Here is a 142528-nt window from a genome sequence, read left to right on the forward strand (position 1 = left end):
CATAGTATTTGTCCTTTTGTGACTCGCTTTTATTGTCACTTAGCATAATGTCTTCAAGGTTCATCCATGTTGTAGCATATGTCAGAATTTCCTTCTATTTTAAGACTGAATAATATGCCATTATATGTGTATACTACATTTTGTTTACCCATTCATCCACTGATGGACACTTGGGTTGCTTCCATCTTTTGCCTATTGTGACTAATGCTGCTGTGAACATGTATGTACAAGTATCTATTTGAGTACTTGCTTTTAATTCTTTGGGTATATACCCGGAAGTGGAATTGCTGGATCATGTGGTAATTCTATGTTTAATTTTTTTAAGGAAATCGCCCTACTGTTTTCCCTGGCAGCTGTACCATTTTATATTCCCACCAGCAGTGCACAAGAGTTCCAGTTTTTCCACGTCCTCGCCAATACTTGTGATTTTCTGTGGTTCTGTTGTTGTTTTGTTTGTTTTTGTTTTTCTAAGGAGCTATCCTAAAGGGTATAAAGTGGTATTTCATTGTGGTTTTATTTGCATTTCCCTAATGATTAATTATGTTGAGCATCTTTTCATGTGCTTATTGGCAATTTATGTATTTTCTTTGGAGAAATGTCTAGTCAACTCTTTTGCCCATTTTAAAATCAGGTTTTTTTTGTTGTTGTTGAATTGTAGGAGTTCTTTATATATTTGGGATATGAACCACTTATCAGATACATGATTTGCAAATATTTTCTCCCATTCCATGCCTTTTCACTATTGATTATATCCTTTTATGCACAGAAGTTTTACATTTTTGATGTAGCCCAATTTTTCTATTTTTTCTTTTGTTGCCTGTGCAAGTTTTATTTTAAATGCAATTTTGGGATGTCTATTAGACATCCAAGTCAAAATGTCAAATAGACAGCTGGATATATGAGTCTGAAGGTCGTAAAAGAGATCAGAATGAGATACAAATTAGGGAATCATCCACATATAGATGGTATTTAAGGCCGTGGGTCTGGACAGAATCACCCCGGAGAGAAGTCACGTAGGAACACATAGGTTTCCCTAATACAGTCATCTTACAGTAAAATTCCATCGAAGGAGATCAGGAGGTCTTGGCTGAGTTAAATTTGGATAATATAAGTTATTAACTATGTTAATGTGTTCTTCTAAGCTAGATGCCAGGTTAAGGCGGAAATTAGGAGGTCCTGGGCAAGTTGGGCAAGTATCAATTTGCTTTGCTATTGTATTATTACAAGAATAATACTAACAATAGCACATGACGTCATTTCATCCTCACAATAGCTCTACGCGATTGATATTCTTGTCTTCACTTTACAGACAAAGAAACAAAAGAGAAGTAAAGTAATTTACCCAGTTGCTATAGTTAGCATGTGGTAGGTCCATATTAGAGGCCTGGTCTGTCCGCATGATGGTTAATTTTATGAGATAGCAAGTAAAACATTATTTGTGTCTGTGTCTGTGAGGATGTGTCCGGAGAGGTTCACAAGCATTTGAATCAGTAGATGGAGCAAATAAGGTCTGCCCACATTGGTGAGGGCATCAATCCACTGAGGGCTCCTGCTCACGTAGAACAAAAAGGCAGAGGATGTGCCTATAGTTCCAGCTTCTTGGAAGGCGGTGGCAGGAAGATGGTTGAGCCCAAGAGTTTGAGGCCAGCCAGGGCAACATAGTGAGACCTTTCTCTTTAAAAAAAATTTTTTTGGCCGGGCGTGGTGGCTCATGCCTGTAATCCCAGCACTTTGGGAGGCCAAGGCGGGCGGATCCTGAGGTCAGGAGATCGAGACCATCCTAGCTAACATGGTGAAACCCTGTCTCTACCAGAAATACAAAAAATTAGATGGGCGTTGTGGCGGGCACCTGTAGTCCCTGCTACTCAGGAGGCTGAGGCAGGAGAATGGAGTGAACCCAGGAGGCGGAGGTTGCAGTGAGTGGAGATTGCACCACTGCACTCCAGCCTGGGCAACAGATCGAGACTCCGTCTCAAAAAACAAATTTTTTTTTTAAGGCATAGGAAGGGCAAATTCTCTCATTCTCTCTCTTCTTGAGCTGGGACATCCATTTTCTCCTGCCTTCAGGAAATCAGAGCTCCTTGTTCTTGGATCTTCCGACTCTGGGACTTATACCTTACCCTTTTCCCCTCAGTCTTTCAGACTTGGACTGAATTACACCATCACGTTTCCTGGTTCTCCAGCTTGCAGATAGCATGACATGGGACTTCTTAGCTTCTGTAATCATATGAGCCAGTTCACATAGTAAGTCTCCTCCTATTGATCTATACCTATATCTGTAATCCTATTAGTTGGGTTTCTTTGGAAAACCCTAATACCCCTTTATCCACAGTTTTGTTTTCTGCAGTTTCGGTTAGCTACGGCCAACTGGGTAAACCAAATAGGTGAGTACAGTACAATAAAATATTTTGAGAGAGAGATGCACATTTGCATGACTTCTATTACAGCATATTGTTATAATCATTCTATTTTATTATTAGCTATTGTTATTCTCTTATTCTGCATAATTTATAAATTAAATTTTATCTTAGGTACGTATGTATGTATGTGTATATAGGAAAAAACCTAGTATATATAGTGTTCAGTACTATCTGAGGTTTCAGGAATCCCCTGGGGTTGTTGGATTGTAGCCCCCTGCCTTCAAGCCTGCACTCTCAATTACTGATGCTACATCTTATTACCCTGGAAGATGAAATCTAGCCCTGAGCCCTTACCAACTGGCTGCATTAGATCATTGTAGATCTCCATGCCACTGCAGTCACATTTGTGTGTGGTGAATGGTCCAGGAGAGATGGTGCTATTCCTGCCACCTTCGTTAGCCTGGCTTGCATTCTCTTCTGAACACTATGGGTCTTATTAACACCGTGCCAGGTTCTCATACACCCCAAATAAAGAAAAAGAAAGTAGATGGATACAGTATACATACTAGGCCCAACAGAAGTTATGCTTTTACTCCCTTTCCTCTTCATTTTAGATACTACTATGGTCCTTAGCTTCAGTGTATCTGAGTTCCTTCGTTGTCTTGTCATTCCGTTCACCTCTACGGCAAGGCCCTAAATCCAACCATTTGGTCACTGTACTCCTACCCTGGGTCGCTGGAGGAAATCACACAACCATGTGAGTTTGTGTCTTGACACATTTACATTTCCAATCACAATTGGACCCTCAGCCCACTTGTTACTCTCTCAACCCATGTTTCCTTGCACCCGTCAACAGCCCCCTTCTCTCTTGTATCTTAAGTCAGCATCCTGGATTGAGAGTGAAGAGTGAAATGGTTTGACTTATTGTGAGCTTAGACTTTGCAAGACTAGTAAACAAAAGGACTGGGGTAGTGGCAAGAGTGTGAATGGGCTGGAGGGATCACAAGGTATAAACTGAAAGGGAAAGGAAATGATATTAGGTGAGAGCTGAAGGGTTGGGAGGAAAACAAAGGTCCTAGAGTGAGATGGAGCTGTTGTGACTGATGAGAGGCCCAGGGTGTGTCCTCAGCAGCAAGAGTGTGAAGTATAGGTGAAGGTCAAGTACTGCAAGGCTAAGGTATAGCACTACTCATCTTCCTGAGCACAAAAGTCACTAGCGCCTTGGGCTGGGTGTCAGAGAGCTCACAGAATGTGGATAACCAACCAGGCAGATGTTGGTAACAGCAACCAGGAAGGCACAGCACAAACCTGAGCAGGTCTTTTATGTATGTGAAGGTGAAGGGGTTATGATTTAGAAGTGGCAGTGGGAAGCAAGGAGAATGCTAAGACCCTGCTCAGCTCTTGGCTTTCAAGATCTTGGGTAGTGCAAAATGAGTAGCCTTCATTTGAGAGACAGAGCCATGAGGCAAGCGGAGTACTCAGAAGGAAGCCAGATCTCTATCAAGGAAAGGAGATGGAGAGAACAACCAGGGATGTACTTGAAAGCGGAGAGTTGCTTGTCTACAATGGAATATGTGTTGCAGAGGACTCAGTCACAGGGAAGACAACTGCAGGAGGGTGAGCTGGAGGGCTCTGCAGGGGCAGGAGCACAGTGGGGCATTAGAATGGGAGTTTTAGATGAGAAGGATTACATTTGCAGTGCTGGAGGAAAGTCATCTCAAGGTTCACAAAATCAAGCTTTAGAATTGTCTATGTCAACAGATGGAGGCATTGGGTGATAGTTCAAATGCCCATAAATTTTATGATCCTTTCAGAAGTCTGTTAAATATAACCTTGGTGATAAGCTAAGTTACCTCAGCATAGCAAGCTTGGCTTGGTCTAAATCAGGGTAGAGGTGATTGCTGCTCAAAGGAAGTGAGAGAGACACCCAGCTCTGGATTGGAGAACATGCATTTGACCTGGGTTTCAGCCTCCACAGGGCTTAGCCCTAGGGGAGCACTGGGCAAGTTGCTGAGGCCACAATCAGGAGTTTATAACCAGGCTAGACTAAGCCCACTGATGCAAGATTTTTTTTTTTTTTTTTTTTTTTTGAGACAGTCTCACTGTCACCTGGGCTAGAGTGCAGTGGTGTGATCTTGGCTCACTGCAACCTCCACCTCCCTGGCTCAAGTGATTGTCCTGCCTCAGCCTCTCAAGTAGCTGGGATTACAGGCACCTGCTACCATGCCCGGCTAAATTTTGTATTTTTTTAGTAGAGACAGGGTTTCACTGTGTTGGCCAGGCTGGCCTTGAGCTCCTGACCTCAAGTGATCCACCTGCCTCAGCCTCCCAAAGGGCTGGGATTACTGGCTTGAGCCACCATGCCCAGCCTGATGCATGAATTTGCATTCTTCATGCTCTTCATCTATGCTTCTGAAGACCTGGCACTTAGTCGACACTCAGCAAGTTTTTATTTTTTAACTTCTTTATGATTATAAAAGTAATATATGAAGCATTTGTAAAGTATGGAAATCTGGAAAAAATAAAGCAGAAGTCATCTATAATCTGACCATCCAAACATACCTACTGTTAATACCTTAGCCTACTTTCTTTCTTTTTTTTTCTTTTTTTAGACAGAGTCTTGCTCTGTTGGCCGGACTGGAGTACAATGGCATGATCTCGGCTCACTGCAACCTCTGCCTCCCAGGTTCAAGCAGTTCTCCTGCCTCAGCCTCCCAAGTAGCTGGGCTTACAGGCATCCACCACCATGCCCTGCTAATTTTTGTATTTTTAGTAGAGATGGGGTTTCACTGTGTTGACCAGGCTGGTCTCAAACTCCTGACCTCATGTGATCTGCCCGCCTCAGCCTTCCAAAGTGCTAGGATTACAGGTGTGAGCCAATGCTCCTGGCCTTTTTTTTTTTTTTTTTTTTTTGAGACAGTTTTGCTCTTTTTGCCCAGGCTGTAGTGCAGTAGTGTGATCTTGGCTCACTGCAACCAGGTTCAAGTGATTTTCCTGCCTCAGCCTTCTGAGTAGCTGGGACTACAGACAGGCGCCACCATGCCCAGCTAATTTTTTTTGTATTTTTAGTAGAGATGGGGGTTTCACCATATTGGCCAGGTTAGTCTCCAACTCCTGACTTTGGGTGATCCGCCCACATCGGCCTCCCGAAGTGTTGGGATTACAGGCATGAACCACTGTGCCCAGCCGAGCCTACTTTCTTCTGGTCTTTTTCTCATGCCTCCCCCCCACCACCCCAGCCCCCCACCATTACATACGTATATATGTTTATTTTTTTTAAAGAGATGAAGTCTTGCTGTTGCCTAGGCTGGTAGGCTGATCTCAAACTCCTGGCTTCAGGTAATCCTCCTGCATTGGCCTCCCAAAGTGCTGTTGTTACAGGCATAAGCCATCACACCTGGCTATTTTTCACGCTTTTAAAACTCAGTTTATTCATTCATTTATTCAGTCATTCTTTGGTTAATACTCATATACTGGTTTTATTTTATTATTTTATTATGTTATATTTTTAGCTACGGGGTCTCAGTCTGTGCCCGAGGCTGGAGTGCAGTGGCATGATCATGACTCTGCAACCCCCAACTCCTGGGCTCAAGGGATCCTCAACTCAGCCTCCCAAGAAGTTAGGATTACAGGCACATGCTACCACACCCTGCTAATTTTTTTAAATTAATTTTTTTCTTTATTTCTTTTTTTTGGTAGAACCAATGTGTGTTAGGCCATTCTTGCATTACTATAAAGAAATACCTGAGACTGGGTAATTTATTAAGAAAAGAGGTTTAATTGACTCATGATTTCACAGGCTGTATAGGAAGTGTGGCACTAGGCATCTGCTCAGCTTCTAGGAAGGCCTCAGGGAGCTTTTATTCATGGTGGAAGGTGAAGGGGGAGCAGTTGTGTCACATGGTAAAGAGAGGAGCAAGGTGGGGGAAGGTGCCACACTCTTAACCAGATTTCTCAAGAACTCACTTATTATGGTGGGGACAGCTCCAAGCCATGAGGGATCTGCCCCCATGAGGAAAACACCTCCCAGCAGGCCCCACCTCCAACATTAGAGATTACATTTCCACATGCAATTTGGACAGAGATAAGTATCCAGACTATATCATTTTGCCCCTGGCCCTCCTAAATCTCATGTCCTTCTCAAGTTGCAAAATACAATCATGCCTTCCCAAGAGTTCCCCAAAGTCTTAATTCATTCCAATTTAACTCAAAAGCCCAAAATTCAAAGTCTCATCTGAGACAACGCAAGTCTCTTCCACCTATGAGCCTATAAAATCAAAAACAAGCTATGTACTTCCAAGTTACAATGGGTGTATAGGCATTGGCTAAACATGCCCATTCCAAAAGAGAAATTGGCCAAAAGAAAGGGGCTACAAGCTCCATGCAAATTCAAAACCCAGCAGGGCAATTATTAAATTGTAAAGCTCCAAAGTAATCTTTGAATCCATGTCACATATCCAGGGCTCACTGGTGCAAGAAGTGGGCTCCCAAGGCCTTGGGAAGCTCCGCCCCTGTAGTTTGCATAGTATAGCCTCCACAGCTGCTCTTATGGGCTGGAGTTGAGTGCCTGTGGCTTTTCCAGGCACAGGGTGCAAGCTGCCAGTGGATGTACCATTCTCAGGTCTGGAGGGTGGTGACCCCCTTCTCACAGCTCTACCAGGCAGTTCCCCAGTGGAGACTGTGTGGGGCCTCCAACCCCACATTTCCCCTCCAAACTGCCCTAGTAGAAGTTCTCTGTGAGGGTTCCACCCCTGCAGCAGGCTTCTGCCTGGGCACCCTGGCTTTCTCGTACATCCTCTGAAATCTAGGTAGAGGCTGCCAAGCCTCCTTCCCTCTTACAGTCTGCATGCCTGCATGCTTAACACCACACGGAAGCTGCCAAAGCATATGGCTTGTGCCCTTTGGAGCAGCAGCCTGAGCTGTACCTGAGGCCCCTTGAGCCACAGCTGGAGCTGGAACAGCCTGGATGCAGGGAGCACTGTCCCAAGGAGGCTGTGCAGAGCCATGGGGCCCTAGGCCTGGCCCACGAAATGATTCTTCCTCCTAGATCTCTGGGCCTATGCCTGTGATGGCAAGGGCTGCCCCTTAGATCTCTGAAATGCCTTCAAGGCCTTTTTCCCATTGTCTTAGCTATTAGTACCTGGCTCTCTTTTAGTTATTCAAATTTCTCTAGCAAGTGGTTGCTCCACAGCCTGCTTGAATTCCTCTATTGAAGATGCTTCTGCTTTCTCTATCACATGGCCAGGCTGCAAATTTTCCAAAGTTTTACACTCTGCTTCCCCTTTAAATATAACTTCTAACTTTAAGTCATTTTTTTGCTCTCACATCTGAGTTAGGCTGTTAGATGCAGCCATGTCACTTCTTGAACACTCTGCTGCTTAGAAATTTCCTCTGCCAGATACCCTAGGTTTGAACTCTGAAGTTCAAACTTCCACAGATCCCTACAGCATGAACAAAGTGCAGCCAAGTTCTTTGCTAGGCCATAATGAGGGTGGCCTTTGCTCCATTTCTAGGTTCCGCATTTCCATCTGAGACCTCGTCAGCCACACCTTCACTTTCCATATCACCGTCAGCATTCTGGTTACAACCATTTGACCAGCCAAGTACTGTTCTAACTTCTGGGAATACGGAAGTGCTCCTCATGGAACTTACAGTCTAGTGGAGGAAGAAGGACAATAAATGCAACAAAGAAGTACATTAGTCAGGATATCAGAGAGTGATAAGTCCCATGAAGAAAAATGAAGCATGGATGCATAAAGTTAGTTCAGAGAGAGAACAGGATACAATTTTAAATAGTGTGGTCAGATAAGGGTTTATTAAGAAGGTGGCATTTGGGCCAAGACATGAAGGAAGTAAGAGAGCAAGCTATGTAGATAGCTGGGAAGAGCATTCCTAGGAAGAGGGAACAAGTATCTAATAGAGAGGCATGTCTAGTATGTTCAAAGAATAGCAAAGCCTTGGTAGCCTTAATGAAGAAAGCAATGCAGAGAGTAATAAGAGATGATGTAAGTGAGCTAAAGGAGGGCATGAAGATTAGAGTAGGGCCCTATAAACTGGGTGACCACTGTCAAATGAAATTAAGGCTGTTGAGGCAGAAATGATTTGATAAAAGTTTATTGGAAGCCAAATGTGAGGATGAACCCAGGAAAACACACCAACAAAGTTGAGAGTGTTCTGGAGTCTGTTACAAGTTGGAAAGTTGGAAGAAAGGAGGGGGACTCTTCATACAGGAGTTGTCCATTTTCACTGGAGGGTGCAATACAAAGGTTACAATAATTGGCTACAGATTGCAACATACAGACTAAAATGTCTATGTGCAAGATAATCAGTAAAATGTTATGACTCAGAAATAAATCAGTGTCCTTTTCAGTGTCAGTAGGTAGTGCATTGATCAGTACATCAACAATTTGAGGAAATTCTAAGATTCCTTACTCAGGACAAGGTATTGCCATGAATCACAAGACCTTCCCAAGATGGGTTAATTTGGAAGTTGTTTACTTTTAAAGTAAACTGTCAAATGTGACCTGTAGGTTATTGCCATATATAATTTGTCATCCAAACTGGGAGACTTCTAGAATGAAAGGTGGAGGTGAGGGTTATTAATAATTAACACTAGGGCTGGGTGTGGTGGCTCACGCTTGTAATCCCAGTACTTTGGGAGGCTGAGGCAGGCAGATCACGAGGTCAGGGGATTGAGACCATCCTGGCCAACATGGTGAAACCCCTTCTCTACTAAAAAATACACACACACACAAAAATTTAGCTGGGTGTGGTGGCACATGCCTGTAATCCCAGCTACTCAGGAGGCTGAGGCAGGAGAATCACTTGAACTGGGGAGTCAGAGGTTGCAGTGAGCTGAGATCGCGCCACTGCACCCCAGCCTGGCAACAGAGCGAGACTCCGTCTCAAAAAAAAAAAAAAAAAAAATTAACACTAGTTCAATGCAGAGAAGCCAGGACTGTCCTGGACAAACTGACGTGTAATCATCCTACTTATAGACCGTTGTAAGGAATTGGGCTTTTAAAAAATCTGACTGAGATGGGAAGCGATTGGAAGGTTTTGAGCAGAAAAGTAACATGATGTAATTGAGATAGCCCTGACTACTATGCTGAGAGTAGATTGAAGGGGTGTAGGAGCAGCCTTAATGAGGAAGGATTGGCTGGGGGCTAACAGAATACATGTAAGAAACTAGATTCTACATATGTTGAAATTATGGCAAAAGACTTTATTGACAGATTGGATGTGGAGTACGAGAGGAAGAGCAGCCGGGAAAATAAAGTTTCCATTTACTGAGTTGGGGAGGACTTCAGGAAGAGCGGATTTGGGATGAAATTAGGAGCACAGGTTAAATTTGACATGTTATGTTTGAGACACCTATTATGTGTCCAAGTGAGGATATCGAGTGGGCAGTTATTATGTGAGCCTGGAGTTCACTTCTGTCTATGTATTGGTGATCATCAATGCAGAGATGATATTTAAACCATGAGACTGGATTTTTTAAAAAGGAAGAGGACTGAAGACTAAGTTCTGGGCACTCCAATTTTGGGCAGTAGCGGAGATGAAGAAAACCCAGCACACTAGATGGTAAAGGAGCAGCCAACACGCTAAGAGGAAAACCAAGCAAGTGTCATTTTTGTTGATTTTTTTGATACAGAGGCTCACTCTGTCACCCAGGCTGGAGTGCAATGACACAATCTTGGCTCACTATAACCTCTGCCTTCTGGGTTCAAGTGTTTTTCTTGCCTCAGCTTCCCAAGTAGCTGGGACTACAGGTGTGTGCCACCACGCCTGGCACAAATGTCATGTTGTAGAAAGCAGTTCAAGGATGAAAGAGAAATGAGTTTGTCAAATGCATTGAGAGGTCAGGTAAGATGATGACTGTGAATTGACTATTGAATTCAGAAACATGTACGTCACTGCGAACCTTAATAGAGGTGCTCTGGTGAAAGGTGAGGGCTAAAGCTTAATTGTAGTGGGGCCAAGTGAAAATTGGAAGAACAAAGTTGAAAGTAGCAAGTAGATATAGCAATCTTCCAAGGAGTTTCGCTGCTAAGGGACAGGGAGAAATGGGGCAGGAGATGGCAGCAGAAACTGGGTCAAGAGAGAGCTTTTGCAGCCTGTTTGCATACTGAATAGGAAAGATCCAGTAGAGAAGGAAAAGATTTATGATGGGGGAGTCAGGAGAATTGCTAGAGCAACATGTGCTCCTAATTTCATCCCAAATCTGCTCTTCCTGAAGTCCTCCCCAACTCAGTAAATGGAAACTTTATTTTCCTGGCTGCTCTTCCTCTCATACTCCACATCCAATCTGTCAATAAAGTCTTTTGCCATAATTTCAACATTATGTAGAATCCAGTTTCTTGCCTGTATTCTGTTAGCCCCCAGTCAATCCTTCCTCATTAAGGCTGCTCCTACGCCCCTTCAATCTCAGCATAGTAGTCAGGGCTATCTCAATTACATCATGTTACTTTTCTGCTGTTGGTAAGGGGGTATGGGGTGGGGCGGGTAAGAAGTATATAAGGCTGGGGCCGGGCATGGTGGCTCACACCTATAATCCCAGCACTTTGGGAGGCTGAGGCAGGCCAATCACTTGAGCCCAGGAGTTCAATACTAGCCTGGCCAACATGGCAAAACCCTGTCTCTACTAAAAATACAAAAATTAGCTGGGTATGGTGGTGCATGCCTGTAATCCTAGCTACTTGGGAGGCTGAGGCATGAGAATCATTTGAACCCGGGAGGCAGAGGTTGCAGTGAGCCACTGCACTCCAGCAGGGAGGAGAGACCATTCAGGAGAAACAGGAGAAAAGACAGAGGGTGTGGGTACAGATGGAGTTAGGCTGGTGGATTATGGTGCTTGTAGAGGTTCTCTCCATTGCTTCTATTTTCTAGGTGAAATAGGAAGCCAAGGCACAGCTGAGGGTGAGCATGGGGGAGAAGGTGATGGAGTTCTGAAGAGAAAGAAGGTCCTCCAGGATAGAGAATGAACCAGGGCAATTAGGATCCTCTTGAAGTCACTGATGGTCAGTTTAAAGTGAAACCAGTCAGATGGAATATATTTTCCATCTACATTTGGCTAGGCAGGTGCTAGCAAGAAGTAGGAGGGAGGTTAGATTTAACCAGTTTTATAGTTTCCCCCAAAAGCAAGGCAGATAAGAAAGGCAAGGAAGATGATTATGATGATTAAGCATGGAATTTAAGCTGGCCAAGAAGGGGTGTGAGGACATGAGTAAGATGAGAGATAGCAAAAACGTGGACATCTTTGCCAGGTATGGAGCCAAACACAGTATGCATTGTCTCATGTAATCCCCACCCAAATGGAATTGTTATCATCCCTCTTTACAGATGAAGAAGCTGAGTTTTAGGGAAGACTATAACTTGCTCAAAATCACACAGCTGATAGAGAAGTGACACACCCAGCATCAGGTCCTGGAACACTTGCTCCAAAGGCTATGTACTTAGCCCTATTTGCTTTAACTGGAGTATTAGTGGGCACTAAAAAAATTGACGCATATGTACAAAGGATGGTAATTTTGTCCAATATGTTTTTGTTAATATTTTTCCAACTTGTGTTAATTTTAAGATTTTCTGTTGTACAGAATTCTTTAAAAGTTTATAGTAAAATCTATTTATCTTAACTTCAATTTCCTATTCATCTTAAAATTAAATATCACCTATATTTTCTTCTAGCTTTCTATTTATTTAGTCTTGTCTCTATTTTATTTACATTTATTACATTTGGCTCTTTAGTTGATCAGGAATTAATTTGGTATGTGATTTATTATGGGATACTATTTATTCCCCCCGTTTTTCCATTTTTTAACAGTTTTTCAGCTTGTCAATTGTCCCAGCACCAGTCTTCAACAATGTATCATTTTCTTGATAATTTATAATTCACCTTTATCATATGTTACAATTTTTTCAACACTTGGGTCTGTTTCTGCAATACCTCTTCTATTTCGTTGATTGATTTATCTTTCATGTGTGTGTGTCTGTGTGTGTGTGTGTGTGTATGTGTGTTTTCCAGGAAACCCAGAGTAGTCATTGTGTGTTTTTATATATGTAAGAGAACATTTCCCCTTATCACTGATCTTTTTCAAAAATTTCTTAAACTTATTACATATTTGTTTGTTCAGATGCTGTTTACAATTATTTTTTAACTTCTTAAAATATCTCATTGAGGATTCCGTTCCAAGACGGCCAAATAGGAACAGCTCTGGTCTGCGGCTCCCAGTGTGATCGATGCAGAAGACGGATGATTTCTGCATTTCCAACTGAGGTACCTGGTTCATCTTACTAGGACTGGTTGGACTGTGGGTGCAGCCCACGGAGGGTGAGCCGAAGCAGGGCAGGGAATTGCCTCACCTGGGAAGCGCAAGGAGTCAGGGGATTTCCTTTTCCTAGCCAAGGGAAGCTGTGACAGATGGTACCTGGAAAAATGGGACACTCTCACCCAAATACTGTGCTTTTCCAAAGTCTTAGCAAATGGCACACCAGGAGATTATATCCTGTGCCTGGCTTGGCGGATCCTATGCCCATGGAGCCTTGCTCACTGCTAGTGCAACAGTCTGAGATTGACCTGCAAGGCAGCAACCTGGCACGGGGAGGGGCATCCACCATTGCTGAGGCTTGAGTAGGTAAACAAAATGGCTGTGGAAGCTGGAACTGGGTGGAGCCCACCACAGCTCAGCAAGGCTGACTGCCTCTGTAGTTTCCACCTCTGGGGCAGGGCATAGCTGAACAAAAGGCAGCAGAAACTTCTGCAGACTTAAACATCCCTGTTTGACAGCTCTGAAGAGAGCAGTGGTTCTCCCAGCATGGTGTTTTAGCTTGGAGAACAGACAGACTGCCTCCTCAAGTGGGTCCCTGACCCCCGTGTAGCCTAACTGGGAGACACCTCCCAGTAGCCGACTGACACCTCATACAGGCAGGTGCCCCTCTGGGATGAAGCTTCCAGAGGAAGGATCAGTCAGCAATATTTGCTGTTCTGCAGCCTCTGCTGGTGATACCCAGGCAAACAGGGTCTGGAGTAGACCTCCAGCAAACTCCAACAGACCTGCAGCTGAGGGACCTCACTGTTAGGAGGAAAACTAACAAACAGAAAGGAACAGCATCAACCTCAACAAAAAGGACATCCACACCAAAACCCTATCTGTAAGTTACCAACATCAAAGACCAACATCAAAGACCAAAGGTAGATAAAACCACAAAGATGGGGAGAAACCAGAGCAGAAAAGCTGAAAATTCTAAAAACCAGAGCGCCTCTTCTCCTCCAAAGGATCGCAACTCCTTGCCAGCAACAGAACAAAGCTGGGTGGAGAATGACTTTGATGAGCTGACAGAAGTAGTCTTCAGAAGGTCAGTAATAACAAACTTCTCCGAGCTAAAGGAGGACGTTCTAACCCATTGCAAGGAAGCTAAAAACCTTGAAAAAAGATTAGACGAATGGCTAACTAGAATAAACAGTGTAGAGAAGACCTTAAATGACCTGATGGAGCTGAAAACCATGGCATGAGAACTTTGTGACACATGCACAAGCTTCAATAGCCGATTCAATCAAGTGGAAGAAAGGGTATCAGTGATTGAAGATCAAATTAATGAAATAAAGCAAGAAGATTAGAGAAAAAAGAGTAAAAGGAAACGAACAAATCCTCCACAAAATATGGGACTATGTGAAAAGACCAAATCTACATTTGATTGGTGTACCTGAAAATGACAGGGAGAATGGAACCAAGTTGGAAAACACTCTTCAGGATATTATCCAGGAGAACTTCCCCAACTTAGCAAAGCAGGCCAACATTCAAATTCAGGATATACAGAGAATGCCACAAAGATACTCCTCGAGAAGAGCAACCCCAAGACACATAATTGGCAGATTCACCAAGGTTGAAATGAAGGAAAAAATGTTAAGCGCAACCAGAGAGAAAGGTCGGGTTACACACAAAGGGAAGCCCATCAGACTAACAGTGGATCTCTCAGCAGAAACCCTACAAGCCAGAAGAGAGTGGGGGCCAATATTCAACATTCTTAAAGAAAAGAATTTCAAGCCAGAATTTCATATCAAGTCAAACTAAGCTTCATAAGTGAAGAATAAAATCCTTTCCAGACAAGCAAATGCTGAGAGATTTTGTCACCACCAGGCCTCCCTTACAAGAGCTCCTGAAGGAAGCACTAAACATGGAAAGGAACAACCGGTACCAGCCACTGCAAAAACATGCCAAATTGTAAAGACCATCAATGCTATGAAGAAACTGCATCAACTAACAAGCAAAATAACCAGCTAACATCATAATGACAGGATCAAATTCACACATAACAATATTAACCTTAAATGTAAATGGGCTAAATGCCCCAATTAAAAGACACAGACTGGCAAATTGGATAAAGAGTCAAGACCCATCAGTGTGCTGTATTCAGGAGACCCATCTCATGTGCAGAGACACACATAGGCTCAAAATAAAGGGATGGAGGAAGATCTACCAAGCAAATGGAAAGCAAAAAAAAGCAGGGGTTGCAATCCTAGTCTCTGATAAAACAGACTTTAAACCAACAAAGATCAAAAGGGTCAAAGAAGGGCATTACATAATGGTAAAGGGATCAATTCAACAAGAGCTAACTATCCTAAATATATATGCACCCAATACAGGAACACCCAGATTCATAAAACAAGTACTTAGAGACCTACAAAGAAACTTAGACTCCCACACAATAATAATGGGAGACTTTAACACCCCACTGTCAATATTAGACAGATCAATGAGACAGAAGGTTAACAAGGATATCCAGGACTTGAACTCAGATCTGCACCGAGCAGACCTAATAGACATCTACAGACCCCTCCACCCCAAATCAACAGAATATACATTCTTCTCAGTGCCACATCACACTTATTCCAAAATTGACCACATAGTTGGAAGTAAAGCACTCCTTAGCACATGTAAAAGAACAGAAATCACAACAAACTGTCTCTCAGACCACAGTGCAATCAAATTAGAACTCAGGATTAAGAAACTCACTCAAAACTGCACAATTGCATGGAAACTGAACAACTTGCTGCAGAATGAGTACTGGGTAAATAACGAAATGAAGGCAGAAATAAAGACGTTCTTTGAAAACAATGAGAGCAAAGACACAACGTACCACAATCTCTGGAACACACTTAAAGCAGTATATATAGGGAAATTTATAGCACTAAATGCCCACAAGAGAAAGCAGGAAAGATCAAAATCAACACCCTAACATCACAATTAAAAGAACTAGAGAAGCAAGAGCAAACAAATTCAAAAGCTAGCGGAAGGGAAGAAATAACTAAGATCAGAGCAAAACTGAAAGAGACAGAGACACAAAAACTCTTCAAAAAAATCAGTGAATCCAGGAGCTGGTTTTTGGAAAAGATCAACAAAATTGATAGACCGTTAGCAAGACTAATAAAGAAGAAAAGAGAGAAGAATCAAATAGATGGTATAAAAAATGATAAAGGGGATATCACCATCAATTCCACAGAAATACAAACTACCATCAGAGAATACTGTAAACAACTCTACACAAATAAACTAGAAAATCTAGCAGAAATGGATAAATTCCTGGACACATACACCCTCCCAAGACTAAACCAAGAAGAAGCTGAATCTCTGATTTGACCAATAACAGGCTCTGAAATTGAGGCAATAATTAATATCCCAAAAAAAGTCCAGGACCAGAAAGATTCACAGCTGAATTCTACCAGAGGTACAAAGAGGAGCTGGTACCATTCCTTCTGAAACTATTCCTAGCAATAGAAAAGAGGGAATCCTCCCTAACTCATTTTATGAGGCCAGCATCATCCTGATAACAAAGCCTGGCAAAGACACAACAACAAAAAAAAGAGAATTTTAGACCAATATCCCTGATGAACATTGATGCAAAAATCCTCAATAAAATACTGGCAAACCGAATCCAGCAGCACATCAAAAAGCTTATCCACCATGATCAAGTGGGCTTCATCCCTGGGATGCAAAGCTATTTCAACATATGCAAATCAATAAACATAATCCATCACAGAAACAGAACCAATGACAAAAACCACTTGATTATCTCAATAGACGCAGAAAAGGCCTTCAACAAAATTCAAAAGCCCTTCATGCTAAAAACTCTCAATAAACTAGGTATTGATAGAACGTATCTCAAAATAATAAGAGCTATTTATGACAAACCCACAGCCAATATTCATGCGGAATGGGCTAAAGCTGTTGACCTGATAGATATGGGTTCAAGAGGACACAGCTGAATACTGTGCTTAGGAAAAGAACAGTTTCAAAGGCTTTCCAGATTGTCAGATTTGATGATATCCTCCTTGGTGCACACCTCTCTTGGCTATGGGGCACAACATAAATCACCTTTAACAATCTAACTGGTTTGTGCAGTTTTTCTGATTTTGTATTTACCAGCAAAATAGATCTTAAGCCATTTTTAGGAAACAGGAGGTTTAGTCACGTGCTCAACAAAAGCACAACAAATGGGGACCATTTAATGGTGTAAGGGCTGTGAGGTGTAGCTGCTGAAACTGTAACTAGGAGCTGCCTTGCTGACTTCTTGCAGGCAGATTGGCCAGATGAGACAGGCTAAAATATAATTAATATCTACCATTGTGGTTTAATATGAAATATGGATACCTGGTCTTTGTCTCAGCTCTTGTCATAGAGTTCCCCAAACCTCTAGAACTTCCTGAGTGGTAGGAGTATCTCATTAGTCATAATGAGCCCCTTTGATTTGATAACTCCTGAGTTTATGCTAATGAGGTTACTTAATGTGGGGCCCTAGATATTCTTATGATGGGGCTAGACCCCAGAAAGACCAGGTCATTTGAGGATTAGAGGGTTGGAACTTTCAGCTCTACCCACTGACCTCTGGGCGGGGAAGGTGCTGGAGATCAAGCTCTCTAAAAACTCTTGGACAAGAAGATTTGAGGAGCTTCCAGTAAATGCGTCCACAAGTTGGGAGGGCACTGCATCCCAGCTTCACTGGGACAGAAGCTCTTGCACTTGGAATCTTTCCAGGCCTAGCCCTACATGCTGCTTCATCTGTCTGTTCATCTGTATCCTTTATAATAAATTGTTAAATGTAAAGGTTTAGCTGAATTTGGTGAGCCTTTCTAGCAAATTAATTGAACCCAAGAAGGGGGCTGTGGAAACCCTGGTTTGTAGCTGGTAGGTCAGAGGTGCATGTGGCTTGGACGTTCAAATGGCATCTGAAGAGGGACAGCACACAACCTGTGGGATCTGACACTATCTCCCCGCAGATAGGGTCAGAGCTTAATTCTATTAGAGAACACCCTGTTGGTATCTGCTGGAGAATTGTTTGGTGTGTGAGAAGCCCCCCACCACATCTGGTCACAGAGTACTGTGGGTCGAGTGTGACAGTAGAGGGTAAAAAATGGTTTGTTTTTTCCTCTAACAGCGATCACTCCCTCTCAAAGGAGTGTGGAAGGTTTTCTGGATAGGAATACTGCATATAATCATTTGGTTCACTTCAGAAACTACTATAATTTTGAATGTGCTGGTTCACTTCCACATGTACACACACACACACATTGTTGTCACCTAATATTTGCGTTAATACAATGATGTTATTTTTATTTGGATAGTATTTGTATGATTGGAAATGAGTGTTAATCTTTATACGTATTTTACCAGTCCTTGACTAACATGTTTTCAAGACATCTTACCAATCCATTTCATTGAATTAATGAGTAAGGAGACTCTCTATAAGTGGTTGGTTTGTAAAGCAAGGACATTATCTGGAAGAATCATCCAGAGTTTACTGTATGACGAGCATTTCTTGATAGCAAGGTTCATTTTAGCGTCAATCGTTACAGTCAGTCCATTTCAGTGGGAACAACGGATTTCTCCACAGGGTCTTATTTATCTGTTTTTCACTTCACCAAATGGGGTAGATATTTTTTCAGAATGCAGTTATTAGAACCTTGGGATTTTCTTCTGTCTCCATTGAGTCTCTTGTTTTTTTCCCAGATCTGAACCTGAAAATAAAATAGATGCTAAGGAAAATTAAATATTCAAGACTTTCCTCCGCAAAATGCTCCAAACTGACATTGAAAAATATTTCTCCAATCAATGAACAAGTAACTATTCGAACTCTAATGAGAACCTCATAGTGTAGATCTAATGTTTTATGCTTTTAAACATCTGAGGCCACTTTCTTAATTAAGCATAGAAGCCAGAATTTAAACTCTTTCACAGTTTTCCCAAGCAAAGGATAGAGAGGGAGGCATGAAATTCTTGGCAATTAAAGTTGATGCTGAAGTAGTTCTATCATTAGAAGAAAACAACTTATCAAAAATGGGCACTTTTTGCTGTAAATGTTCTGTCAGGGATCAGAATTAATTCACATGCAGAGTTAACCTTTATCAAGGCCAGGCACTGAGAACAGTTTATCTTTTATAACCTCAAAATAGCCATATGAAATATCCCATATAGCAGATGGGAATACTGAGGCTTAGTGAATATTAAGTGATATGCCCAAATTTTTGCAGTAGATTTGGGATTTAAAGCCAGGCAGTAGTACTCGAAACTCTAAACTTCTCCTAAATACCACTAATCTTTTAATTAAATGTTTGCTGTGGTGTCATAAAAAGATACCGGTCTTTGTCCTTGGCTGCTGACACGGAGATCCTAAATCTCTTATAATTTCTGGAGTGATAGGGGGTGATAAAAGCTTCTTTTGTTCTAATGAGGCAACCCTTGGCAAGGCCCTTAGATAGCTTCAGGGTGGGGGCTGGTCACCAGAAGACCAAGCCTCGATTAGAAACCTGGAACCTCTGGGGAGAGGAGAGAGGCTGGGGATAGACTTAATAATCCATCATGCTAACATGACTAAACCTCCATGAAAACCTCTAAATGATGGGGTTTGGAGAGCTTCCGAGTTGGTGACCACATCCACCTGCCAGGAGGGCAGTGCACCTTAAATCCATAGGGGCAGAACCTCTGCACTCAGGACCTTTCCAGACCTCTCCATATGTACCTCTTCATCTGGCTGTTCATTTGTATCTTTTGTAATAAACCGCTAGTGGCCAGTGTTCTGAGTGCTGTGAGTCATTCTAGCAAATAAACCCGAGGAGGGGATTTGTTGGAACCCCAGACTTGGTAGTAAAGTCAGAGAGAAATGTGGGTAACCTGGGGACCTGACATTTGTGAGTGGCGAGTGAAGCAAGGCAGTATTGTGGGACTGAGTCTTTACACCTGTGGAGTCTGATGCTAACTTTAGGTATTGTCAAAATTGAACTGAATTATAGGACACTCAATAGGTGTCAGAATTGGTTTGCGTCAAGAAGAAAAACCCTTGCATAATCTCATAAGCCAAAAAAAGATGTTGAATTGTTTTATTTTTGCATTTCCTTATTAATGTGGACAAATAACTTTTTTCATGTATATATTGGACACTGAAGTCACTTGTTCTGTAAACTGTCTGTTCTTGTCCTTTGCTGGTTTTCCTACTGAATCGTTTGTCTTTTTCTCACTGGTTACTATGAGCTTTTTGTATATTAAGTATATTAGCCTTATGTCTAGGTTTTGTGTAGCAAATATTTTCTCCTGGCTTATTGACTTTTGTCTTTGTGGGTGGTTTCTTTTTGCCTTGCCAATAATTTAAAAAATGTACAATCAGATATATCAAACTGTTCCTTTATGGTTCTTTGATTTTATGTTATGCTCAGTAAGATCTTCTCTAAGGTTATAAAAATGTTTGTTTCCTCCTGGTACATTTATGATTTTACATTTTTAGGCCTATATTTTTTAACTGCCTGGATTTTATCTTGATGCGTTTTTTTTTGGAGATGGAGTCTCGCTCTGTCACCCAGACTGGAGTGTAGTGGCGTGATCTCGGCTCACTGCAACATCCACCACCCTGGTTCAAGCGATTCTCCTGCCTCAGCCTCCCAAGTAGCTGGGATTACAGGGATGTGCCACCATGCCTGGCTAATTTTTGTATTTTTAGTAGAGGTGGGGTTTCACCATGTTGGACAGGCTGTTCTCGAACTCCTGACCTCAAGCAATCCGCCTGCCTCAATCTCCCTAAATGCTGGGATTACAGGTGTGAGCCACCGTGCCCAGCCAATGCATTTTTTAAAGAGCCAACTTTTTAATTTATTCAAAATGTCTAGCTGAATGTTCTAATACCTTTTACTGAATAACTATTCCCCCTTGACTTTGCTACTTTTTATTACATACTGAATTTTTATATTTTCTTGGGTTTTATCCTGAACTCTATCCTATTCCATTGGTTTCTATTCCTATACCATTATCACATTGTTTTAATTACTATTGCTCAACAATATGCTTTATTACTATTATTATTATTATTTTTGAGACAGAGTCTAGCTCTTTTGCCCAGTCTGGAGTGCAGTGGCATGATCTTGGCTCACTGCAACCTCCGCCTCCCGGGTTCAAGTGATTCTCCTACCTCAGCCTCCTGAGTAGCTGGGACTACAGGCGTGTGCCACCATGCCCAGCTAATTTTTGTATTTTTAGTAGAGACAGGGTTTCACCATGTTGGCCAGGATGGTCTTGATCTCTTGACCTTGTGATCCACCTGCCTCAGTCTCCCAAAGTGTTGGGATTACAGGCGTGTGCCACCACACCTGGCCTATTATTATTATTTATTTTTGAGACGGAGTTTTGCTCTTGTTGCCCAGGCTGGAGTGCAGTGGTGTGATCTCAGTTCACTGCAACCTCTGCCTCCTGGGTTCAAGCAGTTCTCCTGCCTCAGCCTCCTGAGTAGCTGGGATTACATGTGACTGCCACCACACCTGGCTAATTTTTTGTATTTTTAGTAAAGATGGGGTTTCACTATGTTGGCCAGGCTGGTCTCAAACTCCTGACCTCAGGTGATCCACCTGCCTCAGCCTCCCAAAGTTCTGGGATTACAGGCATGAGCCACTGTGCCCAGCCAACAATATGCTTTATTATCTGATAGAGCTAGTCTCTACTTACTACTCTTCTCTTTCAGAACCTTCCTAGCTATTCTTCCATGCTTATTCTCCCTAAGGCATTTTGGTATCATTTTGTTAAAAGTTCTACTTACCATTTCACTTTCTGCATCTGCTCTAAGGTTTCTGGAAGAGTCATTCCCAAACTTTCAGGGAAAAAAAGGGTGAGGATTCCAATCAGGACAGTCAGACTACCCATGACGATGTAGGGCAGCATTCTGTTGTAAGCACCTATAATGCCCGGGACATAAGAACATCAATCAGATACGAGGACTCTCTGGGCACTCTTGAGCATCATTTTGTGAAGTTGGTGAACAGTATAAGAGAATGGATTTAAATCGGAATATTTTCAGAGAAGAAAAAGTAAGCAAAATATCAGTTTCTTTTTGGCAGATGACATTGTGCATGTCTATAATCCTTTTGCATTATCATAAGGCTTTTCATTCTTTCCTGTCAACTGGTATCCTCTAAGCTACTACTCAGTCATGTGTGACAGATGTTCCTTTGTTAGAGTTCTTTGCCTACCAGAGCTCTCCTCTTAAGGTGGAGGTAATTGGAAATGGGGGATGGGAGGACATCAAGGAGAAGGAGGTTAACCAGGATGTTTCAGGGATAGGTTTTGGCCATGATAAGTCTGGCATGACCTCTGCTTTTGCCCAAACTAGTAGGCTGCAGTGGAAAGTTAGGTCCACAGAGCTATGAGACTCAAAAAGAAAAAAAAAAAAACAACTAAGTATTATGTTCACTCCAGATTAAATCAGTAAATTATAAGTATCAGGCACATTCTGTAAAGGCACTGTGTGCCTGGATTTGGCTTCTCTTTGCAGCACTTACATGTCTTGGGTTAATATGTAATCTCTTTGTGAAGCTTTACTCACACAGGAGAACAACAGATCCTCATCTTGCTTTGCCCCTGTATACATACAGAGCTTACAGAGGAACAGCACACCCGTGGATTTCATTTGACCCAAAACATAAGGAAAATATTGTTATTGCAGCTTCTCTGAGGCCTCTGTGTCACTAACAGGAGTAGCTGTGTGGAGTAGAAGACTCTTGGACTCCCTATCTTATGTACTAGTGTCTGACCACTGGACCGTCTGAGCATAGTTTGAAAGTACAGGGAAGGACAAAGGGAAAAATAACACCACTCTGTATAATCTGCTGTCTCAGGTGTGGCACAGGGCAACTGTGCAGAATATGTTTGTTAGGAAAATGTTTCTCTTTCTCTGTAAGGATTTGGATTATACCTTTCCTGAGAATTCATACATGTTTTCAGGTGTGTGTATGTGTGTATGTGTGCATGTGTACCAGTAGGTAACCAATTGCCCAATTGATGAGGTGTGTCTGCATTTCTCACCAGTAGAGTTCTTAATGAGAACCAGGCATGGGGTGTCAGATCCTACCTCAGATTGAACATGCTACTGAAACACCTCTGTAGCGTCATTTCAGATTGACACCTTTGAGTATATAAAAACTAAAATTGTCTTAATTACAAAGATATCATAAAGTGAAAATACAAATGGTAAACTAGAAAAAATATTTACAACATATATGCAAAGGGCTAATTTCTTCCATTGCAAAGAGTTTGCACAAGTCAAAAAGAAAAAGATGAATACACCTGTTGCGGGAAGTCAGGGACCCCGAACGGAGGGACCAGCTGAAGCCATGGCAGAAGAACGTGGATTGTGAAGATTTCATGGACATTTATTAGTTCCCCACGTTAATACTTTTATAATTTCTTACACCTGTCTTTACTGCAATCTCTGAACATAAATTGTGAAGATTTCATGGACACTTATCACTTCCCCAATCAATACCCTTGTGATTTCCTATGCCTGTCTTTACTTTAATCTCTTAATCCCATCATCTTTGTAAGCTGAGGAGGATGTATGTCGCCTCAGGACCCTGTGATGATTGCATTAACTGCACAAATTGTTTGTAGAGCTTTTGCGTTTGAACAATATGAAATCTGGGCACCTTGAAAAAAGAATAGGATAACAGCAATGTTCAGGGAACAAGAGAGATAATCTTAAACTCTGACTGCTGGTGAGCCAGGCAGAACAGAGCCATATTTCTCTTCTTTCAAAAGCAAATGGGAGAAATATCACTGAATTCTTTTTCTCAGCAAGGAACATCCCTGAGAAAGAGAATTCGTCCCTGAGGGTAGGCCTCTAAAATGGCCGCTTTGGGGGCAGCTGTCTTTTACGGTTGCAGCTGTAGGGATGAAATAGGCCCCAGTCTCCTGTAGCACTCCCAGGCTTGTTAGGACGAGGAAATTCCCGCCTAATAAATTTTGGTCAGACCGCTTGTCTGCTCTCAAAACCTGTTTCCTGATAAGATGTTATCAATGACAATGCGTGCCCGAAACTTCATTAGCAATTTTAATTTTGCCCCGGTCCTGTGGTCCTGTGATCTCGCCCTGCCTCCATTTGCCTTGTGATATTCTATTACCTTGTGAAGCACGTGATCTCTGTGACCCACACCCTATTCGTACACTCCCTCCCCTTTTGAAATCACTAATAAAACTTGCTGGTTTTACGGCTCAGGGGGCATCACGGAACCTGCCGATATGTGATGTCTCCCCCGGACACCCAGCTTTAAAATTTCTCTCTTTTGTACTCTGTCCGTTTATTTCTCAGACCAGCTGACACTTAAGGAAAATAGAAAAGAACCTACATGAAATATCGGGGCTGAATTTCACCCGATATAAACCATTAAAGAATGGGCAAAGAAGGCCAGGCACAGTGGCTCATGTCTGTAATCCCAGCACTTTGGGAGGCCAAGGCAAGTGGATCACCTGAGGTCAGGGGTTCGAGACCAGCCTGACCAATATGATGAAACCCCATCTCTACTAAAAATACAACAACAAAAAAAAATTAGCCGGACATGGTGGCATGCGCCTGTAGTCCCAGCTACTCAAGAGGTTGAGGCAGGAGAGTTGTTTGAACCCAGGCGGCGGAGGTTGCAGTGAGCTGAGATTGTGCCACTGCACCCCCCCCCGGGGGGGAAAAAGAGAGGCCCCCTCCCCCAAAAAAAAAAAAAAAAAAAGGGCAAAGAACATGATCAGTCAGTTCACTGAAAAATAAATAAAATGGCCAAAAAATACACAAAAACATGCTCAACCTCATTCATAATTAATAAATAGGAATGAAAGTAACAATGATATCCATTTTTCACATAACAGATAACCAATGATTAAAAAATTAGGTCGGCCAGGCGCTGTGGCTCAAGCCTGTAATCCCAGCACTTTGGGAGGTTGAGGCGGGTGGATCACTTGAGCCCAGGAGTTCGAAACCAGCCTGGGCAAACTGGCAAAATCCAGTCTCTACCAGAAAAAAAAAAAAAATTAGCTGGGCTTGATGGTGTGCATGCCTATAGTTCCAGCTAGTTGGGAGTCTGAGGTGGGAGGATCTCTTGAGCCTGGGAGATTGAGGCTGCAGTGAGCTGGGAATCTAGGATCACACCACTACACTCCAGAGTGAGACACTGTCTCAAAAAAAAAAAAAAAAAAAAAAAGAATTAGGTAATCTTTATTGTTGGTGAGATTATTGAAACAACCACTCTTACCTATTAATAATTAGATTATAATTGGCACAATATGTAGAGTTCAATTTGGGAATATCTATGAAATTTTTTAACAGCACTCTTTGCTCCAGGAATTTTACTTCTATGAATCTACCTGTAAATCCAAATATACATAAGTAAATTCACAAAGGGTGTAGGAGCATAGGAGAATGTTCGTTGTAATGTTATTTGTAATAGCAAAAACCTGGAAATGACCTACATGTCCTCCATTCATTGAAGCCTGGTTAAATGAATTATGTGTTTCAGTATAAAAGTAAGATTTTCATTGTGAAAACTTCAAATAGCATAGAATGTACTGGAAAAAAGTAAAAGTTCACCTCTCCTCTCCCAGGAGGAGCCCTAGAAAACCAACATGAACTGTTTGGTGAGTAGCCCTACAGACATTTTGTTTTGCACAACACCATGTACACACACATATATATGTAATTTTTTAACGGCACTCTTTGCTCCAGGAATTTTACTTCTATGAATCTATCTGTAGATTATACTTATGTATACTTATTTTAAAATGTACTTATATACATTTTTAAAAGGAGGTACCTATTTAAAAAGAAGGTAAAGGAGTAATATGTAACTATTTGGAAGGATATTCTGATACAATGTTAAGTTTAAAAAGTTTCAACATATGTAATGTTATTTGTGTGTTTATTCTTTTTATTTCTTATTATTTTTATTTATTTTTGAGACAGAGTTTTGCTCTTGTTGCCCAGGTTGGAGTGCAATGGTGCAATCTTGGCTCACTGCAGCCTCTGCCTCCTGGGTTCAAGCAATTCTCCTGCCTCAGCCTCCAGAGTAGCTGGGATTACAGGCACCTGCCACCACACCTGGCTAATTTTTGTATTTTTAGTAGAGACGGGGTTTCACCATGCTGGCCAGGCTGGTCTTGAACTCCTGACCTCAGGTGATCCACCCACCTTGGCCTCTCAAAGTGCTGGGATTACATGCATGAGCCACCACGCCTGGCCTGCTTGTATGTTTAAAAAATTATATACATACATGTGTACATGATGTGCAAAACAAAATGTCTGTAGCGCTACTCACCAGTTTGTGGTTGGCTTTCTAGAGCTCCTCCTGGGAGAGGAGAGGTGAACTTGTACTTTTTTCCAGTACATTCTATGCTATTTGATGTTTTCACAATGAAAATCTTACTTTTATATTGAAAACTAATTTAAAGGAAGAACAAATGCACAAGATGCAGCTCACCGAGGTAAACAAAGTAGGGGGCAATGATGCTACCCACTCTGGAGGCCATGGATGTGACCCCCACAGCCATGTTCCTGACCAGGGTTGGGTAGAGCTCAGCAGTGAAGACATACAGCATGGAGAAAGCAGAGGTGATCCCAAATTTTCCCAGCATGACCAGACCAATGGATAAGAAGTAATAATCTGGAAAAGAGACCCGGTATAAACAAGGGTGCTTTTAGAAGTGATGCTTTCTTATATCAGTTGTTTTTATTGTCCTTTTTGCTTCAGTGGGAGTACTTTTATTAACATAAATATATTTCCAAAATAGCATTTTCTCTTCAAATGTCCTAATATTTGGGCATGGACAAGGATGGAACTCACGTGAGGGGTGGCTTTGTACTTTGTTCTACTGTTATTCTAGGTCATTAATGCATTCAGTGACCTTTGTCCACTTGTCTTTTGTTTGTTACAACAGTTTCATAGGTAAGCTATTAGCATGTTAATATAGTTAAGTTTTATCTTCAAAGAGGAGGACCAATCCTTTCTATCCTGTTTCTTATTATTAAGAAACATGTATTTCTATTACTATCAATAATTTATTGACATTTTAATATTATGAGAACGTCAGACACAAGGGGAAAAGGGAAGCATATATCCTTTTGTGTGCTATTTAACTACTTAAAGATTCACACCAGAAAACCACTGAATGTATCCTGGAACCGACATGTCCTACTCACTGTACTACTTGAATATACACCCAGGGAAAAGGTTTGAGAGTAGCCATAAATTAGGAATCATGACTATGAGTTAAAGGGAGATGTTAGGTGAGTCTTTCTGTGAAGGGGATGACTGGGAGAGTTACTCTTCCTCTTTGGTGCTTTCTACTTCTCCGAGGCTGTCTCTTCTGTTTGGGGTAGTTGTTTTGAACACAGGAAACAACATACATAGTGAGCAATCACCTGTCTAATTGTCTTATGAATGGCTTATGATGTAAAGGCTGAATAAACATGGAGCAGTGACTCAGAAGCACCCTAGTCAATATGTGGGTCTTTTCTGGTAAGCTGTTCATCTTGGTTAACTTCTTACCCGCAGGTACCAGTTGAATGAAGAGAAGCACACCTCCTCCCCAGAACAGTACTGCAGCTATGATATAACGCCTGGGCAGGGTTCGCAATAGCAGCCAGGCTGTAATGTAAGCCGGAATTTCAATCAAGGCAGAGAGGAAACAGTTCAGGTAGGCATCTCCATGTAAATTAGGAGTATCCAGAGACAGAGCAAAGTAACCCACTGAGGTCAGCATCCTGAAAGAAAAAGGTAAAAATGTCAAAGGGATGGTGTGAATCGCTCTAAAATTTTATGACGGTCAAGAAATTCTCTATATCTTGCTGTCCTATAAGTAGCCACTACCCTCATTGGCTACTTAAATTTAAATAAATTAAAATTAAATTAAATTACAAATTCAGTTCCTTAGTTACACTAGCCACACTTCAAGTGCTCAATAGCCATGTGTAGCCTAGTGGCTACTATACTGAACAACATAGATATGAAACATTTCCGTCACTGCAGAAAGTTCTATTGGACAGTGCTAGTCTAGATATACCAATATTCAACAATAACTTTTCTCAGCTAGTTGATTTCAAGTTTTCCTATTTCCTGAATAGTTTGTACCTCCTCAATCTCTTAGAGCTATTATTTGAAGAAAAAATATTAATCACATCAGTGAACATAAAATCCAGATTTCATTCGTTAACAAAAAAGAGATACAAGGGTCATACTGTGGGATTCACTTAGAATAAATTCTGATTCTCTTTAGGGAAAAGAGTGAATGTCCCCTAATGCTTCGAAGTATCCAGACTGCAGCCTGTATATTCTGTCATTATAGGTGTATAGTATATATATACCACACATGTATATTATGTCATGAGTGGTGGCTCATGCCTGAAATCCCAGCACTTTGGGAGACCAAGGCAGGTGAATCACCTGAGGTCAGGAGTTTGAGACCACCCTGGCCAACATGGTGAAACCCCATCTCTACTTAAAAGACAAAAATTAGCCAGGCATGGTGGTGGCATGTGCCTATAATCCCAGCTACTTGGGACGCTGAGACAGGAGAATTGCTTGAACCCAGGAGGCAAAGGTTGCAGTGAGCTGACATCGCACCATTGCACTCCAGCCTGAATGACAGACTGAAACTCCATCTCAAAAAAAATAAAAACAAAAATAAAATAAAAAAATAAGCTTCTCTGTGGAAAAAATAACTATGTAACTGAGTACTCCCATTTTTCTAAGAGAGAGTTTATTTTCTCTCTCTCTTCTTTTCTCTTTCCTCCTTTACTGCACTTTCTACTTAGCTCTTTGGAAGTGCAGTGATAGCCTTTTAACCTCCTCTTCACTGGACACTCCCTGCAGGGCAAATTTATCTAACTATGTGCTTAGAAGCTCCAGAGTGGAACTCTCACCCCCCAGATTTCCTCAAGCGATATCAGTCAATTTCCAACCCAAAGTATGCCTGCTAGAGTTTTTGGCCACCTATACCACCTGTTTCTGCCCATGAAGGTGCCAACTGAACTGCCCAGTAGATAAGGCAGCAAGCTAGCCCTCTGATCCCTCACCTGCTCGCGTCCTCCCCTGCCTTTTAGAAGTGCCTGCTTTCCGCTTCAAAAAGAGGAGCAGTACCCTTCAGGCAGGAAGCCGATACCTTTCTCCCTAAGCTAGGTTTGGAATAAAAAGTCACTTTCCTTACCTCAGACCTTGCTCTTGTTAATTGGACGCTGCAAGCTGTGAGTGACTCAACCTGAGTTTTTGTTAAAACTGCACTATGCAACACCCCTGTGTAGAAATTTGCTTATTATTAACATGACTGAGGAGCAGAGGATATCTGAAAAATGATTTCAGGAACACTGGTGATCTTTTTACACATACTAGACCCAAATTAGATAATACAAGGACTAATTCATAAACAAAACAAATAATTATGCTCAAGGGATCTTAGTGATTTTCCCATTTAGTAATAGGAGCAGCTTAGATAGAACTAGTGACTAATTTTTTATTAGCTTAGTAGCACCACTGCCCAAGAACATTTGTACCAGGGATATATGCTGAAATGTAAGAACTAAGAAGGCCATGTACCTAGGACACACTTGCTTAATTCAGAGGCATAAGCTCTGTCATTGTTCTCTTCTAATTGCCAAGTAGGATGGCCCTTAAAAATAAACTTAGATTAGCTGCAGCCTAAATCTACCAGTTCTGACGATCATCGTGTGTGTGTGTGTGTGCTGCCATCATAGAGTAGGAATTTTCTTTTTTCCTTTTCCTTTTTTCTTGGCAGATAAATTATTAAATCTAATCTATAAAGCCAATTTAGTATTTCTGTGCCTGAAAGCCACTTGTTAGTTTGCTATTGGCATGTGTAGAAAGGTGATCAAGGCTCCAATCCAGGTAATGGGGATCTAGGTTATTCTAGCCTCAGTGTTCAATTGCCAGGTCAGCTTCAGGAAGCAGGAGTTGAATTAGCATTTCTGCCTCAGGCACCACAGACATCATTAGTCTTAATCTCATAATTTTTGGTGGGGAGGGAACTGTTACCCAGGGACATCAATGATTTCAATCCCATAACTTTAGGAGGGGGAAGGGAATGCTTTCCCTTTGGGTCTCAGTACTGCAGACTTAAATACTGTACCCTGTGACTTTTCTTTTTTTAGATGGAGTCTTGCTCTGCTGCCCAGACTGGAGTGCAGTAGTGCGATCTAGGCTCACTGGAACCTCCACCTCCTGGGTTCAAGTGATTCTCCTGCCTCAGCCTCCCAAGTAGCTGGGATTACAGGTATATGCCACCATGCCCAGGTAATTTTTGTATTTTTAGTAGAGATGGGATTTCACCATGTTGGCTAGATTTGTCTCGAACTCCTGACCTCAGGTGATCTGCCCACCTTGGCCTCCCAAAGTGCTGGGATTACAGGTGTGAGCCACTGCGCCCAGTGACATTTTTCAATATCTAGTCCCATGAACTGAATAGAGGCATTTCAAAATAATTTAGAATTTTATAATCTTAATTTTTCCTCAGGAAAACCCAGGCGTTGCCATAATGTTCCTCTGAGTTAAAGAAAATCAGTTGCATACTGATGTGCTGGATGTCTACATTTCCAGGTCACTTATTACTTACCATAGCAGCAAAGACATAATGGTCATTATGGCAATATTCCGAGTCCTGAACAGGTCCAGAATGAAAGCTTTCTGCTGCTTTAGGGGATTTAGCTCCTGTAACCAAAATAATGCAAATAACCATGAGATAAAGAGGTAGTAAGGAAGTATCTTTGGCTATGATGCATGGGGAAAACTTATGCATGCAACTCTCAGTTCACCTTGACTATGCTTAGAAGTCTGGGGATTGGAGGCAATAGGGCATCTACATATATGACACTTATTCTGACACTTTAAAATGTTTGTAGCCCATTCTACACAGAAGCCTTTTAAATATATAACACCCCCTTTCCTGTCTCGTTATACAAAGCCTGTTGGCTAACATAGCCTTTCATTGACTGACAGTCAGAGAATGGATGTCATTTACCACACTGATCTGTGATCCTCAGGACTGCCTATTGAAGGGTAGGGCCATGTAGTCCCTTCCTTGAGGCCACGTCTGCTTTTTACACTTCTCTGTTTATTTGTTTTTTTTAGATGGAGTCTCGCTCTGTGGCCCAGGCTGGAGTGCAGTGGTGTGATCTCAGCTCACTTCAACCTCCACCTCCCAGGTTCAAGCGATTCTCCTGCCTCTCAGCCTCCTGAGTAGCTGAGATTACAGGTGAGCATCACCACATCTGGCTAATTTTTGTATTTTTTGTAGAGACGGGGTTTCACTATGTTGGCCAGGTTGGTCTCAAACTCCTGGCCTCAAGCAATCTGCCCACTTTGGCCTCCCAAAGTGCTGGGATTACCAAGCCTTGCTTTTTACACTTCTCTTGTTGTAGTCTTTTAGCATCAGAACGGACTTCAGTTTACTGGCGGGCCTTGGGCAAGTAACGATCCTCTCTGAACTTCAGCTTACTGCTCTATAAAATGGGTATATTAATTGGGAGTTGAGAGATTAAATGAGATCATATATATATAGCTTAGCACAGTGCTTGAACCATGGTAAATGTCCAATAAATTTAAACTATTATTATTATTACTGTATCATTGAGGAAAAGAGGCTAGCCATCAGCGGTCAGTGACAAATCTTTACTGCTATTAATGGGCTTATACTCTTTTACTTTTATTTATATTTATTTACTTGTTTGTTTTTTGAGAGGGAGTTTCACTCTTGTCGCCCAGGCTGGAGTACAGTGGCGCAATCTCAGCTCACTGCAACCTCCGCCTCCCAGGTTCAAGCAATTCTCCTGCCTCAGCCTCCTGAGTAGCTGGGATTACAGGCACCTGCCACCACACCCGGCTAATTTTTGTATTTTAGTAGAGATGGGGTTTTGCCGTATTGGGCAGACTGGTCTCAAACTCTTGACTTCAGGTGATCCATCCACCTCAGCTTCCCAAAGTGCTGGGATTACAGGTGTGAGCCACCGCGCCCGGCCTATTCTTTTGCTTTTAATTTGCTAATATTAACTTGCCATGAATTATGAATCAAGGTAACTAAGCTGATTAGAATTGAAACTAACATAAAAGTTATTAGGCTATGAGATGGAGAATCTCTCAGGGATGAAGTACCAAGACTTTGTGACTTTGTGGCCCTACAGTGCATGCGCAGTAAGAGACCGATAGAGGAGTTTCTATTATGAAGAAGTGGGAGTGCCAGGCCTGCCTTCACAGCAGGTGCTCTCCAAATGTGAGTGTCCTTCTTTCTAGGAATCATCAGACACTTACACAGCTCACAGCCACATTGCCTTTTCTCTCCCGCACTGTTTGGATTGTAGAGCCCCAGAATATGCCCCCAGCAGAATAACCCTGGTATTATAACAAAGCAAAGCCACTGCATAAACTAGTGGGAGCCAGACATCCTCTTGGAGGGTTCTGGGGTGGTGCACACAGACAGGACCTGTGGACCAGTCCTGTGCTAACACTTGGTGGTTCCACAGGGCCCTTCTCAAATGCAGGTTGCCAGGTTCCTCCCTGGGCTTGCCTACTTCTACTCTTTTGAACAGAGGCCTGAGAATCTGTATTCTTAAAGCACTTGTGTGATTGTGATGAGCAGCCAGGATTGGAAACCTCAAAACAAGAATATCCTTGTATCCAGTGGTTGTCTCTGGCCTGGGTGGAGGCACCAAAATGTCTTCGGATCAGGTACCAGGAGTAGGTTGAAGGTGCTTCTTCTGAAGCCAAGGATGCTTGAGATTGCTTTCTGAGACAATACTCTACTCTATATCTTTTCCTGTCCAAGTTAATGCTACTGCCTCTAACATGAAGTGAAAAATCACAGTTATTAAGAGCATGTACTTTGGTGCCTGGGAGAACTAGGTCACAAATCCCAGTTTAACATCTGTGTGATCCTGAGCAAGTTATTTAACTTCACTGTGCCTTAGTGTCTTTTTTTGAAAAAAAAAAAAAAAAAAAAAAAAAATGCATGAGCAGAACACAGTGCCTGGCATTTGGTAGGCTCTTCAATATCATTCTAAATAGGGTGCATTTGCTGGCGCAGGGCTCTGCAGATCCTCCTCAAGAGGATCCTACGGGAGGTGAGCATGGGAGATGACCAGGCCTCAGGAAAGCGCAAGCCCCCTTTCCCTTAATGGGTTTGTCTAGCTCAGGCTAGATGTGCATCATGACAGGAAGAAAGAAGGCACTGTCATGCTGAGAATGGTGGCTCACATCTGTAATCCTAGCCCTTTGGGAGGCTGAGGCAGGAGGATTGCTTGAGCCCAGGAGTTTGAGACCAGCCTGGGCAACATAGTGAAACCCTGTCTCTACAAAAAAAATACAAAAAGTTAGCTGGGTTTGGTGGCAAGTGCCTGTAGTCCCAGCTTGGGAGGTTGAGGTGGGAGGATTGCTTGAGCCCAGAAGGTCAAGGCTACATTGACCTATAACTGCACCACTGCACTCCAGCCTGAGCAACACAGTGAGACTCAATTTTTTTTAAAGTGTGTATATATATATACACACACATACACATACACATATATAAATGCGTATATATGTGTGTGTATATATAAAATATATAAAGGCACTGCTAGAACCATGTGTTTTAACACTGAACTATATTCTTATTTGTCCATAACTATATATCTCATATCTATTTTATGATTGCTTTCATCCATGTAGGTAGATCCCTACAACTAGACTGTAAGTTTCGCAGATAGGAATCAGGCCACCTAGCTGATAAATACCAATAAACACCGAGCACAGCCCCGAAGGGCAGAAGTGTTAGACATTCCCAGTGTTGTTGTTGTTGTTGTTGTTTTATCCATTTAAATGGACTGAGACTTGAAATGGACTTCTTGATTTGAAGGGCAAAGGATTAAGGGATGTTTTGTCCTGGCAGCCCTCTGAGAGCTTGAGTTCATGGCCACTCTAAGCCTCTAGCCATAGCCAGAGTATCTGCTTCTGGAAAAGGTCCTGAAGGCCAGAGATGGGGGAAGCTGTTGGGGTGAGCAGTGGCATGCCCACTGTCCTCTACAGAGTTCTGCTTTCCGCACTACATGCTTTGGTGCAGGGCATGTATAATGTTACTGAAGCCACCACAGTCTTTTTTACGTGTCCTGAGCAGACTCCTACCTATCTCCTAGACAGGAATGGCCTGCCCCATCCTCTCCACTCATTTAAGTGAGTCCTGCTGTCCTCCCTGGCTTGGACCTGCCTCCAGCCGTGGGCCACCCTGCTCTCTTTCTCCGTATTGCTGGCACACAGTGTCTCTACTTGGATACTTACCGTTTCCTCCCTTATGCCATTCTTTATCTTTTTATCTAATCCTCTTGCCCATCTTAGTTACATTCTATGTTCCTTTAGAATTGGGGCTGTGCCTTATTTTCTTATTTCCTCTAGGAGCCAGCTCGGTGTATGGCACACTGCATATCCTTACAAACTGTCAGGAGGTGTGGCTGCTTCCACAGAATATCAGCTTTTCCTTGTGGCCACCAGCTTTCAAGGGGGAATCCTCAAGCCTGTGCTTTCAGGCCTTAAGGTTCTAGACATGATACAGAGCGAGACTAAAGACATGCATAGCTTCCTCAGCAGTCTGTGGTAAGATTCAGGGTACAGTGGAGAACCCAGCGTAGACTAGCCCTGAAACATATTTTCCCACTTAATCTGGACATTTAAAAACCATCAGTTCATAGCTGTGTCCGTGGTTTGCAGCAATGCCAATAGAAAGTTGATGATAAACTTGCAAAATAAGGGGAACTAATATTTAATGAATGCTTGCTATTTGCTAAGCAGTTTACATATATTATTGCATTTAATTCTTATAAACAGCCCTTTAAGGTGGATTTTATCTTAGAATTTAATCATGATTGTGTTCCTAAGGCCTAGTGCAATCCCTGGTACATAGTGGGCACTTAACAAATATTGAATGAAGTTAAATGCCATAAAATCAAGAATGCATAGCTGATCTCAAGAGGAAACATCTGCAAATGCTTACCTCCACAGAATCAAATATCACTGCTGGTACAGCTATGTTGTTCATTTTTGCAGCTTTGTGGATGATATCTTCAGCCTCTCTAAATCTTCCCTGGGATAACAGCCATCGGGGAGATTCAGGAATGAACCTATAATTTATTTTAAATATTTAATAATTTTTCACAACAGCAGGGTTGGATACTATTAAATCTGAGTTTCCCCCAAATAGTTTTAATTTTGTAAAATTCTAGTTTGTCTTTTTAAAGGGAGTCCACATAAGATTCTATTGGAGCATAGGAATAAATAAAAGCACCTTCAAGTTTCAAACTTCTGATCAAATTATAAGACTAATCATCAGTTGTGTTTGAGACCAGGACCAGACCATAAGGGGTGGCATTAACTATGGGCATGTTTGAGCCAGGGCTCTGGAGAAGTTCATCCAAAACTTATAGGTAGTGTGGCTCATAAAAGAAACATAGCTACTAGACTATTAATTCCCCTAGAGAAGAGACTGTCTTTGCAGTGGGTTCATCCTAAGGAGAATTGCTGGTGTCCCAGCTGGTGATGTTCACAGTTTATTGGGAAAAGGATGGCCAGGGCACCTGTGTTCTTGATCTTTTCCTTTAGTCAAAAGAGAAGGTTAGGGCACTGACACCCACCTGTGTGGGGTCCCCATGGCTTTCAACAGATTCTCAGATCAGTGAGTGCCCAAACCAGTTTTTGGGAGATGAGCCCCAATGTTGTCTTTTTGTTAATGTCTAAAAGGTTATTGTTTTAAATTACATAGTCTATTCCCATTTATAGCTGATGCTCAAACACAGTTGCAAATAATAGGACTTTTGTTCTTTCTAAATTTTTATTTCTCAAAATATTTTAGCCATTCCCCTGTCAGCTCTCATTTTCCTTACCTATTGTCAGTACAGATGGTCCCTAACTTATGGTGGTTCTACTATAGGAGAAAAATGATATGCATTAAGTAGAAACCTTACTTTGAGTACTCATACATACAGCCATTCTGTTGTTCACTTTCAGTACAGTATTTAATAAATTACATGAAATATTCAACACTTAATTATAAAATCGATTTTGTGTTAGAAAATTTTGCCCAGTTGTAGACTAATGTAAGTGTTCTGAGCATGTTTAAGACAGGTCAGGCTGAGCTATGATATTTGGTAGGGATGTAGGGCAGGCAAGCTCCAGAGTGGGGTTTGGCCCATGAGGGTTCTTGGCTTTGCCCAGGAAAGAATTCAAGGGCAAACTGGAGGTGGAAGAAAACAGCTTTATTGAAGAGGCAATGTTACAGCTCCGTGACTGCTCCTGCAGAGCAGGGCTGCCCCACAGGCAGAGAGTAGCAGCTCAGGACAGTTTTGCACTCATATTTATAAGTACTTTTAATTACATGTAGATGAAAGGTCAGTTTATGCAGAAATTTCTAGGGAAAGCGTAGTAATTTTTGGGTCATTGCCATGGAAAGGGGCGATAAAGCCTGAGTGTTGTCATGGCAACAGTAAACTGACATGGCACACGGATGGGCGTGTCTTACGGAAAGCGTCTTCTGCCCTGGCTCTGTTTTAGCTGGTCCTCAATTTGGTCCGGTGTCCAAGCCCTGCCTCTGGAGTCGTGTCTGGCCTCCTACCTCAGTAGGTTAGGTGTATTGACCTAGAATATTCTCAATTTACAATGGGCTTATTGGGATGTAACTCCATTATAAGTCGAAGAGCATCTGTACTTACTTAGCCTAGAAAACAAGTTGTAAGTAGCAGACACAGAGTCCTCTATAGTTAATTGGCCCCAAATCCACGCTAGGAATTAGCTCAGAGCAAAACAAATGACCAACCAGCAGGTCCCCTCTCCAGCTTACTAGCACATGAGTTGAAAAATGAGCCTAGTTTGCATTTTTCAGAATATGCCTTTAGTTAGTCCCTATACGAACTACAATAATGTTAGGTCACTGACTCTCAGTAATTAGAACTGTGCTGTCCAATAGAAACTTCTGAAATGTTCTGTATCTGTGCTAAGACAGCATCCACTAACCACATGTAGCTATTGAGCTAGTGTGATTGAAGAAATGAAAATTTAATTTTATTTACTTTTAATTAATTTTAACTTAAATAGCTGCATGTGGCTGGTGGCTACTATATTAGTGCAGAATTAGAGATCTTACTACACAGCCACGATATACCTCATGGATGGATGCTTCTACTTTGGGCCAGTATCTTTCTCCAACCAGATTATGCTTAGAAATATCCTACCTTTTTTTCTACAGACCACTGGCCTCAGATTCTTAATGTTTAATCAGCTAGAAATTGCATAGCTTTCCTCATGTTGCATCTATGGCCTGCTTCCCTACCCCATCCCCACCCCCTATACACATACTCCATTCACACCTGTGGCCACTTTCTGCCAAGCCTTTTAAAGGAAACTTGGGACATAAAAAGTCCCCCAAACCACCAGCAGTGCCTCTATGTAGGTTTACCTCCCATTTCTAGCCCACTGTACTCAGGGCCACTGGTATCTCCAGTTTTGAATTGCTTTGATTTTTTTTTGGTGCACATAATGTCAAATCTAGCTGATCATTTCAAAAGTCAATGGAGTGCCAAATGAGGTTGCACACTATAATCTCTCTGTAGATTTAATTCAGACTAAACAGGAGTGAGGTGTTGCTGGAGAGCTTGTCTCATACTGAGCAGGCGGCAGGGTCCATGTCAGCTCTAAGCATCCCTCCATACCCCAACCACTAGACGGATGAGCATCCTTTTGGGAAGCCCCACCTGCAAGGATGGGATGTTCAGAAGAAAGTTATTTTCTTTTACAGGAAAATGGTAAGACCACTGGTAAACGTTCAGGTGAAGCACTCAGCTTGTCAGTGCTGGTCCCGTGCTGGCCTCTGTCTGGGGCAAGTCCCTGGTACAGTATGCCCACAGCCAGGAGCATTCATGGACCAGCTCCTGGGGAACAGAAGAAAGAGCTCTCCTTAGGGCAGAGGGAGCAGGCTCCCTGTGGGATGGACCTTCTCTGCTGGAAACTGGAGGCTGACTCTGGAGGGCTAATGGATCAGAGCTGTTCATTCCTCGCTGTGACATATGGTCCCGAGGCAAAGATCCCATCCCTACTAATCTCTGTACAGCCCATCGGAGGCTTTATATTGTTATTCTCTCTCTCTCTTTCTCTCTGATAGAATCATACATTAATAAGATTGATTATAACTTTGTTTTTGAGACAGCATCTCATTCTATCCAGTCTGGAGTGCAGTGGCATGATCACATAGCTCACTGTAATCTCAAACTCCCGGGCTCAAGGGACCTTCCCACCTCCGCCTCCTAAGTAGCTGGGACTACAGGCGCTTACCACTGCACCCAGCTAATTTTTTATTTTTAGTACAGACAGGGTTTTGCCATGTTGCCCAGGCTGGTTTCAAACTGCTGGGCTAAAGTGATCCTCCCACCTTGGCCCCCCAAAGTGCTGGGATTACAGGTGTGAACCACCATACCTGGCTAATTATAACATTTTGAAAGTACTGGTCTCTTAGGTCAAAATGACAACTAGAGCCAGAGAACATAGTTTATTAAAATCATTCAGCTGAAGAGGCAGAAAAGAACCTTTGAATAATCTTGTCTTGTGTCTTGAGAGAACCTCTAGTCACTAACATCTTTTCCAATAAATTCAGCTAGCAAGGGAGTTGTGGAGAGAAGGGCAGATGATGATGATGATAATTACTCTCATTCAGAAAATTGCTCTGCTCTTGTAAATCTGGGATGCTTTCCTTGGAGGCACAGCTATGTAGATCATGGCCAGCCCTTATTCACTGCTCCTCAGGCCAGGCTTCCTGGTCCCCAGACAGGGTTCCAGAGGAATGCTGCAAATCAGAATAATACCTAACCTTTAACATACTGTCAACTCCCCCTGCACACTTCATGCCAATAATTTACACTGGTAAATCACAGCACTCTTACAGGTCATGAGAATACAGGGGCTTAGAGTGAGCCCACCTGACCTGCGCTGTCTAGTCAGACAGGTGGCCTGCCTGTCAACCTCTATGACTGCCTAACAGCTACAGTAAGATAAAGGCCTAGACAGCTTCCCAGTCAGGAGATGTCCAAAGGACAGGGCAACCATGAGGTCTAGTCTAAATTGTGAGTTCCAAAAAATGGTCAAAGAAGCTTGTGTGATGTGTAAGCAGGTAGAAGTTATGCAGTTCGGTGAAAACAGTCAGTGCTGGAAGATTTGACTTTGATATAATGAAATCAAACCAAGAATTAATGAGAGAGGAAGAGAATGAGAGAGAGATAGAGCCAGACCCACCAATGGAAGGAATCCCCTTTTCTCTTGCTTAAATATGAAAAAGCAAAGAAACAGGAAATCTCCAAAAAGAGGGTATGGGTATGTCTGACACCTTGTTCCATGATTTTTAATTTATTCTTTCACCTGAAATCCCCCAGATAGTCATATTGGGTAAGACTGAGGCCAGAATCTTCAAACTTTGTTATTCCTATAACTGTTGTGTTAAAACTGAGTTGGGAGGTTGTGGGAGGAAAGAAGAGAACATTTCTCTAACAATTTATTAAATAAAAAGTAATTTTCTCACTCTTCAAGACATAGCAAATAAATAGGCACACTATCATAGTGCTAATAAATAGGCTTCCCTTTCATAGATGCTAATCATTATATGATAGGGAAGCTTGAAGAATTACATTAGTTGGATAGAGTGAGATTTTTCTAGAGAGAGAAAAGCGATGAAAGAGCAGGGGGCAGAGTTAAAAACAACAAAATCCAACACCACCAGCTCCACAAATAACAAGTAGCAACAGAAAGAGTGGTTGGTGTCAAGGAAGAGATTGGAATCCTGAGAATGTGCTTTTTAGGACAATGGAGACTCAAACTCCAGCACACAGGCCCACCCACAATGAGGCAAAACCTCTCCCGGCTTGGAAGCTGGCCTCCGCGAGTTCCGTGGAGGTCATGCAAGCCCAGGCTAGGTCAGCACCAGGCTCCAGGTGTGTTCCAGGTGTGCTGACCCACAGCAGAGGGCCTGTCTGGGGACGAGTCACACTCACCACCACAGCGGGACACACAGCACTCCCGGCACCGTCAGCGCCAGCAGCAGCATCCGCCAGTCTCTGATGAAGTAAGCAAACAGTGGCAGCAGCATATAGCCAACTGCAAAAAATGTGCACACTCCTAATGTAGAGAATATAATACGAACTGACTTGCCAAGAATTTCTGTTCCTGTTCAAAACAAGGGAGGAGTATTAGCATATTAACTCACTTCAATATTTGCTTTTTATATCATTATGTGGCAGTTAGAGTTCAAACTATCACCACTTAGAAAAGGGGAAAGGCATTTGCCTCATGGCCCAGAGCAGGCATGGTCAGGGTAGAGGAAGGTGGGACGTGATCCAAGACTTGGCAACTTATAGAAGGTTGAATTTCTATGAGATTTTAATAGAGTCATAGATTTATTTATTTATTTTTAATTAATTTATTATTATTATTATTATTTTTGAGACAACGTCTCCCTCTGTTGCCCGGGCTGCAGTGCAGTGGCGTGATCTCAGCTCACTGCAACCTCCGCCTCCCAAGCTCAAGTGACCTTCCCACTTCAGCCTTCCAAATAGCTTGGATTACAGGCGTGCACCACCACGCCTGGCTAATTTTTATATTTTTAGTAGAGACAGAGTTTCGCCATGTTGGCCAGGCTGGTCTCGAACTCCTGACCTCAAGTGATCCACCTGCCTTGGCCTCCCAAAATGTTGGGATTACAGGCGTGAGCCACCACACCTGGCCAACTTATTTTAAGGCCATTCCATGTCATAAAAATATCATGCCCAGCCCCAAGAGCTAATCCCTTCTGAGAATGCCAAATTTCCAAAATAAGAGCCCCAACATGAGAAGCAGAGAGAGCATTTCAGGAGACAAGCAGTGGCTCTTCTGAGGGGCCATGTGGGGTCACGGTGTGTGTAGCCTTTCCAACAGTTCTGAACTGTAAATAAATAGACATTGGCCCATCAGGAGCCAGTGGAGAGTTCACCGTTTCCAAGACCTCAGGGCACACTTACCCATGCCTGAGCCCTGAGAAATCAGTTGGAGGGAGCTGGCTCTGAAGGTGCACAGACAGGCCTTCAGCACCCAGGACTGAATTCCCTGCAGCCATGCTGTGCCCAGAGATCAGCCCACGCAGACACAGTCCATTTGGACCAAGGAAAGAAAAGCAGGCGCTGTTCTGCTGCCTCTGTAGGCAGCAGCCCTAGATCTGGCCACACACCCATTGAACTCCACAGAGCTTTCCGTGAATAGCAGAAAGGCCCATGACTGCTTGGTGCGGGCACTGCTTTTTGGGAAAGGACATGCAGGCGACTGTTGGCCCCTGCTCTGCTCACTGCCACATTGGATCACTCGGCACCAGATGGTAGTCCAAGAATAAAGCTCCTTCTCTCGTCCCGGAGCTCCAGGCCCTTTCCACAGAGTCTGCCCTTGGTTCTCTACACCTGGGGCGGAGACTTGACCAATGGCAATGGCTCTACCTTTTGTTGGGGATCTGCCCCCGCTACAGAGAAGTGGCCTGGAAGATACAAAACAGATAATTCAAAGGTCATTCATGCTTGCCTTTTAAGAGAGATTTTCTCGGTCACGTTTATCTGCTCTAGGCACAGGCTAAGGGATTAAGAGTTAATTCCAGAGAAGCAGCAAAATTACTCTGTTGGCTGGTTTCTCATTTTACCACCTACCTGTTCCCATCCCACCCCACTCATTCTCCTTCACTGTTCATAACTGAGAGATCTGCCTCAGTGGGTCCCTCTCGAGAGGCCATTTAAAAACCCAGACTGATAGAAACAGCCAGTACTTTGTGCCTCCTGCATCCCATGTTGGAGACAATTGCCCTCACCACCCAGAGCATGGCTCAGCCTATAAACCCATTTCCAAAGATAGGGCCTGACTTCTTTGAGGATCATGAGTACGATTTCCAGGTCTTTTCTGACCTCATTAATGACCTTCCTGCTATGCACTGGTTTCTAAACCCTTTGGCTGTGATTATGATGTGGAAATAAATAGAAGGTGCTTTATTCCTAAGCAGAGATTCAGCGGCAGAGGGTTTGATTTTGGAAAAGAGAAAGTGCGCAAGATCAAGTGAGAATCTTGTAGAATTGTGAGGCCAGAGGAGCTTTCTCCTACCTTCATGAGCCTGTTAAGAAAGGAAAAGTTACACTACTGGGTTCCTGGATAATCTCCCTCTCTAAGCGTGGGTCTCAGACCAGAACAGTTATATAACTTTGCAGAATGCATGTTCGGGACAGAGACTTTGTAGGTCTCTCTCTTTGCCTTCCTGTGGACAGCAGGGACGGTACAAAATGAAATAATTCCTTTTTAGCCCTACTTTCTGCTCTCTTTTAGGCAGTAACCCTTCCTTAAACAGGATCACCATCTTCACAGCTAGCATTTTTTTGAGTAGGTACTTTGAGACAGGTTCCAGGCTAAGTGTTTACATATATTATCTCTTTGACCCTTCACACCAGTTATATAAAAACTAATATTCCAGGCCAGGCACGGTGGCTTATGCCTGTAATCCCAGCACTTGGGAGGCCGAGACAGGCAGATCACCTGAGGTCAGGAGTTTGAGACCAGCCTGACCAATGTGATGAAACCTGTCTCTACTAAGAATACAAAAATTAGCCAGGCATGGTGGCATGCACCTGTAATCCCAGCTACTTGGGAGGCTGAGACAGGATAATCGCTTGAACCCAGGAGGCAGAGGTTGCAGTGAGCCAAGATCATGCGACTGCACTCCAGACTGTGCAACAAGAGCGAAACTCCATCTCAAACGAAAACAAAAACAAAAACAAAAACTAATATCCCTCTTACTTTACACATAATTAGCTGAGACTTCAGAGTGAAAGCCAATTGCCTAAATTCATGCATATAATAAGTGGTGCACCAGGATTTAAGCCTTATTTGCTCTATGGATACTGGTCTACCTTCCAAGAAAAAAATTACTGGGGGCATGACTTGGCCTTATAAAGCAGTTCTTCAGCTGAGATTCCAGTAGAGACATGAGGGGAGATGGGTGAAGCCATATCCTGCTATCATTTTTACAGTTTTCTTTTTTTTTCTTTCTTTCTTTTTTTTTTTTTGAGACAGACTTGTGCTCTGTTGCTTAGGCCAGGGTGCAGTGGTGCAATCTCAGCTCACTGTAACTTCTGCCTCCTGGGTTCAAGCGATTTTCCTGCCTCAGCCTCCTAAGTAGCTGGGACTACAGGCGCTTGCCACCATGCCAGGCTAATTTTTGTATTTTTAGAAGAGACGGGGTTTTGCCATGTTGGGCAGGCTGGTCTTGAACTTCTGACCTCAGGTGATCCACCCACCTTATCCCTCTTTCAGAAGTGGATTTGCACTTTCCCTTCCTTGGCTTATCACTGGAAGCCAGCCAGCCCCCTCTGAGTAATGCTAGGAGAAAAGCCTGATTACACAGGTCTTTTATGGCCTGCAGCTGCCATGACCTTTCCATGTGGCAGTGAAACAGATGACAGTGGTGACACCTGCTGTGCTGACTGGGGATCCCTGTCCTGGCCCCTATGCTCTATCCGCCTCTTCTGCCTGCTTCGCTTCTAGGGCAAAGCCTGGTTGGTCTTGGTCTGGCTGGGCCTCTGAGTTTCTCCTGGGAGTGAAACTTTGACATCTAAGCCAAAGGGACATGACCTGGCTAGGATGAGGGCCAGCATAGCCCTAGGAGTATTGCCCACCACCTGTCACACCCATCTGAATCTGAGCACTCTCTCCAAGAGGGAGTGACTCAGAGAGGGCCAGGCTGCCTTCCATGTAGAGCAGTACCTGCCCCAGGAACCGCTGGGCCCATTCCACACAGAGGCAGGACATGCACCTTCATAAATGACCAACATAGGCTCTCAGTAGACCCAAGCTCAAGAAACGAGACTGTAGTGCAGCTGCCAGGATATGAGGTGAGACCCAGGAACCATGGGCTAGGAATGTCCTCCATCTGGCATGGGGAGAGCCTGGGTTCCTTGATGCTGAGTTGCTACTAGAGTGACTGTGATAAACCCTCCTTCATGGAGATATTATTATGAAGACTGAGATCATGTATGTAAAGTAACTAGGAGGGTGTCTGGGATGTGGCAGGTGCTCAGTAATAGTTATTCTTTATCCTGATCAAGCAGTTGAAATGTGCTACATGTCAGGGGAATGATGGAAAGTACAATGCCTTTGATCCAAAAAGTCCCAGTGGAAGACAGCAGAACCCCTCTTCAGGGCTTAACAGATGTTCCCCTGCTCAGGGCTTCCCCTCTCTCTGCACCGATCACTCCAGTCAAAAGTAACATTTCCTATCTCTGTGTATACCCAGCAATATGTGCCCCACTCCCTTGACCCATGTCCCCCTGTCCACAGTGACAGCTGCATTGGCTGCAGAGGCACAATCAGGGAGTGAGCTCCTCGTGAAGAGACAGGAGTGCGTTCTTGCTCTTCCCTGGGTCCCCCCAGTTCTTCCCTCTCATGGTGCAATGCAAATAAGGTATGCCAGCAAATTTCTGCATCATGTTTATGTATTTATATGCCAGCTCATCCCTTGGAGATTTTGAGGCAACTTCAAATTTAAATACAATAAAATAATGGTAACATTAAAGTAAGATATAAAGAAAAGTAAAAAGTTGTGCCTTGGTGAAAAGAACAAAAATATGCAGGTATTTTGAAAACAGTTTGGCAGTTCCTCAAAAGGTTAAACATAGAATCACCATAGGACCCAGCAGAGGTCCTACCTTATACCCAAGAGAATTAAAAACATATATCCACAAAAATACTTATTCTCTAATGTTCATAGCATTATTCATAACAGCCCCAAAGTAGAAACACCCAGATGTTCAATGACTGATGAATGGATGACCGAAATGTGTTGTCTTCATCTAGTGGAACACTAATTCATGTTACAACATGGATCAACCTTGAAAACAAGTGAAGTCGTCACAAAGGCCACATAATATATGATTCTGTTTATATCAAATGTGCAGAATAGGGAACTCCATTAAAGGCAGAAAGTAAATTAGTGGTTGCCAGGGGCGAGGGGAAGAGGGAAATGACTGCTAATTCATATAGGGTTTCTTTTCAGGGTGATGAGGAGTTAGATAGTGTCGATGGCTGTACAACTTTGTGAATATACTAAAAGCCACTGAATTATACACTTTAGAAGTGTGAATATCACGGTATGCAAATCTGTCATGGACTGAATGTGTCCCTCTATTATTCATACATTGATCCCCTGACCTGATAGGATATAGGATTAGTGTCCTTACAAGAAGAGACACAAGAGAGTGAGCTCTCTATGGCTCACTCTGTCTTTCTTGCTTTCCCTCTCTCTGAGCACTTGAGCAGAGGAAAGACCATGTGAGGACTTAGGGAGAAGCCAGCCATCTGCAACCCAACGGGAGAAACCTCACCAGACACCAACCCTGCTGGCACTTTGATCTTGGACTTCTACCCTCCACAACTGTGAAAAATAAATTTTGGTTTTTTAAACCACCCAGCCTACAGGATTTTGTTATGGCATCCCAAACAGGCGAAGACAAAATTATATTTCAACTTTTCAATTTAAAAACAGTAAAAAAAAAAAAAAATATATATATATATATATATATATATATATGGCTGGTAAAAGCTGCGTCATTGATGTAGTTAAATTTCAAATTTGCCCGAGCTTCCTGGTAGCCAGAGTTGTAAAGGAAGATGCCATCACTTATACACCTATCAAAAGGAGGAACCTCTAGACATCAGAGGAAGCAAAGCTTTAAATGGTTCAGCATGCCCAAAGAAATGTCACATGGGAGGTTGATGTTAGAAGTACTGAAAAATACTGAATTAATGAATCAGTCAGGAGTTTTTTTGTGTTTAAGTTTGTGTTTAAGCAGCTAGTTATGGGGGATAAGAGAGGATACTGATGGCATTCTACCCAGAAGGCTGTTGACAGGTGGAGGGCATTATTTCTGAGCAACAGTAGGAGATTGTGAGGGGAGCTGGAGCATGGGTAGGGTTAGTGTCCTTGGTCCCGAGTGGTCATTTCCTCCTAAACCAGCGTCATTCTGGCAACACCATCACTTCCAGGCGTGTCTGCTTAATGTTGCGTTGGGTATCACTGTTCTTTCTTTCTCTTTTCTAGTCTTCTATGACTCTGGCAGCCTTGATCATTTTTAAAAAGCAGCACAAAACAAGGACTCATTTCTGCACTTCTTTGACAGTGAGAGTAATTTGGCTTCCCAAGTTAATGTGAAATTATCATGCAGAGCTTTGCCAACCCTTCCTTAGGGCCAGAGGGTGGAAGGCGCCTACCGAACACCTCAACCCAGACCACACCCTTTGGTTTATTTTAGTTGAATACAACCTGGAATTCAGCTATTTTATCCCAGAAACACCAGAGAGCGCTGCTGCACTGTAGGGAAGCTAGCAGCCACCTTGCCTTTGTACTGTGTCCCCCAACCCCAGGTGCTGACTGGGGCGTCCAGCCATTCCAGAGCAGGCTGGTTTTCAGGGACACTTAAACTTTCAGACCTGAGAACCCAACACAACAAGTCTCCTACCAGGACACAAAAGCCAGCAATTTCCTGCAGAGCACAATGGAGTAAAACTACCACAGACAGCCTCCCAGAGCACCCTATAACAGGCCTGGCCACAGGCTGATAGCAAGCCCTGAGAGGCCTGGATCCCGGCTGATAGCGAGGCTGCTGCACCCAGGGTCTTACCTACTGACTGCTGGCTTGACTGATCTTCCATGGCCTTACTTTCCCCTTGGCCCTGTTACCCTTCTTCACCCTGCATGTGGGGCCACACACTGCACGGGGAGCTGGGAGGAGAGTAGATGACAGTGTCAGAGCCGCAGGGGCAGCCCTTTCCTGTAGGAAGCCTGGGGTATGCTCTTCCTGCCTCAGCCGCTCACATAGGGGAGGCCTGGAGGCCCCAGAATCACCCCGTGCCACTGAAAAGGCAGATCTCAATGCTGCCCATTCTATAGAACTGGGGATGCCACCACCTGGCACAAGTCCCACCTTGTTCCCATTCCCACGGAGAGAGCTTCTCTGGCTTCACTGTGACTCTCTGCCCTTCTGTTCCAGATGGTCCTTCAGGTCCTCCTGGGATATGGGCCTGCTGGTCAGAGTCCTCTGTTTTGGGGAGGCCTGTTTGGCTTTTGGTATGTGTCTGGCCCAAGCAGAGCCACATGTTGGGTTTTTCAGGCTTAGGGAGGATAATCACACGGAAGATGGATTCTAGGGACTTTGAATATGAAGACAATAGGCTTTGCCCTGTGTTCTTGGAGCCACTGGGGACTAGGAGGTTGCAATTTCTATCGTAAGATCCTCCAATCTCCAGTTTCCAATAACACTGGCCTGAAGCTCCCTGTGCCCTCCACACAAATGATCTTCAAGAAAATCTTGCCCCGCTCCTTCCCCCCACAGGAAGGGGAGCAGCCTCCTCCCGCTGGGGCCTGCTGAAGAGTGTGCTATCTGCTGGGACCATGTGGCTCCAGCATGTTCTTCCCACCTTCTCTCCTCCCTCCTCCCCTCTGCAGACACTGAGGCTGAGCCCATGGCACGGGGCTCTTCGCAAATAATTAAAGGAGTAGGGTTGGAATATTTCCATCCTGGCAACTTGACAGAAGGTGTACACACCATCAATTAAGACAGTGCAGCATCTCCAAAGCCAGCGAGTCCTTCAGACTCTTAAAAAGCAATCAGAGTCACCTAACCAGATTCGGACTTTTGAGGCAAGAAGAATCGTTAGACTTCTATTAAAGGAGTATTATTAATAATGACACTGTGACAATAGGGACAAATTGGGATGGTATTGAGCCACCTAGAATATATTATCACCCTAGAGAGGATGGGAACTAGTGTCTACTGTCCCAGAGATACCCCTCACCTCTGCTTCTCTCATTTGCCCATTCGCTGGGCTCAAGAACACACTCTGTCACTCCTGTGGATGACCCTCATCAACTTGCCTGGAGCTCACCTAACTCCCTCCCAGGAAAAGCTGCTGAGGGCCCCAGGGACCTCCTCATGACCTTGTAGCTGATGAGTCTTCCTCATGCAGCCTAACAGGAGATGGGGCTACTATCAGTGCAGGGAGGCTTGTCCTGTGCTTAGCTGATAGGCTCTGGGGTGGGCTCTGACTCAGGGTGACGCCAGATAGGCCCAGTGATGGCGGGCTGGCACGGAACTCCCCCTGTCTGGCATGAGCCTCCCCACCTGTGTACTGGCCACAGTGACTACCCTAAGTCTCTTCACCGGCAACCAGGAAGAAGTCTCAAGCCTACACAACTCAGATCAAAGACATCCTCAGGCTGCCCTTCCCCTAAACTGTCCTCCTCTGTGCCTCTCTTAAGCCCTGTGCTCCTAAGAATGTGTCTCAGCTGTTATGCAGCTGGTTCTTAATGGCTCCTGTTCTTCTTCTCCACCATATTTCAGGGCTCAGCACAGAGGTGGCTCCCTGTGAGTGCCTGCCCTGCCCCTGACTTGCTCCAAGAGCTGTGGCTACAGCTCCCTCCCAACACACATATATCCAAAGGCTTTGGAAGCACAGCCCAATGGCCTGATGATTTCCTCTTTCTGGGCCCTTCAGAGGGTTAGAGGGAAGTACCCCATGTCCCAGAAGCCATTCCTACCTAGTATGAAGGCTACCACATAGTTGGATCCCAGAAGCCATTCCTACCTAGTATGAAGGCTACCACATAGTTGGAGATCTGGCCCATGCCCACGATGACAAATAACACAGTGAACATCTCCCAGCTGATGGAGAAAATCTGCAGGAAGCTGAAGCCAGTCTGTACAGCCATGGTTGCGAAGAGAACGTTCTTCCTGCCAAACCTAGAGAATGCAGTATAACACAAAACATGAGATGTGTAGGTTGCCAAGGTGTGTTGCAAGCCCGAGTCAGGCATCAATGCAGACTTAGTGTTTTTTCAGGGCTCTGGCATACTTTTTTCCCTGTCACATCCTCCCATCTTCCTCCTTGGTGAGGTCTCAGGTATCTGTCCGCTCAGGAGATAGCTTTTGAGATTCTCAGCTTCCTGTGGAGACATCATGTCTCAAAAGCACGGAGCAGCGTACACAAGGACCATGTGGAAATACGCTCTTTAAAAGGAGCCACAGATAGATACTACCAGCACATTTCTGGAAAGTGGGTACAGCACAGATTGCAGATATTTCTTGAATCAGCAACATGAAAATTCTGTAAATCCAGAACTAAGAGTCACTCCGCAAGTGGTTTTTAACCTTGGCTGCACTGGGAATCACCTGGAGAGCTTGGAAAAAATACTGATGCCAGCATCCCACCTCCCAAGATTTTGGGATACAGTTTGGGTATTAAGATTTTGGAAAGTTTCCCAGATGAGTAGCATGCAACCAAAATTGCAAACCACTGCTCTGTGGGAAGGTGTAGCTTTCAGCAATGTCTGTTGGTGACACTGAAGTTGGTTTAAGTGTTACCTTCACATTCTGGTAGTGACCAGTGGATAGAATGGAGCACAGGTATGAGCAGAACAGCCTTTCCCGCCCCATTTTCCAAACTCAGGTCTCTGGCTGTTGGCTTGGGCTGGGAAGCTTTTCCCAGCACTGCCATTTAGCACCCCCACCTTCCTGCACTGGTCGCCACAGCACATACAGGGGCCTGTGGAATACTGTCTCCCGGTGCTGTGATGCTGCCTCCTCAGGCCTGTAAGCTCTATGAGGCCCAGAGCCAGCGTCAGCTCTGTGGCCCCAGTGCCCAGCCCAGGGTCCAAGCCACAGCAGCAGTGTGTGCACAGTTGGGGCTCACTGTCTGGCTGCTGGCCGTTTGCAGACAGATCCTGTGCCATCCACCCCTACCCCTGAGGTAATGGTGGAGCAGAGAGGGCAGTGGTGATGGTAGCGTCATGTTTTGTCAAGGAGTCTGTGGTATGAGGACCCCACTTTCCAGTGGGGTCAGTGGCCCCTCCCCACCACTGGCCAAAGCCCTGGGAGTATGAGGCTGGGAGAATGGAACAAAAGTGTGTCCAGGTGAAGGGGACTGAGGGCAGGGTGAATAGGAGACATCAGGGCTCCTCCTATCACTGAATCAGCGGCCTGAGGGTTCTCCCTTTCTCTGGGTAGAAATACCCTGAATTCAGTCCAGCCCCAAGATAGGCAGTGATTGACGAGGGGCACCATCCCACCTTCCTCCCCTCCCATGTCCTTACCTGTCTGACAGCTGCCCGGACATGAAGGAGCCAAGGAGCACGCCTACGAAGAACAGGGAGGTGGTGAGGGGCACCTTCCAGTTGTCCTCACACACCAGATTCCACTGCCAAGGAAGACAGCATGAAGCATAAGCCCATCCCCGAGGCAGACCTCAACCCCAGCCCAGCTCCGAGGGAATATTAGCATGGCTGGCGGGCAGACTCTCCTCCCCTGTGCCAGGATATTGCCTTTGTGCAAAGGGCATAGGCCTTGCAGCCCTGGGTTTGACTGGCCTGTGCCGGGACTGGGGCGAGTAACCTGGGGCAGGTCACTGCCCTCCCTGAAATCAGGATCCTCTTCGGAAAGGGAGGGTGATGCTCCTACTCTGCTCGCATTACATAGCAAGAAGCCAGCCGAGGCCATGGCTGTGACTGGTGACCCCTCAGCTGTGAGGCAGTCCAAAGTAAAGGCGGCACTGCATCTTCAGAAGCCAGCCTAGTGTGGAGGGGAGGTGTTTGAAAAGCCCAAAGGGCAGGGCAGAGGGCATGGCCACTTGGTCCAGGGGTAAAATTTCTTTTCCCTTGTTAGAAAGTGCAGGTGGTTCCAGGAGCTCTGTGACTTTATTTTCTGAGCAGACCCCTCTGAAAAATTTTGTGGTCCCTGGTCCACTCACGCATAGGCCAAGCTTGTGGCCTGATTCAGGGCCCCATCGTTCTGGGGCCTACTTAACTCCTCTCCAGGGCTCCCTAGCTCCCCTCCTGCATCCCTACACCCTCCTTCCCATCCAGTCTTTCCAGAAGTGTGGTCCCTCCCATTCCCTAGGGCCTGCGGGATGCTGCTGCCCTAACAAGTCCCTGCCAGTGCATCTACAAAATGAGTTTCAGCCAGAGTTTCAGTTTGACTTAAGTCAAATAAGCAACATCTCAAGGGAGGTGACAAAAATTTCAAAGTGTGTTTAGTGATCTTTCGTTTATTAAAAACAAACAAATAAATAAACAGATGCCAATGAGCACTTTGGGCTTGGGTTTTGGCGGCTGCTGTCTGTGGCGAGATGATCCAGTCTGGAGGAAAGACCCCTGCCTCCCACCCAGCCCTCGCTCCATCTTGGGTGGGGCTGCTTTTACAGCATTCGCCAAACAATTCCTTCTGAATCCTCACAACTCCCTTGAAAGTGTGGTGGATTTAAGCACAAACTCACATATTTATATCACACCTCATTCTGCAGCAGACAGAGGTGTTTATAAAGACACATACAAGAGAAAAATGTAAAACGAAAAGCTAAGGGAACTGGGGCAAATGGAAAATAAAGAGGAGGGAAGCTGCAAAAACCAAGCCTGGGGTAAGACTGACCCTAGACTATCCTGTCCACGGGCCTGCCTGCTTGCCAGACGGGGCTCCAAAACTGGCTCTGCATATGCCAGCAGCTCAGCTCTCAGAAGGGTTATCCGAAGTAGTCCGCTTATTCGCAGAAGCACAGTTGTTCTGAATACTGAGATCCGAAAGAAGTGTCTCCTATGTACTTCTTCCACAAAGGAGCCACTCTGTGATGCTGAGGATAATGTCCTCGAGAATAGCCCTGTCCTGGAGACCATAGCAAGATTCATGAGGCCGCCTGTCACAGTGCTCACAATGCTGGCCACAGGCAACGCCCAACACAGCTCTGCAGAAGAAAAACAACTGGGGCCAGGAACTCAGCGCTCTGCTGCTCAGGCACAATCCGAGGATAAATCTCAGACTGTACCCAGAGCAGCATTGCCTCACCTGGGGCTCCTGCATGGGCTTCAGGAGAAAGGGAAATGAATCCTCTAAAACTGTATGGCCAGATTAATGTGTTCTGCCAGTCCATAGACCGGAAGTGGTAAACAGGACGTGTGCCTGCATTCATGGCCATCTACCTCCAAAAATAACTGTCCAAAGCTTCAGATAAAAGCTTGGGATCTGCTTCTGACTTAGAGTGATGAGCAGTTGAGGCCCCAAAGCCTCATGATGTGGTGTGACCCATTTTGCAGAAGATTAAACTGAGACTGTGAGAATGGGATTTGTCTGAAGTCATAGCAAGTAAATGAGCATGATAGATACCTACTTGGGCCTCAGAACCCAATCTTATACCAGTGTCCTGCTTTGGACCTATACTCCCTAAGGCAAGACAAAATGAGCTTATTAAATATGATGCCCTACACTTCTTCAAGGAATGTGATACCAGGAGACAATTACCCAGGACTAGGAGTAGAAGGCCTCCATCACAGCCTTTAGCCTCAAACAGAGCCAAGAAGAACTCAAGATTGGTAGAGGCGTTAACATGCCAACCATCATCATTCCATCTGCAGTTGAGCAGAAAAGCTCTTTCAAATATAATGTGCTCTCCTTTGTAGTCTGTCAAATATTTTTCTGTCTGGACTTTGCCTTAGGGCAGGATAGATAGGATTTAGAGATAGAAAGGAAAGGAAGGTTGTTAGATGTGGAGCCAGGCATTGCATGAGCAAAGGGTAGGACTGGGAACTGGCTACTTAATTTGCAAGGTCCAGGGCAAACTGAAAATGCAGAACTCCTTGGTCAAAAATTATTAAGAATTTCAATACAGCAATGGCAAAGCATTGAAACCAAGTGTGGCGCTCTGTGTGACTGCACAGTTGCATGCCCATGAAGCTGGCCCTGGTAGGGGGTCAAACCTGGTCTCCAGGAAATGAAGCAGATGCAGGAGTTGTGAATGGGGACACTGGGAAGGGGGGGTAAGGTGAGGGTCAACTCCCATCATTCTCCTTCCTGTAGGCTCTGCATCAATGGCTTTCGGTCCCATTCCCTCCCTGAAGAGGGGCCCAAGAAGCCCTGTCAGCATCAAGCAGCACAGGAAGAGCCATGCACACGCATTGGCCGTTTGCCCCAAGCCCATGAGGGGTGCTATCTGCCTTTGGAGACCCTGCTTACAACCAGCAGTGGAAGGCAGCTAGACTGCATGGCTGCCCATGGTTGACTCTAAGGCTGGGCTCTCCTTTGGGGAGTTATGGTGCCGAAAGTGTCTTTTTGGAAAGCTATGAGGGGCCTGGTATTAGGACACAGGATTGGCAGATGAAGTTCTACCTGGAGCGAAGGGCTACAGTCCAGTAAATCAGCTGCCAGTCCTAAGAGGGGCCCTTTAGAAAGGGCTTTTCTTAGGAAACCAGGCCCTGCCTGCCCCTGGGCCCTTCAGGTTTGAGGGATATGTCTTAGGTCTCCACTGGCCAGGGCCACAAAACCTCCCTATGGTTAACAGTGACATGGCGGGCCCAGTGGGAGACAGTGTTTTCCTTGATGGGACAGACCTGTCCCTGTGGGTCCCTGCACATGTTTGTACATACATGCACACACACATACATACACATGACCAGCTCAGAGGCTAATGGCAGATGTCCTGGTGAGGAGCTGGCTGGCATTGCTATGGGGCTGTGCTTTCAAGTCAAACCCTAACATTTCTGAAACATAGCTTACCTCCCCTCTCCCTGCCCCTCTGATGGGGCCTCCCGGGGTTACTATGTCTGCCCCATCAGCAGGGTCCCAGACCAAGGTTCTCACAACAGAGCAGAGTGAGCTCCATTTAGTTGGGCCACATGGCCTTCAGCTCTAATTTAAGAAACAAAAATCCAGGTGACAAGGTAGTAGGGGATGGGAGGTCACTCTTGGCATAGAAGGATGTGCCACCTCCCATGCCATGCCTCCCTATAGTAAAGGGAGTAATGGGAAAGACAGTAACAGTGTGTGGAGTGCTCACTGAGTGCCATGTATTATCTCAGGGGATCTCAGGGTTGCCATGTGAGATGGGTACTCTTTTTATCCTCGTTTTACAAATGAGGAAGTGAAGGCACAGAGCAATAAAGCAACCAGCTCAAGTTCTCCTAGCGAACGGGTAAAAAAAAAAAAAAAAAAAAAAATTGCTTAATCACTGATTCAACTGACATTGAGCACCTACCTGCTCCAGGCCAGGCTCTGTGTGGGGCACAAGAAAGACATGGTCCCTGCCCTCACAAAGCTCAAGGTCAAGCATACTTTACAGGCCAGATGTGCACATGTGCATGCATGATGCCAGCAGCCCTGGGTGGGGTGGGCCCTCTTCTGGGCCACTTCACCCTTGCTCTTTGGCTAAAGAGGAAAGAGGCACCCTCTCCTCACCATCCTCCAGCAGAAGGACAGAGTTCTAAAACCTGAATAATCCGTTTGATCATATTTTAGATGACTAGTGTTTGCACAGTGCTAGGCACATAGTGGGTGCTTAACAAATTGTTGAATGAATATTGAACAATTAATTAGGAGTCATAGAAAATCACCCTGGAAAATGTGGTTCTTGGGCTGAGGAGTATCACACATTGCACTTGGAAAATCACCCTCAGCCTTGAACTAACACTCCAAGTAGCCAAAGTCTGGCAGTTTTAGTTTTTACCAGAGCCATAAAGGACCATAAAGATAAGTGAACCCCGTCTGACCTGCACGGAACTGAGAACGCTGGAAGGTAGCCTGGTGTTCAGCAAAGAACACAGGCTCTCTCGGGATGTGTGATGTTGTGCAATCCACTCACCTCTATTAGCCTGCTGCTTCACCTTCAAAACGATGACAATAATACCTGCTCCTGCGTTTGTTGTGTGCATTGCATGGGAAATGTCAGTGGTGACACATTACAGGCCTCATTAAATGGTAGTTCCCTTTCTACCAGGCTCATACTAGTAGAGCATTTTATTTGTCCTGAGCAAAATCATGACTTGGAACACATGGATGAATAAGCAAAGCAGGTTACACTTAAATCTGACTAAGAGAAAGAAATTCTAAGAAATAAAAATTATTCCAGCCCATTACTAAAAGCTAGAAAAGCTCTTATAAAAGGGATTTGATAAATGGAATTCAATCCCAGAGATGACTGTGAGTGAAAAATTAGCAATGGTCCTTTTAAGAATAAAAGATTGATTTCTATAGTATCCTCTCATAGTTATCCTTTATTGGAGAGAAAAGTAAGAAGTAGTAGTTAATAATGGACTACACATCCACCCCAGTTCTATCTTTGTCACTTGATTGTGACTTAAAGCTGGGAATTCCTTGACCATCTGAAAAAACAAACAAAGAAAAACAAAAACAAACCTGGCTAGTTAATTACTTTTTTGTAACAATTTTACTGAGATATGATTTATACACCATAACATTTACTCTTTTAAAGTATACAATTCAGTCATTTTCAGTATATTCACAGACTTGGGCAACCATCAGCAATGATCTGATTTTAGAATTTTCATCACCCTTGAAAGAAAACCCATACCTGTTAGCAGTCACTCCTCATTCTCTACTTCCTCTAGCCCCTGGAAACCACAAATCTACTTTCTGTCTCTATGAATTTGCCTATTCTGGACATTTCATATAAATGGAATCATACAATATATAGTCTTTTGTGACTGGCTTCTTATACTTAGCTCCTTTTCTAAGTCCATCCATGTCATTGTGCAGTGTATCAGCACTTCATTAGTTTTTATGGTTTAATAATATTCCATGGTTTGGGCTGGGTGCGGTGGGTCACACGTGTAATCCCAGCACTTTGGGAGGCTGAGGCGGGTGCGTCACCTGAGGTCAGGAGTTCAAGACCAGCCTGGGTAACATGGTGAAACCCTGTATCTACTAAAAATGCAAAAATTAGCTGGGCACGGTGGCATGTGCCTATAATCCCAGCTACTTGGGAGGCTGAGGCAGGAGAGTTGCTTGAGCCCGGGAGGTGGAGGTTGCAGTGAGCTGAGATCGCACCACTGCACTCCAGCCTGGGCAACAAAGTGAGACTCCATCTCAACAACAACAACAACAACAACAACAACAACTACAACTATATATATATATATATATATATATATATATTTATTTATTTATTTCACGGTTTAGGTCTACCACATTTTTAATGATCTGTTCATCAGTTGATAAGTATTTGGGTTGTTTCCACTTTTTGGCTACTATGAATAATGCTGCTGTGAACATTCATGTACAACATTTTGTGTGTACATGTTTTCATTTCTTTGGGGTATATATATAGTAGTGAAATTGTTGGGTCATACACATAGTAGTGAAATTGTTGGGTCATATGGTAAGTATATACTTAACCTTTTGCAGAACTCCTTAATCTGCTTTCCAAAGTGGCTATACCATTTTACAATCCCAACAGCAATGAATCAGGGTTTCAATTCCTCCACATTCCTACCAGTACTTGTTATTGTGTGTCTTTAATTTTAGTCATTGTAGTGGGTGTAAAGAGGTATCTCACTGTGGTTTTGATTGCATTTCTCTAATAACTAATGTTGAACATCTTTTGCATCAAATCTATTGATCAGTTTGGAGAGCACTGCCATAATAACAATAAGTCTTCTGCTCCATGAACAGAACATGGGAAGCTTTTCCACTTTTTAAGGGCTTCTGGAATTTCTTTCAATGACATTTTATAGTTCTTAAAGTATATATTTTGCAAATTTTTGGTTAAATTTATTTCTGAAGTGCCTCCTTTAATATTTCTTGTAAGACATCACTGCTAGAAACAATTCTCTCAAGTTTTGTGTGTTTTTGAATTTCTTTATCTCATTTTTGAAAGACAGTTTTGTTGGATGCATGATTCTTGGTTGACAGTTTCTTTTTCCTTGAGCACTTAGAATATGCCACTCCACTGCCTTCTGTCCTTTATGGTTTCTGATGAAAAGTCAAACGTTCATCTTATTGGAGTTCTCTTGTATGTACCTAGTCATATATTTGCTGCTTTCAAAATTTTCTCTTGGTTTTTGTCTTTTTTTTTTTGTTTAAGCAGTTTTACCATGATGTATCAGGGTATGGATCTCTTTGTGATTATTCTATTTGGAGTTTGTTGAGCTTCTGAAATGTGTAGATTAATGTTTTCCACCAAATTTGGGAAGTTTTCAGTCATTATTTCTTTGAGCATTCTTTCTGCCCTTTTCTCTCTTTCTCCTCTCCTAGTATTTCCATTATGCATATATTGCTATGTTTAATGGTGTTCCCCATTTCTCTGAGACTCTATACATTTTCTTTATTCCCTTTTTCCTCTCTGTTCTTTGGATTGCATAATTTCCAATCCTCTATCTTCAAGTTTGCTGATTCTTTCTTTTGCCTATTCAAATCTTCTGTTAAGGCCCTTGAGTTACTTTTAAATTTCAATTATTGTATATTTTTACTCTAGAATTTCTATTCAGTTGTTTTGTTTGTTTGTTTAAGAGACAAGGTCTCTTTCTGTTGCCCAGGCTGGGGTTGAACTCCTGGGCTTAAGCAATCCTCCTACCTCAGCCTCCTGAGTAACTGGGACTATAGGCACATGCCACCATGTCTGGCTCAGCTTTTAAAAATATAAATGTAATTTTTCTCTCTTTATTGCTATTCTCTATTTGATGCAATATTGTCATCATACTTTTAAAAGCATGACTTCCTTTCATTCTTTGAACATATTTATAATGGCTGCTTTAAAGTCTGTTAAAATCTGACATGTGGGCCCTCTCAGGCAGTTACTGTTGCCCACATTTTCCCCCCATGTATAGGTCATATTTTTCTGTTTCTCTGCATATCTCATAATTTTTTGTTAAAAACTGGACATTTTTAGATAATATATTGTAGAAATTAGGTACCGTCACATTCTTCCACCCCCATTTCCCTGATCTTTCTTCTTCTTCTTCTTTTTTTCTGAGATGAAGTCTCACTCTGTTGCCCAAGCTAGAGTACAGTGGCATGATCTCGGTTCACTGCAACCTCCACCTCCTGGGTTCCAGCAATTCTCCTGCCTCAGCCTCCCGAGTAGCTGGGATTACAGGGACCTGCCACCACGCCCAGCTAATTTTTGTATTTTTAGTAGAGATGGGGTTTCCCCACATTAGCCAGGCTGGTCTCAAACTCCCGGCCTCAGGTGATCCACCCGCCTTGGCCTCCCAAAGTGCTAGGATTACAGGCACGAGCCACCACGCCAGCCTGATCTTTCTATTAAGCTGTCTGTCTCTGCTGGTATCACACCCTGCTGTTAACCTCACTAATTGCTAGCTTATTCATTTCAATAATGCCCTGGGGGCATATATTGTCCCACAGTCTAATCCAATTGACGTCAAGCCCCTTTGCAGTGGTAGTTTTTGAGGCAAATCTGTAAGGTTTGTTTTGATTCCAAAAGGGCTGCTCTTAGCTGTCTCTTTCTTGTTTTGTTTGTTTTCTGTTTTTTTCCTGGTAAACTAGCTGCATTACGGGTTCATTTGTTGCTCTAATGGAGTTACCAGAATCCTTTTAGTTGCTTACCACTAAATTCTCCATTGTTCTTGAGAGCAATCTTTGGCTGTCCTTTCACACACTCTATTTCAAATAAAGTTCGTTCCTGTGGGGACAGCTTTAGAACTCTGTTCTTTTGGATTATCTCTCCCCCCTGGACAAAATATCTGAGCTCCTGTTGTAGAGAGGTAGGTAGGGAAAGTGGCCCATTTATCTCAGAATGACACCCCTCCTTTATGAGTCAGACCCTAAGTGGAAGTGGGAGCTTGGTGTGGAACCTCTGCCGTATGAATGAGCTGGGATAAGGGCAATCAAGGCTCTAATATTCTCAACTTGTGGCACCTGGAGTAGAGTCTCTACTATATGAAAGGCGGTGGGTGGAGGATGGGAACCTATGATCCCCTGGTTGCACTCACGAGGATGTTAGCTTCTGTGGTTTGGAGCTAAGAGAATACAGGGATGGGTGGGGGATGGGCATTGGTTGTCCCTCTTGGTGGGCTGCTGTAGCCCTTCCTTGGAAGCTGAGGAGAGAGAGAAGTCTATTTTCTTGGCCATACCCACCTAGAGTGGAACTTCTATTTTTCTTGTGCTGGGAGGAAGGGGAAAGGGAGGGCTGGAGGAGTTTTGACTCAAATATCATAGACTTCCACTGTTCTTGCCAAGATATAGTCGACTTTCTTGAATAAATATATGCCCTTAGGACAACTTCCAGAGACTCTAAGTGTGTGTGTGTGTGTGTGTGTGTGTGTGTATTTTCACCAGTTATTGCTGTTTCACTGAGGAGCTGGTCTATGGCGCTGGCGCTCCTCACACTGCTATCTTCGAAGTCTGAGAATCTTTTCATGTGCTAATTGATTTGTATTTCTTTGGCAAAACGTCTATTCTCCAAAATGGGCAAATGGTTTTATCCATTTTTAAATCAGGTTGTCTTTTTATTGCTGAGTTGTAAGAGTTCTTTTTATATTCTAGATACAAATCCTTTATCAGATATTTGATTTGCCAATATTTTCTCCCATTTTGTGGGTTATCTTTTTGTCTGTTTAATTCTTCTACTCATATTTTCATTTACAAATAACTAAGCCAGAAGGCTGCTAAACCTTAAAATGTTCTCAGTATCTTTCTTTATATTAGAAAAGCTACCACAGATGGAAAAGCCTCACTGACGAGTTCTGTGATCATTGGAGGCTAAACCAAAGCAGAAAACCCAGTGAGTGTGAGTGGGAAGATAGGGATGGGAGTGGAGGGGCTGTGGGAAGCAGAAGGGTCACTCGGGGACCTGGCTGTGCCCCTTGCATCCTGACAATGGATCCACCACAGCTCTGTGGTGGATACCAGTCTGTATTAGGGGAACATGAGCAAATGGCATTGTGTCTGTGCCAGTCACCAAGCACTGAGGGGAAGCTCTGGAAGTTGCCGCCTGAACCTGCCCTCCAGTCTTGCAAACGCTGAGCAGGAGCCACCAGGCTTGGACTGTCTGTGCTTCTTGCTAGAGCACGTGGGTCATTCCAGCCTTTCCCCAGAATGTCCATTCTCTCCACACCTTCTTCATTCCAAATGGGGATCCTTGCCTTTCTTTTGGACTCCAGAGACATGCACAAAACCACAACACAGCTTTAGAAAACAAGGCAGACCTGTATTAGCCTTACACCTAAATTGAATGCCGCCTGCCATAAGGGAGGAATTACAGTCCTTCTAGAGGCCCAAGGTACCTGCAGCTCCCCCTGACCAGTCCTGTCAGTCTTGTTTTTGTCAAAATGCCACCTTGGACTCTGTCTGAGAGTTCTGCCGCCCACCAAGAGGGATGGACAAAGTCTGTTTATCCAGAAACTTGGCAGGAGGTGCAGGTGAAGCAGCCTCTGAACAAAAGCATATTCTGAGATCCTGGTGGCTGTTGTCAGAGGAACACAGCAGAGAGGCAAACAGTTTGGGGTAAGGCAGCTGATAAACAGGGAAGCACATTCAGGCCAGAGCAAGGGGAAGCCCCTGAGTCTCCCCTGTCTGCCCTCTGGCAAGATCTACTTTCTGAAGCATTGACTGGAAATAGAAGTCTCGCCAGGCTGGCTGGAGCCAGAGGCCCCCACACCTTATCCCCTTTGGAATCTGCCAGAGGGCAGGTCCGAGTATGGAGTTGGATGATCAACTTGGTTAATATTCAGGCTATCTTGACAGTCTCCACACCCGTGAGCAATGTCCCAGGGCAGCCTGCAGGCCTGATAGAAAGAAACTTTACAAACCTGCCTATCACGGAAGGTTTTCCCCTTTTGTCGAGGCCTACCCAGACCCCAGGGGAGGTGCATCCTTGAGAGCCGCTATGTGAAGTCCCACATAGTGGCAGCCGCACGTGAGGGTTAGTCTGTTTCATTATTCCCTTGCTTGCTGCTCTCCATGCCTCCCAGAAGTTCCCTGTTAGCAGGGGAAGAGGCCCTATCCTTCGCCACATAAGCTGGCTCGCCTCTGGGCTATGGGTGGGGAATCAGTAAGTCCTACTGCTGTTCAGGCCCTGACCCCAGTTCCCAGGAAAGCACAAGGCTAGTGCCACCAGAGGTCCAGGCCCTTTGCTGGAGGCTCCATCAGCTCCACTACCAGTGGGCTACCAGCATCTCCACTCATGGGTTCCTAGAGGAGGCAGCCCAGCTGCAGAAGAGGACAGGAGGATCTACGGTGTGGCAGCAGCCCTGTCTTAGATCACGGGTGGCCTGCAAAGAAGGCTGGTCCTTAATACACAAGGTTCCCCCAGGGCCTCTGGAGCACAAGACCTGGCAGAAGTGGTATCCAGCTTAGAGGTGACTGCCTCAGTTTTCCCAGCCCATGGACTGATGGGAAGGTCAAGACCCTAATGATGCTCCATGGGAGAAGAGGACATGCCTGAGGCAAAGGCCGGCCCATGCTTAGCCCCTGGCCACGAGCCAGGATTGCCTCCGCTGCTTGCCCTGCGGCCCTGCAGATGAACTTAGGCCCTCTCCAGAGCAGGGCATTTGTTGCCCTTCCTGCTCCTTTAGCCTCAGGGCAGGAGGCTGCTGGCTTTCCTCACACGCAGGGCCTCTTCTCTCTGAGGTCTTGGCCCTGAGGGCTATATATGAAGGGCCATGCCCATGGAGACTGAGATCTGACCCCTGCAGTAGGTCTCAGGGATGACGACCCCAGCATCAGACACTCTGGGTTGCTTGGGGCGCTTCCTTCCCCAACAGAAGCTTCAGTCCCAGCCCAGGTCCCACCAGTCCCTGCTCGCATTCCTGCTCAACTGCTGCCTGATGGAAAACTTAGCAACGAGCTGTGACTGGCACTCCTCCTGCAGGGGTAAACACAGACTTCTCTAGCCCTGACTGCAGAGACAGATAAAGGCCCTGGATATCTACATTCTCTATCCTTAAAGTGAAAAATAACTTGGTTTGAGCTAGAATAACTGGGGCAACAAAATAAAGATGGATAGCGTTAGTTTATAACTGATGAAATAAAATAAGTATGTATGAACCTGTACTGGTATAAGTTAACAATTGCATACATTAATAAATAGATGTGGAGGGGAAGCTCTTCTCAGAAGAATTCCAATTAATAAATGTTGAAGGAATCAGAAAATGCAAAATCATCACTAGGCAAACTGCAGTAATTGTTGTTTCAGTCAAGGCCTAGTGATGAATGCTAAAATCAGTGGATAGAAATTTGAGGAGACACAGGATTTTGTATAATCTCGAAGAATCTCCCTTAAGATATTTATTAGTGACAGAGGAAAAAATACTACCTTTACAGCAGAGAAATTCTGCAGACACCAACTTGACAAATGATCAAGGTTAACATCACCAGTAATAAGACACATCAGCATCATGTACCCACTGGTATGATGCCCAGAGAATGCATCACTTCTATGGTATCATTACCAAAAAGTGCATAACGCAATCTAATTGTGAGAAAAATCATGCCAACCCAAACTGAGGAGGATTCATCAAAATACTCATAAAAATGTCAAGATCATGAAAGATAAGGAAAGACTAAGGAACAGTCACAGATTGGAGTCTGAGGCATGACAACTAAATACAACATGGGATTTTGGATGGTATCCTACAATAGAAAAAGGGCAGTAGTAGAAAAACTGGTGAAATTCAAACAAAGTCTGTAGTTCAGTTATTGCTATTGTAACCAATGTTAATTTCCTGGTTTGGATAAATGCAAAATGCGTATTTAAATTGTTAACATCGGAGAAAGCTAGATGAAGGGTATATGTGAAATCTCTGTACTATTTTCAAACTTCTCTCTAAATCAAAAGTTATTTCAAAATAAAGTTAAAAAATAATGGCTAGGCGCGGTGGCTCATGCCTGTAATCCCAACACTTTGGGAAGTTGAGGCGGGTGGATCACCTTAGGTCAGGAGTTGGAGACCAGCCTGGCCAACATGGTGAAACCCTGTATCTACTAAAAATATAAAAAACAAACAAACAAACAAACAAAAAACTAGCCGGGCGTGGTAGCAGGCCCCTGTAATCCCAGCTACTCGGGAGGCTGAGGCAGGAGAATCGCTTGAACCCAGGAGGCAGAGGTTGCAGTGAGCCGAGATGGCGCCATTGCACTCCTCCACCCTGGGCAACAAGAACAAAGAATGAAACTCCATCTCAAAAAAAAAAAAAAAAAAAAAAAAAAAAACGAAAAATAATTTGACTCTTAGTAACTGCATAGGATGAAAAACTTGGACCTCACAATCAACCCCTGAAGAAGGAAACTACCTTATATACATGTACACACACAGACGAATGCACTCATGCGAATCCCAACTCAGACACCTTATTGCTACCTCCTGGCATACTATGAAAGGCATTTCTACAGCACAGCATGCCATCCTTGGTTCCTGGCTAACCCTGTCCTCCTGTGAAGAGGTGATGGGGGGCAGTTCAGGCAGACTTGTCTGTCCCCAAGGATATGCCCATTGGGAGATCCTGGCACGGCAGTGTAAGGCAAAGACACAATCTGAGGACAGTCCCACTACCTGTGTTGTGCCAACTGGGATGCAGAGAACCTGCTCAGGGGCCCTGGGCTTGGGCCTGTCCACTGGCACTGGCCAAGTCAGTATGGGTTTGGACTTGTGTTCTGTTCTCTGAGCCTTGGAACTGCCACTGTGGGGAGAGGGGCTCAGCCGCCAGCAAGTCCCATCACTTATTACACAGGCCACAACCTGGACTTTAGAACAGCTCCCACCATGCCCACTGTGCCCAGCCAGTGGAGAAGGCAAAGAAGGTGCTGAGGTCCTGCTTTTACCACTCCTCACCACCCACCTAGGAAGCCCATTTGCTGGTGCCACACTCTTTGCTGGTGCCACACTCTTTACTGGTGCCACACTCTGTGCTGGCCACCACCAGATGGGGCATGGGGCATTATCTCACTGAGTCCTCCCAACAACTCAGATAAGGTGGCTTCCCTTATTATCCCCATTTTGAAAACTGAGATAAAGTACACATAATATACAGTTTACCATCTTAGCCATTTTTAAGTGTACAGTTCAGAAGCGTTCACACTGTTGTGCAATCAATCTCCAACACTATTTTCATCTTACAAAACGGAAACTCTATACCCATGAAACAACGACTCCCTACTCCTTCCTTCTTCCAGTCCCTGGCAACCACCATTTACTTTCTGTTTCTGTGAGTGTGACTACTCCTGAAGCGAAATCAGACAATAATTTGTCTTGTGACTGGCTTATTTCACTAAGCATAGTCTCCTCAAGGTTCATCCACGTTGTAGCATGTGTCAGAATTTCCTTCCTTTTTAAAGCTGAATAATTGTCCATTGTACGCATATACCACATTATGTTTATCCATTTGTCTGTGGAAGGACACTTGGGTTGCTTTCACCTTCTGACTATTGTGAATAATGCTACCATAGACATGGTGTACAAATATCTCTTTGAAACCCTGTTTCAATTATTTTGGACATAGATTCAGAATTGGTATTGCTGGATCATATGGCAATTCTATTTTTAATTTTTTTAGGGACCACCATATTATTTTCCGTAGTGGCTGCACCATTTTACACTCCCACTAGGAATGAACAAGGGTTCCAATTTCTCTGCATCCTCACTAACACTTGTTATTTTCTGTGTTTAAAAAAAACAACAACACTTTTTAAGAGGTGGGGTCTTGCCCTGTCACCCAGTCTGGAGTGCAGAGATATGGTCATAGCTCACTGCAACCTCAAACTCTTGGGCTCAAGTGATCCTCCTGCCCCAGCCTCCTGAGAAGCTGGAACTACAGTCACATGCCCTCATGCCTGGCTAATTTTTTATTTTTTTTGTAGAGGTGGGGTCTTACTATGTTGCCCAGTGCTGTCTTGAACTCCTGGCCTCAAGCAATCCTCCTGCCTTGGCCTCCCAAAGTGGATTTCTGGGTGTTTTTTGTTTTTTTTTTGTAGTAGCTATTTTTAAGGGTACAAAGTGGTACCTCCTTATGCTTTTCATTTGCATTTCCCTGGCGATTAGTGATGTTGAGCCTCTTTTCATCTGCTTGTATCCCGATTTATAGACAAGGAAACTGAGGTCTTCATCAGTGATGTAACCTGCCTGGAGTCAGCCAGGTGGTTGGCAGTGGAGTCAAAACTGGCCCTCTACTGAGTCTGACTCCAGAACTCTGTGTGCCACTGCTCCTCTGGGGAGAGCCATCCATCCATCCTGCTCACCCTGGTACTTGCTCCCTTCCCTCCTCCTCCCAACCACCAGAGCCCAGGTTTTTTGTTTGTTTGTTTGTTTGTTTTTTGAGACAGAGTCTAGCTCTGTCACCCAGGCTGGAGTGCTGTGGTGCGATCTCAGCTCACTGCAACCTCTGCCTCCCAGGTTCAAGTGATTCTCCTGCCTCAGCCTCCCGAGTAGCTGGGACTACACGGGTGCACCACCACTCCCAGCTAATTTTTGTATTTTTAGTAGAGATGGGGTTTCACTATGTTGGCCAGGCTGGTCTCAAACTCCTGACCTCAAGTAATCTGCCCACCTCAGCCTCCCAAAGTACTGGGATTACAGGTGTGAGCCACTGCGCCCAGCCCCTAGTTGCTTTTTATTTTACTCCCACCACTCAAAAAGGAAGCCAGGAAGGGAAAAGCTGCCAAAAAAAGCAAATCCTGGTGCATGTGTGTGAATGTGTGATGATGTACATCCTTAGAGGTCCCTGTGAACAGCGCACAACATGAGTAGCTATGGACTTGGAGGCCAGCAGCTACCCACCCCTCACACCCTACAGTGAACAAAACCAGTGAGCAATGGAAAAGCAGACAGGTCAGCCCAGCTGCCAGGGAAGGCTGCCGCTCCTGGGTCCAGCCTTCACAACAGGCACTGATAACACTTCCAGGAATCGACGCGGGATGAGCTGGCCCCCCGTCTTAGCTGCTCCCAGGCCATGCTGTGGGCAGGGAGTGGGCAAGCACTAGAGCCCCTGCTAGGGAAGCAAAGCCAGAGAAGGATGGCCACCTTAGGGCCCAGGGTAGGTATGGTGCCAATGCTGGGGGATCCGAAGGCAGTCCCTGGGCTGAGCCCACTTCCCACAGGTGCCACAGATTCCACAGCCACCACGCCTGGCTGGCCACCATTCTCTTGCAGAGAAGAGTTTCAAAACTTCCTCACTGGTCTTCTTGTTTATCATAGCAGCTAGAGTGAGCTCTTTCCAAAAGCACGAACCTGGCCTTAGAATGCTTACATTTTCTCACTGTCCTCCGAATAAAGTCAGCTCCTCAGTATACATAGAAGGCCACTATGAACTAGCCCCTGTGGCCATTTCTAGTCTCATTTGTCATATCTATCATCCCTTGAGTTCCAGCCACTCTGATATATGAGAACTCCATTCCCTGAATTTCCCATATTCTTGCCTAGACAGGTCTTGCTTACATTTTCAGATTCAGCTAAAATCATATCACCCCTTCTTGGAGTATTTCCTCTGCTTATCGTCCCACAGAGAGGGCGATTTATTTATGCCAGGTCACATAGCAAGCAAGGCAGGACTTGAATTTGGGTTCCAGAAGCCTATTGCTAACCAGGGTTAATGTTAGCCTTCTCAGTAACACAGCCAGTGTGCCCCATGGGCATCTGAGGGCAGGCTCCGCACCCCAGATATCCACACCTCAGCACAAGGCCAGACACAATGTCTGATGACTGCTATACTGTGCTGAGGGAAAGAGATAAGGGACTAGCAGAGGCCACTCAGGTTTTTCTTGGGAGGCGCACAAGGCAGAGGCGGGACTAGCAGCAGGGAAATCCTACCTGCCTGACCAATAGCAGGCAACGGCTCCATGAGGATGCTCTCCTCAGAAGAAAGGTGTATCCTGACCCAGGTCCTTACCAGACGTGAAGCAGCAAAAACGGGAGAAGTGTGTGTGCATCCTCATTCCTGGAACTTAGAAAACCTGCCACTAACCACGCAGGATGCTGAGGGGCTACAGCCCCTGACTGCCAACTGACCCTGTGCTCAGAGAGGTCCCTGAGGGCCAGGGCTTCCAGCTGGGCTTTTGCCTTCTGTGCTTCCCTGCACCCAATGAGCCTCAGGAGGCCATCTGCTGTCTTAGAGAAACTGGGGCCTCAGGAAAGGACCCCAAACCTCACAAGTATGTGGTACAGCAGTACACCTCCTGATGCCTCCAGAAGTCTGTGGCTAGGGAACAGACAAGATTTGGCCCCGCCCTGCCCAGTAACAAGGTCCCTCACACCCCTCCTCCCATGCCTGGCAGGAAGGTGACTCAGGCAGTGCGTCTGGGTAGCCTGGGGCTGCGCTTCCCCCAAGGCTGAACATCTAGGTTCTTAGGAAACTTCATTTGTTGTGAAAATCGGAAATGAAAAGACAGTTGGTGACAAACTCCCTTCTCCATCACCTCCTTATTGGACAGAAACGACCCAGGAATGTGCCTCGAGTGACTTCTATTCTTTCTTGGGGTGCACACCCGTTGCTGGAAGTATGAACAGCAGGTTTGAGGGGGAGGGGAGCGCTGACCCGGGCAGTGCGCAGGGAGTCTCAAGGGGTGCTGACGCAGAGGGAGGGTCAGGCACTCCCGGGTCCCCGGTCTCCGCCTGGCACCCACCTCGGTCACGACGGTGGACAGGTAGACGTCCTGGCTGAACTCCCAGCCATCCAGGCAGCTCTCCTGCTCCAGCTGCTCCAGGTCCACGTCGCGCCCCGGCTCCAGCCCGAGCGTCGAGAAGTTGGCGATGGTGGCGAGCCGGTAGCGGCGGCAGCTGTGGGGCACCTCGCGGCCGTCCCGCAGCCGCAGCGGGACACTGTGGTTGCGCCAGGCGCTGCTCAGGTTCGCGGCGTCCGGCACCCGGCAGCGGTGCTCCGGGGTCCCCGCCAGGAACACGACTGACATACCATTGAAGCCATTGGGGATGATGCTGGCGCTGAGCAGGAAGAAGATGAGGCGCTGGAAGGGCCCCCACTCGCCCAGGAAGGCGATCACCTCATCGTAGTCCCGCATGCTTCCCACTGCCGCTCCGAAACTTGCAACTACGGGTGATGACAGCGTTCTCGGGACAGTGTCGTGTAGCTGGGGCGCTCCCCAAGGATGTCAGAACGTTCCCGGGGGACAGGCAGGCTGTTGGAAATTGGGGCGCGCAGCCGGGGACCGGTCCTGGGAAACAGGCTGAGGGCGTTGGAGCGTTCCTGGGAGCTCCGCGCCGAGCTTGATGCCACTGTACACTTGGGACCACACACCCATCCCTGGCCCTGGGCGGGTAACGGGAGAGCGGCCCAGCCCGGGGGGCTGGGCTCCTGGCTGTCTCCGCCCCGTGCTTCGGGCGCCAGCCCGCCCCCAAGGACCTGACGGGGGCTTCCAGGCTGGGCTCAGCCATTCCGCCCGCGTGCCGGGGAAGAAGCTCGTTCTCGGTTGTCCCCAGCCACCCCCTGATTCCCAGACCTGGGCCCCACGTGGGAGGGCGGGCGCAAGGGAGGAGCCGAGGCCGGAGAGCAAGGTCTCGGAGGGGTCGGCCCTCGACCTGCTCGGGCCGCGTCGCCCCGGGCCCAGACCCCAGCAGGGTTCCCTCCGCGGTCTCCTCCAATCTGGAGGCTGAGCTTAGGCGGCCACGCGTGGGGCGCGGAGGGGCGAGTCAGTGGAGTCGGTTCCCGAGAAACTTCTGGGGGCGGCAGAGCGACAGGAGCGCGCCGTCTCCTGTGGCGCCTCGCTCAGGCGGCTGGCGCACGCCGACCGGGAGCTCGTTTCCCACCAATCCTAGCAGAGCTGAATTCGGTCACCCATGGCGGCGCCGGGACAGCGTCCTCAGGACAGCCAGGACCCTCATCTTGCACAGGGAAAACAGGCCCACAGCCTGGAAGGGATGAGCAAGGTCACACTACGTCAGAGATGGGCCCGGATCGGAGGGAGGGGCGGGGGGAGGAGACAACCGAGTGCCCGGGAGGCGAGTTTCCTCCCCCTCACGCCGGCGGAATGGCTGAGCCCAGCCTGGAAGCCCCCGCCGGGTCCATGGGCGGGCGGGCGCCAGGACGTGGAGCCTGCGCGTTACAGGAGCACAGTCATGGAGGCACTGTTGTCACGCTGGGTTCTGATTTTGAGCCCCTTGCTCTCCTCACGCCCCCAAGGCCCTTTATCGCGGCAGGCTGCCAGAGCTTTCTCCGACTGGAAGGCTTTCTGTTTGCTGAAGGGCCTGCGCCCAGTCCAGGAACAGAGGGAGGGAGGGAGGGAGGGAGAGAGGAGGAGGAGATCCGATTTGGCGCTCAGTCCCGGCAGGGTAACCAAAGCAGGGACCACAGACTCCCTTTTTTTGGCTCAGTGCCCAGACCTAAGGACCCTCTGCTGTTGTGTGAGCTAGCCCGGGCCTGGAGGCTGAGCCCTGGGGTTCACGAGGCAGATAAAATTGACAGGGTGAAGAGCTCACCTCTGGAGATTTTGCACAAGTGTGTTTGTTTCCCCAGGCCCCGATTAAGAGGCAGAGGGACATTTCTGCCTCTTTTTGTGTAGCTTCCAGTCTGACCCCTCCTCTTAGGAGGACTTCCCACCCCCTTGGAACCTCAGTTTCCTACCTGTAATAAGACTATACATCCTGATGTGCTAGGACAGCTCTGATTTATGCCTATTAATCCAGTGAAATTATTAATAGAGCCTCCCTTTCACAAGTGTCCTTCTTCGAATGATATATTATGGTCATTATCTTACTTAGCTTGGGTTTCATCTCCCTACTCCACCCCACATAATAGAGCAAAGTTGGAGACAAGAACATACATAAGGTCGTTTATTCTGAGTAGTGATACCATAAAACAGAAGTGAAGGACTAGGGAGGAGAGTGAACAGAGAGGGAGGTAAAGTCAACATAGACTGTGAAATTGAGATGGTTATTGGCGATGACCAAGATCAGTAACAGTGTTGTGTAGAGCCCTAGTGGAGCCTAAGAATAAAGGGAAAATTAGCAATACTGAGCCTGTCTTTATTTAAAATTTTGATACCGTGTTCATCATGGATATTTGCATTAATTTCTATTTTTAAAAATATTGCATTAAAATATAATTAATCTTGGTTACTGAATTTCTTGGTGCCTCCTTAAATTTGCACCAGAGACAAGTGCCTTGCTCTTTCTCCTCACCTCAGCCTTGTCTCAATCCCCATTGCTATGGGTTACTGAGGTTTAATCCCACTGGGGGCTTCTAAAGAGCCATATAGAATGAGGAGGTATTTGTTTCCTAGTTCTGTCTCCATTGGTCAACTGCTTGCACTTCCAGATTGCACATAAGTGAGGGCTGAACAGGTACCACTCGACTATTTGCCATTGCTCACAAGTGTATGTAAACCTCTATCTGGAATTGTTTTGTCCTCCATACAAAATGAATGAACAAGTATACTGCTTACAGCTTAGCCCACTGGGGGAATGTCCCCTCAAAGTTGTTTAGGGCTACCCCCTAAATGGAGCTATGTTACAGGAACTATATATATATATATATATATATTTTTTTTAAACTAGTATCAATGGCTAAAGCTAATCCATCTGTGAGTCAGGGCTATTTTCCCCTCCATCAGTTGGTTAGAGAACTACCCACTAAGGCTGTAGGTCTGAGCTAAAACAGAAGGGTTGGTATAGCCGATAGCTGAGGTAGGTGTCATAGGAGTCTGAGCCACCTTTTGTTGACTTACATGCACCCTATTGACCTGCTTAGTCCTGATCCTGAATTTACCATTCCTGTTCTATTATTATATGATGGGTTGCTGATAAGTCTGCCTTGTTTTGTTTTTTTTTTTGAGACAGAGTCTCACTCTGTCACCCAGGCTGGAGTGCAGTGGCACAGTCACAGCTCACTGCAGCCTCAACCTCCCTAGGCTCAAGCAATCCTTCTACTTCAGCCTCCCAGGTTGCTGGGACTACAGGCAAACACCACCACACCCAGTTAATTTTTTTTTCTGTATTTTTTAGAGATGGGGTTTTGCCATGTTGCCTCCTGGGCTCAAGTAATTCTCTGGCCTCAGCTTCCTCCCAAAGAGCCGGGATTACAGGTGTGAGCCACCATGCCTGGCTTAAACCTACCTAATCTTATGACTTGGTAGACTCTGACAATACCTGGCTTACAATGGGTATCTCTGGTTGCATAGACCCTTCATGTCCCATTGCTAGGCTCTCGGTTTTTATTGGGGCCAAACGGCTGCTTTTCAAAAGTCGAATCTCTCTCTGCTGCATGGCCTTGCTCCAGAACTTTAGAGATCTGTGCTGAAACTCTTTTATTAGGGCATGTCAGAGACTCTGCCCTGCAGCCTTATTCATCATGTATGCCTCTAGCCCCATTGTATCTGCTGGATTATATGAACCAAATGGTAGAGAAGCTTGTACTCTAGTTGGACACACTGTACAGCTCTCTCCTGCTCTGGGTTTCACCCGAAACTGAAAGCCTTCAGGGGCACCCAATAGATGGGTCAGAGGAATACTCCACCAGGCGCTATGCCTTAGTGCTGGAGGATAGAGAGCTCAACAACTTGTCTTTACTTTACAGGGGATAACCTGGCATGACTACTGATCCCTGATAACTTTACCCATTTGTTTCAAAATAATATGGGATAGAAGAAGTTGGTGGGGATATAGATGAAATAATATGGGTTGTGAATAGTGGTTCTAGGGATTCATTTTACTAGTTTGTCTACTTTTACATCCATTTAACTTATTCTAGAACAAAAAGGTAAGAAAAAGTTGAACAATATGAACGCCCTGAATCTTCATATTTTTATCTGCTATCCTTTGGCATGCATGTGTCTTTACTAGGACATCTGGAGTTCTTGCTTCTTCTTGCTTACTAGGTCAAATTAGCATTAGGTCGTCAATACAGTGGACTACCATGATGTTCAATGGAATATTGAGACAATCAAAGTCGCTAGATACTGTGTTGTGCAGAGGGGAGAACTAATATAGCCCAGAGGCAAGAGAGTGAATATGTCCTGCTATTATTCCCACATAAAAGCAAACAGTTTTTCATCCTCCTGACTGAAGGATATTGACAAGAAAATGTTTGATGTTGAAATTAATCTCTGCAATACCACCCGGGATGTGGTTTTACTTCTCATTTAATAAATCAGTAAGAAAGGTGAGGGTAAGTGTCAGGGGTTTTCATTTGGCCCTTCCTACCTTAATGGCTCTTAATAAAATAGGGAGTAAATGTTAGGGTACTGCCAGTTGCTGGAACATCTGTCCTAGTTATTTACTTAGGGATAAGGAAATTAGTACAGTGTGGATCTTCTGACTTCTGGATCTGTTTGCAAGAGTACTCCATTTACCTGACTTTCATAAGCCTCTGTCATGGGGGGACCATGATAGTGTTTCCCCCCAGCATTGATGCCAGCTCATACTCTGTACCCAATAGCCTTTGAAAGCCTGGTTCTTTTTCTTCCCCATGACCAGAGTTACTATGATAAAAGGCCACAGATCCCTCATGTGGAAAGATTGGGGAAATAATTATCTTGTATAGCTTTGGCAGCATTGGAGGGCTCTTCTATAAAAAGTCTTGGCCTTTCCTTAAATCAGTAGACTCTGAGCCTGAGAACTGGCCTAGATCAAGGAAATTTATGAGGAAATACTATTTTCCATTAGGGCAGCTGTCATCTGCCTTCTGCTCATGAGCTCTTGATTTTGGGGATTGCTGTTGTTACAATCAAGTAATACTCAGACATCTGCCAATTTAGTTAACTCCTAGGGACACTATGGTCTATTAGCCATTGCCATAGATAGACCCTATGGGTCAAAGCACTTAGCTGTCACTTTGGTTTTGTGGTAATTATTATTATTATTATTATTATTATTATTTTAGACGGAGTCTCGCTCTGTTGCCCAGGTTGGAGTGCAGTGGTGCAATCTCGATTCACTGCAAGCTCCGCCTCCCGGGTTCACACCATTCTCCTGCCTCAGCCTCCCAAGTAGCTGGGACTACAGGCACCTGCCACCACGTCCGGCTAATTTTTTGTATTTTTAGTAGAGATGGGGTTTCACCATGTTAGCCAGGATGGTCTCGATCTCCTGACCTCGTGATCTGACCGCCTTGGCCTCCCAAAGTGCTGGGATTACAGGCGTGAGCCACCGTGCCCGGCCGTTTTGCGGTAATTTTTATATCTACCCTGCCTCTGTTGATTGTTACGCATCTGGTCTCTGCAATTCCAGAGTCCTACCATCCCCCCTGACACTAAGAATTCCTCACCTTTACATGTTGTGTTGTCTCGGTGAAAAGAGTGGCCTCTGGACTTCCCATGGGAATGTAGTCTTCTAGTGTGTTCTCTGGTCTTGCATAATAACTACAATCTAACATGCTAATCCCTCTGAGCCTCCTGACTCCTTCAGTATTCTGCCAAGGAAGTTCTGGCGTCTCTACTTCATTTCCGAAGGTCGTAATTGTGTCCAAGTTTCAAAGAAGCATCTCAGAAGCGTATGAAAATGGTTTTATGTATCCTTGATTGGACGTTAATCCCTGAATAATGAGAGTGCCCCCGGATTGATACATTCTTACAACCGTCTCCTCACACCCCTATTGTCCCTGTTCCTGCCACAACATAGGTCCTGTAATTTTTTCAGTGTGTATGCTATTTGCTTATAATACTGTATTTCTCCACTTAGGCTGTGCTGAGACCTAACCCTAGTTACTGGTCTGCAGGCAATGAAGGGAGGTAGGGGATATCGAGGAGAATAAGCATCATCTTTGGGGCCACCTGCCTTAGGAGGAGTCTTGGCAGGATTCCAGGCAAGGAGAGGCTTGTCTCGTATAGCAGGAGAAAGATAGCTGCTTCTGCTGGCCATGAAGGTTTAGGAGAATCCAAGAATTCAAAATTCTCACATTAATCTACTCAAATGTTCCCATTCTTTGTTCCAGGGTTCCATATGTTTCCTATCAGGGCCATGACTCCATTGTAGAAAGTAGAGCCATCACGGCTGTGAATCCCTTCCTTGCAGGTCTGCCTTCTAGGACCACTCTTATGTCGACTGTCTTAGCCCAGGTTTCCTCCTGAAAGCAAAGCCTGAGTCAGGAGTTTGTGTGTAGGTGATTTATTTGGGAATGGATCCAAAGGAACAGGAATAAGTGACTGGGAAGAGTAAAACAGGAAAGAAGGGAAGCCAATAAAAGAGTGCAGAGGCTGGATGTGGTGGCTCACGCCTGTAACCCTAGCACTTTGGGAGGCCGAGGTGGGTGGATCATGAAGTGAGGAGTTCAAGACCAGCCTGGCCAAGATGGTGAAACCCCGTCTCTACTAAAAATACAAAAATTAGCCAGGTGTGGTGGCACACGCCTGTAATCCCAGCTACTTGGGAGGCTGAGGCAGAGAATTGCTTAAACCTGGGAGGCAGAGTTTGCAATGAGCCAAGATTGCGCCACTGAACTCCAGCCTGGGAGACAGAGTGAGACTCCGTCTCAAAAAAAAAAAAAAAAAAAAAAAAAGTGCAGAGTCTCAGACCAGCCCAAAGAGCTGCAGCCGCCTTTTGCGCCCTCCCTGCCTTCGCCATCCTCCCTGCCGACATCATGCTCCAGTTCCTGCTTGAATTTACTTTGGCAATGTGATTGGAATGTATCTGGTTCAGAACTATGCCACGCAAAACCTGGATAAAACACTTGACGAAATGAAAAAGGGCAATGCCGAGAAAAATCCCCCTAGTTCATGAGGCCGACTCCAGCACTGCCTTCTGGATACACTGATTCCACCACTCTTGAGGGCCTCCTTTACCATCTCAACCAAAGGCTTTTGTTTTCATCTCCAACCTCAGTGATTTTCGTCTTGGCTAGACCCGGTGCTGCCTTAGGGCAAAAATGGGGCCACAAGTTAAAAACTACCTATGTAGTGTGACAGATCCCCTGCCAGGTTATTTAAGGGTACATGTCCACTGCCTGAACCCTGAAGGCCAGGCAGTGAGCCAAGGCCATGGTGTCTAGCTGAGGAATAGGTGTCCCTGAGAACCCAAACATCCTGGAGAATAGCTGAGAACCTACTAAGGGAAACGGTCCCATCACACACACATAGTAGGTAAAGAGACAGAAAATTAGCTTAGAGATGGGAGGTGGCACAGATCTCTAAAGCTGTCCCGCTGCCATTCAGGAGTGCTTCATGCATAAGTCCTAATAAACTCATCTGCTAGCCAAGCTGAACTTGTCCCAGACGTGCTTGATCTCTTTGCTCCCTCCCAGTTTGGGGTAAGGTTTTTTTTTAAATACAGTTCCAGGTTTTTCTCATTACAATTGGTGTCATGAGCAGTATCTGAGAAACCGATGGATGAATTAGGAAGGCGCATCTGCAGAGAGAATCCTAGGGTGGTTGGCAACATGCATGTGGGGTGGAGTTGCCCGACTGATCAACCTTCACAGGCCACCGTGGACTCTGGGAAAACACTGGCAGAAACTGAATCACCTATTGTAAGAAGTTAAGATATTAAAATATGATAAAGATAATAAATGTGCTGTTGTTGCAATAAGGGTAGCTACTGAGAAATCATGAGAGCAGGAAAGGGAGAAAGGGTAAAAACTCCTGCAGAAGGTCAAAGGCATGCCAGGTTTTCTAGGACACCAGCAGGTCACATATTATGACCTATTCTTGTGCACATTCTAAAACTGATGGGCAAATAACAACAACAAAAAATAATTCAGAGCTCAAATGGTTAAGCTGCAACTATAGAGTTAAATAGTATCTTCATATGCTCTCTGTTTCTCTCTTTCCTTTTCCACATGCTTTGAATCTGCTGTTATTAAGCCACCGTGTTGAGATAAAACTCACTGTTTATGGTAACACTAATTCAAGGTTATTTGGAGATTTTGTTTTTCTTATACAATTAAGCCAGTTCTAGTTAAAATGTAAACAATAAAACTCATTTGAAACCGAAAAGGGAAAAAGAGGTTTTTAAAAATCAAACTGCCATGGAAACTGCTTTCCCCCAAATTTTGATCCACAGCTTTCCTTGGATTACCTATCGGGGAAAATAGAGCTTAGCCGTAACAGGTCCCAATGTTGTCAAAAGTAATTTGGGTCCAACTGTCTTTTGTAAAAATAACAAATTTATTATATTTTCTCATGGCTAGAGTTCTGAAGTAAAATTATCAGATCTTTGTGTATGTATGTATATACATGTTTAAATATATTATATATGTGCATGTATTATATGTTCTAACATGCTACCAAATAAAATTATAAATAAATGGGTATAAAGTCCAAATGCTTTTCAAGTTCACAGGAATTCAATAATCTTTGGTAAATAAGTTGGCTTTTAAATTATTAGTAAATAAAAATAAAGATATCTTCAAAAGTGTCAGCATACATTTTTGTCTAAGTCTTCTGATAAAATACATTTTATATTCGCCTCTGCTAGGTACTTTAAGGTGTCAGGGTTTTACATGAAAGTTAGAAGACTGTAAACCCAGCCAAAAATAAAATGATCTTTGTCCGTATGATTTTTTTGATAAGCAAGACTAATTTGATATTGTTGGTTTAATGGAAACAACTGAGTTTTCTGAGTTATCAGCAAGAATCCGCATGTGTTTAAGGCTCTTGCTTAGATGAACACCTGATATTCACAAGCTATGAAAATGGTTAACAGGGAAATAACTTGCAATGATGATTAGCTTTGTTGACTGTCTTGATTCTCACAAGTAATCTAGATAAACTGCTAAAAATGAATAAACTGAGTACATGTAAATGAGATAAATGTGTGTAGGTTAAACTTCTGTATAGTTTAAAATCTTAAAATTATTTTAGGTACTCATTGAATGTCTACGTCATTTCCAGTTTAAAAAGGGTTATGATATGGGGGAGGTATTTGTGGACCATAATGATCTAGATAAAAACAAGGACCGGGCTGGGCACGGTGGCTCACGCCTGTAATCTCAGCACTTTGGGAGGCCGAGGCAGGCGGATCACGAGGTCAAGAGATCGAGACCATCCTGGCCAGAATGGTGAACCCCTGTCTCTACTAAAAATACAAAAATTCACATGCAAACGTATGTTTATTGCAGCACTATTCACAATAGCAAAGACTTGGAACCAATCCAAATGTCCAACAACGATAGACTGGATTAAGAAAATGTAGCACATATACACCATGGAATACTATGCAGCCATAAAAAATGATTAGTTCATGTCCTTTGTAGGGACATGGATGAAACTGGAAATCATCATTCTCAGTAAACTATCGCAAGGACAAAAAACCAAACACCGCATGTTCTCACTCATGAACACACAGACACAGGAAGGGGAACATCACACTCTGGAGACTGTTGTGGGGTGGGGGGAGGGGAGAGGGATAGCATTAGGAGAGAGTTAATGGGTGCAGCACACCAACATGGCACATGGATACGTATGTAACAAACCTGCACATTGTGCACATGTACCCTAAAACTTAAAGTATAATAAAAAAAAAATCAAAAATTAGCTGGGCGTGGTGGCGCGCGCCTATAGTCCCACCTACTTGGGAGGCTGAGGCAAGAGAACCTCTTGAACTTGGGAGGCAGAGGTTGCAGTGAGCCGAGATCACGCCACTGCAATCCAGCCTGGCGACAGAGTGAGACTCTGTTTCCAAAAAAAAAAAAAAAAACAAAGCAAAATGAGGACGAAGTCCAGGAAATAATCAAAGAACAAAAAGGGGATGGGCCAATTGAATGCTTGTACACTTGCCCTGGTATAGGCAGGCAATTAACATGAAACAATGCCACGTGCCAGGGGTATGCTTTGAAATCACCTGAACAATCTAGGAATTACATAAGGCACAAATAGTCCAGAGCACCTATAACAGCCCTATGGGGCCTGCGAAGAAGCCATATGACACCTAGAAAATGACAGTAAACTGCCATGAGCTAAACACAGCGATGCCCCCTGTACCTGCAGCTGTACCCAGTATTGCTCAACTGCTGGAGCAAATGGTCCTTAAGCTGGGAAATGTCCATGTTGTGATTAATTTGGCTAACGCCTTTTAAAGTATTTCTTTGGCAGACGATTCACAGGAGCAGTTTGCCTTCATTTGGGGGGGCAAACAATGGACTTTCCAGGTGCTACCACAAGAGTATCTGCGCAGCCCCACCGTCTTTCATGATATGATTGCACAGGACCTGTCTAGACTCTTTTGCCTACCTCAGTCTTCCTGTTTTACCTTACTGATAATATAATGTTAACCTCAGAATCTCTTACAAATCTGGACACTGCCCTGCACACCATCTTAGACAGCCTAAAGGACAGGGAATGGGAAGTCAACCCCCAAAAGATACAAGGGCCCAGTGTAGCCATCAAATTCCTAGGGATTACCTGGCTGGGTAAGACATGAAACATACCCAGAGCTGTTATTGATAAGATAGCACAGTAGCCTATTCCTCAGACAATAAAGCAACTTCATGTTTTCCTAGGTTTATTAGGCTACTGGAAAATATTCATCTCTCATTTGACACAAACCCTCCGGCCTTTACACACCCTGGTAAAAAGGGATGCAAAATGGGGCTGGACACATATAGAGCAAGAGGCATATGACGAAGCAAAAATGTTGGTAAAACAAGCCCAAGCATTAGGTGCCCCACAGCCACAGCACCCTTTTGTATTAGAAGTCACTAGAGATACCACAGGGATGTAATGGTGTTTGTGGCAAAAGCAAACAACAGTAATGGTACTTGCAAGATTTGGTCTCAATTATGGAAGGGTGCAGAATCCCTCTATATAGTCCTGGAGCAAGAACTCTGGCTGTATATAGGGCATTGCAACAAATGGAGGCCATCACCAGAAAGCAAAGCATCACAATAAAAACTTCCTCTCCTATAAAACGGGAGATGGAGGGCCTTCTAGCCAAGCCCACCTCTGGGATAATACAATCACACACTCTGCTGAAGTGGCATGCCTATCTACAACAGGGGGTGTCTTGTCCATGAGTCCTGTAAGTGAGACACCCAGAAAATGCTCAGACCCATCCACTTTGAACAATTTGAAGGGGCCGACATGGCAATGAATCTACCTACTAGGCCAACCATCATATATGAAGGGATTCCATTGATACCTACTAAGGCCTAATACACTGATGGGTCTAGCAAAGGCACCCAACACCAATGGTTGGCAATCATAGTGAATATGGACACTGACAACATATGGTTAGAATGGGAATTAGACAAAGTAGTCAATGGGCCATGCTACAGGCAGTTTGGACACTCATCACCTACGAGCCCTGGCCATTAGTCATTTGCACAGATAATCGGACTACATACAGAGGCCTTACCATGTGGATCAATCAGTGCGCTACAGACAATTGGCAAGTTTGGGGCAGGCTCCTCTGGGGAATGTCCATGTGGCAAGACACCCACATCAGGTTACAGGAAAGGGATGTCCATCTTGTGATGTACCATATGGATGCACATAGCCCAAACCACCTCCTGGAAATTAAAAGGTGAATGGCCTTACTCATTCACATGTGGGCAATTTGCCCAAGCCCATCTGAGGAAACTGCCATATGTGTACATCATAAAAACAGCCACCGGGGCAATCACAGAGTGGCCCATAGCAAAGGTAGCAGGCATCCCTATCAATAAGCAAATGTTTTGGCAGCTGTTCAGAACCATGAGATCTGCTCGCAACTGCGACCTAGAAAGATTCCCTCCACACCAGGTCGCATACATCGAGCTATACAAACTGTGTGAGCCTGGCAATCAATTGTATTGGTCCCCTGCCCCAGAATAGAAAGAAAAGCTATGCCTTAACTTGTATGGACACAACGGGGCTGCTACAGGCCTTCCCAATAAAATATGCCACTCAACTGGAGATCATCAAATGTCTCACTGCTCTTTTTTTTGTGTGTGAGACAGAGTCTTGCTCTGTCCCGCAGGCTGGGGTGCAGTGGTGCAATCTTGGCTCACTGCAACCTCTGCCTCTCAAGTAGCTGGGATTACAGGCGCCCACCTGTAATACAAAAATGACTGGTTAATTTTTGTATTTTTAGTAGAGATGGGTTTTCACCATGTTGGCCAGGTTGGTCTCGAACTCCTGACCTCAAGTGATCCACCCACCTCAGCCTCCCAAAGTGCTGGGATTACAAGTGTGAGCTACCACACCCGGGCCTCACTGCTCTTAACGTCATGTATGGCATACCAAAAAGGATAATGATCAAGGCCCCAATTCACAGGCCATAATATCAAACACTGGGCATCAGAACAAAACATAGACTGAAAGTCCCACTTACCATATAACCCAACAGGGGCAGGTCTTACATGCATTGTCTTAGGACTGGACTAAGAATCTCCCTGTAATACGAATTTTAAATGTCACTCACTACCATGCATGGCATCATTTCCTGTGAATGGTTGGCAAGGTCTATAAAACAGGCCCAACAAACTCTTGGGGTTACCTCTGAGATTCAGAGCCACGATCCTGAAACCAATGGCCAGACTTTGCCCCTGAGCACATCAGTGGATCTACCAAGTGGCGATGGCTACATGGACCCAAAGTTGAGCTGGAAAATGCCCCCATACTGGATCCATTTTATAGTGCTGGAGGACACCGTGAAGACTGACTGAGGGGAAATGGTCCCAGCCGTGCTCCTTGATGGAGATCCAAGATACTGACGTTATCAACATGCAGCAACACCAACACCTGCTAGATGCGTTGTAACGTGGATAGCAAAGGCAAGGCCAGAAATTTACCAATTGGCTTTACGCCCACCCCTGTGGAGGGAAACCCTATATAGTACTGTAAGCCAGGCTCGAGGCCCAGGGCAGCTGCCCTAACAGGGCCAATGGGAAAAAAGATTATGTTAGTAATAATTAAGTTACAAGGAATAGATACACCTATCAGGGTTTCTACTAAACGCCTGTGTTTATGCCCAAAGGCTACAGCTTCTGCTACCCATGGTAGCTAGTAATGTCTTCCTGGACTGGGCTGCAGTTGCAGCAACAGTCAACAACCAGCCCTGTTACTGGGTATAGGGATACCTCCCCCTGTCAAATGATAATGGTATGCCTCGGAATATTCTGCCTTTCTCCCAATGGAACTGGAATGATTGGTTCAACAGCATCAATAGGCAATCGGTCTCACTGGGGACTGCCTCTACCTGGAGGCGAAATTGCCAACATGACAGAGACCCAACAACATACAGGCTTATAGGCACTACCTGTTATTTCTCTGATAAAGATGTTACAGATGGTTTAAATCATTTGTCAACTCAGATCCATGACATAGCTCAGTTAGGTTACTTTGGCTCATTCTTAAATTAGGTACACACCTTACCTACTTGCTGGAATTATGTTTTGCTAATAGGCATCATAATTATAGTTAGCTTCTGCTTTTTATGCTCTTATGTATACCATGGAAGTGGCCTGTATCCACAAACTGTGGCTATACGTTATAGACCTCTATAGGTCTTCCCCTCGTTTCCTGCTCAGGGACTCTCGAGCAAGGTTGGTGGAAAGAATATAAGAGCTGGGGAGTGGGATAAATTGAAGTATGACAGGTTCCTCGACCAGGTGACTCAAAACGGTGTATGTCCGCTGCCTGAACTCTGAAGACCAGGTGATGACCCAAGGCCATGGTACCCAGCCAAGGAGCAAATGACCCTGAGGACCCAAACATCCCAGAGAATAGCTGAGAACCTACCAAGGGAAACAGTACCATCACACACACAGAAGAAGCAAAGAGCCAGAAAATTAGCTTAAAAGCAGCTTAGGGATGGGAGGCGGCACAGATCTCTAAAGCTGTCCCGCTGCCATCCAGGAATGCCTCGTGTGTAAGTTCTCATAAACTCATTTGCTTACCAAGCTGGACTTGTCTGAGGCACTCTTTGGTCTCTTGGCTCCCTCTCAATTTGGGAGAAGGTATTTTTTTTTAAATACAATTTTGGGTTTTTCTTGTTACATTACCCTTATATTTCTGACATCCTTATCTCTTTCCATATCTTCCTTTCAGCCGCTTGGGAGGTTCTAAGACAGGAATTACAGTGCTAGATTAGTGAACATGACCTTTAATGAGTAGTCTTTCCCTTATTCTTTGGGATTTTGACTACCTTTTGTCAGATGAAAATTTGGTGAGTTTTGTGTAGCTGATTGGATGAAAATAATGCTGATTTCACATTTTAGCAAAGATGCTTGTTAAACATTTGGTACGAAATTGTGTTGTTTCTAAGTAATTAAAATCAATATTTAGAAGCTGAAGAGGAAGAGGAAGAGGAAGCAGAAGCGGAAGAGGAAATAGAAGAAGAACAAGAAGAAGAAGAAGAAGAAGAAGAAGAAGAAGAAGAAGAGGAGGAGGAGGAGGAATGCATCAGTAAGTTGTTTACAGATATAAGAAATTGGGGTATGGGTCTCAGAAATGTCTGTCTTTAAGGTTCGGAAGTAGGGAATATTTAGGTGTGGGCTGGAAATACCTATTTGGGAGTGGTCATAACTGCAGAGTTCCTGAGGCCCTTGCTGTGACAGCAGAGCCAGCCAGGGTTCCTGGTTGCAAGCATGCTCACGGAACTGCTGAGTTCCAAGCAAGCTGACGTCCTGCTGAGATAAGCAGAAATCAGCTGTTGAAGATGGCACCCGCCTGGGAAGTAGACAGACCAGAGTGGAGCCCTAACAGGGCAGCTTGCTTCAGACTGAGCCTGAAGGGGAGGAGTGGCTCCTTGACTGGGCCAGGTGGCCTCTGATCACTGTCCTCCCAGAACAAGTCCGGTGTGGCTGGGGTAAGAGCACAAAAGGAGGGTAGGGACAGTTTAGAAGGGATGTGGTTATCAGACAGCACAAACAGCACAAACCACCCTAGACAATGAGCATCTGGGGAGGAATGGAGGAGCTAGGACAGGGCCTTGAGGGGTGGTGGCTCAGGGGCAGGCAAGAGAGTGGACAGGAACACTGGCTGGGAAGGCAAAGGGTGACAGGACTGAGGAGTAAGAGACTGCTTCCACCCAGAAATCTCTTTCCGGGTGATGAGACAGTCTCCAGCAACTGGAGAGAGAGCCCTGGGGACTGGGAAGAGGCCAGTCCAGGCTGTCTCTCAGCAAGTTCCTGGAACCACGGAGGGTCAGTGAGTGGTGGAGATGACCCATTTAGCCGGGATCATGACCAAAGGAGTGAGTCAAGCAGGCATGGTGGTAGGTTCATGCATATCAGAGTTGGTGATCAGGTGCTGTGGCACCAGCCTAGTCCACACTCAGATCCAAAGCTTCAGGGCTCACCTTTACTTTGCCCAGCTTCCACCATTCCATGCCCCATGCAAAAAGTTGGTAAGGCTGACCCTGCACTGTGGGCTGTTCTGGGGACCTTGCCAAGTGGAAACAGATCAGCACCGTTCAGAAATGGCTTGGTCAGAGTCACTAAGCCATTGGTAGGCAGGCAACACTCTCCATGGAAGACTGGTATGTGCCGTTGCTTTGGTTGCCCTTGCCATGGAGATTTGCTAGAGTATGTGTGACCTTGGCAAGTTTTTTAACCTTTCTGAGCTCATCCATAAAATGGGGATAATAACCATACTTCCTTTCTGGTTGGTATAAGGATTAAAAACAATCATATCGTTCACTAACGGCTTGGAGACGAAGGCCTGGAACACATTAGCTCCCATAATAGTTATTACCCAACTCCCTTCCCTTCTTCTGAGACTGTGGGTGTGCTCCAGCTTCCCATGAAAATGCAATTACAGACCAAGAACACCCTGGATGGCAGCTGAGGGTTCTTGCACTGCAGCCATTGTCAGTGAAGCTGGTGTGTGTGTGCGCACGTTGTGTGTTGGGGGTGGTGCATCAGCCTCTGAGCCTGGCTCACCGGGTCTGATAGACCCACTTAAGGGCTGGTTAATGGGGTTTCTGAGCCCACATGGCTGAGACTGACCCCAGACCCTGCAGGACCCAGTGAGGACTCTAGCAGCCTCTCCTGGGATTGCTAGTCTCTGCATTCCAGCCGCAAATGGATCTATGTCAGACACTAGCAAAGTTGAGGTTTGGTTTCTGCGGGGACCCAAATAGTTTCCCACTTGTGGTAGAGGGGACACAGGAGGACAGTGCTTGCTTACTAGAGATACCTCTTCACTACCCTTAAACCTTTTTAGAGGTTCCACCTCCATTCAGAGGTGCTGTGGGAATGCTGTTAGAAACACAGATTATTCTGTGAGAAAATGATAAACCGGGAAGTTACGTGAAAAGCAAGTCAGGCGTCACCGTGGGGTGCAAGACAAGAAGTTGGGTAAGAATGAGTTGTCCAGGATAGCACTGGAGTGCACACAGCTGGGCAGGGGCACCCAGAGGTGGAGGAGAGGTGGGGCACTCCCCAGGTGGGGCAGAGGGACTCAGGGCCCACAGCCCAGGCTTCTGGGCATCATGGTGCGGTGCAAGTCACCACACTGCCCCCACCCAGCCAACTCAGCGGTTCAAGGGCTGTGAGCCCAGGGCCAAGCTAGCGCACCCCCTTGAGGGGCTGAGTCCTTGGCTATGATGGGAGGGCTGGCTTGAAGCTGCATCTGGGCTCCGCCTACCTTCACCCCTTTCTTTCGTTCTCTAGGAGAAAAGTATCAAATAACAAATCTTGTCACTCAGAGAACCAGAAAGGACTCCATTTGTGTTTCAACCTCCTTGGAGGGTCAAGGAAGCCCGCAAGAGTCTTGAGGAGAGTTTGGTGGGGCTGAACTTACAGATAAGCACCATGAGAGTTACAGAGGCAGAAGTTGTCCACAGAGGCCAGCAGGGGCTGGGTACCTCATGCGGCCCTGTGAGCTGGGATTTGGAATTTAGACTCTGTCCTAAGAGCAGTGAGGAGCCATGGAAACTGTAATAGACAAGATTGACAGGGAACTGCACTTGAAAAACCTCCTTTAGCTGTTATGTAGAGAAAGGATTGAGGGAGGGGCCAGGCAGGAGACAGGGAGACAAGGCAGAGGCCATTACACTGTTCAGCATGAAACAGTGGCGTCTGGACTGGGGAGAGTGGGCTAGTTTGGAATTAATTAGGGATGAACGCAGTCATGCTTGCTAACTGGTTTCACCTCATCTACCTTTGCCCCTTAGGGCCTATTCTCCATACAGCAGGCAATGTGATCCTAGTTAAAACATAATTCCAGGTCATGCCGCTCCTCTGGCTTCCCATCTCAGAGTAAAAGTCAAAGTCCTTACCATGGCTGTAGGAGAACAGCCTGTTGCGTGGCAAGAATGATGCTTTTTTTTTTTTTTTTTTTTTTTTAACAGGGTCTCACTCTGTTGCCTAGGCTGGAGTGCAGTGGCAAGATCATAGCTCACTGCAGCCTCGAACTCTTGGGCTCAAGGGGTCCTCCCACCTCAGCCTTCTGAGTAGTTTGGACTATAGGTGCATGCCACCACATCTGGCTATTTTTTTTTCATTTTTATTTTTTGTAGAGAGGGGGGTCTTGCTATGTTGCCCAGGCTAGTCTCGAACTCCTGGCCTCAAAAGATCTTCCCGCATTGGCCTCCCAAAATGCTGGGATTACAGGTGTGGGCCACTGTTCCAGGCCACTTGATCCAAAATGACCAATGTTTGACCCCTAGATGCCAAGATATTCATCAGCAAGTTCTTTAAACAATGCCTGTAGAATAGAAAACTCTTCATAAAGATGCTTATCTAACCTCTCCAGTGGTCACGAGTCTTGGCAAGAAAGTCTGAAGACGGGACCAGCTGCACGTTTTACCCTAAGAGCTTGCTACATAAAGGATACTTTCTGGGAGGCTGGTGTGAGGATTCAGTCTTACAGCCACCTGAGACATCACTTCTCTTCGTAAGTCCCCCTTATATATTTCTCTCTGAGAAAATGGATTTGTCAACCTCTGTCTTTGGCTTCTCAGCTCCCTCGGCGTTTGGTTTTGCACAGTCCTGCTATCCGTGGAACAATGGCTCACAAGGGCCAACACAGCCTTCTCTCCCTCACATCTCTCTGATGACCTCATCTACTACTTCCAGCTACCTCACTTATACCACTTCAGTCACTGCTTGCCTAGGGCCTTAGGATTTCCTGTGCCCTCTGCCTGGAATGTAATCCCGCCAGATACCTGCACTGATGATATCTTACCACATCAGTTCTCTGCCCAAATGTTACCTTATCTGTGAGGCCTTTCCAGATTCCATATATGAAGAGAATCCCTTATGCTCTACTGTAATGCCTTCTTTATTTCCTTGATAGCACTGCTATAGTCTAGTTATTTTACATGTTTGTTCAAAATGTTTTCCTAGTGTGCAACACAATGCCTGGCATATAGAAGGTTCTTAATAGGTGTTTTTGTTTTTTGAGACAGAGTCTTGCTCTGTCACCCAGGCTGGAGTGCAGTGGCATGATCTTGGCTCACTGCAACCTCCACCTCCTGGGTTCAAGCAAGTCTCCTGCCTCAGCCTCCTGAGCAGCTGGGACTACAGATGATTGCCACCACACCGGGATAATTTTTGTATTTTTAGTAGAGATGGGGTTTTGCCATGTTGGCCAGGCTGGTCTTGAACTCCTGGCCTCAAGTGATCCCCCCAACCTTGGCCTCCCAAAGTGCTGCGATTACAGGTGTGAGCCACTGTGCATGACCTTTTAATAAACATTTAGTTGACTGAGTGAGTTGAGGTTGAGGACGCAGGAGGGAGCAGGTGCCCTCCAGGACAGCAGTCCCCAACCTTTTTGGCACCAGGGACTGGTTTTGTGGAAGACAACTTTTCCGTGGATGGAGGGCAGGGATGGTTTCAGGATGATTCAAGCACGTTACACTTATTGTGCACTTTATTGCTATTATTATTACATTGTAATAGGTAATGAAATAATTATACGACTCACCATAATGTATGGTGAAGGAAGCCCTGAGCTTGTTTTCCTGCAACTAGATGGTCCCATCTGGGGTTGATGGGAGACAGTGACAGATCATTAGACATTAGATTCTCATAAGGAATGTACAGCCTAGATCCCTTGCTTGCACAGCTCACAATAGGGTTCATACTCCTGGAATCCTAGAATCCTAGAATTAGAGAATCTAATGCCACTGTTGATCTGAGAGGAGGTGGAGCTCAGGCAGTAATACAAGCAATAGTGAGCGGCTGTAAATACAGATGAAGCTTCGCTCACTTGCAAGCCACTCACCTCCTGCTGTGCAACCCAATTTCTAGCAGGCCATGGTCTGTGGCCTGGGGATTGAAGACCCCTGCTCCAAGACTTACCTCCCCCTGAGAACTTAGGCAGGATGCTTGCAGAAACCTGATGTGGGAGGTGAGGTGAAAGGTAGTGGGAGGAATGGAAGCCCAGTGTATGTGTGAGTGGGTGTGTGTGCTTGTGTGCCTGAGTGAGGGTGGGTACTTCTCCAGGACCCCTGTACCTCCCAGTTCCTGGCCTGGGTGGAGTCTGGGCAGGACAGAGGTTAATCTGAGCCAGGGTCTGACCAGGGAGATAACAGGTTGTGCCAGAGGCACCAGGCAAAACTGGAAGGGATGGGATGGAGGGCATGTGGATGGGAACTATTAACTCTCCCTGGGGATGGGAGGGCCAAGGCTTTGCTCTAGGGGAGGGGGTAGTAGAGTTGGGCCTTGAAGAGTGAGTAGGAGTTTGCTGAGCCATGACAAAAGAAGAAAGGCATTTTGAGCTTCAGAGGTCTGAGGGCTATGAAAAGGTGGACTAGCTCAGAGGATGCTGGACTGGACTGTCTGCTGTAGCAGAGGAGGTGAGACAAATTAGTTGGCAGCCCGAGGTCAGAGAGACTTTAAATGCTAGGGGGAAGACAAGGGACTCCATCGTGAGGGCCCTGGAAGAGTTGAAGCAAGGGAATGAGAGATTCCTTCAGCTGCCCGGAAACAGGTCTAAAAATGGTTGGAAGGCAAAATCCTAGACACAGTGCTGGGTAGGATGGCATGGCTGGCATGCGGGTGTAGAGGATGATATCCATGTCTTTGGTCTGAAAGCCCATGAGGTAAGGAACTAGGCCCTGGGGTTCGAGGGATGTAGCAGATTTGGGGACAGCAATGAAAGTTGGTTCCAGCCAGGTAGGCTGGAGCCTGGAGCACTGTGAATTGGGGATCCTGGATCTGGTTCCCCCTCCTGGAGAGAGACTCTGATGTCCCCTGTCTCAGTACTGGGACCCTGGGCCATACAAACCTTGTCCTATGAGGACCCTGTCCCAAGCCTTTCATGGTCTACTACACTCAGGGCCCCTGGGCAGATGAGGTGGGCTGGGGGACTGGGTAGATGCTGGGCCTTGAAGCTGGGGAAAGGACAAATCAGGCTGTCAGCTTTGAATGCCACTCCCCTTAGCTGCCCTCCAAGCCACCCCCAACCAGGATGCCCAGGCAGGGGCTGCTGTAATTGCTGCAACCCTGCAGGGGAGGAGCTGTTGATCTCGGGGTAGCCTACGGTGGCAGGGAGCCTCTTGGGTGGTAGTTCCTGCGGGGGGAAGGAGTTATTGCATGTCATGGGATTAAGGTAAGTACCAGCGGCTAGTGGATCTGTGGTGGCCAGTGGGAGAGTCGAGTTTCTGCAGGTGAGTGGGAGCGAGAGGTGGGGGCCAGGGCCCATGGCTCCCGGTATTTTTCCACCCACTCCTGTGCTTAATAATGCTTCCCTGCTTTCCTGGGTGCCAGTCATCCTCTCCTCTCCCACCTATGACTGGGTGGGGCTGGGACCAAGTCAGCGGAGGCAGGGTGAGGAGGCAAGGGCAGACTCCTCCACAGCCCCACCCTATTTGGGTGTGGCTGCAGGGAGCGTGTGTGCACTGTGTGTGCGCGCACACCTGCACAGCGCTATGGTGGGGCGCCCTCGGGGCCTCAGCGCACACAGTCTGACCCCTTGGGAAGCAAAAGGAGACACGGGCCAGACATGATCTGGGGTCACCTGCAGGACCAGGACCCCACCTTGCCTCACTGCTCCATCAGCACCTGCCCATTGCCCTGAACTGTGCTCCTTCAGGGAAGGGAGGAGGCAAAAGGAGCCTTAAGAGGGAATCTCTAGCACAAATTTAACCATGAACAGAAGATCTATGAGAAGAAAGGAAAATACAAATTTAAGTAAAGACAGACACAACATCTGAATAAATGCACAGTAAGTGCAGATCACAGTCCTCTCTGGAGGAAAAGACTAATGCCAGTTCTTCCCAAGTGAGTCTCTAGATTCAGGGCAACCTGGTCACAGTTCAAAGAGGTTTGCTTTTCCAGAGCCTGAAGCATGCACTCTCAACTTCTGACAACTGGAAATGTACAGCAATAGCTTTGACATGTTTGTAAATGACCAACAAGGAGGACAGATTGGCTATTAAACTCCAACACAGTAGTAATTATACATTAAGACGGAAATAGATCAGATGACCAGAATCCAGTAACAAAGATTCATACAAAATTAGGATAAATTCCTACCAATCATTAAGAAGAAGTTAAATAAGCTTTGGAAAAAAACCATGAAGGGTTTGGGGTAACTTTCACAAGAACTGCTCTTTTGAGAGTGAGGACCACTCTGTTCCCTTAGTGCTAGGCACCCAGCAAACACACCATAAATGCTCAAAGACTAAATGTTCATCACTGGTAATCAGAGAAATGCAAATTAAAACAACCGCATATGACATTTTACTTAACAGACTGGCAAAAATGAAGAAAAAAAACAAAACATAATATCCTGAGCTGGCAGGAGCACAAGGAAATGGGTACTGTCTCGTGCTGATGATGAATGTGAATTGATAACAGTTTTTTTGTGGTTTGTGATAGCACAAAATTGAAAACAGCACAAATGTACGTTACTCTGGGCTCGCTAAATAGGCACTAAATAAAACGAGTCAGTTTCTTGTCCCGAGCAAGTAAACTAGAGGGTAGATCCACGCGACCCGGAGTCTAGGACACATCCTCGGGAGTGAACAGCCACAACTCACAGACGATGTGTGCAGTCGGGGCATGAAAGGGCCAAGGCAAACCCACCACGCGGTAAACGCCGGGACTCTGAGAAGGGGTGGAATTGACTTAGAGACAGGAGGGAGCCTCTTGGAGGGCAAAGCTGCCCTGGGCAAGTGTTCTTTTCTTTCTAAACCTTCCTTCTGGTCTCTGTCTGGAAATTTAAGCGCGCCCCCTGGTGGGGGGAGAGAGGAAGGGGAGGAAAAGGGGGTCTCGGAGGAGAATAAAGTGCTCGTGGGTGGAAGAAACCTGGAACAGAAAATGCCAGGAAGTGCAGACGGCCCGCGGCGGCCCCGGTGATCTCCACACTCAATCACCCTCTCCAGCGGAGCGATCGCTCCTGAGGCTGCCAGCACCCCGCCACCCCCCCACCCCAACCCGCTAGTGCCGATGACGGCGTCGCCCTCTGCTCACCTTTGCACACAGGTCCCCCGTGTAGAGTTCGTGCCTCCCTCATCTCTTAGTTCTCAGCTAACACCTTCCCTGACCCCACCCAGGTCATACCTCCCGTCGTCGCGCCGCACGCAGCATCCCAGACCTCACCTTCGTATTACTAGAGCTGCCCCGTCGTGATTCAGGTCGGCCTTCCACCCAGGCTGTGGCCCCTTCAGGGCAGCATGGTGCCCATCCTGCTCACCACTGCATCCAGAGCCTAGGACATGCCTGGCACCTGAGCAGATGCTACTGTACTCGGGAGCCATGCATGGCCTGCGCAGGAGGGTGGCAGGCCACGTGACAGGTTCAAGGTGGAGCAGAGGAACTTTATTAGAGGGACAGGGCAAAACATATTTACACCGGCCGAGCAGGGACCTTAAGAAGCAGGGGTGGGAGCAGGGTCCCAGCTCAGACGAGTTCCACCTTGGCGTTGGGGTACACCGCCACCACGTCGTAGCCCTCGGGCGGCTTCACGCGCGCCTTGGCATGGCTCTCACAGTAGAGCCGCTCGTCCAGAAAGAAGTAACCACGCTGCTTGAGGTTCAGGCCGCAGTCGCTGCACATGAAGCACTCGGGATGGTAGAGCTTGTCCCGCGCCTTGACGATGGTGCCCCTGATGGGGGGAACGAGAGAGGACAGCATCGAGTGACTGATGGGTTCACGACTGCGCCCGCATCCAGGGCCCTAGAGGGCTGGGGTCCCGGAGGGGCAGTGGGGGCGGGTACTCACACGATGCCGTGGCCGCAGCGCGTGCACTCGGGCAGCCCCTGCAGGCCGCTCAGCGGAGCGCCCAGCTTGCTGGCCGTGGGCTTGAGGTTCCGGGGGCCGCCAGGCCCGGGCCAATCCCCTGAAACCCGGAGCGTAGGTGGCATGAACGGGGTGAGGGGGTCAGAACTCCATTTCTGCGGGGTGTTTGGTTGGGCGCCAGACAGGCCATCGGCACCCGAGACTGGGGAACGGGTTTGGCGGGCGTGGTGTGAGGGGCAGCGACAGGGGGTGGAGTGGGAATCAGGAAGCCGGGGCGTAGCAAGGGTGTAGCAAGGGCGTGGGACCGGGCCGCAGAGACCGAAGAGGGCAGGTGACTGCGAGGCGGGACGTCGGGTCGCTAGGGGGCAACCTGGGCACTGCAGGGAGTGGGAAGGCAGGTGGGGACAGGTGGCAGGCGTCTTACCGCCCTCGCCGGCCTCTAGCATGCCCTGCAAGTAGCGGAAGGAGCCTGACTGCTTGGGCTCCGCGGCCACGGGCTCGGCCGGCTCCCGCAGCATCCTGTACACCTCGGAGCCCAGGTCGACTCTGCAGTCCCGGCTCCGCGGGAGGCCTCTGGCTGGGTCAGCGCTGGGAGGGAGAAAGAAACAGAGGAGGAAGGGATGCAGTTCCAGCCTTCACCCTGTGGACTCGGGGTCTGGTAAGGCTTATGAGTCAGAACGCAACCAGCTGAGACCCAAGGATCAAGTGTCAGGGGTCAGAGTGGGACTGGGTAAGATTTGAGGAATCAAGGGTTAAGATGGGTTCTGGGCATGGCACCGAAGGCATCTCTGCGCTACCTGGGGGGTGGAGACACATGCAGGGTGCTCATCTGGGCTGGCAGGGTGGCCTCGCTGCTGCCATTGTGAGGGACTGGAAAGCGAGGGGGTTGTCCATATGGAGATCCCAGGCTTGGTCTGCTGTCTTCTGGCCCAGTCCCAGTGCCTGAGGGCCGCCTGCTCGTTATTGGACTGCCATCCTATGAGAGAGAGGCCTAAAGCACTGGGAGACCCTCTGGCCTCCAGCCATTCCTTGTTCACCCCACCTCCACCCTGCTGTGCTGTGCCAGGTGGCGGATGTCAGTTGGCTACCTCTGCTTCGGCATCTCTGGCCTGTGGTGCTCAGCCAGGGAAGGGATTTCTGAGGAAGGGCTGGGCCTGGGGACTGGTTATGCCCCTGCAGAAATGAGAAACGTCCTTGGAAAGTCAGACACAAAAACCTGGGCAGCTGAGACTCAGCCTGGGCTTGTGAGCCCTGCAGTGGTTCTGCCCACCACCACTCATGAAGGGATAGTACTGGGACAGGCCTATCCCAAGAAGCCTAAGGTCAGTGTGGCTACAGCAGGGTATGTGGCCTTCTGGCAGAGGTGGCCCTGGTGCCAAGCCTTCTCACCTGCCTGAACCGTGGTGGGTACTGGGTGGGCCCATGGCTGAGAACTCAAAAAAGGTAACTCCTGTCCTACAGCCAGGAAGGGTCCTTGACTGTCAAGTGTCCAAGGCCCTTTGGGCAGGCTGAGGCTCAAGAGTGCCACTGTGAGATCAGCTCCTTCTGGGCCTACACCTGTCCCCCATTTCCTGCTTTCCAGGCCACAATGAGTAGCCTTCTGCAGGCACAGCAGATGAGGGGCAGAGACCAGGCTAGGGCACAAGGCTCTCTGCCCCACTACCCCACAGCCAGCCTGGTGCCCATGGCTGAAACATTTTGGGTGGGGGTGTCCTGAACCTGCCCCCTCAGCCATGAGGAGAGGGCAGTATCTCTGTGTGTGTGCGCGTCTGAGTGGGAACTGGGGATCTTTGTCCCTGCAGAGTCCAGAGCTGTGCTGTTCCCAGCTTGCAAGGGAACACAAGCACCCCACAGCAATGTAAACAGGGGCATGCACACTCTCGCAAGTATGTTTTAAAGACACACACACACACGCATAAGGACAACACATATGCACCTACCAATCTCCTTACATACAACTAACCACATGCATATGGTTACAGAGACTTGGAGCCAGCACTGGTCACCCTGGGAATGGCCATAGTGGCCTCCATGGCTGAGACTGGGCTAGCAGCCAGAGCAGCCTGATTTTAGGACGAAGCCTGAGTCCAGGCCATGGGGTAGGTCTTAGCCTCAGGCTGGGAGTGACATGTAAACCTCCTCTGCTCTACAGTGTTGACAGAGAGCCCAGTGTGGACAGGAAAGAATGCCTATCGTAGCGGGAAGAGCCCTGGTTTGGACTTAGGCAGCTCTGAGGCATAGTTGAGCCTGTGGGGTTCTGCCCTGACTGTCCCCTGCTTTTTGCAGGGCGGGAACCTGGGGAACAGGCAGACCAGCAGTTGGGTGGGCCCCCCTCCATTTCCCCCACCCCAACAGACAAACAGGAGGGTCTTCCTGCCCAGGTGGCCCCCATCAATGCAGCAGCAACAGGAAAACCCCTATCCACATCAGGCCCAGCAAAAGCCCCTGAGAAACCTGAGCGCTCTCACACGTGTGTGTGTCGGGCAGGCACGCAGGCAGGGCTGGCCTCTAATGGGGACCAGATGGGCTGTGGCCAGTGGGGGTGGGGCTGGGCCTCCAGGCGGACGCTTCAGTGGGAGGGAGGAGTTGGAGGGACTGGGACTGGGAGGAAGGAGGCCCTCACTCACCCCTACCCAGCAGGGTACAGGGGTCCACTGCAGGGCCATCAGAGCCGTTGCCCCTCCCACGGCCACCCATGCAGCTGCCTCTCTAGGCCTGAACTCTGTGGCTAGGACACACATGGCTACCTCAGTTTTAGTTTGAATCCCAGGGTTATCCCCTAACTGGGCAAGTCTCTTCACCTCTCTGAACCTGTTTCTTTATCTATGAGCTGGGGAATGTGATGCTTTCCACATCAGGTTCCTTGTGGAGATGAAATAAGACAATTGCACAGTGCCTGGCATAAAGCACATACTCGTTGGATCAATGGCTGTCAGGGGAATTCCAGGGCCCCCAGTCCTGGATTTTCCCCCTCTGTGGGTGGTACGTCTCCTACCATATGCTCCTCTGCTCTGAGAACCAGACTGCTGCCCACTTGGTTGTTGAAGCCTCAGTGGATTTTTCAGCAGGATGGGGGTAACTACCTGCTTTGGGACACTCAACTTGGATGGAGGCAGGCGCTGAGTCCAGATGAGCAGGTGCCATCTCCTAGAGGCTCAGTTCTAGCTCTCTGCTGGTCTGGGGAGGACAGGCTGAGTGTGCAAGGACTGCCTGCTCCACCTGACTTGCTTCTCCCCATCACCTGGTTCTGAGCATAATTGCCACTCCTTCCAGAAAACCCTGCCTTATTACTATCCTTCCTCCACCCTGGGCTAGGCCAAGTGCCTCCTGTATTCCCACAAGAGGCCTGAGAGAAGGAGGTTCTCCTATCGCCCCACAGGGAAGGTGGGCCTGAAGTTCCAGCTGGCCCTGTCCCATCCCACTCGGGGATGTGTGCCAGGGCACCTTGTGCTGGTCCTAGGGCCAACTGTGGTTTCCTCCTCCTCCATGGCTCCAGCTAGCTCCACCCGCTCCCCAACACCCCCACTCAGGCAGTGGGTGGGAGCAGCATGGGGACAATGGGCCCTGTGTCTGTGTTAGCAAGGATTCAGCCCTGCAGGGGTGGGGTGGGGGTGTTTTTGTCGCCACCCATGGAGTCCATGACCTTTTAAGTACAAAAGTGGGGCAGCAGCTGAGGGGCTGCCCTGGTGCTTGTGGGAACTCCCTCCTTCTCCAGTCTGAGCCACCGGCAGCCTGGTCTTCAAGGCAGTCGATGAGAATAACTGTGGGGGCAGGGGGAGCTGCTCTACAGTTGCCAGCCTCCCAGGGCCACTGGCCCTGAGCCTCTCCTGGAAGACTGAACCCCCTCCCCACCCCGTCATGTCCATCCTGGCACTGCTACCTCTGAGGGAGGCTGGGCCTCATGCATGAGCTTGGGGCCCACACCATGCTGCTCCCCTCTGCCTGGCCTGTGGCAAACCTGGCTCATTTGTCTATGCCAACATGTACCCCTGCCTCTAAGGCCTGGGGTCCATGGGGCCATCAGAGCAAGTTTCTGAGACACAGATGTGGCCATGAATTCCTGTAAGAACAGCTGAGGTCCAGGATAGAGAAGCCCAAGAGCCTTTCTGTGGCCTTGCCCCACCACCTCATCTCTCGCCTCTGTCCTCTCACTCCTCCCATCTTGTCCTCCCTTCCCCTGGACCTTTCTTTTCTCTGAACTTGTGGTGCAAGACCTCACCTCTGGGCCACACTTCCTCTCCCTATACCCCTTTGCCTGCCTTACCATTCCTAGGCCTTCAGGTCTTGGCTTCAATACCCCTTCCTCCAGGAAGCCCTCCTTGACGCCTTGTCTGAGTCACGTGACTACTCTGGGCTCCTTTGGCCCCTGGCTTCCCCTAGCCCAGAACTTCCAAGCGCCTTTCCTCTGTCAGAATGGGCACTGCCTGGAAGGTGGTAAGCATCTGGCTTCAGGGATGCCAGCCAGGCAGGGTAGGGAATAGAGCAAGATGGGATTGGGGTAGATGGTGAGGGAGAAGCTGGGGCACATCCTTCCCTCTGGTTCAGTGAAGCCTCTCCCTGCCTTGGCCCCTTTTCTTCCATGTTGAGAGGGTGGACAAAGGCAGGCCCAGGAGGCAATGGTCCCACATGCTGGGTCCCATGGTTCTTGCTCCATCACAGACCATCCCAGTCTCCTTGCCCCAACTCTGTGGCCCAGAGATGGCTCTGGATACCTCAGTCATCCCCACTTGGCTACTCCTTATGCCATGGCAAAACAAGGCCCTAGAACAGACTGACCCCCTCACTCTTCTTGAGGACAGGACCAGAGATATGACTCCTATCACACACAGAAAGGTGACTGGGCAGACAGGCCTGCAGCCTGACTTCTGCTAGAAGCACCACAGGATGGCCAGGAGAGAAATTCAGCCTTGGATAGGGCACTCAGAGGAGTGTCCCATAGCCTGAGGTCACTCCACAGCCCGAGACTGCCACCAACCTCCCCTGCTGCAAGCACAGTGACTCCTTCCTGGTCTGGCATCACTGGGCACCAGAGTGAACTCCAGCTGGCTGTGTGACAACCGCAAGCCAAGGCCTAGCCCAGCTCCCGGACATCATAGGCACCTCGGTCCAGAATCCAGGATTGCCCAGAGGAGAGACAGAGCCCACGGCATGTGCTCATCATCTGAGGAACATGGGATGTGGTATGGACATGGTCCAGAGAAAACTTCTGTTTCAGTCTCTGTCTTGGGTATCTGAGAGCCCCAGTGAGGAGACTCGGTGCAGGTGAACCTGCGTGCTGGCCCCTCTGCCCTGGGCTCACTCTGAGCCAGGCCAGGCCAGGCAGTGTCTGTACATACCTGGATCTCAGGGTCAATGTGGATCCTGTGTGCCTGAGCCTTGCTGTCATCAGGGGCACTGGGCCAGCTCCTGCCCTCAGGCCTGTGGCAGAAATTGTGATGGTCAGATATGTCTCCTACCATGCCCACCATGCCTGGGAGCCAGGATCAAGAGGGGCTGGGCTCTGGGCTGTGCCCTGCAGGTAGAAGAACACCACTCCAGTGCTTTCCTCTGCACCACAATGGTGACTGTTGTGGCAACGAGCCACAACTCTAGCTGCCATCCTTCTGGGGCAGGGCTATATGCTTCCGTCCCCATCAGCTGCCCAATCCCTCTCTGGTCTGGTTGCTGGAGAGGTTGCAGGAGAAGCCCTGTGGCTTCCCTAATCTTCCACCCTCTTCGTGGCCTACAGAAGCTCAGCTCAGAGAGGCCCAGCTTATAGCACTGCAAGCCAGGCCTCACACATTGACCAGCTAGAAGCCTATCCACTCATCCTCTGGGCATCTACAGCCTCTGGTGGGGTGTGGGGTCAGGCGTCCGTCGGCTCTGGGGTAGGTGTAATGGAGGCTCTGAGGGTGTGTCTTTCCTCCTGCTGCTGCTGCTGGCAGAGTCATCACTGAGTCTGCCCAGCCCAGATGGGAAACAGGCCATTAGGAAATTCCTGCTTCGCCATAGAAACCAAAACCCAAACACCGCTCAGGAGGGAGAAAAACATCGTAAACCTGCCATAAGCAAGGCAGGCAGGCCGAGAGGCTACGTGCCTAAGGCCCAGCCCTGTCACTCAGTAGCCCTGTAAGAAGGCAGGCCAGGAAGGGGCATGGACCCTGGACTGGCAGGTGGGTATGAGGTGAGGCTGGTTAGACCAAAGGGGAATAATGTCCTCCAACTCACCCCACGAAGCCTCCTGAGGCTTCTCGAGGTCTCACTACTGACCTAGCAGCTTACTCCTGCCTCTTCCGCCCCCTTCAGTTGAGGGTTTTAATAATCTGTCTGTGCCTATGGCCCATACTCACTCTGCACTTCCTCGCCTCTGCCCATTCCTTCGTCCCTTAGAGGCTACCTCTCTACTCAGGCCTTCGGTATTAGAGCTCTGCTGCCCCAGGGCAATATCAGCCCCATAGTCCCTGTCTCTAGCCCCCTCAACCAGGCTCCCAAGTGGGTACCCTAACTCACAGCTCTAACCGTGGCCTCTACCTACTCAGAACTCCTCTGGGATAAAGCTGGGACATCTTGTGTGGCTATTTGGCTTTCAACTTCCCTGAAGATCTGCCCAGAAGAGCAGTACAAGCCTGACGTCTAAGGGTCAAGGGGCATAAAGTACCCAGAGCCATTAATTTGGCCCAATGCATCAGATCAGAATGAAGGGCTTAATCATGTGTCAACCCCCATCCCAGGCTGGGCTCTTTAAACAAAATGACAGGCAAAGGGTAGGCTGTGCAAAGGTACCTTGGGCCACATGTGATGGACAACAGGGACTCCATCAGTGGCCTCGGTGTTGGAATTGATGTCAGAAAGGTCCTGGACCTACAGAACATGCCCAGGAGGTGTGATTTTGCTTGGATTGTTGGATGCCTGGCTTTGGGCTCAAAGCAAAAGAAGCCCAGTGGGGCAGCTGGGCCTTTGATACACTTTCCATTCTGTGGGGGAGTCAGTGGGGGTATTAGAGCTCTCTGTACACAGGAGGGCAGATAGGGAAGCTGGTCTGGGGTAGAACCCCGGGAGTGAGAGCACAGAGTAGCTCACTCCAGCCAGCTCAACAGGCTGATTCTCTGCAGAGCCCTTGCTGTGTGGGTGTGTGTTGTGGGGGTGGGGAGGAGTGTCACTGGGGGCCAGGCATAGGTCCCGGCATAGCAGGCAAGATAGGGAGCAGAGTCAGAAAGCTTGCAGGTGGGCAAGTGTCCAGGAGAAGAAATGTTGGCTCAGAAGGTCAAGGTGGCCCTCATGTCTTGATCCCCCAGAGTCTGCATGTATGAGGGTTGGAGATGGGGGCTGCAGGGCAGGACTCAGGTTTTCACTCTGACTGAACAGGCCTGGTACATCATCACTCAATGTCCAGAGCGCAAGATGGTCCGTATTTTTGGTTGAGGAAGTTATGGACTCAAGAGATTAAATCACTTTCTGGAGCACAGCGTAGTTCTCTCTCCCTCTCTCTCTTTTATGGGTAAAATTATGAGCATAATTCTCAACCCAGCTCTGTAATAGTAGAGAATGTGCTCTCATCTGCTCCATGGCCAGTGACATTTTGGGGCTGAAATGCTCAGAGTGGAACAGGTCAGTGGACCTCTGGCTCCATCCATGCCTGGTTTGGAACAAAGGACCGGGGAAGGAAGGAAGGAAGGAAGGAAAGAAGGAGGGGGATCTCCACCCCACCACCCTCTGCTGACATCATACACTCTGAGAAGCTCTTGACTCAGGCCCCCTCTGAGGCACTCCTCCCCACTACTCCACTACCACTAGGGCTGCCCTTGTTCAGCCACACAGAGTCGAGGCTGGAGGTGAGTCAGGGGCCAGGATCCCATTCAAGCGGAGAGGCTTCAGAGGTCAATCATGGGCAGAGCAATGCTGACATTTCCCCCATCCAGCCTGTATCTCAGTCTGGAGGAGGGTGATGAATGTGATCCATTAATGGGAAAGGAAACCTGGGCTCATAGAGGTCATCTGGGCACATAAGGCTCCAGAGGCTGGATGAGGACCAGCTTTGCTGAACTCCAAAGATGGAGCATCCTCATCGTGTGCCAGGGCCAAGCACAAACAGGGCTGATCTCACAGGCCTTTCCACTATGTTTAATGGCTCCAAGCCAATGGCTTACCTCCCACCGTGCCAGCTCAGAGGCATGGTTAGCTGTGTTGTGGTTTGCGGAGGCTTTGCCCACACACTTCCACACGGGGTCATGGAAGTCCCCTCAGCAGTGAACATGGCAGAGCTGATAAGTTATGCCCGACTTCTGAGGATCGAGGTGGGCAGAGGAGTGGGGAGATGCCACTCAGCCAGGCTTAGGCCAACTGCTTCTCAGAGCTGAGTAAAGACCCAGGACCTGAGCAAGGCTGGGTCCCCCCACCCCCACCCCCAGTGGACCTTCTATCCCAGGACCATTTATGGGGCACAGATGGGCTTGGTAACCCCCTGTCCTCCCCTTCTTGATCAGCTGCACAGCATTACACAGTCCTCAGCAGGAACTTTTCCCAAATCCAGATTTAACCAGGGTAGAGGTGTGGGCCACGGTGGGGACAGCTGTGGCAGGGCAGCTGAGGGGCTGGCAGGAGTAGTCAGCAGCCAAGTAAAGGGTCTGTAGTCTTAGGAGAGAGCCCCAAGGTCAAATTTTACTACCCCACTCCCTCTCTGTGTGACTTTAAGCACCTTCTAACCTTTCTGAGCCTCACTTGTCTCATCTGTGAAGTGGGGTCTATACTAGGTTTTACCTTTTTTAAGTTGGTGAGTGAGGGTTAAATGAGGTGTTGCACAAGAAACTACTTTGAAATGGTCATCAAGCTGGTCACTCAGGGGAGGGGAAAGAACTGAAACAAATGCCCCAGAGGCTATTCAAGGTCTTATTTCAGTTGCCTGCAACACATGCCATAAGTGCCCCAACACACTTCTAGTCTAAGTTAAAAGGGGATTTCTTCCCTTCTTAAGCTACAACTCTAAACAGTATCTGGCAGGCCCCCATGAAAGTGCTACTCCTTGGGACTGTTCCTGGATGGGGCACCCAGGAGCTGAGGCAGAGAGGCTGTGTGAAGCTGGGCTCACCCAAAATGCCAGCTGCCCATAACTGCCCACCTCGTCCTTCCATCCTCCCAGCCCAGCCCACCTGTGCATACCTGCTCACAGACAGTGTGAGGTGATCATGGCAGCCCTTGATGCGGTTCTGTGCCTCCAGGTGTGTCATGAGCTCTGTGCTCTCGCCATTGATGGCCTGGATCAGGTCTCCTGGGCACAGGGCAGCCAATGCAGCCTTGCTGCCAGCATGGACCTGCGAGCAGACAAGCCAGAGGGCTGGGCACAGTCATGATGTGGCCTTGCTGCAAGCTCTGCTCTAGGCCTCCTCCAACCTCAGAACCTAGCCAGTGTGGCCTGCTACCCGCATGGCGTGTGGATGGGCAAGCCGAGAGGCTGATTGACGTCCCCACGTGTCCCCACGTAGCCTGGCTGCAGCCTTGCTGGAAACACCTCCAACTCCAGCACCTGGAGGCCTGGCAGGGCATGAGGGTATACGAGAACGGCTTCCTCTGGGCTGGGACAAGTGGATGTTGTTCTCGCAGCCTGCATATGTGCCCAAGGACGTGCAGAGGACACAGAGACACATGGAGACATAGGTGCTCACAGATACATACACAGCATGGACATGTCACAGACACCCTACACAGACAAGGCCCCAACCAGACAGATTACACACCTTGACCTAATATTCAAACCCTTAGTGACCTTGCCTTCCTACTTGCTTGATTTCAACTCTCATCCCCACCTCCATAACCACACTCTGTCCAGACCATGTGTATGTCTATGGGGTGCTCACAGGCACCATATGTCACTCATCTCTACACTTCTGCAAAAGCTGCTCCCTCCACCTGGAACATTCCTTTGACTCCCATATCCTCATCCTTCAGATCTCAGCATAGAGGCCACTCCCTCTGGGAGTCTCTCTGGGATCTCACTACCCTGTGTGCTCCCATGACCACCTTTCCCCCCTACACTGTTCGTGTTAATACTTCATTATAATGAAAATGGGAAGGTCTGAACATCACCTCCCTGAGCAAGTCCAGAGCCATCCAGTTCCAGCTGCCAGCCTGCATTTGGGGGTCAGAATTCTACCTCTACTTCCCCTGCAGGACAGGAACTCAGGCTACCTCAGTGCCACTATTGACCCCTCAGGGTCAAGCAGTGTTCACACCCGGAAGCTCTTACAATGCTGGTCAACTGAAGAAGGCTAGAATAGGGGGTGGAGTTAGACTCACAGAGATATCTAAGTAAGCAACTCAGGGGAATCCAGGCCATGGAGCACCCCTCACCCTGCCTTGGCCCCAACATAGCCTTTAGAAATAGATTTCTTACCCAGCCTCTCCAGCCAGTGCCCAGCTGGTTCAAAAGCTGCCAGTGACCCCATTCTTTTGGGTGGGAGCTCCTACTGGTGGGAACTCCTGGAAGCCCAGCTAGGCTCATTTCAGCCAGGTCTCAGTAGTAAGTGGACAAAGCTGAGGTGCTGGCAGCTCCTTGGCTGGAGGCCTGGTGTTGGCACTTCCCAAGCTGACCTGCCCTGAAGTAGGCTGCCTCAAGGAAACGTTCTTCTGAAGCATGACACCCTCAGCCAACCAGCCCATCATTAATGTTCACTTGTAAGGCCTGGGCACCTGTGCAAGCCTGTCATCCTGGGGGAGACACCCACTTGGCCCCATCCCACCCTCCCCTCAAGGCCCTCCTCTGCCTCCTCCCCTTCATGGATACCTGCCTTGTACCAGGGCCTGGGCTCTATGCTTTACCCATAACTAGTTCACAGCAATCCCTCAACCACCTGGTGAGGCAGAGGCTGTTCTCATCCCTATTTTACAGATGAAGAGAAAGAAGCTTGGGGGAGGGATGCCATGCCCCAGTCCCCATACTGGAGAGGAGTCTTTCTTCAGGGGGAGGCTAACTGCGGCAGGATGACTCAGCCAGCACAAGGGGTGCATTCAGGCTTCTGTGGGCGGAGGAAGTTTCTTGAAAGCAGGGGTGGCTGGGATGCTGCCAGCTCTATTGAGCTAGGGGAGTTCTGGTCAGAGAGGGCGTGAGGCCAAGAAATTGTGACTCTCCCAGTCACCTTTACATGCATTATCTCATTAATCCTGAAGGCAAGCCCATTTCCTAGATCAGGAAACGGAGGTCCAGAGAAGTACAGAAGGATAGTTAATTGATAAAAGACTGAATCAGGATTTCAGTCCAAGCCACCTGGTTCCAAATTTAAAACTATGCTCTTAACACCTGTATTTTTCTTCCAAAAGGGGTAAGGGAAAAGAGAGTATCTGAGGGAGAGATAGTGTTCCAGGCAGGACCAGCATGTATAATGGCACATCTGGAGAGAAAGAAGAAGGAAAGTTGTATGGCCTGAGCATCATGAGTGAGGGGAGAGCGGAAGAGATGAAGTCAGAGAAGAGAGGCAGGGACCAGATACTGCAGAGTCTTGTACACCCAGATGGGAAGCTGGCATTTCTCCTGGGTGGCTGGGAACCATGGAGGGCTCTAAGCAGGGAAGTCACAGGACAGAGTGGAATTCAGTCCGATCCCTCTAGCTCCTAAGCACAGGATAAACGGAAAGAAGGAACAGAGACAGGAACAGTGAAGTGAGGTGGGCGGTGAGGGCATGAATCAGCCCCTCACCGGTAGTGGCTGCATTCCCAGCCCCCGCTCCACCCAGCCTAGATGTTGTGGTGGGCTGGGAGCCCAAGTCAGAACCAGGTGCCACATTGTCCCACACAGTCACAGCAAACTCCAGACTGCCTGGATTCCTCCTGTCTCCATTCTGCTTCTCTGGGTCGATTACATTAGCCTCTCTGTGCCTGGGTCTCCATCTGTGTAAGGCCAGAGGGAGTCCTTACTTCTAAAGGCTGTTGTAAGGACTACTTGAGAAAAACAGGGCATGTAAAGCCCCCACAGGAGGCTGGGCATAAGGTGGTGCTCACTCCAGGGACTGGAGGGAGCTGTCACCAACACCCATTAGGGTAGGGCCTGGCACACCCTGGATGCTTGGCCAAGGCCAGCCATCATTACAGCTTGTGGGGAAGGAGCCCTGGATGATGTTCTTGGGACTCCTGGAGGCTTCATGGGCTGAGATTGCAAGCCCCCAGCCCTGCCGGGCCGATAGCCTCCTCCCTGTCTGTGTGAGGCTGTCCCTCCCTACCAGGTCCCGCGTAGGGGAGGTCCTGGAAGCAAGGGAGGGGCTGGATCTTGAGCGCCCTTGGTGAAGACACTCCCACATATCTTCAGTCCCTGTAGACCTGCCCCAGACGTACCTGCTAGGCAAGCTGTGGCCTGTGCCTCCCCAGCGCTGTAAATCTCCCCAGATCCCACCCAAACCCAACCTCAGCCATCCTGGCTCCTTGGGCCTGAGCTGCTGCCGCGTGACTTTGGGGGACAAGGGAGGCTCTTCCTGGCAAATCTTCTCCCACACTGCCTGCCCGGGGCCTGCATCCCCAGTCAGCTCCAAACAAGGCCGTTGCTGCTGCTGCTGCCGCAGCCGCAGCTGTGACGTGTGGAGGCCTTTCCTCGGAGGGCAGGCAGCCGCGTGGGCAACAGATGTCTCAGCTCCCTGCTGCCTGCAGCCGTCAGCCGCCGCCACTGAGCCTGTCAGCGGCCTCACGCCCAGGGTGCCTGGCCAGCCCGCTTAGTGTCCCCACCAGCCCCCTCAGCGGACACACAGCATGACACACACAAGCAGACACAGGCTTGCGCGCGCGCGCGCACACACACACACACACACACACACACACACACAGCAGGAATCCCATAGGAAAGAGGGGATGAAAGGCTCCGAGATGTGTTGAAGGCCCACCTCACTCGGCCCCAGGGACCTGGCAGTGAGGGCAGATGTGGGAAGCCTCCTAGGACAGCTGGGCCTGCCTGTCACCCTGGCCCCCAGAAACGGGATTCCATGATTCCGCGCTCCACCTGGTGCCTACCCCCTCCCAAGAACTGGAGAGAAGTCTCTGAAAGCCCAGCCGGCTTGGCCCAGCCCCCATGGCAAGAGGTGGCAGTGGGGTGGGGGAAGGTGCTTCTCTGTGCCTCTGACGCAGGCATCCAAAGACAAGATCAGCCTGTGTGGGAGCAAGGGATGGCCGTCAGATGGTTTCAAGTCATCTCCTCTGCTCCTTCCAGACTGAGAGCCGCCAAGGGCAGGGCCTGGGTTCTCTCCTCTTCTGTCCCTTAGGCTGGGAACCCCCAAGGGCAGGGTCTGAGTCCTCTCTTTTGGCCCTCCAGACACAAGGACGTCAAGGCTGGGCCAGGATCCTGTCTCCCCTAGACAGGCACCCCCTCGAACAGGGCCTGAGTCACCTCCTCCACTACTCTATCCTCAGACTAGCCACGCTCCAGGGCTGTGCCCGCTCCTTTTCCTTCTCCGTGGGCAAGGCAGGGCCCTGGGAAACTTCAGGAACGGGCCTGAGGCTGTCCTGGCCCCCGGCTTTGTGTCGTCTTGTGGGGAGGGGTCTCACAACCTCACAGTTAAGTCTCCCTTTCCCCTGGAAGCCAAAATTCCTCCTGGTCACTTCCCCTTAGGGTGACTGAGGTCATGAATGAGAGACTGACTCACGCCCAAAGTGGGAAGTGGATGGACCTTTGTCTTCTCAGATTCAGCGAGAACCCCAGACCTCCCTGGGTCACCCAGCTCTGCCGGCAGGGACCCCTGATAGGGGAAGGGGGGGGCTCTAAATCATTTTGCCCCAGATCTTCAGGCAGGGGGTGAGTCTGAAAAGTTTCTGGGCCTCTGTAGAGCTGCCTAGACCCCTGGCCCATCTCCGCGGGTCCTTCCCGGGTCCACAGCGGCTCCCCCAGATGAGGCCAGCGGGGATGCGGGTGCGTGAACTCTTGGGAGATTCTCCGCAGGATCCGGCAGACAGGCCCAGCGTGGGAGGAGGGCGGCTGGGGCTGCCTGCTCTGCCTGGAAGCCGCCTCTACAGCATGGGGGGCACCCAGCCCAAGCCTCCGCCTTCAAGCCTCGGATACATCGGGGATCTGGGTCCCGGGCGGACCGCGAGGACCGAGTCTCAGACCCGGGACCGCCCTGCCGCCACGCAGCCGCCAGACTCACCCGCGAGATGGTGAGGGGCGCGCTGAAGTCCCGGCCGCCCACCAGGCGGAAGCCCCAGGGCGAAGGCCCGCGCAGGGTCACGGAATGGGGCATCGCGGGCTGGAGCCGCAGCCGGAGCCTGAGCCGGACTCTTGAGGAGCCGCCGCCGCCGCAGCCGCCGCCGCCGCCTGGACGCCGCGCCCCGCCCCCGGCCCGCCCGCCCCTGTCCCCCTCGGCCCAGCCCCCGCCCCCGCTCCCTGTGCGCCCGGATTGGCCCCGCGGCCGGCCCGACCCTCCCACTTCGGGGGGCTCTGAGGACCCGCCCTCAGCCCCGGCTGCCTGCAACCCGGCACCCCCACCCAGCTCTCAGAGACCCCCGGGTTCGGACTGCCCCGACGGCCTGGATCCTGCTCGGGCCTTGGATCTGCAGGCCGCTGACCCAAACCCGGCTGTAGACCGGCCCTTTGAAGTCGCTTTTAGGGGCGGTGCTCCAGCCCGAAAGAGGGATGGAGGGCCCACTTGGGGGATGGGGCTGCGCCCAGCTCAGATACCTCCTCATGGGCCCGACTGGCAAAACTGCGGCCCATCCTGCCGTGTGAGGAGCCCTCTGAACCAAGAACCCTATGAACCAGGGGCCTGCGCAGCCCTGGGCCGGGGACGCAGACCCAAGACGACAGCAGGCAGCGCCGAGCATGGGAGTGGACACAGAAAAGTCCTCAGACTAGTTTGTGGAGGCCAGTAAGGCTTCCTGGAAGAGGTGGTCCCTGACTTGTATCTGGAAGCAAGGTGTCCCTGCTTCCCCAGAACACTCAGGCCTTCTCTTGCTGCTTGCACGCTCCTCGCAGGCCACCTCCCTGTCTGCACAGCCCCCTCCCCTCGTTCTTTGCCAGAAGCTTTGTTTCCCCAGGTCTCCTGAGAAAGGAGCAGCTGGAGCGGCTGGGGTCGTGGCTGTGCAGTGTGAAGGGAAGAAATATATGCAGCTCTTCACTTTGGGCCCTTCTCTCTCCAAGGTCTTCTCTCCATTCCCAACCATTATCCTCCCGGGATGTACTTGAACAGCCAATGCAGATGCCATGGCACCACCGACCTCCCTCCGGTTCTCGGGGCACTTCTATCTGACCACATCAGGGAGACACCATTTACTTTTCCAGACTCTGTGGAGGCCTCTCATTTAGCCCAAATCCTTAACCTTATGTGTCCTTTTTTAGTCAAGCTGTGATAAGGACCCTGCTCTTGGGCTCCTCACAGGTGGTGGGATGAAATGTGTCCACTGGGTCTCTGACAACCCGCAAAGAGGAGAACTGTTTGAGAGGCACAAACCTAGGGCAGTCCAAGGAAGGGAGGGGCCCTTCAGAGTAGAATGTGGGTGCCTCTGTGGGAGGCAAGATGCTGCTATCTGTTCAGCTGAGAGAGAAACAAGTGGTGTGTGGTAGTGGTGTTTATATGGGAGTATATTTGGAGTGTGTGTGTGGGGGGGGGCAGTGTCTGAATCCATTACAGCATCAGCCATCGGGCTGTTCTCCATCACTTTGTGGTGGAGGAGGTTTCTGTTCAGCCCCATGCAGACTTGGATCCCAAGTGAAGAAAGGTAGAAGGGCCAGCAGGAGAGCTGGTCACTACATGGTCTCTCTGAGGTCTGTAGGCCAGAAGCTCCCCAAGACTTAGACCCTACTAAATGGGGTAGAGAGTAAGGGGCAACCATCACTTATCACTGGCTGTCCTGAGGGTTTGGTGTACCACACGGCTTGTGGTCAGAGGCCTGTCAGCTGGGCTCCAAGAGTCCTAGTGAATGTAAACAGTGCAGACCTTTGCTGGGGGGAAGGGATCCTCAAGGGTCTGTGGAAGCTTCCACCCAATGTATCCCAAAGTGAATTCCTGAAACTCCTCTTCATACATTGCTTGTTTCCCCCAATTTCACATCCCAAAGACTGCCTACACTTCTTGCCTCCATCCTGAAATTCCCTCGTTACCCGTTTACTTCTGTCCGGGGGAATGTGAAGTGGTCCTCCCGAATATGACCTTCCTGGCCCCTGAGTCTCTGGGCAGGGTAATCCATCTCCAAAGGCTTCTGTCACAAGGTTGGAGGTGGAGGTGTGGTGGGGACTCTGGATGAATTTTTTAGAATCTGGTCCATAAACTTCCCCATTTCATTGGGCAGCGTCTGGACAGATTGGAATGATGCAGGATCCGGGTCCAGGCCAGTCATTCCCTCACTTGAGCTCATGTTGACATCCCTGACTTAAGAGAACATCAGAGGCTTACTTCTGACTGTGCCTTCCCACAGGGGAGATGCCAGGTCAGGTTGTGTACCTGGAGTTTGGGGGTGGCCCTTCTTAGGGGCCATGCTATGAACTCACTCGTAAGGTACCCTTAGTTCTAGGCAGCAGGTCAGACAAGCTGCAGATTCTATGGCTTCTCCAACTCTCCCGAAAGTTCTTTAAGGAAGCCCTCAGATTTCCTTTTCCCCTGTAATTGCCTTGGTCCTGGGAGATTGCTGTATTGCTGAGACCCTATCATGCTGGAATACCAAGTCATAAGGCAGTCACAGGGTCTGGAAGCCCTCTTCAGGGTGGGGATGTGTGGTGGCCAGGTCACATATCACCCCTGCCCTGGTGGCCTTCACGTATTTACTGCACCCATCAGGTGTCTGTGATGCTGGGAATAATCAGACTGCTGATTGCATGCATTCTTCTTCTCTGCATAAGTACGTATTGAGTACTCAGGGCTGGGTCCAGGCATCATCCATAAGGGCAGAGGCTGTGTCTGTCTTATTTATTTGTGTCTCTCCAGTACCCCGCAGAGAACTTGGCACACAGAAGGCATTAAAAAACATTTGCTGTTAACAATACCACAGTTACAGGAATTATTATCTTAGCTTACCCTTTGGACATGACCCAGAGGGAGGCAGGGAGGGCATGAGGGGGCTTAGGAAGGTGAAGAATTCTGCTTCTGCTGCCTTCGAGGCCACACCCAGTGGCTCAGGGCATGATGCCCAGGCCTTCTGTATGTGGCCAGGTCCTTTCAAGGTCAGGAGAAGTCACGGTGCTCTTTCCTCAATGGGCAGGCAGGGCTGGCAGGCTCCAGCAGGAGCAGACACCCTTGGGAATGCTGTTGGGCCTGAGCCTAGAATGAGAGGGAAGGATTGGGACAAGAACAACCTCAGGCTAAGGGTGAGGTCAACCTGGAGGACAATCCAGGAGTGTGTCCAGTATTGACGTAGCCCTGAGTGGGGAGGTGGGGTAGAGCTGATGGGGCAGCCTATATTTGAGGATACCTTCCCGTGAGGCCGTGGGGGCTAGCCAGAGAGCTCAGCTGCTGACCTGCTCCTCCCTGGCCTAGTGGCCTCAGGTATCTAGGTAGAGTCTGCTCCATTCCGGCTCAGCTCCTTGAGGCCAAGACATCTCTCATTCAAGGCCCAGCCCCCTCTCCCCAGCCAAGAGCCTGGATTCCAAGGGAAACTAAAGCCTTGTTTGGGAGTTCCGTCTTCCTGGAATGCCCAGTCCACAGTACTGACCACTCCAGGGACTCAGCAAACAGCCAGAGAGAACTTTAGATGCCCCCATTTCAGTGTGACCTGTCTGGCCCAGCTCCATCCAGATGTCTGCTCTCTTAGAAGCCTGCTGGTCAAGGCCAGGAATTCGAATGGTGGAGAGGAAGCAGTCTGTGGGGGGCAGAGCTGGGTAGAGGGGGCAGTGTGGGTCTCCTGCAGGGTTAGAACTGTGCCTTAGAGTGACAGGGAGTTAAGGCAGGCCCACCGTAGGCAGGGGTCAAGGGCTCTGCAAGGGGTAGAGGCAGCCAGGGGCATGGGCACCAGGCAACATCCAAAAGGAAGGTCTGAGACAGCCTGTGAGGTGGGCTGGGGGTTGATGCCCAGCATATCCTGGAAGGACAGGATTCAGTCAGGAGGCAACAAAACTGGTCTTGGAGCTGTGGCTGGTTCAGCAGAACACACAGGGGAGGGCGTGACTGTGGCAAAGGGCGTTTCCCAGCTCTAGTTTTGTGCCACTCAGTCCCTTAACAAACACTTATTGAGTGCCTGCTATATGTCCAGCCCAGACCTGGTCAACTAACCTGGGAGCGTAATGGGGATTCTCCAAGCTGCCACACCTCTCTAGGGGCTGAGATGCTGGAGGCTCCAGAGGGGTCAGTCTCCGAGGATCCAAACAGGGACAAAGCGGACTTTGCCAACTGGGACCCAGTTACTGGCCCTGAGCCAGATTCCAGGGCGGACACAAGAGCAGAACCAACTCTCTTCAGGAAACTGAGCCTGGGGTGGGTGTGTGACCACCACACGCTCACACAGTTTCAAGTGGTAGGTCTGGGGTTTTAGACCCTGTGTTGGTGCCCTTGTGCCATGTGCCTTGCCCGAGGGACAGATGTGTCTCAGCCGGACTTGCAGTCCCCATCAGCACCCCTGTCAGACCTGCTCTGTCTCTGTTTTCATAGCGAAAACCAGTCTGCTCTGGGACACAACAAAGGGGCTGCCAGGCAGCAGGGCGGGGACAGGTTTACCTAGCTGGGCCCAGAGAGGCCCTGGCCCTGAGGCCTGGGTGTAGAAAGGTGTTGGGAGGAGTGGCATCTCACACAGGGGGGTTGGGACGGGGAGGCAGCTGACAAGTGGGAGACCCAGAGGTGGCTCAGCCCAACCCCAGCAGGGAAGTGACAGAACGGGCTGTTTGTGGTGGCAGCAAGGCCCATGTGATGGAGCCTTGTGCAACTGGGGCCTCAGGAAGGCAGCTTGCAAAAGCATCCCAGCCTCACCCCTGCCTCAAGGAGACCCCCATCCTTTCACCCCTCCCACTTCTCATTCAGGCCAGAGGATTCGGGCAGCCTGCTGGCCATCCCTTAATCTCCCCCAGCATCAGATGTCCCAAGTCTACCTGTAGTCCATAAATAGAGGCCCAACCCAGGTGTCTTCAGGTTTCCAGTTTCTCCTGACAGCTGGAGCCTTCCCTTAGTCTTGCCTCTTGGTGTCTGTGAGGAGAAGGTGCCTTCATTTACAAATCAGATCCTCCAGGCAGAGCAGCAGACGGATTGCAGAGCAACTGCACCATGTGCTCGTTCTACCCCCTGGACCTAGAATGTCTTGGCCATGGCCTGACCATCACTGTGCCTGGACAAAAGCAGGGGTGTAAAAGCCTTTCCTTCTCAGCCCGAGAGAGACACTGTTATGAGGTACAGGTAAGGCTCGAGCAAAAGTTCGGGGATGACAAGAAGGAGACGGACATACATACAGCCCAGAAATTCAGTTACTGGGGCTCTCCAGACATACTCTGTCACTCATCTGTCAGCTGGGACCTGCACTCATGGCCCAGCTTTAGCCCTGCCCCAGCGCACACATCCACAGACACTCAAATTTAGCAGTGGCCTGGCCAGGACAGTCTGGTCTCTGGCCTGAGGCCCCTCCTACTCTTTTTGACCACTAGAACTGACGTCCAGGGCTACTCAGAAGGCAGGAGAGGCCCATGCTTCTTCCATATTTCTTCCTCCCATCCTTCTTTTTTTTCTTTTTTTTAAAATAGCAGCTAGAATGAGCTTGGAGCACTTTCATATTTCTACGTTCCCAGTAAAATAAAAAAAGAAGAAATGTGAAAATAGTGTTTCAAGAATTATGGCATTTGTTACTTCTGCTTTGTTTATTTATTCATCAGATATTTTTGAGAGCCTCCTATGTGTCAGGCACTGTTTTAGGCCTCAGTGTGAAACTATTAAGTTTTATTTATTTATTTATTTATTTATTTATTTACTTATTTATTTATTGTTATTATCTTTTAAAAAGAGACAGGGTCTCACTATGTTGCCCAGGCTGATCTCGAACTCCTGGGCTCAGGCAATCCAACCACCTCGGCCTCCCAAAATGCTGGGATTACAGGTGTGAGCCACTGTGCCAGGCGTTAAGTCTTTATAATACATATTTAAAATGGATAGCCTCATTTGGAAATAACTTCAAAGATTTAAATTCCAGTCTTCCTGGTTCTTCGTCTCAGAAGGGACCCCCATAACTCCTGATGCCCATGATTTTCTCACTGGTATAGATTAGGCCTCTGTCTCTTGATCCTGATGGGTCCTGGGGGCTGTGATTCAGATTGGCAGAGGTGGTGAAGCTCTCCTCAGGAGCCTGGCTAGCATAGGCCTGTCTCTAGCCTATCCTCCCTGCCCCATCCTTTCTGTCTCTTACGATTGGCCCTCTCCCCTGCAGTGCCAGCTCCTGTAGTCACTGATTGGTCTTGGTGAAGTGCCCTGCCCCATGGTGCCCAGCACTGCCCAGTGGTGACTGAGTCACAGGCTGGCGGGGACTGTTCAGGCTGACCTCACCTCCGGGCCTGGCCATAGGACGCCAGCTGTGGCCACCTGATATGAGCCTGGCCGCCTGTGTTGCTGGGAGAGTCAGGCAGAGCCATGTCGCCGAGTCCAGTAGCTGCCAGCTGGCCGAGAGGTCTGGGAATCCAGGTGCAGGGGGCCATAGGGATTAAAGTCGGAAGAGCCAGATCCAGGCCTGTGAGGGTGAAGCTGGGCTGAGGTTGCTGGAGGCTCTTGAGAGAATGGATTGGAGCAGGGCCCATGAGTCAGCCTCATGTCCTGGGTGCCTATTTTCTTGGCTTCTAAGAAAATCAAAATTCTTTCTCACTTCCCCTCCCAAGGCTAGGTCCATAGCTGTGTAGGTTCAGGATCAGCAGTGTGGAGTTGGAGGCAGAGCTTTCAGTGGGAGTGGGACTGATATCCTCACACCCTGCATCTCTCATACCCACGCACAATGGTAAGAGGATTCACAGGACTTGAGCTTCCACCAAGAGGATGCCTGATCAAATTGTTTGCCCTGTGAAATCACCATATTAATGGGAAGATAGGCTTGCCTAGGAACAACGGAATCTGTGCCTCTCCTGCAGGAGAAACCAGGAGCTCTAAGAGAATGCATAATGAGAACTTCTATTTGTGGAGAGTTAAACCAGAAGCTGTCTCATCCCAGGGAAGACGAAGAGAAAATGGCGGATCTGGGCTTGAAGTGCACACAGTGTTGGAAAAGGCCCCACCTAACACTTTAGGACCAGCAGTCCCTGAGAAGTAGCTGTGTGTAGGATTAAGACAAGCTGACCGCAGAGAGCTGTGACATTGGGCATTCAAGCATGAAGCATTGTTGGCCTAGAGAAGGTGCACAAGCATTCTCCCTCAGAGAACCATGGTGTTCCAGAGCCAGAGAGAGATGGAGAGCTTCCACAATCCTTGTGAAGATCTGTTATCCTAACACCAATATATCCCCTTTAAGAAAATGGTGGCCCCCTCTAAATTGTCAATATAGCAAATTGGCTCCCATAGTATATTGAAACACTATTACCACCTTGGGGACTCTTTTTCAAATTACAAGCTTGATTTAATATAAAATCTAATGATTAATACATTAGATTAAAATGAAGAAAGGAATCTTGTAATTATCTCAAAAGGGATTGACAAAATTCATCAGCCATTCACACGAAAAAAGTTAGAAAACCATGAAGAGAGGAAATGTTAACAATTGAAAGAACAGATGTAAAAAACCAAAAGCCAGCATTAGATTTAACAGTCTAGAAAGTTCTATTAATGGGAGAATCCAATGTCCTCTTCATTACTGTTGTTCAGTGTTGCTCTGGAAGTCCTAACCAGGACAATAGGGTGAAAAGAAGAAATAAGGGAGAAGTAAAGAAAGTAAGTAATAGAGTCAAAATGATCATTATTTGCAGATATTATGATTTTCCCTTCATAATATCCAAGAGAATCAATTGAAAAAATGATTATGACCAGTAGAAGAATCCAGTAGGATGGAGCAGAGTAGAATAAATTAATATAGGTATATAGATTTTAATAGCTTTTAAGAGTGCTAAGTCACAACTGATTGGAAAATGTGATGAAAACAATTTACCATTCACGATAATGGTGAAACATTAAAAATATCTAGAAATGAATTTTGAGTACATCAAAAGCCTATAAACTTTTTTCTTTTTTATTTTCTTTTTCTTATCCTAGGGGTGGTGAGAACAAAGGGCCTATGAACTTTGATCTAGGATAGATTTAAAAGAAGACAAAAGGTATGCAGGCATATGTCATGTTTCTAGAAAAATCAATATTTTAAATTTATTAGTAAATTCAATGCAATTCCAAACAAAATTCATTTGGGTGGGAGGAATTGACAAGATGATTCTAAGGATCAACTGAGAAGTAAGTATGAAAAAACCTCACAAATATTGGATGAAGAGATTAATAAAGTAAGATTTGCCCTGTAAGTATCAAAGTATGCAATAGAGCTAAAATAATTAAGAGTGTGATAGCAGCATAGGAAAAGACAAATATATTAGTGGAACAAAAGAGAGTCAATAGCATGAGATAAAGAAAACATTTTAATTCAGGGAATAAAAGATAGTTTATTCAATAACTCATGTTGGGCCATTTACTATTACGCATAAAAAATAAGGCTATAATTCTATATGCTGTATAATTTCCCACATTATAAAGTAAATCTCAAATGGATTAATGATCTATATATTTTAATTTTCCCAATGTGAATGCTTTTATAAACTACTCATATGCTTAAACTAAAGAAAGGACTGGTAAAAATATATACAGATTAGTATTTTTTAAATCATGGTTCTATGGTTTGAATGTGTCCCCCAAAGTTCATGTGTTGGAAACTTAATCTACAATGCAACAGTGTTGAGAGGTGGGCTCTTAGGAGGTGATAAGGTCATGAGGGCTTTGCCCTCAATGGATTAATGCCAACAGAGGTGGGTTTGTTATTGTGGGAATGTGTCCTTGTGAAGGAGGAGCTCGGTCCCCCTTTGTCTCTCTCACCCTCTAGTCTTCTGCCATGGAATAATGCAGCAAGAAGGCCCTTGAAAGATGCTGGCACCTTGACATTGGACTTCTCAGCTTCCAGAATTTTGAGAAATAAATTTCTTTTCTTTATAAATTACTCAGCTATTGGTATTCTGTTATAGTAACTTAAAGCAGACTAAGACACTTGAGGTGAGAAACATCTCTTTCGTGAAGATAAATACTTGAAATATGTTTTCCTGTTACATATAGATTTCAAAAATCAGAGAAATATGCTGCAAACTGTTGGTAGTTTTTATTTCTGGGGATGGTATTTTGGGACATTTACTTTTTCTGAGTTATATATTTGTACAGTGTTTTAATTTCATATAAATAAATTTTACTGAGTTTGTAATTAGAAAAATGAAGACAATAAAAAGGAAAATAAAGACAACAGAAGGACAAATACTGCTTCTTATGTAAGAACCTTACAATAATACACTTCTATTTACTTCTCCCTTCTTTTTTGCTAATGTTGTTATGCGTTTACCTCTGTATCTGCTAAAAACTCCATAATAATCATTATTTTTGCTTTAAACAGTCAACTGTCTTTTAAGTAATTTAAAAAACAAGAAAATCTATTCTCTATTTACTTGTTAGGTTTACTGGTAGCACTCGTTCTTTTGTTTAGGGCTGAATTTCCAACAGGTATCAATGAGCCATCTCAGCAGAGAAAAGGCTTGTTTCCCTTCAGCCTTAAGAACTTCCTTTAGGCCAGGTGCGGTGGCTCACGCCTGTAATCTTAGCACTTTGGGAAGCCGAGACAGGTGGATTGCCTGAGCTCAGGAGTTCAAGACCAGCCTGGGCAACAACAGTGAAACCCTGTCTCTACTAAAATACAAAAAATTAGCTAGGCATGGTGGCATGCACCTGTAGTCCCAGCTACTCAAGAGGCTGAGGCAGGAGAATCACTTGAACCCAGGAGGCGGAGGTTGCAGTGAGCTGAGATCGCACCACTGCACCCCAGCCTAGGAAACAGTGTGAGACTCCGTCTCCGGAAAAAAACAAAAAAAACAAAAAAAACTTCCTTTAACATTTCTGGTAGTGCAGAAGGACTGGTGATGAATTCTGTCAGCATTTTTTTAAGATCCTGAAGTATCTTTATTTTTCATTCCCTACCCGTCCCCCTCTTTTTTTTTTTTTTTTTTTTTTTTTGAGACAGAGCCTTGCTTTATCCCCCAGGCTGGAGTGCAGTGGCACGATCTTGGCTCACTGAAACCTCCGACTCCTGAGTTCAAGCGATTTTCATGCCTCAGCCTCCCTAGTAGCTGGGATTACAGACACCTGCCACCACGCCCCGCTAATTTTTGTATTTTTAGTAGAGACGGGGTTTTGCCATGTCGGCCAGACTTGTCTGGAACTCCTGACCTCAGCTGTTCCACCCGCCTCAGGCTCCCAAAGTGCCGAGATTACAGGTGTGAGCCACCGTGCCCAGCCTCTCATTCTCCTTTTAAAGATAACTTCTCTGGATATAGAATACTAGGTAGCTTTTTTTCTCATAGATTTAATATATAATACCTATAATTTTGTTGTTTTCTGTCTTGCATTACTCCTGGTAAGAAATAAATGGTGATTCTTATCGTTGTTTCCCTTTTGTAATGTGCCTACATTCTTTTATCACTTCTAAGATGTTCTATTTGGTTTGAAGATTTTGACTATGATGTTCCTAGATATAGTTTCCTTGTTTTTATCTTCTTTGGAGTCTTCAAACCCCAGCTTCTTGGGATGGTGTATTAATTTTTTTTTTTTTGAGACGGAGTCTTGCTCTGTCCCCCAGGCTAGAGTGCAGTGGTGCGATCTCGGCTCACTGCACGCTCCTCCTCCCGGGTTCACACCATTCTCCTGCCTCAGCCTCCCGAGTAGCTGGGACTACAGGCGCCCGCCACCACGCCCGGCTAATTTTTTTTGTATTTTTAGTAGCGACGGGGTTTCACCGTGTTAGCCAGGATGGACTCGATCTCCTGACCTGGTGATCCGCCAACCTCGGCCTCCCAAAGTGCTGGGATTACAGGCTTGAGCCACCGCGCCCGGCCGGGATGGTGTATTAATAATTTTTTAAATCAAATATATAATTTCATTTACCATTTAAAAGAATTTTTTTTGCCCCAATCTCTTTCTCCCCTTTCCTTCTGGGACTCCAAGTTTATGTATATATTAGATTACATGCTACTGTTTCAAGGTCACTTCGTTGAGGCTGTGTTTGTATTTTTCACTCCTTTTACTTTTAGATGGTTTCCATTGTCTTGACTTCAAGTACATTGATCTTTTCGTTTGTAGCATCCAGTCTACTCATAAGTTTATCTAGTAAATTTTCCATTTTGTATATTGTATTTTTCAATTCTAGAATTTTCATTTGGCTCCTTTTTTATAGTTTTCACTTCTCTGCTGAGATAGCTCATCTGTTCATTTATTATGTCTATCTTGTAATTTAAACTTCTTTAACATATTTGTAATAGCTGTTTAAAGTCCTCATCTGCTAGTTCCAATATCTGTATTACCTCTGGATCTATTTCTGTTGATTATTTTTTGTCCTGGTTATGAATCATATTTTCCTGCTTCTTCATATGTTTAGTAATGTTTGACAGTATGTTGGGAATTGTGAATACTTCATTGCTAAGAGTTTGCATCATGTTTAAAGAGTGTTGAGTTTGTTTTATTAGATAGTAAATTCACTGGAGGCCCAATTTGAGACTATGAGGCTTGGTTTTAGGCTTTATTAGGGCAGGTGTATAATAATGCATGTTACAGGCATAGAGTAGCCCTATTCTTAAAGTGTGGACTTTCTTGGGTTTTCATTGAGTGCTCAGCATGTTCAACAAAGTCTTTTCACTCTGGTTGATCAGAACAGATTTCAGAATCATGAGCCCTCTAGAATCCCCGCTTAGTTCTTAGACTCAGAGTGGTTTTTTTTGTGTGTTTTCTGTTTGTTTGTTGTTTTTAATCCGCTAGGCCTTATGGAATCTTGCTCTGCATGTGAGGCTTAGACAAAGCCTCAGGAGCACCTCTGTGTAGCTTTCCAGAGCTCCTTCTTTGTGTAGCTCCTTCTTCTTTGATACCCTGTCCCACAAATTTGAGCTACCTCAGCACCTGCTATCTATGATCTTTGTCTCCTTCACTTGATGAGAACATTGTTCTGTCTCTCTCTCTTTCTTTGAAGACAGGGTCTCACTCTGTTGCCCAGGCTGGAATGCAGTGGCGCGATTATGGCTCACTGCAGCCTCAACCTCCTGGCCTCAAGTGATCCTTCTGCCTAAGCCTGTGGAGTAGCTGGTACTACAAGTGTGCACCACAATGCCTGGCTAATTTTTTAACTTTTGTAGAGACAGGGTATTGCTATGTTGCCCAAGCTGGTCTCAAACTCCTGGCCTCAAGGGATCCTCCCACCTCAGCCTCCCGAAGTGCTAGGATTACAGACGTGAGCCACTGTGCCTGGTGCCATTACTTTCTGGGCACCACTTCCCTGTGCCATGGTTTGGAAAGTATCCCAGGCAAAGCACTTTGGTTCACCCTGTGTGTTTCTCTTCTCTCAAGGACAAAGGCTATTCGATGTTCAATGCCTATAATCACTGGCTATAAATGTTTCATCTAGTTTTATGATTGTTTACAGTGGGGAGGGAAGTTTATTACCAATTTATCAGTTATGGTTGGAACCTAAGGAAAGTTTGAAAACTAAAAGAAGAAAGAAAAGGAAAATAAAATAGGGAGCCCTAATTCAAGATGTGGATCTGATGTCATAAAAGTCTAAGAGTCTGAGCTTCATCTCAAAGCAGCTGGGCCAGTTGAGCATACCCTGCTGTAGTTCTTTCTAACCTGGCATCAGAATTGGACTGAATAAAATGTACAGTTCTGGCCACTATAGCAGATTGTGTCAGACTTATCCTCCTGCTGAAAACAACTATAAAAGTTGGACAAAATGTATAAAACAACTATTTGAAGGCATTTGAGAACAACCAATTCTGCTAAGAATTAAGGAGTTATGATCCTGGAGAAAAGGGAATAATGTGTAGTGAGTTCCACATTTACCTTTGCTTTTTCCCTAGGGGCATTTCACACATTGTTACTTGAGGGAATAAAGACCAAGCAGAAAGCATCAGTCTTACCAGACTGAGGATACAAAGGGCAGAGTTCAGGGATGCCAAAGAAGATGGAAATTAAGAAGGAAAATTCCAGAAGGTAGGAAACAAGAGAGAAGGATCCCAATAATTGCATGCAAATTCCTCCAAATTTATTGGCTTTTTTTTTTTTTTTGAGACAGGGTCTTGCTCTGTTGCCCAGGCTGGAGTGTAGTGGTGTGATCTTGGCTCACTGCAGCCTCCCTCAACCTCCCGGATTCAAGCCATCCTTCCATGTCAGCCTCCCAAGTAGCTGGGACTACAGGCATATGCAATCATGCCTGGCTGACTTTGCTTATTTTTTTGTACAGACGAGGTCTCACTATGTTGCCCAGGCTGGGCTTGAACTCCTGGGCTCAAGCAATCCTCCAGCCTGGGTCTCCTAAAGTGTTGGGATTACAGGCATAAGTCACCGTGACCACCCTATTGGCCTACTTTTAGCCTCTCAGGCTAAAGAACTGAGCAAATTTTAGTAGTCTTAAAGTATTGGGGAACCAAATTGGAATTCAACTTCTATCAAGGTAGAGAGGCCTTGGTAAATGCGTAGGTGTTCTGCTAAGTCCCAGAAGGGTCACACACTAGGAGAGAGAGTCACATCCTAGGAATAAGAGATATGTCCTAGGACAAAAAAGAACCACACCAGCCAAAGCACGACATAAACCAAAGCCTTGACAGGAGTAGGGTATTTATTTGGTACTCTGCCTTCCAGAAGTCAACTTAATTCTCTCTTTCTGGAGGAATACAACATCACCCAGAGACTTTCCAACTTTTCATCCAAAATGTGTGTCATCTAATAGAGAAGTATGAGACATGCTAAAAAACAAAACAAAACACAAACAAAAAAACAGGGCCAAATGACTAAAAATCAAGAGAAAAGGCAGACAATGGAAACAGACCCACAGGTGTTTCAGAAATGAGAGACTTCCAATAATTATGATGAAAATGTTCAAGAAAATAGAGGGAAAGTAAAAAAAAAAAAAAAAAGATGAAAAGCTAGAGAATCTAAAACTAGAATTGCCAGAATACTGATAAAGATAGCAGATAGGAGGCAGGACTAGCTTGCAGCTCCTGCTCAGACAAGCAGAGCAGTGTGTGGAGACTCACATCCTGAACTTTTGCTCCAAGAACTACTGCAGGAACATACTAGGAAAGCCAAGAGAATCCACAGACCCTTTGAAGGAACTGGATCACTACTGCAGGCTCCTCGAGATGCAAAAAAACTGTGAGTCTGCTTGTTTTCTCAGCAGGGAGGCTCATGGTCTGGGACAAGTTCTCAGCCCTGGGCACTGGCTGCCTGCAAATAGACTCAGTACTGTTGTGGGGGCATAGTGGGAGTGAGATTGGCCTTTAGGACTGTGGGCTGCATGGGAGCAGGGTGAGGCCTGTGATTGCCAGCTTTCCCCCACTTCCCTGGCAACCTGTATGACTCAGCAGAGGCAGCCACAATCCCCCTGGGAGTATCACTCCATCGGACTGGGAACGACACCCCTATCCCCTACAGCAGCTGCAGCAAGCCCTGGCCAAAGAGAGGCTGAGCTCAGAAACGCCTATCCCTGCCCCCACCTTGTGGTCTTTCTCTACCCTCCCTGGTAGCCAAAGACAAAGGTACATAATCTCTTGGGAGCTCTATGGCCCTGCCCACCGTCTTAACCAGGTGTCCCTAGGGCAAATTTGCATTCTCCTTACAGGACTGCAGCAGATGTGCTCTTGAAAGCACCACCTCCTGGCTGGAGGCCAATCAACACAAAACCAAGTACCCTCACAGAGTCCACTTCACTCCCCTGCTGCCTCCACAGGAGCAGGTGCTGGTATCCATGGCTGCAATACCTGAAGATGGATCACATCACAGGACTCTGCAGACACTCCCCAGTACCAGCCTGTAGCCCAGTAGCTCCTCTAGGTGGCTAGACCCAGAAGAGCAAAAACAATCACTACAGTTCAGCTCTCGGGAAGCCCCATTCCTAGGGGAAGGGGGAGAACACCACATCAAGGCAACACCTCATGGGACAAAATAATCTGAACAACAGCCCTTAAATTCCAGACCTTCCCTCTGACATAGTCTACCTAAATGAGAAAGAACCAGAAAAACAATTCTGGTAATATTACAAAACAAGGTTCTTTAATACCCTCAGAAGATCATACCAGCTCATCAGCAATGGATCCAAACCAAGAAAAAATCTCTGAATTGCCAGAAAAAGAATTCAGAAGGTTGATTATTAAATTAATCAAGGAGGCACCAGAGAAAAGTGAAGTCCTACTTACAGAAATCAAAAACATGATACAGGATTTGAAAGGAATAGTGTCAATAGGGATGGTAGCAGTTCTTCTTTGAATGTCTGATAGAATTCAACTGTGAATCCATCTGGTCATGGATTTTTTTTTTGTTGGCAATTTTTTTTTTTTTTTTTTTTTTTTTTTGGTGGCGTCTCACTCTGTCACCCAGGCTGGAGTGCAGTGGTGTGAACTTGGCTCACTGCAACCTCCGCCTCCCGGGTTCAAGCAATTCTCCTGCCTCAGCCTCCTGAGTAGCTGGGACTACAGGAGCCTGCCACCACGCCCAGCTAATTTCTTTTGTATTTGAGTAGAGACTGGGTTTCACCATGTTGCCCAGGCTGGTCTTGAACTCCTGAGCTCAGGTAATATGCCCGCCTTGGTTTCCCAAAGTGCTAGGATTATAGGCGTGAGCCACCATGCCCAGCCGGCAATTTTTTAAATTACCATTTAAATCTCACTGCTTGTTACTGGTTTGTTGAGAGATTCTCTATCTTCCTAGTTTAATCTTGGAGGGTTGTATATTTCCAGGAACTTAACCATCTCCTCTAGGTTTTCTAGTTTATGCATGTAAGGTGTTCATAGTAGCCTTGAATAATCTTTTGTATTTCTGTGGTATTGAAGCGGCTTTGTTGTCTGGGGAAATACCCTAGGTTCATCTTGCACTGAGAAGATTAACAACACAGACACACACACGTGGAGCAGGTTAAGGAGGGGAAAGTTTAATATACAAAAAAAGAAGAGAGAGAGAGCTTTCTCATACAGAGAAAGCGGGGCACCCAAGAGGGTTTCTGGGTTGGGGATGGGATGCGATCCATTTTATAGAGAGGCTTGAGGAAGCGGTGTTTGATTTACACAGGGGCCAGGGGATTGGTTTGACCAGGTGTAAATGGTTACATAGCCTGAGAAGAAATTGGCCATCCCACCTTAATCTTTTATTATGTAAATGTGACCTCTACCTGTCCGGCGTCATTTGAACCTTGATTCCTCATTGTACCACACATAAAATTAATTTAAGATAGATCATAGACTGAACTATGAAACAATCAAGCTTCTAAAGGAAACCATGGAAGCATAGTTTCACGACCTCTGGGTAGGGAAACATTTCTGAAATGGGACATAGAAAGCACTAACCAAAATATAAAAGATTAATATGTTGGATTTGTAAGAATTAAGAACTTTTATTTATCAAAAGATCCTATTAGGAGAATGGAAAGCCAAAGCACAGATTGAGAGGGAATATTTGCAATACATATATCCGACAACAAACTCATATGCAGAAAATATATAGACTTCTACAATTCAGTGAGAAAAATGCAGAAACCCCAATAGGAAAATGAACAAGGGCTTGAACAGTCATGTCACAAGAAATAACGAATAAACACATAAAAAGATGCTCAATATCACCAGGGAAATGTTCTTTTAAATTGCAATGAGATATTGCTACACACTCACCAAAATGACTGAAATTGGAAAAGCTAACAATAGCAAATGTTGACAAAGATATGAAGCAACTAGAACTCTCATTCATTGCCATTGGGAATGTAATTTTGTTCATCTATTTAGAAAAATGGTAATATCTACAATAGCTCAATATATGCGTGTCTTATGACCTAGGAATTTCACTCCTGGATTTTTATTATATTTAAATAAGTGCTTGTGCCCACCAAAAGACATGTGCAAAGACACACAAAACAGTTTTATTTAATATGACTAAAAACAACCCAATGTTCATCAAAAAAAATGGATAAATTGTTGTTATATTCAAACATTGGAATATCACATAGCAATGAAAAAGAATGAGGAACTATTACAAACAAGACAGATGGACATCACAACCATAATGTGGAATATAAGAAGCTGACCGAAAAGAATATATATTGTATAACTTCACTTTTATAAAGTTCAAAATCTGACAAAACTAATCCAAAATGAAAGAAGAAAGAATAGTGGTTAACTTTGGGAGAGTTTACTGACTATGGAAAGGCACATGGAAGCCCTCTGGTATTCAGGAAGTAGTCTATATTTTTATGTGGGAGGCAACTATGTGAATTTATACGTAAGCAAAACGCATTTAGGTGTATATTCAGACATGTTTAGTTTACTCTATGTTAACTATATCTTAATAAGTAAGTTTTTAAACAAAAGCACACTGGCTGCCCATGCCTCTCTACCCCTGCTAGTGAGGATTTGTGAGGCCCAAAGAGGGAGATAATATTAATAGCTTTCCAGTGTATAGAAGACGGGCTCATATTCGCACCCCTAGTTTATGGAGCAGGGCACACCAATTGCAGGTCACACGTGGAACCCATTCATGCATACCTTCTTCCTCTCTCTGCATGCCACTATTTGTTCCCCAAATCAAAGAGGGCTTCCAGGGTGACCTGTGTGTTTGGCCTCGGAGGCTTGTGATGATAAAATGAGGAGATGTATTAGTGTGCTAAGGCTGCCATAACAAAATATCACAGCCTGAGTGGCTTAAACAATAGAAATTCATTTTCTTGTGGTTCTGGAGGCCGGAAGGTGTCATCAGGGCAGGTTCCTGGTGAGGCCTCTCTTCCTGGCCTGTAGATGGCCACCTTCTTGCTGTGTCCTTACATGGCCTCATCTTTGTGCAAATGTGGAGAGATACAACTCTCTTGTCTCTTCCTCTTCTTATAAGGACACAAGTCCTATTCAAGTAAGGCTTCACCCCTGCAACCTCACTTAGCCTTTATTAGCTTTATTAACCTCTTTATAGGTCTTATCTCCAAATGCAGTCACATTGTAGGTAAGGGCTTCAAAATATGAATTTTGAGGCTATGCAATTCAATCCACAAAAGGAGCTGATTTACTTTTTACACCCATGTCAATTTGGCCCCCTTCACCCCACTGATCTCAGAGCATTTCCTGGGGGTCACTTCAGTGTGTTCTGCAACAATCCCCTGCCTCTGAGCCAGACTGACAGCTCTGCCCTGCCACCCATTGCTACTTCTGCTGTCCATGTCTCTGGGAGGCCTCTGCTCTGCTGGAAGTATCATCTGTGCTGGTCACCACTGGGGAGAGATGCTGTTTACTGTTGATACCCCCAGCCCAGTCCCAATGGTGGTGGGGGGTATACTCTCTCATTAGGCACTTCCCTCTACTTCCTAAACACAGCAAGGCCCAGAGAGGAATGAGGCCCTGCCTGGCCATCACAGGTCTCCATGGGAATGAGCCATTCCCTCTCCCAGGCTTTGCTCATTCTATCTCCTCTGCTGGAATACCATTCTCCCAGACCTCCAACACTTCCCCTGGCTGACTATGCAGGGAGACCCACACCTCATCCTCCTACCTGACCACTCGGCAAGTGAGCCTCCCCTTCTGTAGTCTCCTTCAGCCTCTGGGATTCACTGTCAATTTCTTCATCTGTGCCTCCTCTCCCTCCATAAAACAAAACAAACAGACAAACGAAAAACAACATGAGCTCCATGCAGGCAGGGTGTTTTTCTGACTCATCTCTGTGTCCCTGGGTACCCAGGACTGGACACAAGGGAGGTGTCAGGGGATGTTTGTTGACTGACTGAATGTGAGTAAGTGAGGGTGTAGAGGGTTCCTGAAGACCTAGGCTGAGTGACCAAGTATGGAAACACTGCTTGCCACACTTCAGCATGGCCAAGGCAGCTGGTCTTCTCCTTCAAAGGCAGTCCTGAGGCTTGACAGGTCATAGAGCCAGGCCTTCATGTCTAGGCTGCAGACAGCTTCCTCAAAGTCCATCTCCTCTTCCCTACTGATCTTTTCCTGCTACTCCCCATTGGTTGAACCAAACCAGAAGTTGCAGGGCAGGTGAACTTGTTGATGCTATCCATACAGGTCAGCAGCCAGGGCACAGAGCAGGAGGAAGAGGAGACAGGAGAGGAGATTTGGAATGGTAAGCAGATGACATCTGTCAAGTGTTAGGTAACGCTTGGTACAGGGAAAGTGCTCCATAAATTAGTTGTCCAATCACAGAAGCATCCCAGAGCATCATAGAAACCCAGATGAGCACTGCCCATCCTGCTCCTCTGGCTCTTCTCCTCCAGGAGCTCCTCTCCACAGAGCCAGGATATTCTGGGTATGTTCAGAATTCAAGGTCTCCCCATCTCCTTTCCTAAATTCACTGCATTACTAGTCCTTGGTGTTTCCTTAGGGCTACTGGCTCCTATGGCCCAAGGCTTCCACAGCCTGAGGCTTCCCAAGACTACAAGTCAACTTAGCTGACTATGAAGGGCCCTGATCACTATGGGATGAGGAAAGGATTTGGGGTCTTCCCAATATCCTCCCTGTCTCCTCAGCCAGTGGAGATCCCAGCGTTGGAGTCACTCCCCAGGGCCTGGAACACATCTCTCTCTTCCCAGTTGCTCATGCTTATGCAGCCCTAGACACAGGTCTCAGCTAAACCTTGGCAGGTTGGAGGGATGGGGCACCAAGTGGAGCCCCAAGTAGAGGGGCTTTTTGAGCAAGTCTGGGGCTGCTCCTTTGTGTCCCCTGTTGGGCTCCATGCACCCTCTGGTGGCCAACCTCATTTTTGCAACTACAGCTCTGGACAAGAAGGAAGCAGCTCCCCTAAAAGATTCTCCCAGAACGCCTCACACACCTTTGCCCTGGGACAAAAATAGCTGTTCGTGCCCCAGGAGAGAGTGCAGAGAAAATTCCAGATCTTGATGAGGGCAGGGTGTCAGTCTGGCCTATAGCTGTTGGGTGACCACTGGGGTGAGAGGGCAGTACTTGCCCCCAAAACTGCAGCCACCAACGACAGCATCTAACAGCCCAGCCAGTTTGAGAAAGCCATCTTTCCACCTTCACCACCTTGATCATTCACTCTTCAGCCAAGAAGATGTACTGTCCAAGCCATCCCTTCTCCCTTGGGCTTTGATTTCTACAGATGATAGAGGTACACATCTTCCCAATTCCAAGCCTGCAACTAGCTGGTTCAGGGTGTGGAATAAGGCCAGAGTCTGGTTCAAAGTCACTATTAGGCTCTGGTTCAGAGTCAAGATTAAGGGCAGAGCCAGAGGACAAAGGACAGAATCTCCTCCTTCTCATGTGAAAGGCCAGATCCACACGCTTGCGTATGCATGTGAATCCCTCTGTGCGTGAGCATACAAATGTGCGTGTGTGTGTGTGTGTATGTGTGTGTGTTGGTGGGTGAGAGCCCTCTTTCCTTAGGCTATGGCCAAGTTGCTCTGCTTTTCAGGCACTAGAAGGTCAGGGATTATCAAGCTTTTCACAGGTTTATGCAAATGTTTGAAACATGAAAAAAATATAGAAAGCTATAAAAAATATAAATACTAAATATAGCAAATGTTAACAGTATGTCATAGTCATAGTCAACTGAAGTTAAGCCATGTTCTTGTGTGGTTAAGTTTAAAATGTGTTTATGTGGGATGTGGGTGTGTGGAATAAGTTTGATGTGGAATGAGGTAGTCAGGACCTTTGGAGGAATGAGTGCCCTGGCCTCCTTGTGGTGGATAAGAGTCCCAGGGCAGTGTCCTGCAGGGGCACAAGGCAGAGCTGACCAGCAAGTTCAAATTCTGGTGTCTACTGAAGGGAAGGGGAGATCAGAGCTGCAACTGGAGCTGATACTAGCAGGGCAGTTGAGGGCAGGAAAGAGGCCACGGGAGGGTTTAGGGTCCTTGAGGCAGGAGTGAGCAGGCCTCAGCCACGCCAGTGATTTAGGCTTTTGTGATTACGTGGTGGCAGATTGAGATTAGGGCTAGCCACTGACAGCTCATGTGGTTTTTTGTTTTTTTCTTTTTTGAGACGGAGTCTTGCTTTGTTGCCCAGGCTCGAATGCAGTGGCGTGATCTTGGCTCACTGCAAGCTTTGCCTCCTAGGTTCAAGCGATTCTTCTGCCTCAGCCTCCCGAGCAGCTGGGACTACAGGCACACACCACCACGCCCAGCTAATTTTTGTATTTTTAGTAGAGATGAGGTTTCACCATGTTGGCCAGGCTGTTCTTGGTCTTGAACTCCTGACCTCGTGATCCACCCACCTTGGCCTCCCCAAAGTGATGGGATTACAGCCGTGAGTCAACTCACCCGGCCGATTTTTCTTTTTTTTAATTAGCAAAAGATAATCCCTTTTCAATCCACTTTATTTCCATCTACTGAAAACTTGTGGTAATGACTATGCACATCTATGATGTCTGCCAAGTAAATGGAGCCCCAGGCTTCACTGTGCAGTGCACCAACTCAGCAATGTTTGATTGGGCTAGGATCGCTCATGGATAGGTTCATGGTCACTAATCTTGCCCCTGAAAGGATATAAGGTGTCTTACAGACATGTTTCATTATAGCAAAGTAAAGTACATTCATTTAAAAATAGAGAGAGGCAGCCTGGGCAACATGGCGAGACCCTGTCTCTACAAAAATAAATAAAAATTTGGCCATGTGTGGTAGCATGCACCTGTGGTCCTATCGGAGAGGCTGAGGTAGGAAGATTGCTTGAGCCTGGGAGGCTGAGGCTGCAGTGAGCCTCCGAACTCCAGCCTGTGTTCGTACACTGCACTTCAGCCTGGAGAGAGTGAGACCCTGTCTCAAAAAAAAAAAAAAAAAAAAAGGAGAGGAAGGGTGGCACCAGGAGAGTTTGTGATGAAACCGTCATTAAATGGGTGGTTACCTCGCAATGAAAGGAGTCTCATATTTGAGGAAGCCAGACACTGTGATTAGGATTCCATGTCAGCCTGAAACCCAGAAGAGTGCTGGCGTGTTCTCTGGAGGCAGCCAATTTTCAATCTCCGTTCTTGTACTGTCTGGGGGCTGCCACTAATTTCCTTTAGCAAGGGCTGCTCTAGGGTAACAGGGCTGAGGGGGCCTGGATGACAAGTAGGACCTCATCCCTAAAAGGGAGCTCAGAATGGGAGGCAGAGCATTCAACAAATATTTACAGAATAAATGAATGAGCAAAGGAACATAGCCCTTCCTACTTTACTTCACCAATTCTTAACTCTATCCACTTCTCTCTCTATTCATTGGCAGTTCCCAGTTCAGGTCACTATCAGCTGTCACCCCACCTCAGCCAAGCTCTGCTCCTCCTTCTCCCCCTCTCACCCACAGTTAAAAGGGTGTTTTTCTCAAATCCCAAATCTTATCCTGCTTCTCCCCTGCCTTTGCTCTGGGGTGTCTGCTCCTTGTCTTCAGCCTCACATCCAAATCCTTTGTTGTGGTCCATGAGGACTCAGGTGATCTGTCCCTGGGATCTCTGCAGCTTTACCTCTTATTACTCCCCTACTGTCTGCTCCACCGTTGTTCCCCAATCAAGGGCTTCCAGGGTTTGGCCTTGGAGGCTTGTGACAATAAACTGGGGAGATGTATTAGTGTCCTAAGGCTGCCATAACAAAATATCACAGCCTGAGTGGCTTAAACAATAGAAATTCATTTTCTCGTAGTTCTGGAGGCCGAAAGTCCAAGGTTGAGGTGTCAACAGGGCAGGCTGCTGGTGAGGCCTGTCTTCCTGGCTTGTAGATGGCCACCTTCTTGCTATGTCCTCACATGGCCTCATCTTTGTGCAAATGTGGAGAGATACAACTCTCTTGTCTCTCCTCTTCTTATAAGGACACCAGTCGTATTCAAGTTAGGCTTCACCTTTATGACCTCACTTAACCTTTATTAACGTTTTTATAGGTCTTATCTCTACTGGCTTCCTGACATTTTAACAAGGCCTGAAAAAAACATTAAAAATACTAAACTTTCAGCCTTTTAGATGGTAGCTACATCAGATGCCCAATAGCTATCCTTAACCCTCACCTCATCACCTATCCCAAATCCCCACCCAGCCCCAATATAGGGTCAGGACTGGGGAAGGAAGGACGGGTGGCTGCTGGACTGTAATAATAATTCTAAAAGTGTGCTTTAGAGTATATACATCAAAATATCAGATTTCAAGCACCATGCCTAGCTAACTCCTGCCCTCTGGACATTTGCCCTAGTCCAGAGCCTCTTGCCCAGGATGGAGGTGAAGTGAGGAGGAAAGCTGTAGTCTAAGCTCACTCTTTATACCATGGGGGGCGTGCCCTGGATTTGCTGGGTAATTGCAGTTCCTGAAGGTCTTGGCATGCCTGTAATGACAGCTCAGGCTGATTGCTGACTCTGCTTGTCTTGGGTTGCAGGGGTCCATGGAGGAGGCAACTGGTAGGAGAGTTGTAGCCTGCTTTGGTTTTTGCACCTACCAGAAGGCTCAGGGATTAGGGGGGCACTCTCTAGGGACCCACTTGGTCTTGCCCAGCCTGTCTCCACAGGCTTCTGGGGATTCTGCCAGATTATCTTTCCCTCTTCCAGGGTCAACCACCAGGCTATAAGACCAGACTACTGGATAGGCCCTATTTCAGAAGCAGTAGGGCCACCACTAGGTAGCCCCACTCAAAGCCGCACCTCTTGCTGTCTGTGTTTGGCTTTGAGTCAAAGCGCCGGCCAATTGAGACACACCCGGTCTTTCCTCAGTCTCTAAGGGGATAAACCTAGGGTGGCTTGAGGATTGTTTCCAGGCTCCAGTGGACAGCTGTATGCGGAATGTGCCGAAGAATACAGATGTGTATCCACATTTACAATGCCCTCTGTGTGGCATTGGTTGAACCTGAGGGCCTTGCTCTGGGAAATTCCATGGAAGGCCAGATAGTTGTAAACCCTGACCAGTCCTCCAGCTGCTGCAGTGGTTCCAGGGCCTGCAAGAGTCATCAGCATTCAGGGAGGCTTCAGTGCCAAGCAGTGGAGCTTGCCCCACTCCCCTTCCCCAAAACAGGGATCACAGGTGAGGAGGAGTGGAGGAGGCTGGGGCAGGGCAGGCTGAGGAGGCTCCTGTTTAGAGTTAAAGGCTATGCCCCACCCACTCTCCTATTCATCCAATTTCCTGTCGGCCCAGCACAGATGTTTTTACTATCCCTTCTGGGGAAACACCAGGTTCTTCCTTCGGGGTGGGGATGGCAGGCAGACAAGTCCAGACTGCTTCAAGGAGCCATTGGCCAGGGATATTGCCTAGGGACACCATGGAGGTAGACCCTCATTTGGCAATGCCCTGGCCATGCTGAGGTGAAAGGTCATAGGCCATGCCTGATCTTGAGCCTGGGAAGTGTCTAAGACTGGGTCTAGGTAGGCAGTACCTCCTACTAGTAGCCTTTCCCAGCTGGAAAGGCTTGGGCTTTTCCCTCCCTAGACAAAGTTGCTGGGCGGGCCTCTGCTTATCTACTAGTTTTTATACTAGACAGAGCCCCTTTGATACATGTGGTCCCTGAATCCCCTGCCTTGACCTCAACTTGTGATCAGCAAATGTTTGAGTAAACACCATAGAGCTGTTCCAGAAGGGAGGTATGGCTTTGTTCATACAATGGATTTGGGGAGAAGGGATGTGAATCTCTAAAACATGCTGTGATGTGTGACTGTTAAAGATGGTTGTGGATTCATTAAGTGACACACACTGGGTGTACTCAGTGAGGTCTGCTAGAGGCCACAATAGTGGGAATGTCTACTCGTTCATTCACGTATTTTTGTTCACCAATTCCTGTCTAGGCTCTGGGCGCCAGACCCTATGCTAGAGCTGGAGACACAGTGATGAATAGGTTAGAGGCAGTCCCCAGGAGGGCCAAATGGTAAATGAAGTAGACATTGAATGAGGTCAGGTAGCATGTGTGAAACTCATCCATGAGGAGCTCTGGGGCCTATGGCAGGATCTGGCTCAGGCTAGACCCAGAAGGCTTTTGAAAGAAACAACCTTTTGGGAAGAGAGTGTTCTAGGCAGGAGGAATAAGACATTCAAAGGCCAGGGAACTGAAAAGTGCCTGGAGCGGCTGCAGCATCAAGCTTGAGGCTGTACATAAGAAGAGAGACCATCAGGGCTGGATAAAGGGGATTGGCAGCATTGGCAAGATTTGTGCCTACCCTTGGGTCCATGGAATACCTTTGAGAGGTTCTATATGGAAATAACATGATGGGAATCACATGATTACAATGTCATTCTGCCCTGTGTAATGGAGTAGGGATAGAGGGAGCTGAGTAGAAGAGTGGGCTAGGATAGATTGTCCAAGTGAGAGATGGTGGTGTCCTGAATTTGGTCTGCGACAGCAGGGCTGGGGAGAAGTAAGTGAACTGAGAGAGATCCACCAGGCAAGATCTCCAGGGTGGGCATGCAGTGGGAAAGAAAAGGGAAGTGACTGGGAGATGGTGATGTTTGCTGAGATGTAGGAAATGCTGGAGCAGAAGCAGTTTGGGTGGTGTGGGCTGTGGTATGGGGGAGATGTTTCATCCTGGCTGAACCTGCAGCTGGAGATGCCCCAAAAGCAGTGGCAGGGGGGGTCCCCATACGGGACTACCCCAAACCATCCTGAAATGGTTGGGATTCCAAAGGAAGTAGCACTAAATGCCAGGGTAATCAGTCCAAAGCATTTATTAGAGAAATTTCTCGGTCTCTAAGGGGGCTGCAGTACATCCTCTAGGCAGACAGCAAGACAGGGATGTTCTATCTAGGTATGCCTGCTGCAATGGGGTGTCTGGGTATGGAATTCCTATGAGATTTTAAGGAATTTGGCTCAGGGTCGGGGCTAGTTTCTTTCAGTGTTTCGGGCAAAAATCTAAACACCTTTATCAGTGCCTGGGAATGTTTAAGGCCCCAGCTTGGGCTCAAGCCTACAGGAAAAAACCTTCGGCTGTCTGGGTCATAGAGTGGTCAAGGCATTTGGTATTTGTCAAGAGAGAGAAAAAAGTGGGGGAACCTGGGGGACCCTACATGAGATGATGAGTTCACTTATCACGTGCCCACAAAGAAAAGGCTGTGACGATGTGGGTCGGGAGTGGACCCAAGCTGGAGATTCAAAACTGAGTGATAGATTTACATGGGTCCAGAAGCCTTCGAGGGCGTAGAGGAATGTCAAATGTAGTGGATTAAATGGTGCCCCCCAACCTCACCAAATTGCATTCATGTCCTACTACCTGGATCCTGTGAATGTGACCTTATTTGGAAAAATGGACCTTACAGATATTATTAAGTTACAGGTTATTAGGAGAGCTATTGCGATGGTTCCAGGGCCTGCAAGAGTCATCAGCATTTATGGAGGCTTCAGTGCCAAACCTCCCTGGATTACCTGGGTAGACCTCCCAATCTGCCCTGGATTACCTGGGAAGATCCTATAGCCAATGACAGTTATTTTTATAAGAAACAGAAGGGCAGAAGATGCAGACACTGAGGAGAAGGGCAGGTGAAGATGGAGGCAGAGATTCATGTGATACAGCCACAAGCCAAGGAACTCCTGAGCCACCAGGAGCTGGAAGAGGCAAGGAGGGGTTCGCCCTTAGAACCTTCAGAGGGAGCACACCCTGGTAACATTTTGATTTTGGACTTCTGGCCTCCAGAACTGTGAGAGAATAAACTTCTGTTGACTTAAGCCACCTAGCTCATGGTAATTTGTTTTGGCAACCCCAGGAAATGAATAGATCAGGAGCCCAGATGGAGACTGAGGGCCTTATGTTAAGGGCTGAGTGGTGAAAGTGAGGCCACAAAGGCAGAGGTCGGAAATGGTATCTTCTGGGTGGAGGCAGGTAGAGGAAAAGGAATATAAGAACAAATGAATGGCCACTTCTTGCAAGGCAGGAAGACCAAGGAGACATGATCCTCTGAAGTCCTGCCCCTTCTCGAGGCCTCAGATTTTTAGGAGGATATCTGACCAATGCTGTGGTCCTGAGCTGCCAGGACTCCAAGACCCTGCGGAGGTCTTACTCACGCCTTTGGAGACTAAATCCTACAGTGTGGAACAAGGTATTGAAGAGATATCCGTCCATTCAAGGAGTTAGCAAATATTTATTGAGCCCAGTTCTGCGTTGGGAAAATGGCAATGGACAAATGCATGCATAGCTTATGTACTCCCAGACCTCCCAGGCCAGTGGGGGAAGACGTTACCCAAGCGATCATTCGATTTTATCAACTGTGGCAAGTGTTACGAAGCACATAGGGACATGAGAAGCTGTTATGGGAGGTTTTTTTTTTTTTTTTTTTTTTGAGACAGAGTCTTGCTCTTGTCACCCAGGCTGGAGTGTAATGGCACGATCTTGGCTTACTGCAACCTCTGCCTCCTGGGTTCAAGCGATTCTCCCACCTCAGCCTCCCTAGTAGCTGGGATTACAGACACCCGCCATCATGCGTGGCTAATTTTTTTTTTTTTTGATGGAGTCTCGCTCTGTCGCCCAGGCTGGAGGGCAGTGGTACGATCTCGGCTCACTGCAAGCTCTGCCTCCCAGGTTCACCCCATTCTCCTGCCTCAGCCTCCCGAGTAGCTGGGACTACAGGCACCTGCCATCACACCCGGCTAATTTTTTGTATTTTTAGTAGAGACGGGGTTTCACCATGTTAGTCAGGATGGTCTCGATCTCCTGAACTTGTGATCCACCCACCTCGGCCTCCCAAAGTGCTGGGATTACAGGCGTGAGCCACCGCGCCTGGCCATGCCTGGCTAATTTTTGTATTGTTGTAGAGATGGGGTTTCACCATGTCAGCAATGCTGGTCTCGAACTCCTGACCTCAGTTGATCTGTCCACCTCAGACTTCCAAAGTGCTGGGATTACAGGTGTGAGCCACCATGCCTGGTCTGTTATGGGAGGTTTTGACCTACTCAGGGAAGTAAGGAAAATCTCTCTGCCTCTGAGGGAATCTGAAGGATTCTGAAGGTTTTAACCAGGGAGGGAAAAATTTTTTCTAGACAGAAGGAACAGCATGTATAAAGGACTGGGGTGGGGAGGGGGAATGGCCAGTTAGAGAGACTGGAGGAAGTTCGATGTGGTTACAGAAGTGAGCAGAGGCCAAACCATGTGGAACCTTATAAACCACTTTTCGATGTTTCTCAAGATCAGTGCAATTTCCCAGCTGCAAGTAATGGGCTCAGATCTGCATTTTGAGATCATCACGGTTGTAGTGAAGGAGAGACGAGAGGGAACAAAAATGGAGGAGCAGCCAGTCAGGAAAGTGTTGCCGTCACTCATGTGAAAAAGATAGAGAGAAGTGGGTGGATTAGAGGGAGATTTAGGGGTAAAATTGAAGAGACTTGGGATATAGGTAAATAGGGTCTGGGGACGAGGGAGAGGGAGCTGCCAAGTATGCCTGTAACTGATGGGAAGTATCTCCTTCAGTACAGCAGTGAAGACAGGATGTGTGGAGGGGGAAGATGTAGGGGAGAACAAGAACTCTGTGTTGGACATGTTGCCATTGAGGTGCCTGTGGACACTCAAGTGGGGATGTACACTGAACAGTGAGTTATATTAATCTGGGGTTCAGCAGTAGGGATAAGGGTAAAGAGAGAAATTTGTGTGACCTGCATGTAAAGAGAAGCGGGAAGTGGAAAGCCTAGACCTGAGTTTTGAGGAACCCCCAACCTTTACTAATGGGCAGAGGATGCTGAAGAAACTTGAGCAGAGGTGGCCAGAGAGGATGAGGGGAAAGCATGGGAAATCAGTGTTCCAGAGGGGCTGTGGTCATCGCTGGGTGTCAGACACTGCTCAGGGCCCTGGCAGATGAGGTCTGAAGAACAGCTGTTGAATTTAGAGATTGGAGGCTACAGTTTATTGAGACCTGGTTTGGTGCTGTTAGGGAGCTAGAAGGCTGACTGCAGGGCCTGAAGAGTGGGAGACACAGCTCTTTTAGGGCCTGAAGAGTGGGAGAGACAGGAGGATGGGGAGACAGCTCTTTCAAGAAACTCTGCTGTGGTTGAGAACAGAGACACTCAGTGGGGTCCAATGAGGGTTTTGTTCCCATAGTAGAGGCTTGAACCCATTCATAGGCCAATGGGAAAGATCCAGTTGAGAGCGGGTGGTTGAGCCTTCAGGAGAGAAAAGGGATGATCCATGGGGCAAACTCCTGAGAACGGGGAGGAGATGGAAGGAAGCTTCTGTGGATGCAGCAGATGCAGGAGGGTTTCTGTGTGGTTTTAGTCGGGCTCGGGCCGGTGGCTGACGCAGGCAGGCACAGTGGCTCACCCATGTTTTATGTGTATTTCCGTGTGCGTGCTCCTGCTTTCCCCAGGTCTGGGCCGCCTGCCTGGCCCGTGTGCCATAGGGAATATCCACACTGGGCCTGGGCGGAGGCTGGGCATCTCCCGCTCTGGGCTTGCTCCCTGATGAGATTCTCAGACCGTGCTTCCCCTCATTCATGAGAGGAAGGTTCACAGAGCAGGCGTGGGAACCTGCCTGGCCGCCAGAGCCTCCTTCCGCTCGGGCTGAGGTTTGCTGCATCTCTGTCCTTATTCCCTTCTAGACTGGATTGGCTGAACCAGGTGTCCACTCTTTTTGGCCCATGGCATAAAGAAGGGTTTGGGCAACCCAGTGTGTCCCAGGTTGTTACCGGCCCCCGGCCTCCTCCCCCACCCAGCCTTTGATGGACCCCCTTCTCATCAATCTATCACCCCTGCACATGCCACCAGGACTGCCTGGACCAGAGCTCGGGACTCTGAAACCCACTGGGAGCTCGGCCCTGGGAATGGGCCTTCCAATCTTGGTCTCCAGGGGGTGGGCCCCAGGTCCCTAGTCTTCCTCAGGGTCTTCTCCACTGGTCTGCCTCCTCTCCTGATACCCAGTTCCTAGCCGGAGTGATCCCAGCCTCCCGTAACAGCCTCCTTGTGGTGGTGCTGGGAAGAAGGGGCCGGTGTACCCGGCAGGGCCCCCCAGGCAATGGGCATGAGCGCAGGCAGGGAAATCCCGTCAGCCTCCAGGGACGCCCTCCCTACAGCCCCGGCGCGGGGATCGGGTCGTGGCGACCTCTCCAGGCGCCCAGGGGCTGGGGAGGAGGGCGGGCCAACGCCCGCAGGTGGGGGGCGCCAAAGCCAGGCGGGCGCGGAGTACGTGCCGGGGGCTGCGGGCGGCATGAAGGGCGCGGGCGGCCAGCTCCGGCTCCCGCGAGGCCGGGTAGCCTGGGCGTTCCCAGGGGTCGCAGAAGACGGCGAACCCCGCCGAAGCCCCCGGAGCTCGGAGCCGGGACGCAGGCAGGCGTGTGGAGCGTGAGGTGGGGACGTGGCGGCGGCTCAAGTGGGCGGAGCCCCGGCCGCGGCCGGAGGCGGAGTCGCCAAGGGAGGAGGTGCCGAGCTGACCGGGCGACGCCGCGGGAGGTTCTGGAAACGCCCGGAGCTGCGAGTGTCCAGGTGAGCGCTCCGCCCCCTCAGCCGCCAGATCAACCCCAGCGCTGGGGCGCGGGCTGGGGTCGCCCAGCTGTGCGTTCTGCCCGCGCGGGGCCGAGAGTTAGGGGCCGGGGCCAGGGCCGGGGGTCGCGCCGCTAGCCGCCAGCAACGCAGCCCGGGCCGCAACCCTGCACCCTCCGCCCTGTTCCTGTCTGGGTTCTTGTCCCGCCGCCCTCAAGCCTTCCTGAGCTCAGGGTGGTGAGGTCAGCGGCGCCCTTCGTGCAGTTCCCTCGGCGGTCGGGCGGGGCTGGGAACTTGGCCGCTCTTCCCTGTCAGGCTCCCGGGAAGTGGCGGCCTGACCCCGGGCTGCCGGCTATTGGGAGAGGGGGCGCGGCGTCCGCCTGGCCCTGAGGGGCCTCTTCATATTGGCTAAGCCCGTTCTGCACCCTCCCAAGGGCTGGGAGTCCGAGGTCTTGTCCGGGCAGGGTCCAACTTGGAGCCCATTAGATGGGCCATTGGATCAGAAAGTCTTTTCTCCCCCAGACATCGTTGTGGAACCAGCGTTGTTTTTCCTTGGCAGCTGCGGAGACCCGTGATAATTCGTTAACTAATTCAACAAACGGGACCCTTCTGTGTGCCAGAAACCGCAAGCAGTTGCTAACCCAGTGGGACAGGCGGATTGGAAGAGCGGGAAGGTCCTGGCCCAGAGCAGTGTGGTGAGCGCTGTGCTGGAAGGGAATGCGGGTTGTGGGTACTTGGTAGAGCACTGACTGGCTCCGGCCAGAGGACTTCCCGGAGGAGGTGACCCATGAGCTGGAGTGGTCAGAGGAAGGCTGGCAAAAGGGCAGCGTGGACAGAGGAACAGCCTATATGAGTGGGAGCAGAGACCTTGGCCAATGTCATTCCTTATGGCCTTGTAGTGGAAGCAAGGTGATGGGGAAGGAACACTGTAGGGGATAGCTGTCCACGGACACTGTCTACACGACCCTGGAGTGAGACGACATGCCTGGTACTGTGCCCTGCATGTGTAAGATGCCCAGTTGACCCTCGCAGTATGAGCCTGGATCAGGGCACTTCCTGCTTCAGGTATTGCTGGGCAGCCCAGGTGGGTCCTTGGCCTTTGTGTTCTATTTGACCCTTTAAGATGGTGCAGGAGAATACAAAAAATTATCCGGGCATGGTGGTGCGCACCTGTAGTCCCAGCTACTCGGGAGGCTGAGGCAGGAGAATCGCTTGAACCTGGGAGGCAGAGGTTGCAGTGAGTTGAGATCGCGCCACTGCACTCCGGCCTGGGCGACAGAGCGAGACTCCATCTCAAAAAAGAAAAAAAAAAGAGAGAGAGTGCAGGAGAGCATTGAGATCCCTCCCAAGACTGAGACTGTTGTCTTTTGCTGTAGCGTGACACCTGAGATTTGTGCTTCTTGATATAGACTACCTGGAGCCTCACAGTCCCAGCCCTCTTGTAGGAAATCCTGTCCTAAGAGGAAGGGCTGGAGTCTGTTACATTGTAGCTTGGGGCATTCTTAAATGTCCCGGACTTTGTAGAGATCCGTTGTCCACCTAAGAATTTATAGGATGTTTTTGGGGTCCGGTGCTTGTTCTCAACCTATATCTCATCTGACATTAACAGGTTCCATAATTTAGTCTCTGTTAAATGAACTAGGATCTCCTTTGGCTTGTACTTAAACTGCCCCTGAAGTGTCCAGGGTGCAGCCGCTCACTGTGGTTCTGGGCCTCAGGGCCCAGTCTCTCTGTTTGCTTCTCCCCACTCACAGAATGTTTGGTCTTTGAATTCTTTTCTTTTAGGGCCTCCTTGTTCTTACACAGCCAAGTGTCCACTGTGTGGCCCAGCCAATGAAGCCGTGTAGCAAGGATGGAGTGAGTTGGCTGGGGGCCTCATTTCAGAGATGCTGTCATACTGGATCACCCTAGTTCTCTGAGAGCTCAGCAGGCAGACTTGGTGACAGCTTAGCTGAGGCGTTGTCTGTGGCATGTGATAGGCCCTTGTATCCTGTCGAAAGCTCTGCACTGGGGTACTGTAGACAGTGCTGACTTAGTCACTGGTTTAGACTGGCCCCAGCTGATCTCAGTTCATCCCTTGAGTGCCTTCTGCCTGTTTGGCTTCTGACTGGAGCGTGCCTGGGGCTGGAATGAGGGACGAGAGAGAGGAGGTGGCTGAGGCACTATTCTTTCCTGTGGGTAGCTCGTACTCTGAGATTGCTGCTTCATATTGGCAGCTGGCCATGTGGCAGGGGAGGAGCCGGGCTGTGAGTGCTCATCAAAGGAAGAGACTACGTGGGTGCAGCTCTGAGGAATGAGTCGGTTGAGGGAATCTAGGGTCTCCTCATTTCCTAAGAAGGCCTCCCTTTTTCACTCTGCCCTCCCACATCCTTGGGAGGGTCTGAGACTGGAAGCAAGGCCTTGGCTGATTTGTGGCCACGCTGGCTGATAGTGTGCAGAGGGCTAGGAGGTGTGTCCCTGGCTCCTGGGGTCTCTCAAGAGTTTACTATTATGCAGATGGAAGTTGGCAGGAAAAGCTGTGATGCAAGTACATGCAAGCCCAGCAGAGTGCTGGAGTGAGAGTTAAACTTCGGGAAAGTTGCTCACATCTAGCAATTTGGACATTTGAAGTTCCTTAGGGTAAGACATCAGCCTGTCCTAGAGCAAAGAGGGCTGAAGGTCCTGTGGTCTGTGGGCTTTGTGTTAGGGACATGGAATGAGGGATAGAAAGACAGTTTTTTTTGTTTTTTTTTTTTTCTCAGAGCAGAGGGGAATGAAAAGTCTGGATGATTTACCGGAGCCCTAGAAGAGAGTTCTTGTTCAGCTGGTGTCATTGCAGGGCAGAGGATTAAGTGTTTGGGTAGAGTGCTGTTCAGCTCAGATGGAATCTATCTGAGCCTGGTGACAGGCCAGCATCTGCTCTGGACCTTTCAGGAAGTGCTTGCTTAGAGTGTGGCCTGTTTTGTACCTGGCATTCTGAGGGCCAGGGTGTAATGGAGATCCTCAGGCCTGGGTACTTGTAGGAGCCTGGAATGAGCAGGTCAGAGGCATATAAGTGCGTGAGTTCCGAGAGTATTGGTCCAATCCCCCACCTTTTGCTAGAGAACATTGCTTGATGAGCTTTAGAGCCAGTGATTGACCAGTTCCAGGGTTATCCCCTGATGATCAGTGTACTACATTATACCTGATTGCAGTCTCTCCTGAATTAAATGTTTCATCTCTTGTGGTGCTCCTGGGACGTGGAGATCACCCAATTTCTGCTTTGTTTGCATCTTCACTGTCCCCTAGTCTGGACCTTCTTTCTCACCCAGGAATCAGCTGACTTGGGCTGGGCAGCTGGCTGCCTCAGGTCCACTGATGTTTCTCTGGTGCCCTTGGTACTAATGATTGACATAAATTATGCCCAGTGCGGGGCTAACTGCCAACATCTGTCATCACATTCAGTCCTCCAATAGCCCTATGCGATATAGGTCCTAGTGTTGTCTCTATTATATACATGGAGAAATTGAGGAATCCTATAACTTGTGCAAGGTTACAAAGCCGGGAAGTGGTATAGAACTGGGGTTTAGCTCTTAGTATGTCTGACCCTAGGGCAGGTGTGCCTATCCATTTGACTGTACTGCCTTGCCCTGAGCTGGACTGGCTGGTTATTTGTGAGTGCTGTCATGTCTAAGGTAGGAGTGACTGCCCATCTGAACTTAAGGGACCATGTTGCTGTTTTCTGGGTCCATGTTGCATTCCTTCCTCTGGTGAGATCCAGCCAGGGATGTCATGGACCTGCTTTATGAACCTTTGGTGTAACCCATGATAAAGTCCTTAACCTGGGCAGGCATGCTCTTCCTGGGCAAAGTGTGGCTCCCTTGTTTGGGAGTCCATTGCACTTTAAGGTAACAGATTACTGAGTAGGACTGGGTTTGACTCTTGGTTCTGTCATTGATTTGCTGTCAGATGTCAGATGTGTAGGAAACCCTCTCTCAGCCTCAGCTGTTGGTCATTTGTATCTATCTTATATCTGAAATGGAGGTCGTTATCTAGCTTAGAAGGTTTGGGTGAGAATTAGATAGTAGAAATGAAAGATTTTTGGAAACAAATAGTGCTTATCTCAGACTGTGTTCCCAGGAAACAGCCTGAGACAGAGCTTAAGTACTTAATGCTTTATTGTAAGGTGTAATTGCAGGGCAGCCAAGGTGAGGGAAAACGAAAGTGAGCTGCAGGCCCGTGCAATGGCTCATGCCTATAATCCCAGCACTTTGGGAGGCCGAGGTGGGTGGATTGCCTGAGGTCAGGAGTTTAAGACCAGCTGGCCAATATGGTGAAACCCCATGTCTACTAAAAATACAAAAATTAGCTGGGCATGGTGGCACACGCCTGTAGTCCAAGCTACTCAGGAGGCTGAGGCAGGAGAATCTCTTGAACCCAGGAAGTGGAGGTTGCATTGAGCCAATATTGTGCCACTGCACTCCAGCCTGGGCGACAGAGCGAGATTGTCTCAAAAAAATAAAAGAAAAAAAAAGTGAGGTATAAAGGAGGATGGGAGGTGGTGTTTTAGCAAGCTGGCTACTCTGCACGGAGATGTACTTGGTTACCCTATGAGGGCCCTTTGGTAGCTACTGGGGAGGCCAATCTGGTACTTCAACAGAGTCTGGAGATAGTGAGAGGAGCCAGAGATTCTGGCATGGGCCTGGATAGTCTCCTCCACTGGGCTGAGGTGAAGTAAATACCCTGGGACCTGGGAGACAGGTGAGACCAAGGGGTTGCAAGGTGGGACGTAAGATGCATCCAATATAGTGGTATATGGATTTTATCCTCAAGTGTAGTTCCCTTTTATGAGTTGGTCTCATCCAGACTGCCAAGACTGTGACTGAAAACCCAACTTGGCTTTTGCATGTCAGTTTTAACAGCCCTCTCTGCTACTTCATTGTCTAGTTACTGAAGCAAGACTTTGTGGTGTTGATGGTACCCAGGTGGGGAAGTGGAAGTCAACCACTGTTCATGTACCAGACAGAGAAAGTATGTGGATAGATACAGGTAAAGATCTTGGCTTTATTAGGTTCTTGGTAAAGGAGAATATTTTTTCACATAAAGTAGTTGTTGAAGATACGAAACCTGGCATGGTGAGATGAGGCTGGAGAGGGCAGCAGGGCCTGATCACACAGTCAAAAGGACCCTTTGGGCTAAAGAGTTTGAACTTTATCCTGATGGCAGTAGCGAGCCAAAGGAGGGCCTTGATAAACTATGCTGGCTACTTTGTAGAGCAGAGGTGGGAGGAAGGCCAGGTGACATGTGGAGAGGCCAGTGTAGTGGGGGCCAGGATGGCTGTAGGGGAAGTTAGGGGTGGCTCAGATCAGGGTGATGACTGAGGCTAAGGAGAGTAGAGTGCCCCCCATACTTGCCTAGGGTGCTGTGGCAGCAGCTTATGGGCCTGAATGGACATCCACATGCTTTGGTGGCAGGGTCTCCTGGAGCCTCTGGATCCTCTTAGGCTGAACACACAGGTCCTTTCAGCCCTGTTATCCTAGAGTTGGAGGTAGCGGGGAGTCATGTCCAGTTAGGTTTTCCCCCTTCACAGAAGGCAGGCAGCTTCTTGTTCAGTGCCAAGCAAGACCAGTTTGTTCTCAGCAAGCTCATGTTCTGTCTCTAGGCTGTTAAATACATTGTTAAAACTCAAGCTGTTGCATTTGGGTTGCAGCTGGGAGCTTGGCAGAGGGTCTGCCTGATGAGGTAAGGAGAGAAGCTAAGGACGCTGCTGGTTTGCAGCTGGAAACATCTTTTCATGGCCATTTGGCCAGATTGTAAATGTCTTTTCCAAAGTTCAGGTTTGGTGGGACCTCTGGTTGTATGTCTTGGAATTGCCCCGTGTTTAGAAACAGTGCCAGTCGCCTGATGGGTGAATCGCTGTTGCTGGGATGTTGGCGGGTTTTGCAGGACATCCCTGTGGGGGTCCAAACACTGGGGCTGGCAGGTCCTGTTTGGAGTCTGTTTGAGAAGGGCCTGCTTTGTTTTCTTTACATTTTAAGCATATAATAAAATAATTTTAAAAATTGCTATAGAATTTCTTGTAGAAAGAGAAACAAACGTAAAAATAAAAAGAAATTATTTCACCAAGATATAGCCAGATGTATGACTCTTTTCTTGCATCTCTGTATATACACACACACATTAATTTTTCCTTACAAAAATGGAATTATAGAGTGCATATTATTTGGGGCCCACTTTTCTCACTTAACAGTATGCTTCGATCTCTCAATGTTGATATATAGTATTCATTCTTAATATACTCCATAAAAACTCATTGTATAGAAGAAATGTAAAATCTTCTATTGTTGTGGTTTCCTAATTTGAACATGTGTGTGGTGAAGTATTTTTTGTTGTGTTCTTGGTATGGGACAGACATTGTTCTAAACTCTGGGAATGCAGCACAGATAAAACTCAGTATTGGTTTTCTGCTCAAGATGTCACCTTGTTTTTCATAAAAGTGGGTTTGACATTGTTCACCTCCAGACTTATTCCAGTTGGATTTTGAGGGTTACTGGGAGGGCTTTTGGCAGCACTGGACGCTTTGTAGGGGCACTTAGCAGGTACCACATACTTTTACCTACTCTGTCTTAAGCAAGCTGTGGGCATAGTTATGAGATGGGATGGAGGTTGGCCTTTCCCACATTGTGGGGCACAGTCCCTCTTGGATGTTGCCTCTTCCCAATCTGACTCTAATTAGAGGACTTTTTGTACAGAGCCTTTTGAGTTAAGGGGCCCAGGCTTGAGAGAAATGGGGTAGGGCTCCAGAGTACCCCTGCCAGTGATGTCAGTGTTGATGCAGTCTGGGAGCTGCTTGGAGGTGCCCAGCTCTCCAGGCTAGCAGAGTTAGTTATCCCCTTCTGCCACCAGAGCAAGACTTTGCAGGCTCTTGGTAGGTAAGTCATCTGTAATTACCTGTGATTCTTTGAGGCTCTGCCCAAACCCCATCTGTGATTCTTTGAGGCTGTGCCTCCAGGCTGAGATTCAAGAACGGGCTCAGTCTAAGCCAGATCGCACATTCCAGAGAAATCACAGCTGGTATTCATGTAATGAAGAAACCTGGCTTTTCCCTGAGTGTTGTGAGGTATGAACCATAGATGATAGGAGCAGAATGATTTGAAAGGAATGGACAGACTTCCTCCCTGGAATTTATCTGGCCTCTAAAAAGGTATGCAACTGCAACTGGAGACACACCTGGGGAGAGATGCTGGGTTCCCCACTTCCAACCATGTCTGGTTTGGAATCCTGCCTGGGCCCTGTTCTCCCACCACCCCAGCTCTGAGGAGCAGTCAGCTGGTGCCTTTCTGCTCACAGATACATCCTCCCAGCTCTATGTTTTCACTGTCCCTTCCCTACATACATACAGAAGGTGCTGAGCCTGAGCCAGTCAAGCCTTTTGAAGAACAAGGAACAGACACCGCATCACTTAGGTATAAGGGGCTTGTGTAAGCAAGAGAGAGGCCTTCTGAAATCCTGGGATAGAGAAGACAGTATAGTAAGGCCTTGGAGCAGACCTGTGGCTAGAACCAGGAGGGCCTGGACTCTCCCTCAGGGCCAGCCCAGGCTTACTCACTTTCTCTTGATTTGCTCTCTTCTGCTGCTTTAACTCCCTAATGGACCCCTTAGCACAATACTCCCTACCCTGCAGCAGGTTCCAGGTTGAAAGATA

The 142528-nt window shown here is 47.3% G+C and overlaps 3 protein-coding genes and 1 long non-coding RNA gene across 12 annotated transcripts in view; 2 read left to right on the forward strand and 2 right to left on the reverse strand.

The window, feature by feature from the left end:
• Positions 1 to 17697: 17697 nt before the first annotated feature.
• Positions 17698 to 67988, reverse strand: SLC22A4 (solute carrier family 22 member 4). Of its 3 annotated transcripts, XM_032156481.2 has the most exons (10): positions 67101 to 67988; positions 49847 to 49950; positions 48343 to 48497; positions 39699 to 39870; positions 34667 to 34793; positions 30269 to 30363; positions 27193 to 27407; positions 26125 to 26307; positions 21432 to 21567; positions 17698 to 18372 (listed from the first exon to the last, which is right to left on the reverse strand). In XM_032156481.2, the coding sequence occupies exons 1-10, from the start codon at positions 67491 to 67493 to the stop codon at positions 18297 to 18299; spliced, it is 1656 nt and encodes a 551-aa protein (XP_032012372.1). In that variant the 5' UTR covers positions 67494 to 67988; the 3' UTR covers positions 17698 to 18296. The 3 variants fall into 3 exon arrangements, with proteins under 3 accessions (XP_032012372.1, XP_032012373.1, XP_058296503.1); XM_032156482.2 differs by lacking the exon at positions 26125 to 26307; XM_058440520.1 differs by lacking the exons at positions 39699 to 39870; positions 49847 to 49950.
• A 13671-nt stretch (positions 67989 to 81659) lies between these two features.
• On the forward strand, positions 81660 to 113007 carry LOC131383772 (uncharacterized). Its single transcript, XR_009214037.1, has 3 exons — positions 81660 to 81743; positions 85038 to 85178; positions 112540 to 113007. It is a non-coding gene; the product is annotated as an uncharacterized LOC131383772 (long non-coding RNA).
• Positions 90031 to 104722, reverse strand: PDLIM4 (PDZ and LIM domain 4). 2 transcript variants are annotated; one of them, XM_032156498.2, is made up of 7 exons: positions 104563 to 104722; positions 99608 to 99759; positions 95809 to 95890; positions 91270 to 91448; positions 90897 to 91060; positions 90455 to 90572; positions 90031 to 90338 (listed from the first exon to the last, which is right to left on the reverse strand). In XM_032156498.2, exons 1-7 carry the CDS (start codon positions 104653 to 104655, stop codon positions 90134 to 90136), a joined length of 993 nt encoding a protein of 330 aa, XP_032012389.1. In that variant the 5' UTR covers positions 104656 to 104722; the 3' UTR covers positions 90031 to 90133. The 2 variants fall into 2 exon arrangements, with proteins under 2 accessions (XP_032012389.1, XP_032012390.1); XM_032156499.2 differs by lacking the exon at positions 90455 to 90572 and having other exon boundaries at positions 90268 to 90338.
• A 21741-nt stretch (positions 113008 to 134748) lies between the features above and the next one.
• The window catches only part of P4HA2 (prolyl 4-hydroxylase subunit alpha 2), a 40170-nt gene continuing 32390 nt past the window's right edge, over positions 134749 to 142528 (forward strand). Inside the window, exons 1-2 of one of the 6 annotated variants that reach the window (XM_032156492.2) lie at positions 134778 to 134868; positions 135425 to 135560. The gene's annotated coding sequence lies outside the window, so the exon portion shown is untranslated. Of the gene's footprint in view, positions 134869 to 135089; positions 135108 to 135387; positions 135561 to 142528 lie in introns of those variants that run through there. The other 5 variants (XM_032156493.2, XM_058440521.1, XM_032156494.2 and 2 more) reach the window with 5 other exon arrangements.

This window comes from Hylobates moloch, unplaced genomic scaffold (assembly GCF_009828535.3).
Source record: "Hylobates moloch isolate HMO894 unplaced genomic scaffold, HMol_V3 SCAFFOLD_6, whole genome shotgun sequence".
NCBI classification, from domain to species: domain Eukaryota; kingdom Metazoa; phylum Chordata; class Mammalia; order Primates; family Hylobatidae; genus Hylobates; species Hylobates moloch.

Bases quoted from the DNA above. Each gene is read 5' to 3' on its own strand.
- SLC22A4 (XM_032156481.2), bottom strand. From the start codon at position 67,493: ATGCGGGACTACGATGAGGTGATCGCCTTCCTGGGCGAGTGGGGGCCC. The intron at 26,308-27,192 runs GTAAGAAGTTAA...TCTCTTTTCCAG, and splicing joins CATTCAACTGGTACCTGCGG to ATTATTACTTCTTATCCATT. The intron at 18,373-21,431 runs GTAAGTAGAACT...TTTTATTTTCAG, and splicing joins CAGATGCAGAAAGTGAAATG to GTTCAGATCTGGGAAAAAAA.
- PDLIM4 (XM_032156498.2), bottom strand. From the start codon at position 104,655: ATGCCCCATTCCGTGACCCTGCGCGGGCCTTCGCCCTGGGGCTTCCGC. The intron at 99,760-104,562 runs GTGAGTCTGGCG...GTCTGCTCGCAG, and splicing joins CGCCCCTCACCATCTCGCGG to GTCCATGCTGGCAGCAAGGC. The intron at 95,891-99,607 runs GTATGCACAGGT...TTTCTGCCACAG, and splicing joins CTCACACTGTCTGTGAGCAG to GCCTGAGGGCAGGAGCTGGC.